This window comes from Taudactylus pleione, unplaced genomic scaffold (assembly GCF_031769625.1).
Source record: "Taudactylus pleione unplaced genomic scaffold, aTauple2 ptg000095l, whole genome shotgun sequence".
Classification (NCBI taxonomy): domain Eukaryota; kingdom Metazoa; phylum Chordata; class Amphibia; order Anura; family Myobatrachidae; genus Taudactylus; species Taudactylus pleione.
The window spans coordinates 14,902,019-15,006,898 of record NW_028284497.1 but is presented as its reverse complement, the minus strand read 5'-3'; the positions used below and the strand labels follow the sequence as shown (position 1 = coordinate 15,006,898).

The 104,880-nt window shown below is 44.7% G+C and overlaps 3 protein-coding genes across 6 annotated transcripts; 1 reads left to right on the top strand and 2 right to left on the bottom strand.

Annotated features, from left to right (window-relative positions):
• Positions 1-15,443: 15,443 nt before the first annotated feature.
• Positions 15,444-22,813, bottom strand: PPP1R3E (protein phosphatase 1 regulatory subunit 3E). Its single transcript, XM_088470001.1, has 2 exons — positions 21,637-22,813; positions 15,444-17,587 (listed from the first exon to the last, which is right to left on the bottom strand). The coding sequence occupies exons 1-2, from the start codon at positions 22,024-22,026 to the stop codon at positions 17,093-17,095; spliced, it is 885 nt and encodes a 294-aa protein (XP_088326127.1). The 5' UTR covers positions 22,027-22,813; the 3' UTR covers positions 15,444-17,092.
• LOC148526623 (polyadenylate-binding protein 2) lies at positions 22,445-65,568 on the top strand. 4 transcript variants are annotated; one of them, XM_088470000.1, is made up of 9 exons: positions 22,445-22,705; positions 24,324-24,749; positions 24,898-25,026; positions 45,731-45,845; positions 50,065-50,132; positions 50,282-50,388; positions 63,742-63,829; positions 64,620-64,768; positions 64,871-65,568. In XM_088470000.1, exons 1-9 carry the CDS (start codon positions 22,601-22,603, stop codon positions 64,908-64,910), a joined length of 1,227 nt encoding a protein of 408 aa, XP_088326126.1. In that variant the 5' UTR covers positions 22,445-22,600; the 3' UTR covers positions 64,911-65,568. The 4 variants fall into 4 exon arrangements, with proteins under 4 accessions (XP_088326126.1, XP_088326125.1, XP_088326124.1 ...); XM_088469997.1 differs by lacking the exons at positions 22,445-22,705; positions 24,324-24,749; positions 24,898-25,026 and adding an exon at positions 45,061-45,417; XM_088469999.1 differs by lacking the exons at positions 22,445-22,705; positions 45,731-45,845; positions 50,065-50,132; ... (2 more) ...; positions 64,620-64,768; positions 64,871-65,568 and adding an exon at positions 22,738-23,035 and having other exon boundaries at positions 24,898-26,912.
• Positions 65,569-66,186: 618 nt separating this feature from the next.
• EFS (embryonal Fyn-associated substrate) lies at positions 66,187-98,052 on the bottom strand. Its single transcript, XM_088469996.1, has 7 exons — positions 97,914-98,052; positions 97,489-97,578; positions 88,407-88,721; positions 88,202-88,315; positions 87,051-88,019; positions 86,795-86,875; positions 66,187-66,787 (listed from the first exon to the last, which is right to left on the bottom strand). Exons 2-7 carry the CDS (start codon positions 97,492-97,494, stop codon positions 66,368-66,370), a joined length of 1,905 nt encoding a protein of 634 aa, XP_088326122.1. The 5' UTR covers positions 97,495-97,578; positions 97,914-98,052; the 3' UTR covers positions 66,187-66,367.
• Positions 98,053-104,880: the final 6,828 nt, after the last annotated feature.

Sequence of the window (104,880 nt, the reverse complement as noted above, 5' to 3'; positions counted from 1 at the left end):
TGAGTGAAATACTTAATCCCCCGATGCTGATTGGGCCCCAGTGTATGGCCACGATATCTGATATTTGTAACAGGACACAATTTTGCCCTGTGCTGGCCCTGCCCCCTGAGGGTGCCATGTCTTGATGTCGTGCAGAAAGTGGCGTGACTGACAGCTCCAGTAAGGGCAGTGCTGTCCGGGCATCCTCAGGATGCCCGTTAAGCTGCATATACTGTGCAGGGTGCCTGTCTGGAGCATCCAAAGGACACTCCGCTGGTTCTACAGCAGCAATCCTGGATGCAGGGTGCCACCCACAGAGCCCCTGCACTTTGTGCGACGGCAGCGGTCGCCCATAGCTAGTTACCACCCTGACATGTCCCACATTATTTACACCAGAACTTAATTTTTGCCTTAAAATAAAGATTTTTCCCTATCACGTGCTTTGTATGCAAAAACTTATTGTGCACGTCCCTGCTTTTCTATTAAATTTACTAACCAGGTGAAAACGGCAAGCGGCGAATGCGGAACAGGCGGAATGTACTTTCAGAATAGAGGAAATCAGTGTGTACCCCCAAAAAAGATGCACTAACATTGGGGATCAATGTAGAAGTGTTCCAATATCCCTAATAAAACTATTTGGGGTACTGAAGTTGTTTAAAATCCTTGTTCTTAGTGTCCTTGTTAAAGTGGTGAAGAATGGCATAAAGCAGGTTTTTTTGGTGAAAATAAGTAGTCCTGTCAAATTTGGGGTACATGAAAATGGGTGCTAGCATATTTTTATGTCTCTAAAGTGAAGTTTAAAAAAACGTGAAAAATGCACCTGCGACATGCACATGCAATCCCAAAAACACCTGACCCATCCTTGCATACCCCCAAGAAGTCTATTTCACTAGTTTTTATGCTTGTCCCCACATTTTGTACTTTTTCACTCCCAAAATGAAAGTACTTTTTAGGGGTGTTCTTATGTTTTTTCCCTGGATTTTATGACACAGTTGTCCTTTGGAGGGCTGTCCCAGGGTTCTGAGTGGTTTCCCCACGTTTGTACCCCAAAATAAAAATGTTGCACTTCTTTTCTCCTGCTATTCTTCAGTGAATCTTTTTCGTTTATTACACTGCATTGACTTTCCGCGTAACCGAAAACAGACTGGAATAGAATTTTGAGATAAGTTCCGACCAAGCGAAAAGCCGCGATCGGTGAAACTTTTTCCAGGAAAATGGCTTTTCGCTTCTAATTGAATATGGCCATAAGCTGGAACTGTGAGTTAAAATTACCGATGAGTGGGTTCGGTTATCTGAAAATCGAACCCACACAAATTTTGCATAACTAAGTCCTTTCGGACCCAGGCTCACTTTGTCACGCCAGACTTGGAATCCAAAATGAGGCAAAACGTCATCTTCCCAGCGTCGGATCTTGCGGGTTTTGGATTTGATAAAAGTCCTGTTGTTGTTTTTGTGCCCGCCATTTCACACAGGACGCTGGAGGGCTAGGGTGTCTGAGGCAGTGTGTCTGCATTGTTACTGTGACTCTATAGGCTACTGTGAGTCACACTCAGGCCCGTATTCAATTTGAGGCGAAAAGTCCAGACTTTTCACCTGCTGGACTTTTCGCCTCCTTCACCTGTTTTGCAGGCGGAAAAGTATCACGCGCGTGCCCGTCGCTATTCCCCGTATTCAATTCCAAAGTAGGCGAAAACGGGAACAGGCAAAACTTGGATCCGTGAATTTTCGGGAAATGTGCCTGCGACCTCCCTAAAGATGTCCAGACCTCGGGGATCACTATGGGTACCCCCTTTTTTGCCTGCAGAAGAAAGTCGGCTTTTTAAATAGATGCCGCAGGTGGTTATTTTTCCGGACATTGAAGAAGTGATGCAGAAGAGCACTTAGGTTTTTTTTTTTCATTTTTAAAAGTGGTCCCATCAAATTTGGGGTACATGAAAATGTAGGTAATCATAGTTTTAAGTCCCTAAAGGTAATTTTAAAGATTCTTCAAAAATACAGCTGCCGCTACTCTGTGAAATGAAAAAAACACCTGTCACATACATGGGGACCCCACCAGAATTAATTTCGTTAGTTTGGCATTTTGTTTCCCTATTTTTTTTTCACCCCAAAATTTTGAAATCTTTTTTTGGGGGGTGTCCCGATTTTTTCATTTTTTGTTGTTGCACATTTCGTTTTAAGGGGGCATTCCCAAGGGCGCGGGCTATTTTTTTAAGCCTGCACCCCTAAACCCCAAATCTGCACTTTTTTTCACCTGCTATAGGTAATTGAAAAATTATCCCTGTTTTTTTTAAAATGACCCTTTACCCCATTAACGAAAAAAAACGTGAATTTTTGGGAAATATGCCTGGGACCCCCCTAAAGATGTCCAGACATGGGGGATCACTATGGGTACCCCCATTTTTGACTGCTGAAGGTAGTCGGGTTTTGTAATAGCCGAGCAAGGTACAATTTTGAGGCTATGAAGAAGTGGTAAAGAATAGCACTTAGATTTTTTTGGGGGGGAAATAACTATTCCTATCAAATTTGGGGTACATGAAAATGGGAGTAAGCATTTTTTTAAGTCCCTAAAGTTATTTTTAAAAATCTGCAAAATTGCACCTGCCGCTTGTCCCCGCAATGAAGAAAACACCTGCCGCATACATGGGGACCCGACCTGAATTAATTTAGATAGTTTGGCACTTTGTTCCCCTATTTTTATTTTTATTTTTTACCCCCAAACTTAAACATAATTTTTTTGGGGTGTCCCAAATATTTTTAAACTTTTTTTGATGCAGTTTACCTTTAGGGGATTGTCTTAAGGCTGCCTGAGGGTTCCCGCAATGTTGTACCCCAAAAACACAATTCTGCACTTTTTTCCGCCTGTTATTCATAGGCGAAACTCTTTCGCCTATTACATTGCATTGACTTTCCGCCTAGGCGAAAAGTCTTCCAAATTGAATACGGAGGAAACTGAAAACAGGCGAAAATGACGTAATCGACGAAAAAGTATTGCAGATCCGGACTTTTCGCCTCAAATTGAATACGAGCCTCAGTGTCACTGTCTGTGACTGTCAGTGTCTGTCATCACCAGTTCACTAGTGATTAAGGACTGTAAAGGCTACTGTGTGTCACACTCTGTCATAATCACAGTGAAGGTCTGTGTGCTACAGGTCTGTGTCATCAACATTAGGCAAACCAAAATTATTTAAAAAAATAAGACGTGTGTGTTTAGATGAGGACTGGTTCAGGCATTGTAATTAAGAAATAACTGTCAGTAGGCGCAGTGCCACCATTAAGAAGATCAGTGCTGTGTGTCGCAGTTTGAAGTAATTTCTTCCAAAAGTTATAAAAAAACATTTTTGTAAATGTTATAAAATAATGTATTGTAGGTGCAGTCATCCGTTAATATCAGCGCTGTGTGACTCGCAGTGTGAAGTGGTTGTAATTTGTTAAAAAATTAAAAACCGTTTTAATTTTAGTAAAAGTTGTGTGTATTCAGGACCAGGCAGTGGCACTGTGTTACTATAACATTCAGTAGGGTGCATGCCACCACGTTAATAATATAAGCACTGTGTGCCTTGCATTGTGAAATGGTTGTCATTTGTAAAAAAAAAAAAAACTTAACAAAATTATTGAGCATATTTAGTGTTATTCGATAGTATGCATGAGATAAATTAATAGATTATTCACAACCGTCAACAAAAAAACTTGTTGATTATGGACAAGGGCGTATTTATAATGGGTGCAGGGTGTGCGGTGTACACGGGCATTTTTCCAGCATTTTGCACATGCGCAGTAGGAAAACACTGAGAAAATGGCTGCCACGCCATTTTCCCGGTGACCTGCGCATGAGCAGTAGACTCTGGGCACAGACTAGTGCCCGCCCGGAGTCTACTGCTGCTGTAAGTTCGTTGACGGCAGCCGAAGAGAGAGGAGGGGGCGTGAACACTGGCCCCCTCCTCTCTTAATACGCCCCTGATTATGGATAAGCAAAAAATCTCTCTGCTTGTGGTCTAGATTTAGGAGAAAAAAACATGGTAGTATCCCTCATACTATCTTTGGTGCACTTTATAAATGTACTTAGGTTGTGTGTTACCCAATAAGGAGGGAGGGGGGTAGTATTGCCAGCAGGTCAGCCTCCTATTATTTGTTAGTATAAGATAAGCTGATTTGGAGTTTGCTACTCTGCAATGCAAGTATTCATTTTCTTAATTTTAACTATTTCAACCATTGTGAGGAATCCTTGGCTTTTATCAAATTATTTTATGGCCTTAAATTTAATTTTCTTAATCCAATCAATTATAATTAATCAATTAAGTAATCGATCAATTACTTCATGCACCACTTCTCTGATTTTTTTTTTATAGTAGTAATTAAATAATGATTAATCAATCAATCACTCTTCCACTCCACCTCCATTTCCCTTTACTGCTCTTGGGCATCTGATCTAGTTATTGATTAATTAAAACATTTTATAGCATTGTATAGTTAATATTAAACTGCCATCCTGTCTGCCACTGCAATGCCACTCTGTTTTCTAGATGTGCCATGTTTGAAGTTGAACTGCCACGTGTTTGTGCCGCGCACTGCTGTCCCTTAGCTTAGTCAGCCAGATAGCTTGGTGCAAACTTTTGGCCTAAACTGGATGAAAACAATATTGTGAGCTGTGAGGTGATCAAAATTGACTGGAAAAAAACTTCTAAAAAAAAAAAAAATTAAATCCAGATGTAAAGCCAAAACACATGAGGGTGGTTTTGTAAAACCAAACTCAAAACTCCCATTGAGACCCACGTTAACAATGTGGATTTCACATAAAAAAAAAGCATGAAGTCGCGGCTGTGTGGTTAAGAAATGTTTGGCCAACTCATGATTAATTAAATTGGCTCCTAAATAAAGGATGTGGAGCTTGCTTGTAAGAGTATAATAAAAATCCTATTATAGCAAAGATCAATACATAAGTGAGCAGCATTAAAGGAAGGAGTTGTCTGTTGATTCGGGAGAAATATTAATTGCCAGGGCCATAACAAGGTGTGATAGAAGCACTGGAGAAGTTGTGGATGGCATATATGTGTGTCCCAGATTCCTATCATATGTGTTTTCATATGTGTTTTAAAAAATCCCCAGGAAAAGTCTGTTATGCCAAACAGACCAGAAGTGTTGGCTTTTGGTAAAAGCCGGATAATGGGTCCTGGGGGTGTGGATGTGAGAAGAGGGGGAGGGCTCCATCCACAGGTCATTCCAGGTGTTGGGCCTTTCAGTCTGAGAGCAGGCTGATTAGTAGTTGCTCATATAAGCTGTGTTTCACATACCCTGGGGAGAACAGACACTGAGGTTTGTTCAGAGACACTGTGATATTTGAATGTGCTGTGTTAGTGGTAAGGCAGTAGGCTCTGCCACTTGTAGAGAGGGAGTAACCTGTCTAGTTAGTGCCCAGACAGGCTAGGTTTTATGTTTATCCATTTGGCACAATTACTGGTTCCGACCAGCTTGCACGAGATCCCGGACTGGTGTACTGTTTCCCAGCTGCTGTGTGTGTGGGGAGGTGTCCATCTGCCCCAGGAGAGGAACCCCCTATCCCGGTCATATCACAAAGGGATCTGAGTGACCTGTGCTAGCCCTGCCCCTTTGCACATGAAATCATGACGTCGCGCATAAGGGGATGGGGCCGCCGGCACCTGGACCTGCAGCAGTGCCTGGAGCATCTTCAAGACGCTCTGGGCAGCTGTAATGATGGCAGGGTGTCTGCCTGCAGTGTCCAATGGATGCTACAGGTGGCACTGCTGCAGCGTTGCAGGCAGCAGGGTGAACCAAACTCATAGCTTGGAGCTACACAACATACGTTTATCAGTAAAGTGATTCAATACTCCTGTAATTTTGCACAGCTGAGAGGTAAGGAGAGATAACCACATTACTACTACTATTACTGTAATACATATACCAACAACCAGTTGGAGCTTTGTATAGACTAGTAAGGAGATGTAACATTGTTTTTTCCTCACTTAGTATTCCACAATATAGACGCATCACCCGGGTCACATTTCTTTTATTAAATTACAAGCGGCAAAATCAGCTATTCCTACAGATATCCTCAACTCCTAGGGACTCAGGAACTACTCTTTTTATAATATATGGATATAGATTTAGGATCCTAAACATTGTATAATACAGTAAATAATATGATCAATCATGTAATAATAACATTTTATCCCATACATAGAGGATTTATCTCCTATAACAATGAGATTCTGTGACAACTCACTGGAAATAGGGATCACGCAATTGGGACATGGGGCATCCCTGAGTTGACCCCTAGTGGACTTGTCCCTGTGCAAATAACTAGGAAGGTTCAGGTGGAGGCACCGCCATAAGGAAACAAAATCAGCTTTAAGACATTGGATACTTTTAGTGTGATTCTTCATTTATTCCTCACTCACAGCTAATCAGGTGTTACATTTATATATGTCATACTTGCCAACTTTCTCTCATTGTCAGGGAGACTCCCTGAATAGTAGCAATCTCCCTGACTCCCTGAAGAGTCCCGCAATCTCCCTGATTTCACCTTACTCCCATTATGTAGCTGTTATATAAAAAATAAATACAAAGATATATGCATTTAAATGGGATTATTAGTATAATTTCCCTGCATTGGCTATAAGGCACAACGATCCCTATGGTTACAATAATTTTCTGAAAAGTATCAGTGTGTTTTCATCAACACGGAGATCTTACTAACTGCTTTGGGGCTCGTTTACATTTAGATATGTCAACTTTATGACACGCCTCTCAGATGTAGCAGTACACGTCCACTTCACCGCCGCGCTTATAGGTGATGCTTTCACAATCTCCCTGAAATGCTCTTTCAAAAGTAGGCAAGTATGATATTGCTCTTTCAAAAGTAGGCAAGTATGATATATGTACAGGTATTATATAATCTGTACAATATGGGCATAATACAGAGTTAGCAGAGAAGGGGCAGAGCACTAGATTGAGGGGGGTGAGATAGAGCAAGGGGATGAGTGGGGGCAGACTGAGGTATCCCGGCATATGCATGGTCCCTTTACAAGTTATTATTATTATTATCATCCTTTATTTATATGGCGCTACAAGGATTCAGCAATGCCTCACATAGTACATAAACAGCAGAACAAGAGAACAGTGACTTACAGTACAAGACAATGCAGGACAAGTACATGGTATATAAACATTGCTGCAACAGCAGTCATAACACTCAAATAAGTAGTACGGTGGCAGAAGTCAAAGTTTAAGTTCTATAAGTAATTGTAAGGGAAGGAAAAGCACATGGGGGAAGGGGGCCCTGCTTGTGAGAGCTTACATTCTAAAAGAGAGGGGCAGACAGAGAGGGGTTACACAGGTGGGGTAGATAGTGAGCATGGGTCAGAGTGTTAAGATGAGCACTGGAAGGCTTTGATGAAGAAGTGGGTCTTGAGAGCCCGTTTGAAGTTTTGCAGTGAGGTAGAGAGTCTGACAGGGGGAGGTTGAGAATTCCAGAGGTAGGGAGCAAAATCTTGAAGGCAGTCGTGGGAAGAAGTAATCAGGAGGCAGGAGAGGCGACATTCATTAGTGGAGTAAAGAGGGTGGACGGGAGTGTGAGATGAGGTGAGATATAACTGGGAGAGGAATTGGTGAGGGCTTTGTAAGTGTGAGAAACTTGAATTGGGTTCTGAAGGGGAAGAGGAGCCAGTGTAGGGCTTGTAGGAGAGGGGAGGCAGATGTAGAATGGTTTACAGAGGCAAGATGAGCTAGGTAGCATCATTGAGGACAGATTGGAATGAAGAGGTGTGGGAGTCAGGGAGGCCAGATAGGAGGAGAGTACAGTAGTCCAATCTGGATATATCATATGACCAGTGAGTGGATGAGGATCTTGGTAGCATCCAGGGTGAGACAGGTTCTGATCCTGGAAATATTTTTTAGAAGGAAACGACTGGACTGCGAAAGGTACTGAATGTGTGGTTTGAAGGTGAGGGAGGAGTCAAGAATAACTCCAAGACAGCGCACTTGGGGGTTAGAGAAGATGGTGGTGCCATCAATATATAATTCAATTGTGGAAAGTGAGCTTATATGGGAGGGTGGGAAGACGATCAGTTCAGTCTTAGACAATTAAGTTTAAGAAAGAGGATGGACATCCAGGAAGAGATAGCAGAGAGACAGAAGGGGAGAGGTCAGGGAAGGAGAGGTGGATCTGAGTATCCTCTGCATAGAGCACATTCACATTTTACTCTAAATCAGGCCCTTTGAGTCTGTTATGCACTTCTAAGACATTTGCTCCTGAAAGAACATTTGGCGTAGTTTCATGTGTTTGTTTTTTTGCCAAGCTGAGGATCATGGGTGCCTACATGGAACAACTGTGGACTCAGGTGAGCAATAGATTGGAGAATGAAGGTTTGTGTTGGTGAATGTTTTTTTAATTTAATGTTTTTTTTTTAAATCAGTGTCTGTAGTTTTCCCCCTCAGAGGTTCTCAATGGCGCACTACAGAACCCAGCTTTCCCATAGGGGCCAACATGCCCCGCTGTTAGCCATAAGTATATTATAGTAGTACTACAAGTGGCAAAGGCATGCTGAGTTCTGTAGTTCACTTAGAGCTTGTTTGGGACTGTGGTATATGGCAGGAGGACACCATGCAGGCTGACAAAGTATAGTGCTGGTAGTGGCAATTTGTCCCCCAGTTTTGCCACCAGTAGCATAGTTCTTGCACCAGAGAGACAGCTGCAACTGAAGCTTTCTCAATTCTGACTTGGGTGTAAATTATACTTGCCAACTTCTTTAATTACCTCTCTGGGAGAGAGTTCCAGAAGGGGCAACCCTCTCCAATGGTGCCAAATTCCCATCATCGTGGCCCTGCCCTCCACTGTATAAAACCTTGCCTCACCACATTTTACACTGGGGATCAGGGCTACATGTCATTGTGGCCCCTCTCCTGCTGTCTAAAGTTGGATTTTGTGGCTTTTTACAGTGGCAGGCGGGTGTAGGATGGCGCAATTCAATGGAAGCGGGAGCTGGCAGAGGAAGAATTGGCAACTCTGTGACTGTCAGAAGGCCAAGAGAGGACCACTAAACTTGGGATGCTCCCGGACCTTATGGGAGAGTTGTGTATGTTTTTAACACAAGGATGATGTAGATTATGGCGCTTACAGCCGTGGCCATAGAAGAGATGCAGTTGCCTATGAAAAGGTTGTGCAAGACCTTCAAATATATTAATTCAGTATATCCAGGGATAGTAGGCTGTGCACCCTCAAAAATTGTGCAAGTATTATATGAGATAAAAGAGTTGAATTTGAGTTGAGAGCAAAGCAAAAAAAAGCAGTAACTGTACCTCTGTAAAACCATGTTGCGCGGCAGGTGGGGCAGATGTAAAATGTGCAGAAAGATTTGGATTTTAGAGGAGTGTATCCAAACTGAAATCAAAATTGAAGTGTGTAAAAATAAAGCTTTCCAGAATTTATTGGCTACATGCAAAAGTAGCCAGTATTTACCCTGCATACAGGGTAAGTTCATACCAGCCACATAAAGCCAAAATAGATGGAGGTCCATCCATGTGGCTCTGACTAGCGTATGTGCCAACGTCTGTCTGCACATGCACAGTTGCACAACTGAGGGTGCAAGGGAGGAGGTAATGTGCAGGAATCCTGCCAGTTGTTTATAATCTCCAACTACTTCTCCCCAGTTCTCTTCAGCCTCATCCCTCCTTGTGTCTCTCGAGTCTCATTCCCCTAGTGTCTCTCAAGCTGGAGTCCCCAGTGTCTCTCCAGCCCCCCAATGCCGTTCCAACTCCAACCAACCCTTCTGTCTCTCCAGTTCCCCAGTGTATTTCCAGCTTCCTTTTGTCTCTCCAGCCCCGCACTGTCTCTCCAGCTTCCACATCCCTTTGGCTCCAGCCCACAGACATCGTCTCTTGTATCTTCTGGCTGTTCCTCTGCATGCCGCGACTCCTCTGCTTTTGTCAGTGTGAGACGTCCAGCGCCCCCCTCAACCACAACTCTGTCTCACTCCTCCATGGCATGCCTATATTCTGTGTGCAACTGCGGGTGTATCTGCCCGCGAAATGCTACATTACAGTGTCAGCGGCTGTGACGGGGGGGCCCTTATATGTATCCCTCATAAGGAAGGTATTTATGCAACAAGAAAATTAATTACTGACAACCCCTTGTATAAGGGCCCTGATGTTTTTGGGAACTACTGGAGCTGGTCCTCAGTAGAAAGGATTTCTACTATGATGACCACATCTATCTACAAAACATCAGGCTGTGCGATGAGGTCCAATAAGGCCATATTGTATGAGAAATTAATTAATGTTTGTAGTAGAGAATTACATCCTCTTTTCAAAATTGGAAATTTCACAACACATTCTATATTACTCCCTCTACATAGGCGATATATACTCCTATTATAGACAGGTGGAAAAAATTAGATATGCAATATATGAAGAGAAACACAACAACGCTCAAAGTCCTGTTAAACGTTCATATATTATTTACTCACAATCAATTTCTTGAATGTCACAATTAAAACAGAGGGCCAACAATTTAGTACTACCCTTTTTGTAAAGACCACAGACTGTAATATGTTGCTAACTCCTACCAGCTTTCATCCAAAAAATCTACTAAAGGGCTTTCCTTTTTCTCAGATGTTGTGTGTACGCAGTGGATACAGTTACACAATGGTGGTATGACCCCAAATCTCTTCACCATTATTAAGAATAAAGTATTATCCATCCTTCGTGAGAACACATTAAGTCCTATTAAACTTTAATTAATGTAAAAAAAAGCTTATAAGGTCAACTATATTTAACACTGAAAGCCACAATATCAGGAAAGCTCTCAAATAGTATTGGCCTATTATAATAACCTCAGATAATGATCTACCCACATTACAGGACAAACAAATTACCACTTGTCACTCCCGGGGCAAAAACTTTCGACACTACTTACTACAGGCAGATGTCACTAATTTGGGCCCCCTATAAAATATATATTTAAATGTACCGTGTGTATGTATGTATATACATACATATATACACACACATTTAGATATATATATTATATACACAAAAAAAATGAAAGTGCCACGACCATATAGGCACTGAAATGTTGCCGCTTCTATTACTGCCGCCTGACTACCTTTATTTGACTGGAGTGCTGCACCTTGTGGATTTTTTTTTTTTTAATATTGTGTGCTGTGCGGGCACCCAGCGGTATTTATGATACATACAGGGAGAGCCGGACTTACTGTTTTGTGTGTGTGTGTGTATATATATATATATATATATATATATATATATATGTATATATATACATACACATACACACACATACATACATACATACACACACACTCACTCACACAATAATTATGGGCACAAAAAATCTTTATAAATTGGGTATATGCTCACCCCTAGTGAATAAGATACTCTACTTCCAATAACATTTACTGTATGTAAACAAAGAAGACAAGAGTTCATGATTTCAGAAGTAGTTGTATTTATTAATATTTCATTCCTTGGTTACACATGGCTTAAACAAGACAATACATTTAACATATAGTAACATGAATAATGATAAGGCAACTATAAGGCCTCTGAGGTGGGGAAATATCAAATATAGTTTCAACATCATGTAATATGTTACACCCTGCCCATCTCCCTCCCCCCTTGTGTGATACAATAATTCATTACACCATTCCTTTATTACTATGTGACAAGATTGCACTAGTCAGTAATGCATTATGGCACACTCATTCTATAAATCACTGATACATTATACCTTACCCACCTCTGTGTATGAGCCTTTAATACATATATACTGCATGAGCAATTACATTATATCCTCATTGTATAAACCACGAGTACACTGCATGCTACTGTCTTTGTTGTATGAACCCAAGGCATGTTCACCTCTCCCACATTATAATAATTACAAGAAGAAAGCAGACTTTCCACCTCATTGTATAAATCAGTAGCACATTCTATAATTTCCTCATCATTGTAAAGGCCACTAATTTATACCAAGTAAGTGCTGCCCACCCCCTACTTACTACACCTCACCTTATTGAATGTATACAATAACCACTACTACATTACACTTGTCCTTGTTTGTATGACATAAACTGGGGCCCGGGCTTGCTGGAGGGGCCCGGTACTGCTCCCCCCCTCTTGGATCACAGCAGAAGCAGCCACAGCAGTCTCCTATGCCTGTGGTGGGGGGAGAGCCCCCCTGGTTATGCGCTGGGCTGAGGGGGCTCACTGCGCCCCCCTGACCTAAGGGGGCTTGGCCACGCCTCCCGTGATTAGGCCACACCCCCTTTTTAACCGGGGCTCGGCTCTTGACGGGCCTGGACATAATACCATGCTTTCCATAACTGTAGGAACCACTAATATACTTTATAATACCAATCTCATTATACAATATATAATACACTGATTCAATACACCCTGTATTTTTCATTATATAAGCAACTAACAAACTACATCTTGCCATCCAATAAATCACAGCAAACTATATTCTATTTCCTCCACACAATACAAACTACTCTCCTTGTAAGAAATCACACACTAATTCGTAGTAGTCAAATTAGCAGCCCATAGGCCAACGATATCCCTCAGATTCCCTGAGAATGTATGATGTTTCATATAGAGGTAATCATCATTATAGTGCTCCATTCAATGGATGATATACTGCATTATATAAATGTTATACGTTGCTCTTACTAGTTCCACAACAACAGTCCATACATTACTTTAATCAGTTATAGCTCATAGATAGGCCTTCAAATACTGAAAGCGTGTGCATTAATAACCCATAGCTTTCCTATAATCATCCCTCCCACCCTGTAAACTATTTACTTTCATAATGGCATAACCAAGTCATTAAACCACAATAGTCACACCCCTCCACTCCCACTCCCAATTGTTGGGGTAATATCAGCAACAATATTGCAGTGACATGAATTTACAATCTGTTTGAAAGTTACATGGCCAGTTCACTACACTGATCCCATGGACACCTAATTCATAGACCAATCCATACGTATGATATACAAACCATTATTGCCAAGCTACTCTAGGTCATATAGCAGCATATGAAATGGTCTCACCGCATCCATTCAACAAAATGCCATAGACAGATATTGTTATCATGACTACAGAATGAGTGTCAGGCGGAATTGTCAAAAATGAATAGTAATAAAAGAAGATAAATATGATCAGTAGGCATTTTAGTCCTGCTCAATGTAATGGCATATAGTGTCCTATTTGGCTGTTAACTGGAATTAGAACACCTTTGCCTGAATGCAGGTTTTAAGACTTAACACTTGGGAGCCGCATTGCTTTCTAAGTTGAAGAGAGTGGCATGCGATTGGTCAGCAGCTGGCTCATCTCCATACACATGCCGCACTCTTCAGGCTTGAAGACCCTGCTACTTTTAAGTATTCCTATCTGATCAGTGTCAATTCCATTCATCTTAAGAACTTAATAAGGCACAAGTTGGTCTAAGCCTTGTAAACTTTAGCTGTGTATGCGCGCCATACTGGAGTGTATTTTTGACCAAGCAATGCACAGCAATCTGGTCACAATTATCATTAGGCTTCAGAAAGTTTAAGGACAGACAATCTGAAAATGGGGGCGCAGCTACAGATACGATTTTGTATGGCTTTAAGCAAGCATAATGACATCATTTAACAACAAGTTGTGCTGTAATTAGTAAATAGCAATACCGGATCCCAGTCATTTGATACCCAAGACCTACTCATCAACTACTTTGGCTTCTCTCACTTTGTCAAATTTGCCAGTTTCCTTTCTCTCTCTGTCTCTCTCTATCAGAATATCAATTTTTTTTTTGGTCACAATCCATGGTACATGTGGCACTCAAGAACATTTTTTAAATACAGCCATCGAACCAGTTTTCAGATAAATTGTAGTTTACATAGTACACTATGCCAATGTGAGAAATAATGGTCTGCATCCTTAGGAAAAGCATAGAAAAGCAGCACTCAGCACTTGTATAGTATGAAATCGCTCTGTGCATGACTAGAATGTGGACACTTACATAGATCGATAAATGAAAAGTTTTTTATATATATATATATATATATATATATATATAACAAATAATAGTAAACACCACAATAATATAACTTCATATGACCTTTTAACATACATTTACAGCAATCAGCACGATATTTAAAATATGTTATCAAAGCATACAGCTAACTATCTCAGAGTAGAAGTTAAGTTATACTGTTGCTAATCCTTATCAAAAACTCTGGTGCAATACAAGTCTTTTCGGTTTCTGTGATTGGTAAAAAATATATAAGCCTATGATTTTATATGCTATTTTTACCAGTTACAGAAACAGAATAGACTTGTATTGCACCCGAGTTTGGAATAAGGATTAGCAACAGTATAACTTAACTGATAGTTAGCTGTATGCGTTGATTAATGTTTTAAATATCGTGCTGATTGCTATACATGTGTGTTAAAAAGGTCACATGAAGTTATATTATTGTGGTGTCTACTACTATTTGTTTTATATGTTTAAATAAATTACTTATTTCATCTATCGATCTATGCAAGTATAATTCATTACACCAGCGCAGATTCTTAAAATTTTTAGTTTTTTCTTCTTTATGACGATGACAATACACGTTATTTTATCTATGTGGGTGCAGGCGCTTATTTTGTGTTATTTATAGAATGTGGACACACGCATATACACCTATGCAAACTAATGCCTGTCTGCATCTGAAGGCGGGGGAAATGGTTGGTCAGATGCGTTCTAATATAGGTAACTGTTAACAGATGAAGATGCATATACAAATGAGAAAGTTGTATTATTTGTAGGTGGTCAAGGCCAGGTATAAATACTGGATTACTAGCGAACCACTGGCTTGTTTTGCTAATGTACCTCTTATGGAGGGAACACACAGGTCAGATTTTCTGGAAGATATGAACGATAACGATTGTAAAAATCAATACATCGTTCATGTCGTTGACATGTTTGGCATGCATCGACGAACGATGCACGTGCCCACATGTCAGGTAACTCAGATAACTATATCTGATATTCACTGTGTTTGCAGACAGATTTGGATGATATAATTCATTTAAATACTGTCAGACATCGTTCATGAAATCGTTCATTGTTGATCTAGCAAGTCTGACCGTGTGTATGCACCATTACACTTATCGGTGCTCTTCTTTCTGTTCGGCCGTGGGGGGGTGCCTGACCCTAACCTCTCCCTGGGGGTGCCTAACCCTAAACCCCCCTTCCCCTAGCCTAACACTAACCCGGGGGGATGCCTAACCCTAAGTCGCCCCCCCCCCCCCCCGGGAGCCCCTAACCTAACCCTCCCCTACCCTGCTGCTTTCTGCGCCCAGCTTACCTTCGGTCAGTGAGTCGGGTGACGGGCTCCCGGATAAGGTCTAATGACCGGCGTCGGGATTTCGACGCCGGTCATTAGACAGTTGCCGGGATTAGACAGTTGGAATGCTGACAGTCAGCATTTAGACCGTCTGCATCCCGACTGCATCCTGCTAGCTTCAGGATAGCTTCCTTCATTCATTTTCATGGTAGCTGTGACATAGGAAGGAAGATGAATAGTAGCCAATATCAGCCAGTGAGGATAAGGCACCATGTTGCACAATAATTAAGCACCATCCCACACTGATTTTCTATGCACTCTCTTGAGCAGAGGGAACAGAGAAAAAACCGTTTCTTATCACCCAGAGAGTAAGACATAATATAAAAATACAATTATCTGAAAATTGACAGTGTGTCCAGTCTTCTTCTATGCCCTCCTTCTCTTGTCTGGCATGTAGTCATTAGGGTGGTTCCTTCTTTGACATCCCTATTACCTAAATCCTGGAGTGTAATATTGCTCCCACTGCCATGTAGTGGGAGAGCCTTCATAAGATGGGAGGGAAGATGGGAAGGGGGAGGTGTCAAGTCATATAGAAGGGGAATGCTGTCTAAATTGAGACAACCCCATTAACTATAGTAACAGATCAACTGCACACTTTGAGTCATCATTTTAAAAGAGAGAATAAGATTGCCTTCATATAACAGCTTATTAAATAACATGGCATAAAAAAACACTATTATCCAGTAACCTATAGCAACCAACCACATGGGAATCAGGCTCCTCAATTGTGACCTGACCTGTCTACTACAAATTAAACTAATGAAAGCAAATATTGCAGTGGTGGCTGAGTTACATTAGTTTATATAACATTATTAAATTAGCCAGTAATTCCCAAATTTTCTTGAGTCAGAACACCCTAGAGTCTCTGTTTTTTTTTTTTATTCATGGCGCCATAAGGCTAAAGTATCCTACTGAGATAAAAGCAAAAATTATTACATTTAAAAAAATTGTGCTTAACTTTCATTGTTAGGGTCAGTTATTTGGTGGTGGACATAATTGTGCATCTTTCTGCCCATGTAGAATGGCAGCTGCCAGCACTGGTTTTACCTATCACATTGACCAGGAGAGTACGAAAAGACTGTGAAGAGGGGAGAAGTGGAAGATGAAGGATGAGAAGGTGATGTACAAGGTACAGTGGCTTGTAGGAGCAGATAGGAGAAAAAGAAGGGGAAAAAGATGGAATTGGGGAACAATGGGAGACATATATACAAAGGATGGAAATAGAGGCCCCATGGGGAGACAGAGACACAGCTCCACATACAGAGAGATAGGTACACACACAGGTTGGAGGCAGATAGAATAATACAAATATGGTGACAGACACATAGCACAGAGGGGGAACAGAGACAGATAGAGGATGGGGGGAGAATAACAGAGGAGGAATGGATGCCAGGGACACACTAAGCAGTGAAGGCTGTGTAAATGTAAGGCTATGTGATGCCTCTCTAAGGCAACAGGCAGAGCAAGCCCAGCCTACAAAGACCACCAAACTGCAACACCCGTGCAAGTGCCCTAAGGTAGCCCTGTGTGCCAAATCACCCAGTTTGGGCACCACTGAAATTAGCCTTAGCATTTTTTTCATTAAACAATTATCAATACATAGCCCTAATCCTGCATAGCAGCTGCCACAAATACCTTGTTCTTACTGCTTCCTGACAGTAACTATTTGGTCTCTATTCTTTGGTATTTTATCCCCTGTTTTATATGAAATGAATCCATCCATTCTCAGTATCCTGAGTTTGGGAAGGCCCAGCTTCAGGGAGACTCAGGCTGTAGTTTCTGCCCTTGTTGTTGTCCCAGAACTCCTCCTCTCCTACTTCATAGCAGATAGCAAATTGCAGCGATAAAGCCTGTGGTTGGTCCTGTGGTGGTAAAGGAAGTCGGAAGGTGAAGAGATCTGTGCCAGGGTGCCCAGGCCCCCCATGGCACAGACGAGCAGCATACAGAGCATGTGTATCCTGATAAGAAAGCCAGCCATCTACAGAATATCGCACGGTAACTCTTTTCTCATAAGCCAGATCCAGAACTCTCACAGACCCCCACAAGAAGCAGCTTTCACAGCGCATACTCTGTAGGCACACACGCTGATCCCATGTCTGCTGATCCCATGCACTGCGCTCCCAAGTTTGCTTCTCCCATGTTCCAGGCTCTACTATCCAAGAGGGGGATATTGCATGCCGAGCTTCACACCAGCTCTGGAAAACAACAACTCAGTTAGACATGTGGACTCCTACAGTAATATTACACATTAAGAAGAGACATTCCAGGGAGTAAGCTGTGAGTGCACAGCACTACTTTTTACTACAAGCAACAAAATAATATAGACAAGCGTAAATTAATGATCATATCAACAACTACAAATAGGACAATGGTGGTTTGTGCAAATTTATTCCAGAGATGAAAATCTCAATTCATTCTGAAAGATCCTCATTATTATTATGAAATATCAGAATGAAGGCTTAATAAAAATCAACATACTACTAAATATGTCATTAGAAAACAAGAATGTCAGTTCTATTGTTATCAATCCCAGATATTGGAAACATCTGATACTTTGATGTCTGTTGTGAAAAAGGTGAATTCAATTCAACAGTAAATTAGTTTGCACAAGATTCAGTATACAAGAAAGGTCATTTACAAATGTGCAAAAATGCACCAGGCACTCATATGCCATTTTGTATTGTCATGTGTTTGCTTTCATAGAAATGTGCCTGTTGATGTAAGTCAGGGATGGGGAACATTTAAGTCCACGGAATCATTTGGTCTGGCCCTCTGAGCTTGTTTCTGCTAGCCTCATCTGGCTAGCAGGGTGCCTAGAATGGCACTCAGCAGAAGAAAGGTTCCCCACGCCTGATGTAAGTGAAGATATTTGTGTTTTAAGTTTGCATCACAGTTTTACATATTCTGAGGTGGGCTAACTACACTCATGTGCCTCAAATTACACACAAATGCAAAATTTGAGGCGAGGGAAATTTTATGGGGTCATTCCCTGGTTCCTGTGTACCACAGGAGCTTCTTTCACAATTAGTTATCTTGTGTGGGTAATCCCGTGAATCGCATATATTTGAATAGGGGAGGGGACAAATAACTGATTCATTTAATTGGGTCATTAGGCCCCGCCCCCTCTGCACGGAACGCAGATTGCTGGTAAGATTCTCTCCATTCTGCCCACTTCACTAGGAATACCCCTACATTGTCATAAATGGGCTATATCTCGGAACTCAGAGCTAACAGAGTTTTAAATGTCATATTCACATGTGTAAATACAAAGAAGCATGCGGAAATCAATTAGAAGTAACTATTTTCACATCGGAAACATTTTCATTGTTGTGCAGTGTAATTTGAAGTATTTAAGCACACAAACGTAATACAGACACTCAGGATGACTTTGCACTGTCATAATTATTTAAAATCATAACATGATACGAACGTGCATTTCTGGAGAAAAATCTTTAATGCAGGAGGTAACACTAAAATGCTAGTAGGCTGTATGCTCTCCTTGTATTTGTGTGGAATTCCTCCAGATACGCCATTTTTTTCCCCACAGTACAAAAACATACTGATAGGTTTATTGGCAGCACATTAAAATGGACCCTAGTTTAGGAAGTGCTATCAACGGGTTAACCATAGATGGTTTGTATCTCAATATTTAAGTGTATACATACTTATCTCAGCTCTGTGTTTCCAAAATGACGATCACTAAAGAAATATATATAAATACATACAATAGTCCAGGCTGGCCAAGCTGTGGCTCTCTAGCTGTTGTGAAACTACAAGTTCCAGCATGCTTTACCAGCTGGTCGTGGGAGGGTATGCTGGGACTTTTAGGGTAAATTTACTATAGTGCGGGTTTATGGAAGTGTTGCCTATAGCAACCAATCGAATTCTACTTATCATGTATCTAGCACCTTCTAGAACAGGGGTCTTCAAACTTGGCCCTCCAGCTGCTGTGGAACTACACATCCCAGCATGCACTGCCACCTTTTTGATATAACAGCATGCGAAAACTATGTGCAGTGCATGCTGGGATGTGTAGTTCCACAGCATCTGGAGGGCCAAGTTTGAAGACCCCTGTTCTAGAATATAATAGCTAGATTCTGATTGGCTAAAAACCACACTTTAGTAAATATATCCTTTAGTTTCACAACAGCTGGAGAGCCACAGGTTGACCAGGCCTGCAGTAGTGTATTATCCTAATACAATTGAAATTGGTTGGATAACGGGATAAAGAGAGAACATTGTAATACACCTGCTGTCGAACTTTTCAGAAAGATTTCACAAATGCAACATGTCAAGGCGTGCAGTGGGTATCCTGTCTGTCTGTTAAACCATCCAGAATTGTAGCCTATTCGGAGGGACTTCATTATAGACACCATCTGGCTCCTTCAAAATTGATGTGCCCCAAATCGCTGTAATTCTTGTATGAGCATAATCAACCTCTGTTTTTACTGCTTTCACTATTTGTAAGTGTATTCATTGTTTATTACATTGAATTTGTGACCTACACACAGTGCTGCACTTAATCTTTTTTACTTCACTTTGCATTGCAATTATGGGGAGATTTCCTATATACTCTATATGGAAAGGAGGACCATACAGACATGCTGGCATGCCCATAAATTACAATTTCAATTAAAGGTATTTAATCCTTATATGTTAAGGCGGCGTGGCATTTTCTAACCTATGGATCTACACATATCTGGAATAAGGAGATTATTTTTTCCTATTTCCATGAACACTGGGTTTTTTGTACTTTTGACTGTATTAGGATAATGCACTATTGTATGTATTTATACATGTTTCTACAGTGATTGTCATTTTGAAAACACATCGCTGAGATAAGGTAATATGGACTTAAATATTGTACTATTTGTGCAGAATAGATGCTGCCCTCCCATTTGCGATCTTAGCTGGAGTGAAGGAGATGTGCTGATTATATAACATTACACATATTATACAATGGTTTTTAACTGTCATAAGCAGGGACGGACTGTAGTTCAACCCTGCATTCTGCCCTGTGCACCCACCTTAGGCTTGGGCGCTTTCGAAGGGGGCGAGCCGCGAGTCACCGGGCCTGGCCTCGCGGCAGGCCCTTGTCTCTTCCTAGCCCATCACTGATGCCACCCCTTCCCTTCCCGAGCGCATAACATGTTTCCAGCGGTGTGGGGTGGAGGGCGGGTTGCACTTCCGCCCTACTTGAGCCGGCCCTGAGGCCATTGGCCCTTCTGGCATTTGCCAGAAGTGCCTGATGGCCAATCGTGATCAGGAGGGAACCAATGATGGTTGAACCATTGATGGCCACCAATCATTAGACTGCAGCTGTGCATGTATGTGCATGTCCTCTGCGGCCATCTGATCACCGCACCTGATGTTCATCATCTGTGATCATCTATCAATGGTAAAACTGTTTGCCATTAATGTCAGACCATGTAGGGTAGGAGTTGCCATTCCTACATTAGTATGTGTGTATTAGGGAATTAGACTGCAAGCTCCAATGGGGCAGTAACTGATGTAAATGATAAATACTCTCAGCGCTGTGCTGTATACTATGGTGACACTATATAGTAAACACCGGCACTCAGATGGTAAGTCAGAATTCTTGCTCCGGTGCCTTCCTAGAGGGATGGCACCCTCAATCAATAGAAGCAGGCAAATAGGAGTCACTCGGAGACTTTCAAATCAACAATGTGCAAACCCCCTTGCTGGGGTGTCTTTAATCAACGTTTCAAGGATCATGTATGCATCTTGAGAAAAGGGACTCTGATCCCCGAAACGTTGATTAAAGACACCCCAGCAAGGGGGTTTGCACATTGTTGATTTGAAAGTCTCCGAGTGATGCCTATTTGCCTGTGTATATATATATATATAATTATATATATATATATATATATATATAAACAATAATCATAACAGGCAGGACTTTGAAGGGAAATCTCTACACTTGCAAATGTCTAGTTTGACCTTAAATCTAAGATGCGGCACAGACTTATTTCAAGGAAGCTATTCTCAAAAGTGTCATTGCATTGCAGGTGCACCTCTATGTATGATAAAAGAAGATAAATATGTACATTTGGTTTTAAAAAGTGCACCGAGCATCTGCTTTTGAGCATGTTTACAAATAACCCTTAAAAGCCGTGGAAGGATGCATATGTAAGCCTAGCTTCACTGCTAATTTTTTTTCTCTCCAGATGAACAGCAAATATACTGTATGCTCAGCAATGAGAAAAGACATGGCACAACGTACCGCATACTCCCTGGTGTTGCAAGAGCCTGTAAGCTGTGGCATCAGCTCCTTCTGCAGTCTGTGGGTGACATGCTGGGGGATGCAGGGCATGTCCTCACGTCTGAAGTGGCGTACAGACTCCAACTCTAATCCCAAGGCATCGGCAAAGCGCACTCTCTTTCTGGTCTCCGGGCTGCGGTGACGCGGCTCTGCCCGGGACACACGCAATGCAGGAGCAGACCGTGAGCGCCACCTCCGCTGAGAAGCCGGGGCCCTCACTTCTTCCACCTCCTCATCATGCTCCTCTATGCTGGGCCTGGCTGTGCGGTAATAGGCTCGCTCATATAGCCCAGCAATATAACTCAGATTCCTAGGGATGTCCCCTGAGGGAGGCCGAGAGGGGCGAGACATTCCACTCTACCACCACCTGGCAAGAGACATTAGACTGTGGGACTACTACCTGCATGTGTGTACATACTCCTCAGGGGCCACAGTGCAGAGATTAGAGCTGTGATGACATGTATGGGATCCTCAAGTACAAGTGTCCACTTTGCAACGGCTGTGCTGCATTCTCCAGGCCCCAGCTATCACCCTAGTAACACAGCTCCTCTGCTTGCTCCATCACTCGCCCTCTATCAGCTGCTCCCGAGTCCTCTGCATCCCATCCATCATGCAGCAGACTCCATGGACCAGTACCGTAATGCTCCGTGTAGAGTCTCTAGCCTATGTATGGTGTGTGTCTGGCTGCCCCTCCTGCCCGGACAGCGGATTGGAGAGCGGCTGTAGGGCGGAGCCAGTCGCAAGGTGATCGGGACCGGAGCAGACGCCGGGCAATGAGCAGGAAGGAAGCTGGGGGTAGTGAATCCTGGAGCGACCGGCGTGCAGAGGCCCCAGCAGATCCGCAGTCTGAGCAGCCTGGAGGCTGCGGTGCCGGGGACACGCCGCACACATCGGGGAGGAAGAGCCGCATGGCCGGGGAGCGCACATGGCAGGCTGTGAGGAAGGTGTCGGGAGAGCGCGGCAGATTCCCCGAACCCGGGGGGGGGGGAGCAGGCGCGCACAGTCTGTTAGTACATTGAGCTGGTGTCTGGTGAGGATGAGGCGCTAATGATCGCCCCGGTGTTTCTGTATTTAGCGGAATGTGCAGGTCGGATTACTCGTCTTCACCAGAGAATACGGCGGGGCGGTGCTCCTCTCTCCCGTGGGCTAGGCCGCCCTGTCCAATCGGCGGCTGGCTAGTGTGGCCGTACTGACGTCATCGGGCGTCGCCATGACAGAACCGGAACTGGTTCCGAGTTAAACCGAAGACGGGAGAGTAACGGCGGCGCGGGCCGAGGTGGGAGAGGCCGCCATGAGAATGACACCAACAATACACAGGGGAGAGTGCCCAGCAGCATATGACTGGTGAGCGGAGCGATAGGTGAGCGGCAGGTGCCCGGCGGGCCTGTCCCCCTCCATCCCCCTGTACCTCGTTCATTACTGCGCCCCCGTCTATTCCCGGTATATAGTTACCCACGGGCTAGTGTACCCGGGTGTGTGCGGGGAGAGGGTCTGCGGGTGAACGGCGGTACAGACAGGGGAACCAGTTCCCAGTGCCCCGTCCTCTGTCTCCTGGGGCCTGCCTGTGACACCTTGTAATGTGCCCCTGTATAGCGATGGGTGACCCTCTTCCAGAATAATGCAGACTGCTGTATATCTCAGGGGAGGGCAAGACGCTTGTGCACCTCAGTAATTGCTGTTACATTTCCCCAAGAGGAGGGAGATGTGTCCATCTTACTGACCTGATTCTGCATGGATCGCAATTGCAACCACGTATACAGATCAGCTGATAGTTGTGTTCTGTGTAAGCATATGCACCGCTATAACATTAAAGATGCTGACTAATTGTAATGAGCAACTTCTCTGCTTCATTGCTCTCAAAGGTTTGATACATCTCCATATGGGGTGGCTACACTACATTGGGGGGGGGGGCACAGGGCTGGTATAATCTGCTAACTTTCTAAAGGATGATGAGGTTTTCTATCATGCACCTGTGAAGCAGTTCGTCCGTTCTGGTCACTTCATCTCACACTCGTCTGCAAGATTTTGCTCAAGGTGACCCACTCAATTCTCTGGAACTCACTATTTTGCTCAGTCAGAATCTGGGCCAGTCTGTTCAGCTTCCAATGTGCCCTTAAATTTATTTATTTTTTTTAAAAAGCATACCAGCCCTCCTGATTTCTGTTCTGTTCTCTACCAACCCTCCACTATATATTGTTCCCTGTTCACCCTCCATCTTTTCTCCCATTCCTCTTAGTATGTAAGCTGTTATGGGCAGGGCCCTCCACCCTCTTGTTCTTCCCTAGCACTATCCTTGTTACCATTGCTTCACTCTCCTCCCATTAAGAGACTGTTTGCCGATATGTTGGGTACAGGATCTCTGAGCATTAAATCGACTGGCTTCTGTGTGCTCCTGCTATCTTCAGCGAGGTACCCACCCGTGACCCCTGCAACCTATCCTACCCAGTCTGCTGTGTGTTTTTTTTTTTTTTTTGCTATGTATTTATGCTATGATCTAACATTACATATTGTATTTATGCCCTGTTACAATTTTACTGTTTTCCTTATACAGTGCTGTGTGCATTTTGTTGTTCCTTAAGAATAAAATAATACCTTCTTGCATAGCATGCTGTTTTTGTAAAAGTCAACATGTATGTGTTTTCTTTTAGAGAGCCTGGATGGCGCAGTCTGACCCAAGATCCCGTCCCCTGGTGGAAGATTTTGTACGGTATAAACTATGTCAGCGAGGTCTGGTGCCAGAGCCAGTTGGACCTGCATCTTGTGCTCTGCATTCAGCTATGCGTGCTGCTGGGGATGAGTTTGAGGATCGTTTCCGGCAGGCTTTCAGTGAAATCTCTTCACAGATACATGTGACCCCAGGCACAGCATACACACATTTCGCAGAGGTGGCAAGTGGCCTTTTCCAAGGTGGGGTGAACTGGGGTCGTGTTGTGGCATTCTTTGTATTTGGAGCTGCACTTTGTGCAGAGTGTGTTGACAAGGAGATGGCACCTCTCCTGCCACGTATCCAAGACTGGATGGTGACGTATATGGAGACCAACCTGAGGGACTGGATGCAGAGTAACGGTGGATGGGTGAGGACAGTTGCCTTCTTACAAATGCACATGTATATGGATTTCTGACACGCATGTTCTACATCACATCTCACGCGCATACTTTGCTCCGCTGTATGATGCAGTATGTATAAGCCTAATGTGTGTCATTATGTCCTCTCTTCCTCAGAATGGATTCCTGACTCTGTATGGTGACGGTGCTATTGAAGAAGCACGGAGGCAGCGTGAGGGGAACTGGGCCTCGCTGAAGACCGTACTGACCGGGGCAGTGGCTCTTGGGGCTATTATGACAATGGGAGCACTGTTTGCCAGCAAGTGACACAGAACGCAACAGACACTAAATGTCCTTTGCAAACAGTGTGCTTATCCATACGCAACAAGCAGCGTGTCTGGAGATGGATGGCATTGTACATGAGGTTGTGATTTTGCATGTGTGCAAGAGTGTTTGTTCTTTTATTAGTGTTGTGTATGTAGGCTGAGTATGCTGTTTTCATGAGTCTATTCACAGCATGTCCGTATTCAATGTTTTGTTTTTTAGTGCATGTGAATGAAGTTTGTTTTGTGAGGAGGCAATACGTGTATGTGTCTGACGCCTGTGATTCTTTGTGGATGGAAGAGCGACCTGTATTGCTCTGTATGCATTTGTGTCTGTGAGCAGTGCTGGTATTTATTGCTTTTTCTTGCTGCTAGTGCTATACTCTCATGAAACTTTGCAGTGGGAGCTTCTTTCTCTTTAGTGGATTCTTCTCATATAGGAGGGCATGTCTAAATCAGAACGTATAAGAAAGGGCTGTCAAATATCTGTCTTATTCCAGATGGAAGCCGCTCTACATCAGAATATAGGCATCAAACTGGCCTTAAGTTACATTGCTCTGTTTCTCAGCTGTGATCACAGCACAGTCTGTTTTATATTTAGATAAGTGATTGTCCTTGTAATTGGCAAAACGTTTATGTTGAATTTGCCTCCGTCTTGCACAAAGAATGGAACATGGATTATCATCATGCATATGAGAAGGGAACCATGAGAAGAAACTCCCACTCCACCATCATCCTTACACAAGGGGACAATGGGTTCCGTATACACAGAACACTATTACAAAGGCGATTGGTGCAAGTGTTATCCATGCATTAAAGATTCCTTGCCCAAGTCTGTTCTGATTTTTCCTTTTCCACACTGATTTACTTTCCCTACTTCCATCTAAGACTTATTTGTTTTATGGCAGCTCTATACAGTTGGAAGATTTCAACAATCTTTTCCCTGGTATCTGCGTAACCTCCTCTGCCTGGCCATATTTTTCAGAATATGGACTCATCCACCCCATAACATATCCTTGCTTGTTGCCAGTCCCAGCACAGTAATATTTATCAATGTTGGAGGGATGAGGTTGTAGATACCTGGCATGAAATGAACTGTCGTGTGGTGACTATGACAAACCTGTTTAAACGTAGACGGCTAGGTAGTACTTATAGGTTAGTTAATGAATTACATTTATTAAATATGTTCTAGTGATCATTAGAACCTGTAAGAAACTGTAAAGTGGCAGCAGACATTTCCTTTAGTAACTAAAAATCTCTGCTAGATTACTCATCAGCTCAGTTTTAGGCACTTTCATGAATGTTTAGTTTCCAGACAGAACGGAATGTGAGCATACCAGACTATGCAAGCAATTAATCCTGGTACGTGCATTCTTTTGCTGTTCACGGGTCAGCCCCCAAATGTTGGTACCTGTGAGAACACTGTGGCCCTGATTCAGTTGGGACCATATAAAAAAAGGAGCACTTTGCACCTCAGTAAAACCATGCTGCACTGCAGGTGGGGCAGATTTAAAATGTGCAGAGAGATTTAGATTTGGGAGGGGCATGTTCTAGCTCAAATCTAAATTTCAGTGTAAAAATAAAGCTGTCCAGCATTTGTGGGCTGCATGCAATAGCCAGTATTTTCCCTGCATGCAAAAACAGTAAATGCATCTGCTCCCCTTGCATTGTAACATGTTGTGTTTTTTTGTTTTGTTTTGTTTTGTTTTTTTCTTCTTTTTGCTCCTAACTCTGAGTCGGGCCCTGCTTGAGCAAGGTCTTGCAAAACATTCATTGTCTGAGTGAGGGACGTTAAGAAAAGCTATTGTGGATAGTAAAATTCTTCTCGAATGTCATGTCGTCTTAATATAAACTCTGCAATTTATAGTACATGAAGAAATGCAGTTTTGATTTTATTTATTAGTATGCTATGAATTCCTTGTTTCATTAAGTTGCCTTTTGAGAGCTTTCATTTCTGGATTGGAGGGTATATTTGCGAAAAGGTCGCTTTTAAATTGATTTAAGATCAATCAACATCCATGTTGTGTTTCTGGGGCTAAATCACATTAACTAACAGACCATTTTTGATTTTTTTTTTTTAATTATTAGTAAATGTGTGTGTTAGCCCCAGAAACTCAACATCGATGTTGTTGTTTTTTTAATGTACTAAATATACCCCTCTGTATCTTTATGAACAGTTGTGTTGCTTTTACCAGCTATACAATGTCCCTACTCCATATTTGTTAATATCCAAAATATATTTTTTCTCCAATTAAATAAATTGAAAGATTACTTTTTTTTTAATTTAATTTTTTATAATTTAATATTTCAGTAAAAATAGATACATGGCCACTAAGAGTAATACAAAATTAATTGAAAGGTGATTTTTCATACTGTTTCATATCAAACTGAAATGGTGGTCATTGTTATTTGTTTCCTGATGACTCCAGGGAAACTTTATGGGCCGAATTCAATGCAGTGCGATGTTGAATAGCTGTGGGAGGGAGCTACCGAAGCTATTCAATACACCACACTGTTTGGGCGGCTAAAGGATTTCTTCTCGCACCCCCCTGGGGATGCGAGGGGAAATCCGACAAGTGTTGGGGGCGCAGCTGTTTGCCGGCTTAGCGCGGCGCTAACAGCTGTGCGCCCGGCACTTAAGTTGGAGAACGCCGGTTACCGCGCCTTAGCACCCAGGTTGTCGCGATAACCGGCATTCTCAGACTTACCTGCTTCCCAACCAGGCAAACAGTGCGTTGAATTGAATAGCTGCGGGAGCCCCCTCCCACGGCTATTCAACATCGCACTGAAGTAAATTCGGACCTATGAGTGTAGTTTTAAATTATTCTCATTTGTTCAACAGACTGAAATATAACACATTTTAAGAAAAGTATGCATACTCATGTTTAGTGTTGTGAGGGAGTAATTCAGTTCTTTGTGACTAGTAGCTGCAAACAGGTGGGGGGTGTCCAGAGGGTTCTGAATCATTTCCCCACATTTGCACCCCAAATTGAGATTTTGCACTTTTCTTCCGCCTGCCATTCCCGCCTATTTTAGTGCATTGAGTTTCTGCTTAGACAAAAACGTCCTGGAATTGATTTTGGAGATAAGACGCAATAGACAAAACCTTTTTTGCTGATTACGGCTTTTCGCGTCTAGTTGAATCCGGCCCTATATGTCTGTTTCCCTTACCATTATAATCCTTACGTGCTTTATATTTAGCTAAACATGCAAATGTTTGTAACTATATTCAAGAAACGAGAAGAGTGTCCCCGCACAGGCTGAAAAAGTCAAATTAGTATTGCCAAATGTTTACAGTTGTGTGGCAGTGAGTGATCAATCTCAAATTGTAGTTGGAAATGTCACTAATTCTGATGCCATCAACTTATATATACACGATTGGCGGTGCTCCCCTAGAGTTAAGATACAATGGAATCAAAAAAAGAAAGGAAAAGAAAACTCTTTTGGCTGGGGGCACAAACTTAATGTAATCTATTAAAACAAAGTTTATTACATAATCTTCAACTTACGTACATAAAAGACATAACACCATATATAGACAGACAAATTACACAAAGGTTGTAATTTAAGTATCACACTGTTAATTAAACTATTGTTGGACAAATGTATCGTGTTCTGGTCACTTAGTAGTCATCTAAAATGCTTATTGTGATCCAGAATATGTCCTCCAAGTATGAACTGCCGTGTTCATATGTCAAGGCAAAAAATATTTCTAAAAACAAATAGGATGAAGTATCTGTAGGGAATGTCACCAGACTGCCCCCTTACAGTATGGGGTAATATCTGTCAATGATTTGGATTGCCGAAATGAAAGAAAGAAAGAATAGTGGGTATAAAAGAACTGCACACTTTGAGGAGTGAAATACTGCTGTTAATTCATCTGCATGCATCGAATGATATTAATGAGTGTTAACCTTCTCAGTGTCAGTTATAACAGTCAGAAAATTAAGATGAGTAATAGTCATACTGAAAAGAAAGAATCAAGAATGCCATGCATCTGCTTTCAAATCTCTATGCTTCAGCGGTATTGTGCAGGGGAGATAATGATGAGAGTACATATATTGACAATAATTGATCCCTTTTAATAGTTGCATCTGCTTTCGGTCCTACTGTGCCCGGTTCCTGCGGGCCAGTACCGATGAGAGTGCGAAGAAAGATAGAAAAATTCGGCTAAAGTCTGTAGTATTCCACATATTAAATAAAGTAATGTACAAATACAAAAGTGTACGTTTAGATACTTTAAAAAATATCGTTTCGTTCCGACATGCCAGGTGCCCAATAAGTAATTAAAGACTTTTGCTAATGATACCATTAATTGTTGCCACACCCTTTCACAAAGGAAATGTCTAATGTGATGATACTTTCCAATTCATTGGGAAATGTATATTCAAGTCAGTGACAACAGGTGTATAATATTGAGTGATACCTAGTACAACATTAATACCATCGATTGTTGAAATACCCAATTAACGGGGGAATGGCTATCGTGATTATTTTTTCTAGGTATTCTCAAAGGAGAAACATCAATTAAATCAACCAGACCACTATCTACTAGCAAACGATAGTGTTAGAGTTTTCCTATCATACCTAATGCTGTCTAGATCCTCAGGTGTGCTGTGATTATATTTACTCTCAGTTGTACAAGACAAGGCATGAGCTCTCACCTACTACTTTATGTAAAGTGAAAGACACTAGTCACCGGCTAGATAGCAGGATAAACACTCACAGCACATATCATTGGCTAGGAGTTTAGACACAAACTAGAGAGAATACTATGATAGAGGATGGAGCATTATATCATTAGCAAATGTCTTTAATTACTTATTGGGCACCTGGCATGTCGGAACGATATTTTTTGAAGTATCTAAACGTACACTTTTGTATTTGTACATTACTTTATTTAATATGTATGTGGAATACTACAGACTTAGCCGAATTTTTCTCTTTCTTCGCACTCTCATCGGTACTGGCCCGCAGGAGCCGGGCACAGTAGGACCGAAAGCAGATGCAACTATTAAAAGGGATCAATTATTGTCAATATATGTACTCTCATCATTATCTCCCCTGCACAATACCGCTGAAGCATAGAGATTTGAAAGCAGATGCATGGCATTCTTGATTCTTTCTTTTCAGTATGACTATTACTCATCTTAATTTTCTGACTGTTATAACTGACACTGAGAAGGTTAACACTCATTAATATCATTCTATGCATGCAGATGAATTAATAGCCGTATTTCACTCCTCAAAGTGTGCAGTTCTTTTATACTCACTATTCTTTCTTTCCTTCTTTCATTTCGGCAATCCAAATCATTGACAGATATTACCCCATACTGTAAGGGGGCAGTCTGGTGACATTCCCTACAGATACTTCATCCTATATGTTTTTTAGAAATATTTTTTGCCTTGACATATGAACACGGCAGTTCATACTTGGAGGACATATTCTGGATCACAATAAGCATTTTAGATGACTACTAAGTGACCAGAACACGATACATTTGTCCAACAATAGTTTAATTAACAGTGTGATACTTAAATTACAACCTTTGTATAATTTGTCTGTCTATATATGGTGTTATGTCTTTTATGTACGTAAGTTGAAGATTATGTAATAAACTTTGTTTTAATAGATTACATTAAGTTTGTGCCCCCAGCCAAAAGAGTTTTTTCTTTTCCTTTCTTTTTTTGATTCAAATGTTTGTAACTATACAGATGTGTCTTGCATCTTTTCTGCATTCATGCCACACATGGCTCGAGTTGTCAACCCGTGAGCGGGTACACGCGCTGCGTTCGCACCCGCAACTCCAGCAGATTGCATGGTGCGAATGCAGCGTGCACCATGGCGTAGTGGCCGTGGCTATTCGCATGGCGTGATATGTGCGCACGTATGTAGCGTGATCGGCAAAGATGCAAGTGGCACATCTGTATGTGCTGCCAACATCAGAAAAAAATATTATGTTAGTATATGCTGTTAAATGACATATTTACATGAGCTCCTTTGTTCTGGGGAAGAAAATACTGAGGATACAAATGATATACTGCAATGTTCATATTACGTATCCAAAGAAGATTTTGCTGTGGAATACAAGACTACATAAACTGTGAGTAGACGCGAATATTGATTTTGTACTTGATCTATCATGTGGCTGCACGCTGACTGACCTATAGTCCTCGTAACAGCTGTGTACATGGAAGTCATAATTCCAGTTTATAATTTGTCATGTTCTGTCTTCACTCCACAAGACACTTAGGGGAGAATGAAATAGCAGTTTCCCAGTGCGGTAACACGCAGAAACCAACTGATTCTGCATAAAGTGTGGAATCAATGGGTTTTCTCGCACAATAACCTGTGGGTGCCTTTTCTCGTGTACTTTTCCTTGCAGCTCCTGAAGCTGCGAGGAAAAGTACACCTAGATGCGATGATGCAAGGAGTTAACCCCGCTAATTGAATTGCCGGCCATGGGTAATTAACTGTGTGGTGACCTTGCATCACCTATACCCAAGGTTAGATGTGGACCCTATGGACCTCGTACAAATAGAGATAACAAGGGTCAATTCTCACCATATCTCTTATTTTTGTGATAATTATTTAGGCAGCAAAGATTGATTACCTTATGCCAATTAGTGTTCACACCAGGGGCAGGGCAGGCCACTGAGGGGCAGATAGGGCACTGCTGTGCACGGCGAAGGAGCGCGGGCTCCTGAATAGAGGGAGTGCTCAACTGGGATGGGGCGTGTCCTAGTGACACATCGCCAATTCGTCACTTTTGAGGGTAGGGAAATAGGTGCAGTTACAAGGAGGGTGAAGGTAGAGACCCTGAGGTGAAGTTACAGGGACGGTGACAGCAGGAACATGGGAGTTACAGGGTGGTTGAGGGCAGGAACACTGGGAGATACAGGGAGGGTGAGGGAAGGGGCACTGAGGTGCACTTACAGGGAGGGTGAAGGTAGGAACATTGTGGTGTAGTTACAGGGAGGGTGAGGGAAGGGACACAGATTAAGTTATAGAGAGGGCGAGAGCAGGCACACTGGGGGAGAGTTACAGGAAGGGTGGGGGAGGGAACATTGAGGGGTACTTACAGGGAGGTACCTGTCCCACATTATTTAACCAATTTTTAAGCATTTTCAGAAATTCACTTGAAAACTGTCATGTCAGTATTGGCCATACTGTGCTATTTAAATGCCTCCAAGTGCCTGATTATTCATTGTCAAAGGTGTACAAGAGGTTCTGTACTTTGTCCCAGCATTGCCAACTTAAAATAAATATATATATATATATATATATATCCCCCTCCAATAATAATATGCGTGCAAGGGAAAAAATGCAATTTTGCTATAAAACTTGTCCATGTGTTTGGAGTTGAATTACAAGATTGTGCGGAGATGACTTTTACCTGCAAAACCACATTGCTGATCTAAATTCCCAGCACATCGCACGGAATTGAATGGCCCCCAATATGCCTATCAAAGAAAATTTAAGCATAAAACATTATAATAATATATATATATTATGAGGGTTTTCACTATAAACAACTTGGTATCAAGAAAAGGTATTTTAACTACCTATTACTCAGTGTTACACCATAAATGGTTGATGTTTTATTCCTAGACAGTGGATAATTTTCAAGACACATTCAGGACACCATCATGCTAATAAAAAAACTTTTATGCGCTATGGTGCTCTTCTATTTATTTATTTATTTCTTTTTTAACATTAAAGATATATACACACACATAACAAATATATACTTGTATCTTATGTATAGGGCCACATTTAAATAACTACACTAAAGTTTTATTTTCATGTGGTTGTACAAAACATTATTGCGTCATTTCCAGACAGCGTGGCTCACCTGATGCTATCAGGAACACACAGGCATCCGAACAAAGCAAATGAATTGATCTGTTGGGCGTAAATAATTTAAGGTGAATGTTAAATTAATTTAATCGCCCCCAGATAGCCAATTCCACTTGCATTATGGACTAATTAGATATATCTATCACACACACATATATACTTTTTATATCTGCCAGTAAAAAATATAAGATGCTCCATTTAAAAAGTTTACATGAGAGAAAATTATTACTAATAAAAAATAGGTATTACCACCAAAACATGCATAGCACTTTTCTAGTCTGTCACTGTCAGCGACAGTATGGGTGACGCTGTGGCGGCACTTCCTCCTCCGGGTGTAGGTAGCTGTTGCTGAGCTGCTCATTACAGCATCTTCTGTTCCTCACTGACACACGAGCGCACGCGGTCCGACGTCATGACGTGACCACGCTCGTGCACCAGAGGCCCAGAGGTTTGATTACGATTGGTGCTCTAACACAGGGGAGGCGGAGCTGCTTACTTTGAAGGTCCTCCCGCTCAGGTGCGGGCTGTTAAGAGCAGACTGAACGCGTTAACGCCGCCCTGACTCCCGGCCATTAAATAGATTTAAAAAATGTGAAATGGTGGCAGAGGCTAATGGGTGGTCCTGTGCACCCGCGGATCACCCCTTAGTTTTGCCTATGATCACTAATACTGACGCATTCTATACATTTATCCAGGATTTACATATAATAATACCCATTTCTAATGTGTAGACTGCAAGAAACAAACAGGTCTGGAAAAGAGGAAATGACTGAGGCGAAACAATTCCAGGAATAACACTTGTATTTAGGTCTGTGAATAAGAAAATGCACAGATTTATTTATAAAATCACTAACCTAGTGAATTTATAGAGGACTGAGACAATACTAGGATCTGTTATATTTCTTTTTAAATTCTATAACTGTACAACTAGTTATATTTTAAACAACTCAATTTTTGCCCCTGGCGTCATTGTGAAGCAATACGACGACTGTTGGCAGCAACCCAGGTAGTTTTTTATTAATTGCCCTCCGCAACTGGCTCAGTGTGTCAGTAGTGGAGCATTCACAGTATCTCCCTTCCTGAGGAAATCAACAAGAATCACGCCCTTGTCCCAAAACATGGTCGCAATGACCTTCTTTGCTGAGTTGTTTTGAATTTCTTTGAAGGTGGGGACGATGTGTGTGTCCATAACGTGGATGCTTGCTTCATCTCTGGTGTCGCATGACCCACGTTTCACCACCTGTAACAATATACTGCAGGGACTGCACTCCCTCATGGTACCGTGTCAAGTGCACAAGAGACAATCCTTTTCTATTGGGTTTGTGAAATTGTGTGACTTGCTTCGGTACCAGCGTCAACACTTTCTCCTTTACCCTAGTTACCCATGAGCAATGTTGTAACAAGTACCCACTGAGATGTTCAGTTCATTGCAATATCATTAACTCTAATGCATATGTTCTTCTGAATCAGACCTGCAATGTGGCACAAATTGTCATCTGTGGTGGATGTGCTCAGCCGACCGAATCGCTGCTCATCTTGAACGTCTGTCCTGCCACTATCAAGGCAGTGCACCAAACCTGTTCCTTTGACATTATCACTGTACACCTCAACAAGTTGGTGATGAATTTCAGCTGCTGATGTGCCCTTTAGTCGCAGAATTCCGATCACATTATGCACATTTGACCATGTTTCCGCCAGCCCCGCCATCTTACAGCTGATGTTGGGACAGTATGACTGATATGAGGAGCAGTCTAATGGCCATGAGAAGAAGCTGTGGTCTACCTGCTCTAGCTTGTTGGGAAATTAGAATGAAACAGAGAATATTACACATATGAGAGGTTTTGTTACCTTACTTTCTGAACCACCCTCGTACAGCCCTGATCCCTTGCCATGACTGGAATCCATCCACTGGTTCTGCTGATAGAGAAGAGGGCTGGCAGCAACTCCACCATTTCTGTGCATTTCGCTCTAGAAAAGCTTTCATAAATCCTCATTGTATTCTACAAACAGGATGTAGTTTATATCGCGGATGCCGGTGACAGAATACTGACGCCAGTCAGAATCCCGGCGCTGGCATCCTGACGGTAAGTATTGGGGTTAGGAGGGGTTATATACTTACCTACAGGTGTCTGTATCCTAACGCTGTCGGGATTCTGACTGCCGGGAACCTCAGCGCTGGCAACCACTGCAGCCGTAGTCACCGGAGATGTTCAGGTTCTGTACATCGTTACTAAAATAAAGAGTATTCAAGTAGCATTAGCACATGTGGTGTTTGGTACACCACACAACATGAGTAAATAGCTCTGAATAGTCTATCATTGATCCCTGTGCTTGCACACAATTGCTGTCCAGCATAGAGTACTAGAAGCCACGGGTCAGCCCCAAACAAAAGAATATCAAATATACCAGACATTCTGCCAGTAGGACAAACCTCTGCTTTTCAGCAACGAACAGTAGAGGTTATTAGGTACTGGGTTTCATAGGAATTGAGTCTTGAAAATTATTGGGAATCCTTTTGTTACCGCTCCTCTATGAATGAAAAATGCTCTGTATAGACATGCTTAGTTTTAGTGGAAGAACAAATATTGGAGCAGGCCCAAGCACCCACTGAGATGTCTCTTATGGTGGGATAAACGATCCTTCTGTCTGCACAATATTCAGAATGGTTTGCTCATTTCTTGTTCCATCCTATTAAATATTCATTAACTGGCCCTTAAATATGCACTGGGAATAAAATGTGAACTATGGGCCTGATTTAGATTTGGGAATAGAGGGCCTGATTCATTGCGGATCGCTAATGCGATTAGGCACGCAGGTCTGCTGCAAAAATATGTTAATGACTGCAATCGCAAAGCTGTCGCATGGAGACGCCCACTACCACTATCTCACATACGTAACACCTTGCAGTCCTGCGTATACATCGTTAACATCGAGTACCATTGAACCCTCACACACAATTACAACAGGTCTGACCTTACTCAGAAATTGCTAACCTCGTCGCACGCAGTATGTACTCAAGCTGTGTATGCCGACGCAATGGCTAATTTGTGCATGCCCATGCAATGGCGTTCAAATGGACAGGCACGCCTGATTTTCTCCAACCACTCCCCCGTTTGCGATGTCTGCGTAAGTGATTGCAATGCTACTTCGGTGTATACACATGGGCACTACGCACCATCGGTGCAGTTGCGATCCATGATGAATCAGGCCCAGAGAGAGAGAGCAAGTAACTGTGCATCTTGGTAAAACCAGGTTGCACAGAAGGTGGGGCAAAATGTGCAAAGAGATTTAGGGGTATATTTACTAATGTGTGGGCTCTTAGAAATGGAGATGTTGCCCATAGCAACCAATCAGATTATACTTAACATTTATCTAGCACCTTCTAGAAGATAATAGCTAGATTGGTTGCTATGGGCAACATCTCCACTTATAAAAACGCACACTTTAATAAATAAACCTCTTAGATTTGGGAGAGGAGTGTCCAATCTGAAATCTAGTTTACAGTGTAAGACTAAAGATGTCCATAATTTGTGGGCTACATACAAAAGCAGCCAGCATTTACCCTGCATGCAAAACAATGTATGTATGCATTTGCATCCCTTGCATTGCAACATGGTTTGTCCAGGTAGACAGTTACTTGCTCTATCTCAGTGGTTCTCAAACTAGGTCCTCAGGACTCCACACAGGTCACATTTTCCAGGTGACCTGGCAGGTGCACAGGTGTATTCATTACTCACTGACACATTTTAAAAGATCCACAGGTGGAGCTAATTATTTCACTTCCAATTCGGTGAGGAGAACTGGAAAACATGCACTGTTTGGGGTCCTGAGGACCGAGTTTGAGAACCTGTGCTCTATCTTATTCTTTTCCCAAAATCTGAGTCAGGCCCTGTATTTTCACAGATTCTCTATGTATATATATACTTGTAATAATGGTCAATGAATAAAGTTGTAAGAATGTCTCAAATGGAAATAAAGGATTATAATGCATGCCCAGGGCCGGCAACAAAAATCTTGGGGCCCGATACACCCTCTCCTAGTCCTTATCCAAGCCCTTCACGCACACCCCTTTTCCCAGCCCTTATGTCTGTCACACACCCCTCTTCCCCAGCCCGTGTCACCCCCCCTCTTCCCCATCCTCTGTGTATGTCACACACCCCTCTTCCCCAGCCCGTCACACACTGCTCTTCCCCAGCCCGTGTCACCTGCTCTTCCCCAGCCCCTATGTCTGTCACACACCCCTCTTCCCAAGCCCCTATGTCTGTCACACACCTCTCTTCCCCAGCCCGTGTCTGTCACCTCTCTTCCCCAGACCCTGTGTCACACACCCCTTGTCTCTAGCCTGCGTCACACACCTCTCTTCCCCAGCCCCTGCGTCACACACCTCTCTTCCCCAGCCCCTGCGTCACACATCCCTCTTCCCCAGCCCCTGCGTCACACATCCCTCTTCCCCAGGCCCTGTGTATGTCACACACCATGCTTCCTCAGCCCCTATGTCACACACCTCTCTTCCCCAGCCCGTCACCCCCCTTCTTCCCCAGACCCTGTGTCACACACACCTCGTCTCTAGCCCGTGTCACACACCGCTCTTCCCCAGTCCGTGTCACCACCCTCTTCCCCAGCCCCTGTGTATGTCACACACCCCTCTTCCCCAGACCCTGCGTCACGCACCCCTCTTCCCCAGACCCTGCGTCACGCACCTCCCTTCCCCAGACCCTGCGTCACGCACCCCTCTTCCCCAGACCCTGCGTCACGCACCTCTCTTCCCCAGCCCGTGTCTGTCACCTCTCTTCCCCAGCCCCTGCGTCACACACCCCTCGTCTCTAGCCCGTGTCACACACCGCTCTTCCCCAGTCCGTGTCACCCCCCTCTTCCCAAGCCGCTGTGTATGTCACACACCCCTCTTCCCCAGCCCGTCACACACTGCTCTTCCCCAGCCCGTGTCACCCCCCCTCTTCCCAAGCCCCTATGTCTGTCACCCCCCCCTCTTCCCCAGCCCCTATGTCTGTCACACATCCCTCTTCCCCAGACACTGCGTCACACATCCCTCTTCCCCAGACACTGCGTCACACATCCCTCTTCCCCAGCCCATCACCCCCCTTCTTCCCCATACCCCGTGTCACACACCGCTCTTCCCCAGTCCCTGTGTCAACCCCCTCTTCCCCAGTCCGTGTCACCCCCCTCTTCCCCAGCCCCTGTGTATGTCACACACCACGCTTCCCCAGACCCTATGTCACACACCTCTCCCCCCCAGCCCGTCACCCCCCCTCTTCCCCAGACCCTGCGTCACGCACCCCTCTTCCCCAGCCCCTGTGTATGTCACACACCCCTCTTCCCCAGCCCCTATGTCACGCACCCCTCTTCCCCAGACCCTGCGTCACGCACCCCTCTTCCCCAGACCCTGCGTCACGCACCCCTCTTCCCCAGACCCTGCGTCACGCACCCCTCTTCCCCAGACCCTGCGTCACGCACACCTCTTCCCCAGACCCTATGTCTGTCATACACCCCTCTTCCCAAGCCCCTGTGTCACACACCTCTCTTCCCCAGACCCTGCGTCACACACCCCTCGTCTCTAGCCCGTGTCACCCCCCACTCTTCCCCAGCCCGTGTCACCCCCCTCTTCCCCAGTCCCTATGTCTGTCATACACCCCTCTTTCCCAGCCCCTGTGTATGTCATCCCCCCTCTTCCCCAGCCCCTATGTCTGTCACACACCTCTCTTCCCCAGCCCGTGTCTGTCACCCCTCTTCCCCAGACCCTGTGTCACACATCCCTCTTCCCCAGACACTGCGTCACACACCACTCGTCTCTAGCCTGTGTCACACACCTCTCTTCCCCAGCCCCTGCGTCACACATCCCTCTTCCCCAGCCCCTGTGTATGTCACACACCACGCTTCCTCAGCCCCTATGTCACACACCTCTCTTCCCCAGCCCGTCACCCCCCTTCTTCCCCAGACCCTGTGTCACACACACCTAGTCTCTAGCCCGTGTCACACACCGCTCTTCCCCTGTCCCTGTCACCCCCCTCTTCCCCAGCCCGTGTCACCCCCCCTCTTCCCCAGCCCCTATGTCTGTCACACACCTCTCTTCCCCAGCCCGTGTGTCACACATCCCTCTTCCCCAGCCCCTGCGTCACACATCCCTCTTCCCCAGCCCCTGCGTCACACATCCCTCTTCCCCAGACACTGCGTCACACATCCCTCTTCCCCAGCCCATCACCCCCCTTCTTCCCCAGACCCTGTGTCACACACACCTAGTCTCTAGCCCGTGTCACACACCGCTCTTCCCCAGTCCGTGTCACCCCCCTCTTCCCCAGCTCCTGTGTATGTCACACACCACGCTTCCCCAGACCCTATGTCACACACCTCTCTTCCCCAGCCCGTCACCCCCCTCTTCCCCAGCCCCTGTGTATGTCACACACCCCTCTTCCCCAGCCCCTGCGTCACGCAGCCCTCTTCCCCAGCCCCTGCGTCACACACCTCTCTTCCCCAGCCCCTGCGTCACGCACCCCTCTTCCCCAGTCCGTCACACCCAGCCCCTGGCACATGTCCACCTCTTCCCCAGCCCCTGGCACATGTCCCTCTCTTCCCCAGCCCCTGCGTCACATCCCTCTCTTCCCCAGCCCCTGCGTCACACACCTCTCTTCCCCAGCCCCTGCGTCACGCACCCCTCTTCCCCAGTCCGTCACACACAGCCCCTGGCACATGACCCCCTCTTCCCCAGCCTGTTACATGTCCCCCCTCTTCCTCGGCCCGACACATCTCCCCCTCTTCCCTAGCCCATCACGTCCCCCTCCCCCCAGCCTCGGTCACATCTCCCCCTTCTTCCCAGTTGCTGTTTATGACACAGGGGGTGTGCATCTGTAGCTCCTCACTACCTGACCCGTGACTCTCTAGCCCAGTCCGGCCTCTACACTTACCTGCTGCGCTTGCCTGAAGTTTTCTGTCTACTCTGGCGGCTTTCACATCCGGCAGCTCCTCGTTACTTGTCGCCCCCTGTCGTCGGGCCTGTGCATGCCTGCCATAATTAACTCTGATAACTCATTTCTATCTTCACAAATTATATAACCAAAACTACATGAACAGTGCAGTAACTAAGGGGTCTATTTATCATAATGCGTCAATAAAAATAATTTTGCTGCAATTTACCAAATAAAGTTGGGAGATTCCTGCAAGCAACTGTAAGCTGAGACTTACCGCTTCACTGGCTAGTCAATGAGCCATAGTTACAAAGCAGTTATCACTTATTTAGTCAACTTACAAAAATGGTTTCTGCAGATAAATCAGTGATTTCTCATGCGATCTCGTTAGTAATGAACCATATTCCCCGCATCTGTGATATCTCCTACTTTACCTTCTTGATGAATGGCCTGGACACTTAGGGGACGATTCAATTCAACGCAAATTGAATAACGCCGGGAGCGAGCTCCCGGAGCTATGCAATTCAGTGCGCTGTTTGGGAGGTCTAAGGAATTTTTCTCGCACCCCCCTGGGGATGCGAGGAGAAATCTGACCAAAGGGCGTGTGCCCGCACTTTGGTCAGAGAATGCCGGTTAACGTGCCCTAACAGCCTTGTAAAGGCACGATATCCGCCATTCTCCGACCACACAGCACATTGAATTGAATAGGTCCGGGAGCTCGCTCCCGGCGCTATTCAATTCGCGTTGAATTTAATCACCCCCTTAATTTCTACAATTGCAGGTGAAAATTGTCTTTTTCACCTGCTTTTGTAGAAATTAAGTGATAATGAAAAGACCCCTAAAACAGTAGGAGAAAAAAAAAATTGCTTAAAAACATAAAAACTAATTATTTTAAATGACTTAATTGAAAAGATGCTTTACACTTATAAAGTCTTGAAACTTAATGCTTAGCAAATATGGGACCTCATTCAGACCAGCTCGCAAGCGGGTCGATGTTTAGGCCCTGCGCACGCGCAGCGGCCGCACTGCTCGTGCGCAAGCCCCGGAGCTAGAGAGAAATTCTGTCGCTCCGGAGCTCGCTACCAACCAATGTTGATCGACAGCTCATCCCGTTTAGTAGGCGGGGAGGGGGGTGGCTTCACAAATGGAGGCGTTGTTGCCATTTTATGGGTGGCCGCACTGACATCAAGGGTCTCGCCGCAAGCCCCGATGGTCTGGGCGGTCGCTAAAGCTGTGGGTGGTAACCCACAGCTTAGCTAACGACAAGGAGACCGTACTTCAAAAGGCAAGCAGCTGCCCAGATTCAGAGCGACCGCTCGCATTTTGCGAGCACCTCTGAATGAGGGCCATAGTGCTTAGGGGCCTATGATTGCTCCAGGAGTGGATGAGTGCTAGTTGATAATGAAAAGACCCCTAAAACAGTAGGAGAAAAAATAAAAATTGCTTAAAAAAAATATTTATCTTAAATAACTTCATTGAAAAGATGCTTTACACTTATAAAGTCTTGAAAACTTCACAAACGGAGGCGTTCCTTAAGGAACGCATGCCGTTTTGTGGGTGGCCGCACTGACCTCAGCAGTGATGTCAGTGGGGAGCTTCCTGCTCGATCATTGAAGGAAGCTCCCTGGGGCTTGCGGTTGCCGAGACCCAACCTCAAGGGTCTCGTCGCAAGCCCCGATGGTTGCGATGGTCTTGACCATCAACCTGGTCGGTCGCTAAAGCTGTGGGTGGTACCCCACAGCTTAGCTAGCGACCAGGAGGCCGCACTTCAAAAGGCAAGCGGCTGCCCACATTCAGAGCGACCGCTCGCATTTTGCGAGCACCTCTGAATGAGAGCCATTGGGCCTGATTCAGAGCTGCTCATAAGCGGCCGCTCGTTCGCTCTGAGCGATGTTCGCACGACTGTGCATGCGTATGGGTCATAATGCGCATGCGCAAAACAGTCATTGCGGTCGGAAATCGTGCGCTCGTAAAACAGCGAGGGGCTGCTAATTTGATTGACAGAATGTACCGTTTGTGGGTGGTAACGGGAAAGTGGTTGAAAGAGGGGGAGTGGAGATCCGAACACAGGCGTGCCTAACGGTCAAAAGGGCGTTTAATGGGAGTGCATAATTAATAAAGGAGCGTCATCGACCACGTCACTTGGTTGTCTTTTAGCCTGAACTGCTCGCAACGGTAAGAAAAACCTACCACAAGCACTGCGAGCAGTTCAGATGCCTTTCAATGTTCCCGATTAATAAATACCGGAGATGACGTATGATGCGAACAGCAAAGGGGCGTATTTACAAAATAGCGAGCGCATTTTTCGGACGCTCGCTCAGATATAGAGGCGTCAACACAACGCAAAGAGCGAACGCTCAATTTAAATAGAAACTGGGCGGCCGCTTGCATCCTGACCGGTCGCCTCTGTTTCGGTCGTTAGGCTGTGGGTTTGCACCCACAGCTCTAACAACCGCTAGGGTGATGGTCGTGATGGTCATAGACCATCGCGACCATCGGGGCTTATGACGAGACACTAGGGTAGGGTCTCACTTGTCGTAAGCCCCGGAGAGCTTCTGGCTCTGTCAGAGCCGGAAGCTCTGTCAGTGGGGCCTCCCCCAAACGGCAGGCGTTCCCATGGCTGCCACCCCCCTGGCCCGCTTTCCAAACGGGGCGAGCTGTCAATCAACATCGACAGCTTGCCCCCTTTGGAAAGAGACCCGCTACGACCGGCGCTGTCGGTCGTAGCGGGTCTCACGCATGCGCAAGAAGGAGCCGGCTCCCTCGTGCGCATGCGCAGTGAAGTCCTTAATTCCCTCCCTCAGAAGATCTGCCTAAAGTCATACATGCATTTGTATCATCATGCTTAAGCTGGCCATACACCTACGCGATTTCGGGCCGATTCCCCAATTTTCGAGGCACCGTACGATGGATCGTGTGGAAATCATGTTTTTTTTAGGTAGGATGTGATGAGATGTGCGCTCCCGCAGCCGTCAAAACTAATTGTGTGATCAGATGTGCAGTCCATCTTCTCCGTCGTGTTCGTATGCTGACCGTGCCATTTTTTCAGCATACGATGCATCGTGCGTTCGAGCAGCTTCGTTCGTTACAAAAAAAAATGATGCCCGCAAGGGGAGATCTGTGGGGTGGGGGGGGGAGGATGCGCGCCGTTTGTTTTGTATTTCCCAGATGCACGGATGGTTCTCACTGAACCATCCCTGCATCTGTGCTTATTCTATTACAAATAGATGCATGCATCACGGATCTCCCCATGCGTGCATCTTCTTTTTAGTTTTTATTAACAAATGGAGCTGCACACGATAGACGCACGATGTATCGTATACTGAGAGCGTATGTACATCGTGTGTCAATCGTGTGGCCGGGACTGCAATGGAGCTGCCGGGGAATTGAAGGGAAAACGGCACGATGAGTTGCATCGGCACTCATCGTGTAGGTGTATGGCCAGCATTAGATTACTGCAATGCCCTCTCCCTGAGTCTCCCAGCAAAAGAATTGCACCTCTTGCAGCCAATACAAAATGCAGCTGCCAGACTATTAACCAACCAGCCCCCTTCCAGCCACATAACGCCCATTCTCTATTACCTTCACTGGCTGCCTACAAGAGGGAGAATCTATTTCAAGACTGGCTGACTTTCGAAGCCCTACATGACCAGGGCCCAAGTTACCTGAAGCAGCTTCTGATTACTTACTGCAGGCTCGATTACTCTGATCTGTAAATTAAGAACTATTAGCAGTACCTAGAATCTCCTTGAATTCAGCTGGGGATCAAGCTTTTAGCTTTGATGCTCCGACTCTATGGAACTCACTTCACCATACAGCTTGACATGCCTCCACTCAGGAGTCCTTCAAAAACAGATTCAAGACTCACCTGTTTACGTAAGCATTTTGACGGTAGCTAATGTCATCTGTGGCCTATGGGCTACATGTCGCAAAAAGTAGTGGGAGAGGGATCTGTAGCAGACTACATATGCACATCGGCTAGTGCAATCCCTTCACTTCTATAGGTGCATACACACACAACGATTTTGTTACCAACGATTTTATAAACGATTTTCTGTCAGATTATCTGTCAAATTTTTTAAAGTGTAATGAACGATTTTTTGAACTATAAATGATTTTTGTAACTTCCCTTAATGAAAATCGTTAGCCAGAATGAACTACAAACGGGAACGTGCATGAACGATAATCGTTCATCGTTATAACTCAGAACTGAACGATTTTTTCAACGATTGAACGATAACAATGTCATTATAGTTAAATCGTTCAAAAAATCGTTGTGTATATGCACCTTTATGGAGCATACACACGGTCAGATGTGTCAGATGAACGACTGAACGATTTGACCAACGATTTCAACGATTTTGCAAACTATTTGAACTACGAACGACTTTTGACTGCATTAAAATGACTGAAATCGTCCAAAACTGACTGCAAACACATCAGATGTCAGATATCGTTATCTAACCATCGGGAACGGGCATCGTTCATACATGTCAGATTTTCCTTCAGATATGAACGATTGTACAATTTTTGAAATCGTTATCGTTCAGATCTGAAGAAAAATCTGACCGTGTGTATGCACCATTACACATCACAGGGAGAGCCCCTGTTCCTGAACAGTTGGTCAAATCTTAGGGGTCTATTTACTAATCCTTGGATGGAGATAAAGTGAACGGAAAGAAGGTACCAGCCAATCAGCTCCTAACTGCCATGTCACAGGCTGTTTGAAAAATGACAGGAGCTGGTTGGCTGGTACTTTATCTCCGTTCACTTTATCTCCATCCAAGGCTTAGTAAATAGACCCCTAAATTTCTTATTGACACAATAATGAATAAATATGTCCCTTAATGTTTTAGGGGCTTGAGAAATAGGCCCATTTAGGCTTTGTGGTTCCCTGCAATGAATAGAGTGTGATACAAATGTCTGAATGTCCACATAACATGTTTCTAATGTTAGAGCCCTACCCTATAACCCTAACTGCATCCTAACCCTAAACCTGTAATATCTCTATAATGACTACTATAATAAATGAAGTAGAGATTAGAGAAGATAGCAAATTATAATGGCAGCTCTCTCTTGATTGACAAGCTGCTAAGCCAATCCCGAGCTACCGGATAGACGGGGCTACTCTCTGGCGCCTGAGGAAACAATAAACTATCCACTAACCAATCGACTGCTGCTCTGCTATGAGTGGCAGATGAAACTGCCAATCCTAGACATAGCTCGGTTATAAGGGCTGGTCCTACGGCCGGGCGCAATATATCTCATCAAGATGGCGGCGGTGTCCTCGGCAGCGGCACTGCGTGGGGCAGACTACGAGAACGGTCTTCGTGGTGGCGCCGGCTCGGCCGGCGGAGGACAGGACACTGGGGACGACGAGTCGATGGGCCGCGGAGGGCTAGATCTCGATCTAGAGTTGCTGGGCCCGGGCAGAAGAAGCCGGCGGATAGGGGGCAGAGTAGCGACAGGAAGGAGATCCGGGGGACGGGGCAGCACTGGCAGCGGGGGCGCCGGGGGTCTGGAGGAACTAGAGGAAATGGAGATGGACGAAGAAGAGCCCGGAGAGCTCCGGGGGGATCCAGCCATCGAAGACCCGGTAAGCGCATCCTGGGGGAGGGGGAATGATGCTATAGGCCCGCAGCCGGAGGGGAGGGGGAGGGGCACAGGCTGGGCCAGGTGACGGGGGGATGCAGTCCCGGTGCCCTGGTACATTGTATCGCCGTAGTACGGGTCACTGTATAATAGTCCCCCCGCATATCACGCAGCAGCCTCATCCTACCCCCAGCCGCCAGTGTGGCCACCAATGTGCAATCACGGCGGACAATACGACCTGCACATGTTATGTGGGTTCATGCTGATTGGCTGTAAGGAATGGGGCACATGCACTCATTCAGGCATTTGTCATACAGGAGCTTGAGGCCATCAAAGCCCGTGTGAGAGAAATGGAGGAGGAAGCTGAGAAGCTGAAAGAGCTGCAGAATGAGGTAGAGAAACAGATGAACATGAGCCCTCCTCCTGGCAATGGTAAGTCCTGCTGCTTAATGTACTACACAGTACCTGCTGGCAAGCCTTTATCCTGAGCATTTCTGTGATGTCATGTGGGTTTCATCTAAAGTATTAGGGAAGTATTTTGCTAAAAGTGCTTCTTGACCACTTAACCGACTATTTTTTCCTGCAAAACCTGTCAGAAATTGCCGGGTTGGCAGGAGAGTCTGGGGAGTCAAAGATCCGTTCTGCATATGTGTAGAATGGATTTTCTCTTCAAAAACACAGTGGGGTGGTGCAGTTGCACCTTGTCAGCTGAAGCACAGCTGACTGGTCGCATCCCATGTGACAATGTCAGTTAAGTGGTTAAACTTAATGATTTTTAGTTTGTTTTTTTTAACTTGGGGAATATTTAACAGCATTTTTATTTTTGAACAAATTACCTATATTAGTTATGATCTGGTTGGCATTCCAAGCAAATAAACACTAATGGGACATACCCACTGGACAATAACACTGAGCGATAACATCGCTCAACGGTATATCGTTCATATTGTCTAGTGTGTATGGTCCGGATGACCAATTTGCACGCTCCCGTGGGTTGTTAACGATATCCCCAGTTAGCTGTACATGCAGGCCAATCTGGGGATATAGTGAGTGATGCCATGCAACTGAACGCAGCGTGTCCCTGGTGTCGCCCTGCTGTCACTTGTTGCTGGTCGGCATCGGCAGTGGGCATACACTTGCAGATGCTGGGCCAGCCGCTGACTATCGCCACATACAGTCTAATGTGTATTCGGTTTTAAGCTACCTACCACATGCCACCTAAACTTCCCCTTTTCCCCCAATGACACCATATGCTATCAGATCACTACTTGCAACATAATCTGCCCAGATCTCCCCACTGGATATTCTACTGCTAATGCTCCTACCTACCTTGCTGTCAGTGTGAATATCTTCAATACTTATCCCCACTGTTTCTCTTAAACCACAATATTCTCTTCCGAGTATGTTCTCTACAGCATTTCCACTTTTCCATTAATACTTCCTTGTATTCCTGTGAATTCTTATTTTATTACACTAATTTCTGACTGAGCCAACAAGTGTTCCCATGACATGGAGCTTGCAGAGAAAGGAGGCAGGGCACGCTGCATTTTATACTGTTCTATTACCTCCCAGCATTGTGCCGATGTGGTCACCTGCTGTATGTTGGCTGTTCCACTCAATCTGCTGTGTAAAAGAAAATCAGCTTGTCATGTCGGCAGCTGGATGCCACAGGTGACTGTTTGCTGGCTACTGGTTTTCCACAAAAGGCATGAATATGTTTTCAGCTTCATATACAAAGTGACTGAATTTTACAGATGACATTTAGTAATTCTGTTTACTTCCTGAGTAAATCAAGACTGGGCAAATCTGTCACTATGGCAAATGACTTTACCAGCAATCTTGAAAATGTCCCTTTGCTTCATCCTTTCTCTTCACGTTAGGTTGTGAATGATGGTGGCTCACTGGTACATTAGCTAGGATTCATCAGAGCTGGTGGCAAGGGATTAGTGTTTCCATGTGCAATTCACAGCATCACTAAATTGAGAAAGGCATGGTAGACGGCAGGAAAATACCTTTCAGCCATGGGTACTATCACTGCTTGCCACCCATTAGCAGACCTAAAGAGGTTTAAGTATTAATGATTGGAGCACTGCCGTGCTTACTAACAGTCCATATCGTAACAGTTTTTCAGTTTTAACAATTTCCCTATACATATAATTAACTGACTCGCAGGGAGAGCGATAACTGCTGCTGTCAGTTACAGCCCACAGCATATTGCATGAGTTTCAGTGACAAAAGAATCTTGACACTGCACACAGTGTCAGATTCATGAGCCAGGCGAAGGAGGGGTCATAAGATCGCTCTCCTGCGATGTCTATATAGTAATAAATCTCTTAACACCATCTGAAGATGGCATAAACTATAGAGGCTAAACTCTAAAAAGCTTTTCTGTCTAGCACATAGAGGTCAGAGTATAAACCCCCATTGATATTGATGGGGACTGCAGTCTGCATTGCTAATTAGCCTTTTGCAGGAGATTTCTGTGAAAATGACTACCATAGGCTATTGGTACGTAATAACTTTATGAATAAACCCTTGATAAATAGGCCTAAAGTTTCCAAACACACCTGCAGATATTGTCATTGTCTGCAAGGAAACACTGCATATAGAATAACTATGCATGCTACCTTTACTCAATTACCTTTGTGCTGACAATGTCGGACTGGAAAATTAATTACTCAATATAATATTGCTGTCAAGGAAAACAGTGCACTGATAAAGGATTCTTTTTTTTATCTAAAACCAATACCAAATCAGGTTCACATTACAAAACACTGCTATAAAATGGTCTTGAGTAGCAAAAAAAGATAAAATTACATAGAACTGGAGTATGATTTAATTGTACCTTTAGGACTAGCTTGGCATGCACTAAACAGAAAATGCATTTTTTATAATACACCTGTATGAGAGCTGAACAGCTCACTCAATTTTATGCAACAGTTTAGTTTGGAGTCCTTAGTGGTATCTAGAGAAAATGATGCCCTTAAAACATTTTTTAACCTGGTTCTACTTCAGGGCTTGACAAAATTTTCTAAAATCTAGGAGCCAGGTTGAAAGTGTAGGAGCAAGACCACCATTCCCCCCCCCCCCTCCCCCCCTCCCAAAAAAAAAAAATTACAGGAGTGAGGAGCACAGCTCTGTGTGTTATGCAACTGTTATACACACTATACCAGTCCACAAAATGGTTACAGTTGAATGAATACAGTAAAATGGAGGCCCCCCTCACTGTTCTGCACAGAAACCCCCACCTTCCAGTAATAACGGACCACATTTCACATAAAATAATGGTTCCAGAAAGTACAAGACTAGCCCCCCTCCCCTCGTGGTCACACCACTATCCCTCTGACACCGCTCCGCAATCCCTGGCCACGCATAGACCCTACTACCGGAGAGCTCTATGCAGCCGGAGATAGTAGACAGCCGGGACTACAGCAGGATTAGCGTATACTGGGACAGACAGGGATCAGAGCAGTCCAGGATGGAGAGGATTCATCAGTGCAGTCCGGTATGGACAGAAGCACAGCAGTCACTGCAGACGACACTCAGCACATGCACTTCTGTGCATGATATGAACACCGCAATACTATAGGCACGAATCTCTGCCAGAGCTGATGAGGATCTGCTTCCTCCCTCACTGCAAAATCTAGTAGCCAGGCAGCAAAATCTGCTAGCCATGGTGACCTGGCCCCCGGGATTTGTCGAGCCCTGCTCTACATGCATGCTTTTCTTTCAGATTCCTGAAATTTATGAATAATATATTCAGCTGAATTTGAATTAATCACTTTTTATAAAGTCAAGCTTGGATGCATTGCTGATTCCTAAAACATACTACCTATACCTGTCTGCTTCCATTTTGTCAGTTTTCTGTGTCTGATTTGTTTAGATATACAACAAAGTTTGGATTGACCAGTTAGCATGTTTGGGACATGTCTTGGGTTGCAGCTACTGATCTCTAGGGACTGCTTAAAGTTGCACTAGTACCTGACTGGTAATGCATGACGGGTAGCGTCCTGCATCCTAACCCTCCCTACCCCGCAACCCAACCCTGCCACCTTAATGCCTAAACCTAAGCCCCTCCTGTCCGCAGCCTAAATGGTGCCTAAACCCCCCCAACCCCGCGCGGCTAACAGCAAAATGGGCCCGCTATACTTTCGATCAGGATGTCGGCTGTGGGGATTTCGGCACCTCAACTGATGTCTAGATTCCGCCGCCAGTGTTCTGTCCATGGGTCGGGATTCCGGCGCTTGGATTTCGACCGCCAGTATTTTGGTCATGCATGACAACTAATGTTTTGAAGGAGCTCAGGTGGTTTCTCAAGGCTTCAGCATACTGGCGGTTGGTACATAATTGCTTCTGTTGAACATATATTGCAGACATCAAAGAAAACTAGTCAATAGGAAATGTACTGTTTGGTTACATTTAATCAAATAAGTTACCACTAGCCATTTCCTATTTACCAATTTTCATGTGTTCCACATGGAAAACTTAATGCAAATTTTAAATGTGTAAGATCAACCCAAATTGCAATTGTATTTTCAATTTAATGACTTCTAAAACAATGTCCATTGCACTCATGATAGTATATTGCTTATTGCTGTCATTCTGGTGGCTGCTATAGGCCAGACTAACTTGGAACCCTTTTGTCCTGCAGCTGGTCCAGTTATCATGTCAATAGAAGAGAAGATGGAAGCTGATGCTCGATCAATATATGTGGGAAATGTAAGTGCTTGGAGTTGATGGTATATTGGTGGGAATATTTGTATGCGGTGATAGTACTACTGCTTTAGCTTCTGAGGTGTGAAAATACACATGTACACCTACAGCATGGATGCATAACTAGTAAAGCAGCTTTTCTTTCTACTGATTAGGTTGACTATGGGGCTACAGCAGAAGAACTTGAGGCACATTTCCATGGGTGTGGCTCAGTGAACAGGGTAACCATTCTCTGTGACAAGTTCACTGGTCATCCAAAAGGGTAAGTGCTTAGTCAAACATTTCATATTGCATGCCAGTGATACTGTAATGATACAAGCACTAAAGTATGGATTAGACTAGAATATGAGGCTTTCTGCATTGTCATCTTGTAATGCTTAATGGTGCTAAAAATCTTACTTTCAGCACTTAAAAAAAAAATGCCCACATGTAATTTCTCCTTTGTTTATAATGCCTAATGCTGGGCATACACTATACAATTATCTGTCAGACATCCGTCCAATGTGGCTGGTTGGAATGAAAACCTGGTAATGTATGGGAGCAAATGACATTCGACCATATGTTCCCAAACACTGGAAAATTGTCAATCGATTGTTCAAATAGGTTAAATTCATCTGATTTAAACAATTTGTCTGAACGACCATTTTTGTCTGCTTTCCAGTGTTTGTGAGCAATTGGTTGATTGTCATTTGCTCCCATACATTACCAGATTTTCATTCCTACCAGTCATATTAGACAGATATCTGACAGATAATTGTATAGTGTATGCCCAGCATAAGTCAGAGGTTCCCAAACACGGTCCTCAAGGCTCCCCAACAGGTTAGGTTTTAGAGAAATCCATATTTGAGTACAGTTGACTTAATTAGTACCTCGGCCAATTTGATTAAACCACCTGTGGCCAGCCATGGATATCTCTAAAACTTGAACTGTTGGGGAGCCTTGAGGACCGAGTTTGGGAACCTCTCGCCTAAGTGACATTACTGAGAAGACTTCTTTGTGGTCACTTAGATTTTCTTTTTGCTACATTCACAAGTTATTGACAAGCATTTAAAGGTATTTTGTTTTAAGGTGGATATGTCCTTTAAGATTAAAGCCTGGACACTAACAAAGTAGTAAGCTATTCTACAAATTTTTGCCATCGATAACTTAAAAAAAAAAAAAAAAAAAATTTATACCGTGCTTTTCCATAGCACTTTACTGCCAATTTGTCACTCGCATCACTACCTGGAAGAAACCCATGCGATCAGAGGAGAACATGTGAACTCCACACAGATTGGTTATGACTGGGAGTTGAAATTATTACATCAGTGCTGTGGGGCAGTAATGATAACCACAATGCCATCCATGCTGTCCAAATACGTGATACATATTGCACATTGGCCCAGCCAGATTGCTTTGTGATTAGATTATACAGGTTGTCTCCCATATCCAAAATGCTTTGGACCAGGGGTATTTTGGAGATCAGAATATTTCGTATTTTGTAATGTGTGCATACCATCATGAGATCTTGGCTATAGAACCAAAATCTAAACACTGAATGCATTTGTTTACATATACCTTATACAATCTGCAGGTCATTTTATACTATACTTTATTTTCAATAGTTTTGTGGCTCAAAGTTGTGTACATACATTAAATTCATTTGTTTCATATATACCTTATACACAGCGCCTGAAGGTAAATTTATAGTTTATTTTTAATTTTGTGCTGTAAACAAAGTTTGTGTACACTGAACCATCAAAAAGCAAAGGTTTCACTATCTGTCATGCTAAAATAATTTTGTATTTTGGAATATTTGGGTATGGTAGACTCAACCTGTATAGACTAATGCACTTTAGCACACTATCAATGTCACGTTGGCTTGAGGGTCAGAGAAAAGTGTGTTTTTGAGTAACTGAGGAGGGGTAATAGGATAAAATATCCTAAGGGGTTTAAGATGGTAAGGGTATTTGGCAAGCTTTTCCTATTGATTGGGGTTTTGAGGGAGCAGGTGAAAATGTAACTTATGGGAAGGTCTTGTATGAGTGATTTAAGAGCAGTGTGAAGTCCTGTAAACCAGGGGGGGGAACAGGTAAGGAATTAGATGAGAAGGGTTCAGCTGGGAATTTTGAGTAAAATGTATGTTGGTGCAGTGTCAATGGTTTTGTATGATTAAAAGTATTTTGTATGGAATTTGATTAAATGAAGGAAACCAATATATAAATGTTTCCTCATACTGTTGCACAAGTTGCAGCAAATGGCTCATTTTGGGACGCGAGGTCCTGGGTGACTTGAGCCTTTCTCGGTCAAAATGTAAGTCTTATTTGCATAGAAAATACTTTAAGCAACACAACTACATTGCTGGCTTGCACTGATCAATTTGGTGTACAACATTTGTAGATCTGTGCGACTGTCTTGAACTGTAAAGAAGGCTTCGATGCTTATGGTCACGGGTTTTCCTATTTCATCCATCTGGGGGCTGCTATTCTGGGTTGTGTAGTGAGGTGTGGAGTCGGACACTAGCTGATTGAAAACTGTTTCCCACCCCCTATATAACCCCTCCCCAACCACCCTAAGCTCAGTCTTTTTTTTAGTGCCTTGGAGTAAGCTTTTAGTTAGGTTTTATTTTGATATTTGAATTGGGTGCTTAGTTCCTGGCAACAGATGACAAGCACTAGCAGAGTGGGAGTTATATAGAATAGAGGCTTGTGAATCCTGTATCCCTCTCTAAAGACTGCCACTGAGAGAGTCTCCAAACTACATAGTCCCTGGGTCTCTCTCCATGCCAGACGCACATCTGTGGGGGCCGCTGGCAAAGAGAAGGTAAGCTTTTTACAGAGATGTATAAAAGACCTTGTTGCCTTTGTGTACAACTTCCCGGCACGCTGAGCAGATCGGCCAGGTTTGTTACTCGCATGCACTGTACAGCTGGCATGTCTCCTGCCAAGTTCCATTGTGCTTCTGACAGTGTGGGCAAAACTGGGCTCACTGGGTATATGGTGGTTATCAGAGGCTGCAAACCCAACAAAGGTCCTTTATCTAATTGGAAGAAGTTATTGATAAGTGGGATGTGCTCACTGACAATGTGGGGTGTATTACATTTTTGTAAACTACTGCTAGATATAGGTGTGAAAAGTGTTTTTTAGTTTAAATATGATATATGGAAGAATGAACGTAATAGCTGCAGTAATGTAAATGATTGTTAATAGAGTAGGATCAATTAAATTGCCTAAAATCCCAAATAAGGATTGTATAAGTGCCCCAATCACCACCTTACTGTAGGAGCTAGATGCTATTTTAGGGGATAGTCTTTTGGTAAGACTTGTGATCTTATCAGTACCATATGTTCCCCTGGTGTGTTGTACTATGAAACTATAAGTGAGGGATGTAAACTTTGGGGTGAGTAATGCGTAGTTATTAGACATAGAACGGGGGCTCTTCTTCTCACAGCCCCAGAAGACACTAGTCTGTTTCACACACATTTAATACACTGCAGTGTTCAGCGCCAGACCTAGAAGGGGCACTTTAGCCTGAGTGTGCCAGAGAAGGGGGTGTGGCCTTGAGAAAAAAGGTCTTCAAGACTCTTCACCCCCCCCCCCCCCTCACACACACCCTCTCCCCCCCCCCCCCTTTTTCATAACTCTTGGGGGTGTGCTTAGACATGCCGGGCCGCCCCAAGCTCTCCTCTGTGAATAGATGGCATGCTCACGGCATCTATTCACTGGTGGTGATTGCTGCCCCAATATTTTTCCCACCTGTGGGACACTAAGGCTCATGGGTGCTAATGGCACCTGCCATGTTTAAGCAGGGAGTTGCCAAAAGAGCACGGTGCATTCTGCCCTTTTTAATCAGGCAGGGTGCGGTGCCCTGCTAAAACATCTTAGCGGTAAGTTTTTTCAGGGAGTGTATCCCACTTCTGCTGTGCCTCATCTGCATTGTACTTCATGTACATGTTTAAAACTAATTCCTTTGTTTTGCTGCGTATGCAATGTGAATAAGAAGCAAAATTTAAATACTGTATGCTACTCCTCGGAGCTTCGCAGGGTGTCTTCTGCTGTGTGGTGTATAGATGCTAGGTGTATGAGGGCAAGTCTGTAGTAGTTTAGTGTAGCACTGAATTCAGGGTTGGAAGACTGGAATTGTGAAGTAAAAATACCAGTAAAAAGGAAAATGCAATATCAACGGATGAGGAGTTGACAGTGTTTTTCAGTATATTGTCTGGGATATGTTCTGTTTGTTAAATGTGTAACAGAACTTTCATCCACTAGGGGACACTGGAGGTGCTTACGCTGGGGTATAGAGGCATGGATAGCTGGAGCCAGCACTTTAAATAATATTAGAAGTGTGAAGCTCCTCCCCCTCTATGCCCCATCAGTCCTCAGTTTAGAAAATGTGCCTCATGGAGCTGGTCATAATCTGCTGTGATCCAGCAGCACATGTTATTTTCTTTTATTTAGGTTTATTTATTTTGTACACCTTTTACACTATATTAGGTACCCTTCGCCACCTCTCTAAGGGTGGGGTCGGGGTACCTGGCGCCCTGCTCTTAGTAGAACAGGAAGGAGTGCACAGCGCTTATTTCAAAAGCACTGACAGCTCCTTATCGCCACAGCACAGATCTAATAGAAGAGTGTGCTGCATGCTGTGAGAGCCTCCGGGGAGCGCAGTGAGTATTGCTGCGCAATCCCCGCTCCAACCTGCACGTCGCCTGCCGCCCGCTCGCCGCCCAGTGTGTGCATAACGCTGCTTCAGGCAGGGGCATACAAGGTAATCAGTCCCTGCTTGCCGCTAAGGGCTGCAGAGCGAAGGAGGGGGCGTGCATTGCGGGGCTGAACTCTGACCTGCACCCCCCCGGCGCATGTCGCCTGCCGCCCGCTCGCCACCCAGTGTGTACATAGCGCTGCTGCGCTGCTTCAGACAGCCGGATAAGCTGTAATCAGTCCCTGCTTGCCGCTAAGGGCTGCAGAGGGACGGAGGGGGTGTGCATTGTGGGGCTGAACACTCCAGACTCCGCTGAGTCTATCCTGCACAATGAGCTCCTCCGTTAGACGGGGGCAGCCATTTCAGACTGCAGACACGGGGGGTGGAGCTACCCAGCGCGGTCTCTCTCACACTGCTTAGGCACAGAGCTGTTACAAACAGCGTGCCTGCCATATTTTGCAATACTTAATGCCTGCATTCTCTCCCTCCTGAAGGCAAAGTGCAGCTGCATGGCTACCGAAGGCTGGACTCCTGCACAACCATTAGCCCTACATCCCTGGTACAGAAGGCTGTGAGGAAGTGCAGGGAGTCTAATCTGTGGGAGGGGAGTGGGGGTGTATCTCCTCCTCTGTGTCCCAGACCAGCCTTATGTTTTCAGTGTGTCCTGAGTGACTGTGTGTATCAATGTCAAGCCGAACAAAGGCTTCTCAAAAGCTGTTTGTCTGTTCGAAGTGTAACAGGCATGCGGCTGGGTCCACGTTATGTGACGTTTGTATAACAATGGATCCATTTATGGCTGTTACTAACTCACCTCCATGGGCCACTGACATGGTAGGAGTTATGACGGACTTAACGTCAGTTAGCTGAGACACGCAGCTCTCAATATTGGTTATCAGTACACGCATATCTGTGTCTACTATTTCCTCCCTGGGTGGCTGGGTTAACCAGATCTCTAGACACCATGGTACAGGTTATGGGTACAGCGTTGTCTGTACCCTCCAATTCACACCATTAACGGGAGTTAGAGTCCGCCTTTCCCAGGGTGAAATCTCTAATTTTGCCAGTCAGTTATATCCTCAATTTACCTAAGGATATAATTCCTGCGTCCCAGAGTATGAATTAGTTCATGTACACGGCTGTTTTTCCGTTGTCACAGCAGTTTTCTGTGACCTGGAAACTGCCGAATAAGCGGTTCAAAATTCCACGTCTGTTTCCGGCTAGCTATAATTTTCCATTGTCCATGTTGGAAAAGTGGGAAACGTCTCCATGTAGATGCGTCAATCTCCCGTTTCTAAGAGAACAGCACTTCTAGTACAGGAGCACCTGTACTAAATGACTATACTGCAGATGGGGAGCAGTGGAAGCTCAACATAGACTTACCCTGGTTACCGCCTGGGTTAACAGGGCTGTGGTTTGCCGGGCTGACCAGTTCATACAGGTTTGGACCCAAGTCCTTCCAGAGCAGAATTACGTCTACTAGCACACATATGTGAGTCTGCAGTTTACCTGGGAGAAGCCTCTAGGGACAGCCCGCAGAGCCCCCTTGTTGCGCGCTTGGCAAGCAGATGCAGAATCCAAGCGTGCAGTGGAGTGTTCACCATTCATTGGTGACTTGCTTTTTGGCCAGGAAATTGGACACGGGGGGGTGTAAGTTTTCTTTCCTCCCGTCTACTGCTCCAGCTCCCAGAAGATCTTACACTGGACCTTGATTTAATTTCTTTCGTGCGCCACATTCCTTTTGTGGTAGAGCCAGAGGTGCTCCCACGCAAGCAAGAATCGGTAGAGGTCGACCACATACTGTTGCTTGTCGACAGGAGCCTAAACCAGCTGAGAAACTGGTGGCATGACTGTCTTCCGTCCCACCTGGGGTCCCCTGTGGTGGGAGCCCGCTTGCACAAATTTCAACAAGTTCGGAACCAGACCTCTTCAGAACCGTTGAAACTAATTTCCCTGGAGTACCAAATAGACTTCGAGGTCCCCCCTCAACCTCGGTTCTTCACTGAGTGCTAGTACCTGCAGACAAGAGGGTTCTACAGGAGGCAATCCAGTCTCTAATAGTATCATCTGTGTTAGGTCTGGAGCATCAACGAGGTATGGGATTTACTCAAACCTGTTTGTAGTGCCCAAACCGGATGGTTCGGTCAGGCACATCTTAAACCTCAAGTCCGTGATTCTGTATCTGAAGATGTATTGCTTCAAAAATGGAGACTCTGCATAGCGAGCTTGGAACCAGGGGAGTTCCTACTATCCTGGATATCAAGGATGCCTATCTCCATGTTCCCATTTGGGGACCACACCAGGCCTTTCTGCGCTTCGCCATATTGAAGGATCATTATCAGTTTCGGGCATTGCCATTCGGGTTATCCTCGGCTCCCTGCATTTTCACCAGACTCATGTCAGTCATGATCACCCTCCTTCGGTCATCAGGAGTGAACATAACCCCTTATTTGGACGACCTGTTACTCAAGGCGCCATCGGTATCTCTTCTATCACATCATGCCTTACTGACATATCACACTAATCCTACACGGTTGGATAATCAACTTCAAGGAGTAGAATCTCCATACGTTCCAGAAACTTCTGTTTCTGGGCATGATATTGGATACGGAATCAGGATTTTTTTCTTCTAACAGACAAGACCAGGGATATCCGGTTGTTCGTTCAGCTGGTCCACAGACCAAAGAAGGTGTCAATGCTTCTTTGTCTGCGTCTCTTGGGGATGATGGTAGCTGCTTTCAAGGCACTACAGTTTGGCCGGTTCCACTCCAGGGTGTTTGAGCTGGACCTGCTAGCACAGGGATCAGGGTCCCATCTGCTTCTACATTGACAGATCCGTCTGAGTTCGGTTACCAGAGTGGCCCTTCTTTGGACACAATCTGTTAGCGGGCAGAAGATTCGGAGTGTGAGACTGGATCATCGTAACAACGGATGCCAGCCTTCAAGGATGGGGAGCAGTAGTCCTCTATTATCACTTTCAGGGTCGATGTTCTCTTCTAGAACAGAAGTGGCCCATAAGGATGTTGGACCTCAGAGCGATTTACAATGCTCTGATAAAGGCAACAGTTTCTAAAGGCTCGTCTGGTAAGAGTTCAGTCCGACAACACAACGGCCTTCGCTTGCATCGATTGCCAAGGAGGGACTCTGAGTCGCATGGCTATGCGAAAAGTAACTCTGATCCTCCGGTGGGCCGAGAACCAGTAATCCTGTCGGTATTATTCATCCCGGGTGTACACAACTGGGAAGCAGGTTACCTAAATCGACAGGATATCCATCCATCCCAGGGAATGGAAGCTTCATCCAGACTTATTCAACACGCTGATACGTTGATGGGGATGTCCTCAGGTGGACCTCATGGCGTCACGATTGAATCGTCGGCTCCCAGTATACGTGTCAAGAACTTGAGATCTGCAGGCGGAAGCAGTAGATGCTCTGACAAGTCCGTGGGTCTACGACTTCGTTTACCTTTTTTTCCTCCGATTCCGCTTCTTCCTAGTCTTCTAAGAAGGATGAAACAAGAGTCAGCCTCTGTAATTCTTGTGGCTCTGAACTGGCCACGGAGAAGTTGGTTCTCGGACCTTTGGTTCCTATTGTCAGATGATCCATGGCCCCTTTCCCTGCGCCCGGAGCTTGTACAGCAGGGCCCTTTCATACACCCCAATTTAGCGCAGCTGCGTTTAATGCGGTGGCTCTTGAACCGGTATCCTAAAATGCAAAGAAATCCCAGACACTGTTATTCCCACCATGCTACACACCAGGAAGCCAATTTCGGCTGTAAATTATCGCATCTGGCGTGTTTATATCTCATGGTGTTCCAGTCGGGGTCTTCCGTCTAGGAATTTTCATTTGTCCCGGTTTCGGTTTTTCCTTCAGACGGGTCTGGATTCTGGCCTTCGTATGGGAGCCTTAAAGGTGCAGGTTTTCTGCCCTTTCCATTTTCTTTCAAAGGAATTGTCCCTCATTCCTGAGGTGCAGACGTTTCTTCAAGGGGTCTTGCGAGTGCAGCCTCCTTTTGTAACTCCAATAGCTCCCTGGGACCTAAACTTAGTGCTTCTGTTTCTTCAAGCGCCCATGTTTGAACCTTTTGGAGGAGGTTGATCTTAAGTACCTGTCTGGGAAGACTATACTCCTCCTGGCTCTCGCTTCAGCTCGTAAAGTTCGGAATTGGGTGCTCTGTCCTATAAGCCACCTTACCTTGTGTTTCATGCTGATAGGGCGGAACTCCGTACGGTAGCAGCTTTCCTTCACAAAGTTGTGTCGGCTTTCCATATCAGCCTATTGTGGCACCATCGTTGGTGGAGGACTCTGGTGGTTCTTCTACCTTGCATGTGGTTAGGGCTCTCCGCATCTATATTGCCAGGACAGCGTCCATCCGTAAGTCTGGGTTACCTTTTGTCCTCTATGATGCTGTTCGGAGGGGTTGGCCAGCGTCTAAGCAGACTTAGGCAGGTTGGATCCGGCTGACTATTCATCAGGCTTATGTTAGTGCTGACCGTCGGCCTCCTTCGTCCATTTCGGCTCATTCCACACGTTCTGTGGGTGCGTCATGGGCGGCCGGTAGAGGAGCCTCCACGTCACAATTGTACCGTGCGGCCACTTGGTCTTCAGTTCACACGTTTGTCAGATTTTACAAATTTGATACGTTTGCTACTTCGGCATTCCGTTTTGGCCGCCTTGTTTTGCAGGTGCCGCAGAGGACTCCCGCCCATATGGGAAAACTTTGGGACGTCCCCAGTGTAAGCACCTCCAGTGTCCCCTAGTGGATGAAAGAGAAAATGGGATTTTGAAATCCTTTTCTCTGATTCCACAGGGGACACTGGGCGCCCACCTCAGCGCTATTAGCCTGCCTGTTTGGCTTGTTCCGTATGTTGTCTGATTCAGTTATTGTGTGTTCTTCTCTCCTTTTTACTCCGTCCATCTCCTCTCGGTCTTCATTTTCTAAACTGAGGGCTGATGGGGCATAGAGGGGGAGGAGATTCACACTTCTAAAATATTTAAAGTGCCAGCTCCAGCTATCCATACCTATACCCCAGCGTAAGCACCTCCAGTGTCCCCTGTGGAATCAGAGAAAAGGATTTACCGGTAGGTACCAAAATCCCATTTTTAATACAAGTTTGATCAAAGGCCCGTTCTGAGCAAAGGATGGGACCTAGTTAGTGAGCTGAAGGAGGTGTAAGGTTTGTGATAGTTATAACAGATGTTTAGTTGCTCACATTTTATTGAAATCTTAAGTTTCATGTAGCTGCATGACATACAGGATAAAATGCAGAAAGATATTTTTTTCCACGTAAGGACACAACTACAAAAGCATATTGGTTTTCCTAGACAAGTGTGTAGAGCGGGGTGCATAGGACAGAACTTTGGGATACTTCAACTAATAGAGGAAGATTAGGTGGGAGCATTTAGAGAAACACACTTTGTTTCATAAGTAGTGATCCGAAAACCTAGAGAATTCACTGAAGTGAAAGCTCAGTGTCTAATGCATGAGGGCCAGAGGTGAGTAATTGCTTTTAGATATAGCAGTGTTCAAATGTTTAACCAGCTTACGGGGGGTACCCACTTAGCGATTTATCCAAGCCATTGCACGATAACTGTCGTTATTGTGCATTCGCTTGCAAATCGCGCATGCATCGGGCATGTTTTGGTCAGAAGCGACCAGCAATGCGCGTGCCCACTGGTCGCTTCCGACATTGCCAGTACATGCTGGTCAACCTGACGATCTCGTCAGGTTCAGCATGTGCGGGGATGAGGGATGTGCCTGGACTAAACGAGTGAACCTTCAGTCTAGGCACATCACTAGATATACAAACGAGGCACGACAGCAATGTCGTAATCGTGCTCTTGTTTGTATATCTATAAGTGGATACCCACCATTAGACAGTGTTGTACTCAAAGCCTGGCTAAAGTTGGGTACACTAAACAATGTGTTTACCCAATAAATGCGACTGACCCCTGCTGACATAATGGGCGGCCGGTACACAGACGATCCGACGCCTAATATGTCTGCCTCTGCCGCATCCTGTTGCATGAGGTCTCCAGTCGTCAGATTGACTACATGTAGGGCCAACTAGTGACCCAGCGGGGGTGCACAACGTCCAACATAGCGGGTACTCGCTAGCCTATTTTGACGATATGTCGGCCTGAACCGTTTGATCGGGCGCAAGATCGTCTAATGTGCACCCAGCTTTAGATTGTGAGGATAATGGTGCATACACATGGTCAGATTGTCAGATCTGAACGATAACTATTTTAAAAATTGTTCATATCTGATCTCTGATAATATCTGAGATCTGTTTGCAGTCAGATCTGAACGATTTCATTAATTTCAATACTGTCTGAAAACGTTTGTAAAATTGTTCATCTGACCATGTGTATGCACCATAAGAAGTGAATGCAGGCAAACCTCAGATCCTTGGAGGGAAATGAAAGTTGAGATGGAGGGTTATCAGTGGTTTCACTTAAGAGGGACACTGGAACAAGGGGTGTAGACACCACTCCATGGTGTAGGTCTCGGGCACTGTAAAATATTTCCTTTCCTTCTATATATGCAGAGAATGCTATTTTGAGTGCCAATGAGCAGTTTCTCTGACAATGCAGCAAATATTTGGTATTCCTTTCCCCACATGATGATCAACCTCTTGTCTGAAAATCAGAGCAGACTTAGGAAGTGGTTGTCCATGCTGCTACCTTGCTCCCCTGGAATTCTGAACATTTATGTTCAGATGATACGCAGGCTCAGGGTGAAATAACTCTTCTGTTCTCAACGGAGTGAAATTAATAGTTAATTCTCCAAGAGTCACTTCCTGCCAGAAGTCATACATGCCTGACTAACCACGGGTGTGATCGTACCAGCTACTTTAGAACATAGGGTCTGATTCACTTGTGAACGCAGTCGCGATTATGGACGCACATTGAGTGTTTGCCATTGCACATGCATGTAATGCCGCACTGTTCATGCGCAGTGATCGCATTGCGATTACAGATGCATAGCGCTTTCCATCGTAAAGTGACAGGCTGTCAGCGTTTGGGGCTGCTGATATGGTGGTCACAAACTGCAGGCGGGTCTGTACATTTGAACGCCTCATGGTCGTGCATAAAGTAGCCACTGCTAATGCATATGCAGCATGAGAGCTCTCTGCATGTGAGGAGTGTCTGCAGCTGGTCAGACCTGTTGTAAATGCTGCTTGACTGACCGATGTGAGTCGATGGTACCGATGATTACGCAGAAGAGTGACATTGGACGAATGAGAAGACAGTAGTGGGCGTCTTTATGCCGGCTGTGCTTCGGCAAGCATTGGCATATTTTCACAGCTGCTTTCCATGCAAAATGACAGCTGCGATCGCATTAATGCCAGGCCCATAGTGGGATGGTTTTCTATTCATTTTCTATTGATCCTCTCAACCAATTATAAATCTCAGTACACTAAACATCTATGTTCAAAATGGAATTCTTGATCGGTGAGTAACCGTGTCATGGATCAAGTTCAACATTTACATGGATGTTGAATGCTTATTTACATGTTCTAATATCTGAAGGTCACAATGCCTTTTCAGGTTTGTTCAGTTCCCCCATTTCAAGTTTTGTGCCTTCCCCTTTGTCATGCTTGACAGCTCCACATGTGTATGAAAATTGTCATGGTTACTCCTCTTGGGTCCCTACTTAAATGATCTCTTGATCATGGCTGCTATTTGTGAGACTGCTAAAAATCCAGTCGGTATCCTACTTAAGGTGCCCATTCACTTGTAGATGCGGGGATGACTGCACGATTACGACATCGTATTTGCGCCGTCGTCTCCCTAGGGGTGAAGTGCTTACACTGAACGCTCAGACGTTCAGTGTATGTACATCGATCACCCCAAACATGGGCAACCTGACGGTCGTTGGGTTGACCGTCATGTTCGGGCGATGTCGGAAAAGACCAGCGGGCGCGCGACTCGAAGGTCATTTTAGACTTTTAAATGCCCGATTCAAGCCGATAACTGAGCGATTGCACGATTACGATGTCGCAATCGTTTAGTATTATCGGCAAGTGGGTGGGCACCTTTAGACTTCTGGGTCTGCTGTTCTACAGTCGACATTAGAATGTTTCTTCCAGTGGGCAAGATACTTTTTACAAACAAGTATGGTGTCCATTGGCTGTCAGATTAACACTTTGTTTGGTGTGAAAATCCTGGGAAGATTTATTTAGCATTCAAGGCTATGCAGTTTGTGCCATCCCGTTCAAGAGTGCTAAATTGAATTCTCAAAAAGGGACAAGTTGCTCACTCATTTAATATATTTGGTCTCCCAAGAATGTGATGGCTGCTTTAGTGGCTGAGGGACTACAGCCCAGAGGTGTCCCTTTGCTATATATTTGTACTACTGTTATGACAGATGGCAGCTGTTTAGCCTGCAATGCATCATTCAACCTTCATTGCAGGTCTCTAACATACTCAACATACTTCCATAGCCACCACTTATTCACTTTGGTTTCCCATCTGCTACTTTTCCTTCCAACTTTGTTTTTGACAATACTGTTATCTCCCTTTAATTTCCCCTCCCATTTTCTATTCCCTGGCCCATCCTTATGCAGATTGTAACTCCTACCTTGAAAAATGAATACTGTTTTTGTTGAATTGACAAACTTAAAGACTGTATGCCCTATATTTTTAACAGTTACTTGGTTCTGTATTGCAGGGAGCCCGATTTTGTATGCCATTGATCTGACCCATAGATCACAATATGCACTATATACAGCAGTATTACTGAAGTGTCTTGCTGTATAATGTGATTGTAAAGTAAAGGACTTAAGAGGCAGCTAGGTAATCTCCAGGGCTATTTTAGTTTTTACAATGCAGTGCAGTTATACATGCTTGGAATAGTTGCTGTATAGAAGTACAGCCTTGTAAGACACTAAGGAACCTGAAATCTACTCATTCTGAAATTTTGTTTCTGCAGGTTTGCCTATATTGAATTTTCAGATAAAGAATCCGTCCGGACATCAATGGCGCTGGATGAGTCTTTGTTTAGAGGTCGACAGATAAAAGTAAGCTTGTGCCAATGTATTTGACCTGAGAAATAACTTTCCTTTTCATAGATATTTCTCGGATATTAAAAAATAAAGGCGCTTTAAGGATAAATTCCTATTTTTAGTTTACGGGATGATTAAAAGGTTTCAGCTAGTTGAAATGGTGGTGTGAGAATCTACAGTTTTACCATTGTTTTCAATCAAGGTGTGATAACCTTATAATACAATAACTTGTGCTATGTTCTAATAGCAAAGCAAGTAACTTAGGGGGTGTGGCTAGGTTTCAAAAGTCCAAATGTCACTGAAAGCAGCCACATGCACACAATTCTGTAAATGTGCTTATAAACCTTCATGGCTACAGGGATAACAAAATTGTATCCTATAATATATTGCCCTGTTCTAGAAAGAACTAAGCTGGTATGTCTTCAGTGTTCTTCTATACTGGGTATCAGTATTGAGAAATTATATTCTAATTTGGTTTGCCTTACTGGTTCTTCATATGCCTATCAGGCTTATTACCATTTGTGGTTGAGGATCCTGTTTTTGAAGGTGTGTATGTTGTGACATGAGCTGTAATCAATCACGTTACTGTATGTTCATGCTAAGTTTCCATTCATGTGGCAGCTTTACACATGAGTATTCAGTTTACCAGTGATCCACAAATTATCAATTTCCTATTTACAAATACTGGAAAACAAAGAGAATATTAAATGATACATTGTCTGTGTACTCAAACAGCTTTGTGGTTTATATCTGATTTTAGAACACTATCATGGCATCTTGAATAGATGTTTGTCTGCTTTCATAGGTGGTTCCCAAAAGGACCAACAGACCTGGTATAAGCACAACAGACAGAGGCTTTCCACGGGCAAGATACAGGGCGAGGGCATCTTCCTATAGTTCCCGTTCCCGGTTCTACAGCGGCTTCCCTTCCAGACCAAGAGGACGCGTGTACAGGTCTGGGGCTTATCAGTGCAGGAAATAATGGTGGTCCTAACTGGGCGTGGGCTATTTAGGCTGTTAACAAGTCTCTGCTTACACTATGCTTATTTCTTTCAGGGGTCGGGCTCGAGTGACGTCATGGTATTCTCCTTACTAAAAATATAACTTTAGGAAGACCTGAGAGGCAAAAACACAAAAAAAAAAATGAAAAAAAGAAGACTGGAATTTTAAGAGTTTATTAAAATGAGGTCCCCTGTGGGCCATCCTTTTCTCGTGTGCTCCCATGTACATCCTCCAAACACTGTCTCAAGATTGGTGTGGTAGGCCAGGCTCCTAATGCATAATGTATGTTGGGAAAGAGGTTTTCTGTCCTAATTTTCAGTGTGAGTGTATTTGTCCCTGGTTTCTTCAGGAGTGTCTGTTACATGTGGGGTATTACCTGATTATCATCAAAGAATGTATATTGATTGGTTCCCAGCCTAGTGTTTTCAGCTGTGGGGAGGGAGGGTCATGTCTGCTAAACATCCTGCTGTTTCCTTTTTTTTTTTTTTTTTGCGTGTTTTTATCTTTGCAGGTTTCTTTCTATGGGAGAAGCTTGTTTCCCGGAGAGACTCCAGCTGCCCCTCACAACAGCCTTTTCTTTAGTTTTATTCTAGCTCAGATTCCTGCATACTGTTGGAAGACACGAGCTGGGCATCTTTTGTGTTTTAGACTTTTTGTTTGTTTTTTAATTATTTTTTTTTAGATTTTTTTTTTTTTTTATAGTGGCAGGCAGGGAAAAGGAGAAAAATAAAAAAAAAATTTGGTAAAATGAATATTTTGTTTGAAGATTTATTTGAGTCTGGTGTAAATTATCCTAAAGCAGTGACACATGTCTACCCTTGATTTGGGACCCCAAGAGAAGTCTGAAACACTAAACTTGGAATTTTCCTTTCACAGAATGAGAATAACATTTGCAGATCTATTTAAAACCTTCCTTGCCAGGAACTGCCATGTTTGAGGGTCTGTTGTGACTGAAGACAAGCTAGCTTTACTATTTGATGCTGTTTGACATGTAACAAACATCATAGGCTCTGGAGCAGCTTTTTCAAGGCTTCCTATGGCTTGTTGGGAGTATGAAGAGCCTAATGTCAGATGCACTGCCATAGGAATCCACTTTACAATGTAGTATTTGTCTTTTATACCAGAGGTGTTGGCAGCTATTAAACCGCTTGTAAAACTTCACAGGGGTTCTTCTGTTGCTGAGAGCCTGTCCACTGTCATTCATCCAGCAGACCATGATTCGTCCATGATCAGAAGACTATTGAATAATTTCAGCTCTACTATATTTAAAATAGATTTATAAATGTGTTGCTATTTTATCTAATGTAGCACTGGCAACATGTCCACTAAAGGTTTTACCATGAAAAATGCACGGCTGCTTTTATGATGCATCCAGTTAATCTAGTGTCATTTATTTTAATATATTTAAATTCAACACCAGAAACAATTTGTCTAGATATAAAATAAATATTGAAAGTCAATAAAATGTCCATGCCAGTTAGCTTCCTGAAAATGCCTTGGCACTATAGACCAAGAATACTTGTCCAAATGACTAGCACAAAGCACTGTACCTCACCTAGCCAACTTCTGTAAAAGGTCTGTGAAGCTATGCGCACAGGTACATAGTACAGAGACGCTGACTGCCATAGCTTTGAGTGCATCAGGAGAAGGGTACAATGCAGCTGCATCCTTTGTTGCCAGCACAACTTCCTTCAGTGCTTGACACAGGGCTCCTCCTTCCCCTGCCAGCTTAGCTTGCAGTTGGGTACAGCTGAGCAGCCGACAAAGTGTGTCACCAATGAACACCAGCTTATGTGCAGCAATGACCAACTGCTTTCCATGCCCTACGAAGATGCGAGGGGGTTGTGAGCTTGCACTGCCCAGGAAGGTGCCCACACAGGCTTGAAGGGTGTTGAGGTGTCCGTTGCTTTGAGATGCATAAAAACGCAGCAAATGCTGATCGTCTTCTGAAGGCTCTGCGCAGATTTCAGCCTGAAAGAGATAATCAATTTAGTACACTGATAAAATACTGTCTTTCAGCATGGTAGCAGGCACTTTAGTGAAGCATAACTGATATAAAATATTCATACGTGATCTATTGGAGTAAGGATCAAAATATATTATGTACCACAATTACACCTAGTGTGCCTTATCATAAATTCATGAACTTAATAGGGTGGTCTGCAGCACTGTATAGAAGAAAGGACAAAGTGGGGTAAAACAGTGCAATACAGTAGACAAGTAACAACAAATCTCAACAGCCACTGATGCATGGTGTGCAATGGAAATATTAAGCATTAGGTGAAACCTGTACCTATTAGAGTGGGTGCAGATAATGGCTCTAGGTCAGGGGTGGACAACCAGTCACGGCCCCTCGTGTCACTCCAGCAACCCCCCCACCCCCTGGAGTTATCTCAACAGCCCCACTCTGCCCCCATAAGCCTGAAAGCAGGAGTCCCCCAAGCTCTCAAGATCCCATTGTGCAGTGCCCCTGTAGTTTTGCCCCATTTAAAGTATCCCAGCCCAGTACTTAACTGACCTCGCTGGCGGCCTTTGGATCTAACTAGATCCAGCAGGCAAGCAGGGCAGGCTCCTCACATCGTGGGTGACATCACCCGCGCACTGCATGACTGGGAACGCTGCCCTCTGAAGCTATCGAGCTTTAGCATCTGACCGCTTCAGAGGCCAGCATTCACAGTGGGGTGAGCAGCATCTAAAAACCTAAAGAACTGTATGCGGCTTGGCCACCCCTGCTCTAGGTCATCTGAAGAAACAAAAACAAGTCTAGGGGCCAAGAGAGCACAATGAGGTGTAGAGTGTAGCTGGTGTGCAAGAAAGTAGGTAATGAGAACAGAAGGGCCCTGCTCATGGAGTTTAGCCTAAAGGTAAGGGTATGAAGCAGGAGAGAGAATTGGAGAGTGCAAGAGGGTGAGGTAGATTACATGACATGGGAAAGTTGTGGTGAGTTTTCAGCGCCTTTCTAAAGCTGTGCGTTCTAGGTGCTAAACTGATGGAATGAGAGAGAACATTCCAGTAATGGGAGGGCAGCACAGGAGAAATCTTGGATTCAGGGGTGGGGTAGTAACAAGAGGGTAGGAAAGGCAACGGTCCCTGGGATGGAGTATGTAGTGGAATTGGAGAAGGCCTTATATGTGAGAGTGAAGAGGGTTGGGGAGGGGAGGCAGATGTGGATCTGTGTGAGGGGAAGAGAAGTCTAGCTACAGTGTTATGTACAAACATGGGAGGGGCCAGTACAGCGAAGGTTGCAGTAGTTGAGACAAGAAATGATCAGTGAGTGGATGATCGTTTTGGTGGCATCCTGGGAGAGGTAGGGTCAAGTATTTTGGAGGCAAACGGGAGAAGAGACATGGGGTGGTAGTTGAGAGAGGTCAAGTAATTAAATTTTTTTAACAATGGGTGTGACGATAGCATGTTTGAAGGACAAGGTTAGATGCCAGAGGAGAGGGATAGACTAGCAGTGGGCAAGCTTACCAAAGGGGACTGGATCCAGCTGGCAGGTAGATGAAGGATAGGAAAATTAGACTATTGCCCATGGTAAGAGTGGTATAGTGATGGATAACTTGATTTTGAAGTTAAAAAAGAAGGCAAAGTCAGCCACAACAAGAAGAGAGGAGCGAAGGAGTGTACTGAATGTGGCAAAGAGGTGGCCGGAGATGAGACTTGCTGATAGATTGCGTAGCAAGGTAGAGTGCAGAACTGTAGGATGAATGAACTTCCTTGTATTTTAGAAAGTTATAGAAAACTGGTCCATGTATATTGGGTGGAGGGGTTTCAGGAATAAATAACTTTGTGCTAATTGCTGTACCAATACAAGGTAAAATCTGCATCACCCTCATGAGCAGGAATGTATCTGTATTTAGTGAAAAACTATTATCCTGACAGGAAATTAGTACCACTTTCAATCCTGTGCAATTATCTATAATTACCTGCACATAACAGTTGTCGTGTTTGTCCAACCATTATTATGTTAATATTACAGTTAGAAGAATTTTTGTACTGACATTTTGTACCATAAACTACATGATAGTTTATTACATAAATGCAAGCAGTTTTCAGTTCTGTTGATCTATTTTCATTTTCTTATTGCAGTCCTTACAACAGTGATTCCCAATCTCTGTCCTCAAGGCACACTAATACCCCTTTTACACCAGAGCAAAAACCTGGGTTTTTGCTGGATCTACCCAGGTCGCAGCTCAGTGTAAAAGGGTCCCTGATATATAACCCGGGTCAAGTGACCAAGCAATCGAACCCAGGTAGCTACCAGTGTCGGACCCAGGATGGACCTGGGTAGTGGTGCAGTGTAAAAGGCGCAACCCGGGTTATCCGACCTGGGTCATGCCTAAAATGAGCTGATTGGTGGTTGTGGAGCAGTCACCTCCCACTTTTTATGACCTCACAAGTTTAGCAGGGCAGACCCGGGTTCAATGTGAACGGGGCTGACCTGGGAATAACCCAGATCGATGGTGCTGTGTAAACTGTGACCTGGGTTGGAACCATGTCTGAAAACCCAGGTCGGACCCGGGTTTTTGGTGGAAAAGAGGTATAACAGTCCTGGTTTTAGTGATATCCATGCTTAACCACAGATGGTTAAATTAAATTACCTTAAGTACTAATTAAGTCACCTGTGCTCAACTATGGCTACCCTTAAACCTGGACTGTTAGTGTGCCTTGAGGACCGTGGTTGGGAACCCCTGCCTTACAATATAGGCGAGAGGTTCATAGGAAATTGAGATGTGCGCTCATGTTTTGAATCTGGAGTCATTTTCATGTTTTGGTTTTGCAAAACCTCCCTCAAGTGTTTTGGTTTGAAAAAATTGATACAAAGTTTTAAACAATCAGCTAAAATCATGTAATTTTTGTTGTCCAAAACTTGAAATTCGTATTTAAAATCCAAATTCCGAACCGAGGGAAGATTAGAACATGCGACTCTGATCTGTCCAGATTCAGATTCCTAAGGAACCGAACTGCACATATTTAATAGAAATAATTTTCACTTCTTCAAAACCAATGATATTTTATCACACTAGACCGAAAAATAGCTGTTTTAATATTATTACGTGAAGTTGAATAAGTGTTCAACTGGGGTGATTTACTAAATCACAAAACTTTGTAATGTCATTCATCCACCTGTATAGCATGTGACTGTGCCATGCTATACAGGTGGATGAACAGAAGATCTGGGATTGGCTGCGTGCATCCTCTAATATAAAATGTAAGGTGGTGCCATTAAAAAAAAAAAAAAAAAAAAAGAATACCCCTTGCTCATAATTTTGCAAGACATAGGGCCATATTCAATTTTGCCTATTTCAATTATCCCCGTATTCAACTTCAAAGACTTCTTGCAGGTTCGAAAAGTCTTTGAAAAAAAAACGGGGATAACTTTTCACCACTGAATTAGGTGGCGAAAAAAAGTGCAGAACTGTGGTTTAGGGGCACAGGCTTAAAAAAAAATAGCCTGCACCCCTGGGAATGTCATTTAAAAATAAACTGTCAAAACCAGGACACCCCAAAAAATTTACTTTAATTTTGGGGGTAAAAAAAATAGCCAAATTAAATTCAGACGGGTTCCCAAGTATGCGGCAGGTGTTTTCCTTATTGCAGGAGTAGCAGCAGGTGCACTTTTGCAGAATGTTTAAAAATCATTTTAGGGACTTTAGAAAAAATGCTTACCCTCATTTTCATGTACTCAAAATTTGATAGCAAGTTATTTTTACCCCCCAAAAAATTAAGTGCTATTCTTCACCCCTTCTTCATAGCCGCAAATATGCACCTGCCGCGGCTCTTAGAAACCCCGACTTCCTTCAGCAGGTAAAAATTGGGGTACCCATAGCGATCCCCCATGTCTAGACGTAATTAGGGGGGGTCCCTGGAATATTTTCCGTTAAATTCCAGGTTTTTTTTTGCGATACTTCCCTTTCCGCCTGCTCCCATTTTCGTTAATTTGTAATTGAATACGGGGATAAAGCGGGCACGCGCCCGATACTTTATCCCCGGAAAACCTGCGATGTCGAGCGAAAAGTCAAGCACAGACTTTTCCCTCCCAAATTGAATATGGCCATAATAGATCAAATAAAATAGTATATTCGGAGAAAAACACGTTCAGGGGTCATTAACACTTCAGTTTGGGGGGGGGGGTGTTTTATTTTCACCATGTGCATTTCCATCTTGACCAGCAGTCGCAACAGTGGGCAGGATTATGGCAAGCCTACATATGATAGATACTAAAGCGATTCCCATTTTCCCAGATTTCATTGAGATTTATGAAGTTTAATATCTCAATTTACACTGAAATTAAAGAACAAAATAAATAAACAATTGGAGATATACAAAATTAATAGATTAATTTAGAATAACAAAATTTAATCTAAACTTTTGACACGTCAAAATAGCCACCATTTCTACTTCAGGGTCCATAGGGGTCCACAGGGTGTCCTTGGGGTATAGCTGGATCCTCGGGCACCAAGGAGTTAAAGCTTTTAGCTGCTCCCAGGATGCACTTGGGTCCAACCTCCCCTATACCCCGCCCCCAAGCCACAGGCACCTCAGTTTAAGATGGTGCCCGGCCGGAGTCGGGTCACCCTGCGGGGGGGAGGCTGCAGGAGCAGCCCCCTAAAGCTTTTTTAAACTTAGTTAAATTTATTTATTTTTTTTACTAGAGTTTTTTTCTCTAGAGCAGCAGCGATGGGCTGTCTGTACAGACGCCCACGCTGCCGCTCCTCCCTGCTGGCGCCGCGACGCCAGCACTGAACTGGGGATCGCGGCGGGGGAAGCCAGAGTCTGTACTAGCCGGACTCTGGTTTCCCCCGGGACTGCTGCCGGAAGACGCCGGGGAGATTAAGGTAAGCCGCGCACCGCTGATTAGCGGCGGTGCGCGGGTTCCTTGTAAATGCAGTTCCATGCCCCTGGTCTAGGGGACAGACCGGGGGCGCTAGCGGTGGCGGCGGGCCCCCCTCCAGCGGAGGCATACCCCGCCAGACCACCAGGGTAAATTAAGCGGGATGCCGGCAACCCGGGGGTTAAATATGCTAGCCAGGGGAGGAAGCCTTCCCTGTCTAGCGGCTCCTCCCCTCAGCTCAGCGCGCCTTTCAGCTCGTAGTCTGGCGTCGCTGAGCTGCAGCTACTCGGCCACTCCTCCTCTGAGGTCTCCAGCAGCCATTTTCTCCAGTGGCAGCGCAGATACTCTCAGGGAGCACGCGGACCGGTCCCCCTGTGTACCTCTCCCCCGACAAGGACAGTGTACACAGCACTATAGCCCTCCCAGACACTGAATCTGGGCAGGTTGATTGTAGTGGAAAGGTGCAGTGAGTATATCTTCCTGCATGGTATGTGACTTTTGCTAGTGCTGCCTGTCTGTGTCTTTTTTTTCTACTTACTGTCAGCCTATACCTATCCCTTTGCTTCTCTACAAGCCCTACAGGTGTGCAGGGGAAAGGTGTTTCTACAGACCTCACCTATATAAATCACGTATTTGTGAGGTCCGTCACATACAGTTGTGTGCTACACAGTACCATATTGTGGGCTGTTGTTCAGCACACTGGTGAGTGCGCACGTTTTCTTCCTAAGTCATGTCTGAGGAGGAGATTGAGCACTCCGGGGCTCCGGTATTATTCTCCTGCAGGCGCTGTTCTGCAGGAGTGGATAGGGAGGATTTGTCACAGGACGGCCTGTGCGGACGGTGCCAGGCGCTCCCTGGTATGTCTAAACCTCCCATGTCGCAGGAGCCACCATGGGCGATGTTTTCCCAGGTGCTGGTGTCCATCGCGGACCGTCTGTCGGTCCCGACTGCCGCCCCTACTAGGGCGTTGCCCCAGCCTGCCATCCCCCATTCCCCGGGTGTCCCACAATTATTGCAGACTCCCCCGGGGTCTCAGCCTGTTGGTCCCTATGCGGGGTTGCCAATGTATATTCAGTCCACCCCTGTGGCACAGCAGGCTGTGGTGCCGTTTCAGGCTCCTGTGGCAGCTCCTCCACCCTGGGTGGATGCGCTTTCCCACACTGTCCAAGATTTGGCGGCAACATCTTCGGCTTTTCAGACGCTCAGTCATGGCGCAGGCTGCGTATCTTTCGGATTCTGAGGGGTCCTCGGATGATGGTGAGGTGCAGGATGACTCAGCCTCAGATGCCTCAGTCCAGGAGGTAGACACTAAGTCTTCCATCAATGTGCGGGCTCTGGTTAAGGCGGTGCGGGCCATTCTTCTGATTGAGGATGAGGCACCCGCTCCCAAGTCGAGGTATCCTAGTTTTAAAAAAGCTAAGGTTACTTCTGCAGCGTTCCCCTTGTCTGATCAGTTGACTGATCACATGGCGGTGGCCTGGCAGACTCCCAGTAAGCGTTTCCTGCCACAGAAACGCTTGGCGTCCAATTATCCATTCCCGGAAGCGCATTGTAGGAAATGGGAAACTCCGCCTGCAGTCGATTCCCATGTAACACGCCTCATCAGGAGTGCTACTTTGCCATTGCCGTCTATATCCTCGCTGAAGGATCCTACGGACAGGAAGGTGGAGACTTGTCTAAAGTCTATTTATTCTCTCTCAGGGGCTGTAGCCCGGCCAAGGCCATTGAGGGGTGGGCCAACGCCTTGGAGGACACGTTTACGGATGAAGCTCCGGACGTCCAGAGGGCGTTGTTAGGACAGATGAGAGATGCCGCCTCCTACATTGGAGAAGCATCGTTGGATGCTAGCCTGTTGACCTCTAGGGTTTCGGCGGCAGCAGTGTCTGCTTGTAGATCCTTGTGGTTGCGGTCTTGGAGAGCAGACGCGGATTCAAAGAAAGGCTTGGAGGCCTTACCTTTTAATGGAGAATTACTATTTGGTCCGGACCTGGACAAAATAGTAGATACCCTGGCAAAATCCAAGTCAGCCTTCCTCCCTTCAGCTACTACACCTGCTAAGGTCCGGAGCTCGGCCTTTCATTCCTTTCGGGTTCAGGGCAAGGCAAAGGGTCAGTCCTTCCCGAGGCAGTCCACACCCAAGACCGCCTCAAAGCCAAAGAAGCAAGCCTGGAGTGCTAGGCGCCCTTCTTCCAAGCAAGAAGATAAACCTTCTGCGTGATGGGACGGGCCTCCCTCTGGGGGACCCCAGAGTGGGAGGCCGACTTCTTCAATTCGCCCAGTGCTGGCACAATACCACCACGGATGCCTGGGTGCGAGAAGTGGTCTCCCAGGGGTACGCCCTGTCTTTTCGGCACAGGCCGCCTGGCCAGTTTTTTTGCACAAGTCCTTCTCAGGACAAAACCAAGGCCTTGCAGGTTCAGGAAGCCATAGAGGCCTTGCTGACGGCGGGGGTCATTATACCCGTACCACAGTCTCAACGTGGGATGGAGTATTACTCTACGCTGTTTCTGGTGCAGAAACCCAATGGCTCTCATCGCCCCATCCTCAATTTGAAGTCCCTGAACAGGTTTCTCAGGGTTCCCAAATTCAGGATGGAAACTTTGCGTTCCATCATTCTGGCGATGGAACCAGGGGACTATATGGTCTCCCTGGATATCCAGGACGCCTACCTCCATGTGCCTATAGCAACATCGCACCAACGGTTTCTGCGGTTTGCTATTCTCCACAACCACTACCAATTCAGGGCTCTACCCTTTGGTCTCTCCACGGCACCAAGGGTATTTACCAAGGTGATGGCGGTCATGGCGGCTCATCTTCGGAGCCAGGGAATACGGTTGCTACCGTATCTAGACGACCTCCTCTTGCTGGCAAGCTCCCCGGAGGTACTGATCCAGCATCTCCACCTGACGGTCGCTTGTCTACAGGCGCACGGCTGGTTGATCAACTGGAAGAAGTCCTCCCTCATCCCATCACAGCGGATGGTTCATTTCGGGGCCCTGCTGGACTCTCGTCAGCAACGGATTTTTCTGACTCCAGAGAAGGTCTCCTCCTTACAGCTGCGGATTCACAGTTGTCTGAGCAGTGGCAGAGTGTCGGTGCACTCAGCGATGAGAGTTTTGGGGTCCATGGTGTCGGCTTTCGACATGGTGGAGTTTGCCCAGTTTCATTCCAGGCCCCTGCAGGGGCTGATTCTTTCGGAATGGAAAGGATTGCCACACAGGATCCGCTCTCAGATGCTGGTGTTGTCCTCGGAGGTGCGTCTGTCCCTAGCTTGGTGGCTGCAGACGGCTCATCTCCTAGAGGGGCGCCCCTTTTGGATCCCAGAATGGGTTCTGCTCACGACAGATGCCAGTCTCCGGGGTTGGGGGGCGGTGACAGGCTCCTTGTCACTTCAGGGTCGTTGGTCGGCGGAGGAAGCGATTCTTCCCATCAACATCCTGGAACTGCGGGCAGTATACAGAGCCCTGCAGTTGTCCGGCACCGCTCTTCACGGAAGGGCCGTTCAGGTGCAGTCAGACAACGGGGAGGGACTCGCAGTCGAGCTGCGATGTCGGAGGTGTCCCGCGTCCTGGCTTGGGCGGAGCGCTATCTTCCAGCTCTCTCGGCAGTTTTCATTACGACGTGCATCCCGGGGAATGGTCGCTTCATCCAGAGGTATTCCAACTACTCGTGGGCAAGTGGGGGCTGCCAGAGCTGGACCTGATGGCATCCCGTCACAATCACAAGCTGCCTGTGTACGGGTCAAGGACAAGGGACGCAGGCGCAAGTCTGATAGACGCGCTGTCGGTGAAATGGCTGTTTCAACTGGCTTACTTGTTCCCTCCGATATCTCTGCTGCCTCGGGTCCTGCGCAAGTTCAAACAGGACGGAGGCACACTGATCCTGGTGGCCCCAGCGTGGCCCAGAAGGCCGTGGTACTCCGATCTGCGGAGCCTGTCCATCGACGCTCCGTACCTCCTACCTCAATGGCGGGACCTGTTGTCTCAGGGGCCGTGTCTTCACCTGGATCTGGGTCGACTATCTTTGACGGCGTGGCTCTTGAGACAGCCGTCCTGAGGTCTCGGGGCTTTTCTAGCTCCGTTATTACCACCATGCTGAGGGCGCGCAAGCCTGCTTCCGCGAGGATCTATCACAGAGTATGGCACACTTACTTTCAGTGGTGCGAGGCCAGAAACTATGATCCCCAGGTGTTCCGGGTTTCGTGTATTCTGGCTTTCCTTCAGTCGGGTTTGGACTTAGGATTACATCTTTCTTCGCTGAAGGTGCACGTGTCTGCTCTGTCTGTGTGGTTCCAGCGCAGGATCGCTGCTATGCCGGACGTACACACCTTTTTCCAGGGAGTTTTGAGAATCCAGCCTCCCTTTGTGCCACCTGTGGCCCCGTGGGATTTGGCGGTGGTTCTTCGGGCCTTACAGGGTCCGCCTTTTGAGCCCTTGGAGTCAGTGGAGCTCAAGTGGCTAACTTTTAAAACTGTTTTCCTCTTGGCAATTGCTTCTGCCAGGAGGGTTTCAGATTTGGGGGCGCTTTCTTGTCGTCCCCCTTTTCTGATTTTTCATAAGGACAGAGCGGTGCTTCGCACTCGTCCTGATTTCCTGCCTAAGGTGGTTTCCAGGTTCCACATTAATCAGGAAATTGTTGTACCAGCCTTTCAGTCGCCTGATCTTTTGGCTGGGGAGGCTTCCTTAGACGTTGTCCGTGCACTCCAGGTTTATGTGGGCCGGACTAGTTCTGTGAGGAAGTCGGATTCTTTGTTTATCCTCTTTGGTTTTCACAAGAGGGGTTGGCCTGCCAACAAACAGACTCTAGCCCGTTGGCTTCGTTCTGTTATTATTGAGGCTTATATGCAGGAGGGTTTACCTGTTCCAGCCTCTGTTGAGGCTCATTCCACTCGGTCTGTGGGCCCTTCTTGGGCTGCTAGCCGTTGCGCCTCTGCTGTTCAGCTCTGTAAGGCGGCCACCTGGTCTTCCATTCAGACCTTTTTGAGGTTCTATGCGTTTTGACACCTTTGCCTCTCAGGATGCATCCTTTGGGCGCCGGGTTCTCCTATCAGCACAGGAGCGTCCCCGCCCTTAGTTGGACTGCTTTGGGACATCCCCAAGGTCACCCTGTGGACCCCTATGGACCCTGAAGTAGAAAACAAGAGATATGGTAAGAACTTACCTTTGTTATCTCTGTTTCTACGAAGTCCACAGGGCATCCGCCCTGACGCACCTGGCTTCATATGGGCTCTGTGACTGGTCGCCGGTTTTCCGTCTCCCATTTCTGTGAGTATGGTTCTTGTGTGTTCCAGTCTTCCTTCTCTCTGTTTCGTCTCCTCCTCCGGCCTGGGCTGCTTACCAACTGAGGTGCCTGTGGCTCGGGGGCGGGGTATAGGGGAGGTTGGACCCAAGTGCATCCTGGGAGCAGCTAAAAGCTTTAACTCCGTGGTGCCCGAGGATCCAGGATCCAGCTATACCCCAAGGTCACCCTGTGGACCCTATGGACTTCGTAGAAACAGAGATAACAAAGGTAAGTTCTTACCATATCTCTTGTTTTACAGATATAACCGCTGAACATACTGGTGGCATTCTCTGAACTGTCTTTTGTTCCCCACAATCAATATGTCTCCAAATCATGTTACATACATAAAAAAAACATCTATAATACGACCATATCTTCCATACAACACTGCAAAAGCTGTCATTCATGCACTCATTATTTCCTGTATTGATTATTGCAGTAGTCTCCTTACTGGTTTTCCCCAAATCAGACTCTCACCGCTACAATCCATTTTGAATGTAGCAGTGAGGCTCATTTTCATCATCTGCTGCTCCGCTCTGTCAGTCCCTCCATTGGTTACCACTTTTCTACCATATTCAATATAAAAAAGTTTTACATAAGGCTATTAAACAAACTACACCAACATACATCTGATCACTTATCTCAAATATCTCCCAGCCTGACCTCTCCGCTGTGCACAAGATCTGTGTTCTCATCCACATGCATTCAGGGGTACAGGACTTTTTTCAGGCAGCACCCACTCTATGGAATGCCCTTCCAAGACTTTCCTCTAGTCTCCAAACATTTAAGCATTCCCAGAAACCTCATCTCTTCAGACAAGCTTATCAAATTCCAGAACCACCCACATACCTTCATAAGCTATCCTACACAATTACATCCCCACTATACAGTCCACACAGAATTTTATATATTTTCTCTTCACTTTCACATCCTGTGTGTGACTTGGTCATACAACCTACCTGCATCTGCCATCTGGCTGGACAATTATGCAATAGGTAGTAACTATCCTTGTGTATCAATGCCTATTTCCCTATAGATTGTGAGCAGGGCCCACTTACCTCTATGTCTGTCTGTTTTTACCCAGTTTTATTTTATTACTGTTTGTTCCTAATGGTAGAGCAATGGAATATGCTGCGCTATACAAGTAACTGTTAATAAATAAATTATTTCTACAATGGAAATCCAAATATTGGGCCTGATTTAGAGCTGGACGCAAAGACAATTACGCACACAGATCGAGCGATTGTTTGCCATCACGCATTGTGACTATGGACGCACAGAGGAATACATTGCAGAGTGAGTGACAGGTTGTCAGCGTTTGCGGATTGTGATGGGGGGGTGGTCTGAAAAAGACAGACGTCTGTTCATTTCATGGGCATGCATAAATTAGCCACTGCGATTGCCTGCGCAGCTCTGCGTGTCAGAAGAGCTCCCAAGGCTGAGGCAGGGCAGACCTGCCTTAAGTGCAAGATGGCTGCTCGATGTGCGTCAATGTTACCAATATTTACACAGGTAAGTGACATAATATGCATATGAGAAGGCAGCAGTGGACTTTTTTATGCTCGGGTAAGCTTTGCAACCAGTAGCATATTTTCGCAGCTGCGATCGCATTTGCTTCCATCTCTGAATCAGGCCCATTGTTCAGGAAGTTCTTCCCAACACTGTTCCCACAAATGTTTTCCATTTGTAGGCTGCTTTGCTTTCACCTTTCTGTCCAGTTCATCCAAAACTAGCTCTGGACATTGTGCTGGCCATTCTATAATTTGACTTGGCAATTTTATTAATTGTTTTGAAAACACAGCCATCGTTGGCTACAATACAAGAAATTGTAAATGACAGATATATATATAACAAATAATAACAAAAAGCTTTATTCTTTTCCTCAAATGTCATTCTGACATACAGCCATATTCAATTTGAGCGGGCCTGCAATACTTTTCCGCCTCCTGGACTTTTCGCCTACATTGCATGTTTTGTAGGCGGAAAAGTATCACGCGCGTGCCTGCGCATCCCCGTATTCAATTTGAAAGTACGCAAAAACGGGACCCGGCAAAATTGTAACAGGCGGAAATTACTGTCAGATTTGGGGAAATCAGCCTGACACCCCCCAAAAGATGCTCTGACATGGGGGTTAGCTATGGTTACCCCCGATTTGGCTTGCTGAAGGTATTTGGTGTTTTTAAACGGGATCAATAGCTGCTAAATAGCGTTTTTGTATAAGTGGTGCAGAATAGTATTCAGGAGTATTTTTTGGAGAAAATATCTTATACCAGCAAATTTGGGGCACATGAAAATGGGGGTCAGCATTTTTAAAAGTTGCTAAAGTTAAGTTGAAAAATTCATGAAAAATCCACCACCAAGGGGCATGCTTGGGGACCCCACCAGAGTCAAGTTCGCTAGTTTTTATCTTTGTCCCCCAACATTTTTATTTTGGGGTGTTCTTAAGTGTTTTATTTTTTTATTTTTGACACAGTTTACCTTTGGGGGACTGTCTGAAGGCTGCACAGGGGTTCCCACAACGTTGTACCCCAAAACCCCAATACTTTTTTCCGCCTGCTATTCATAGGCGAAACTTTTCCGCCTATTACATTGCATTGACTTTCTGCCTAGGCGGAAAGTCTTTCAAATTGAATACGGCGATACGTTTCCGCCTGGCGAAATGACGTCATCGGCAATACTTTTCCGCGGATTCCAGCTTTACCGCCTCAAATTGAATACTGGCCTTAGCCTGGAGCAGTGATTCCCAACCTCAGTCCTCAAGGCACACTAACAGTCCTGGTTTTAGTGATATCCATGGTTGAGCACGAATGGTTAAATCAAAATAACTGAGGTACTAATTAAGTCACCTGTGCTCAAGTATAGCTATCCTTAAAACCTAGACTGTTAGTGTGCCTTGAGCACCGTGGTTGGGAACCCCAGGCCTGGAGGTATGTTTTGTGTCATTATCTTGCCACAGAATGAACCCTTGATCAACAGTAAAAATGTTAACAGTCAATAGGTCAACTCCTCAACACCAAATGGTCGACATGCAATATGTCGCCAGGTACAAAAGGCTGACAGGGTAAAAAGGAAGACTTTTTTGGGGGGGAATTTAACCCTAACCCTCCCCTGGTGCCTACCATAACCTTAAAAATGTTAGAAAAAAACATGTTGGTAATTTGTGTGTCGACCATTTGAACCTGTCGACCTTTCAACCATGTCAAAATTTTGTCACTGTCAACCTTTTGGTGTCGACCTATTGACTGTCGGCCTGTTTATTGTCGGTCTTCTATCCGGATAACCTTGGGATCCAACAAAAGAGCCCCATGCCATCACACTTCCTCCTCCATGTTTGACAGTTGTTGCCATGGGTCTAGTTACTAAGCTGCAGCAGAAATTTAAAAGGGCAAGTTTGATTTGCAAAAGTTTTAGGCAGGTGTGAAAAAAATGCTGCAAAGTAAGAATGCTTACAAAAATAGAAGTGTTAATAGTTTATTTTTATCAATTAACAAAATGCAGGTGAATGAACAGAAGAGAAATCCAAATAAATATTTGGTGTTTCCACCCTTTGCCTTCAAAACAGCATCAATTCTTCTAGGTACACTTGCACAAAGTAAGGGATTTTGTAGGATAATAGTAAGGTATATGATTAACCAATCATACCAAACAGGTGATAATTATCATCATTTTCGTATGTAGGTTGAAACAGTCATTAACTGAAATAGAAACAGATGTGTAGGAGGCTTAAGACTGGGTGAGGAACAGCCAAACTCTGCTACAAAGGTGAGGTTGTGGAAGACCGTTTCATGTCACAGGTCATACACCATAGCAAGCCTGAGCACAGCAACAAGGCACAAGGTAGTTATACTGCACCAGCAAAGATTTTAAAGCAGACTGGGGATTCAAGATGCGCTGTTCAGGCTCTTTTGAAAAAACACAAAGAATCGGGCAACGTTCAGGACCATTGACGCAGTAGTCGATCAAGGAAATTGAGTGCATCAGATGTAAGACGCATCATGCATACTTTGAAATCGGAAGATGTCCAGCAGTGCCATCAGCTCAGAACTGGAAGTAACCAGTGGGACACAGATACACCCATCTACTGTTTAGAGAAGTCTAGCCAGAAGTGGTCTTCATGAAAGAATTGCGGCCAAAAGCCATACCTTCGACGTGGAAACAAGGCCAAGCGACTCAACTATGCATGAAAACATAGGAACTAGTGCAAACAAATGGCAGCAGGTGCTCTATACTGATGAGACAAAATGTTAAATATTTGGCTGTTACAGAAGGTGGTTTGTTTGCCGAAGGGCTGGAGAGCGGTACAATAATGAGTGTATGCAGGCAACAGTGAAGTATGGTGGAGGTTCCTTGCAAGTTTGGGGCTGCATTTCAGCAAATGGAGTTGGGAATTTGGTCAGGATTATTGGTGTCCTCAATGCTGAGAAATACAGACAGGTACTTATCCATCATGCAATACCATCAGGGAGGCATCTAATTCGCTCCAAATTTATTCTGCAGCAGGACAATGACCTCAAACATGCAGCCAATGTCATTAAGAACTATTTTCAGCATAAAGAAGAACAAGGAGTCCTGGAAGTGATGATATGGCCCACACAGAGCCCTGATATCAACATCATTGAATCTGTCTAGATGACATGAAGAGACAGAAGGATTTGAGCAAGCCTACACCCACAGAAGATCTATGGTTAGTTCTCCAAGATGTCTGGAACAACCTCCCTGACAAGTTCCTTCAAAAACTGTGTGCAAGTGTACCTAGAAGAATTGATGCTGTTTTGAAGGCAAAGGGTGTTCACACCAAATATTGATTTGATTTAGATTTCTCTTCTGTTCATTCACTTTGCATTTTGTTAATTGATAAAAATAAACTATTAGCACTTCTATTTTTGAAAGCATTCTTACTTTGCAGCATTTTTTCCACACCTGCCTAAAACTTTTGCACAGTACTGTATATAGTACTGTATATAAATATTAATTAGAGCACCTTAATGCACCTTTTCTTTCCACAAAATAAACACCTATTTTTTTTCTAACCTCTATATACATTAATCCTTCCATTTATGTTGCTGCTGAGTTTTCACACCCATGTGGTGATCCTAAATTGCTACTTTTTGCACTGGTCACATTGTAGCATCAGTATCAGTATTTTAAGAAGTCCTTGCAAATTTATTTTCAGACTACTTTGCAGAAAATACCCATAACATGCATTTAAAATAAAATATATCCAAAATATTTATTGAAGATAGATGAAAGTGAACTGAAAACAAATGTGTATATATTTACTATATATCTGTAGGTGGCCATAGCGGGAGATTGGGGACATACAGTCCCCCCACCATTCCCTGCATTACAAAATAAAAAAATCTGTAGTGTAACTGTTCGGCGCTATAGTCCGTTGTGGCCTTTCTACAAATCCAGGAATGCTTTTTTAGAAATTCATACTTTATTGCTTAGTGATTATCGCATCACCAAGTATCACTGGTCTCATTCTTCTTTTATTAAAACTGAAAGTTAGATCAATACTACTGTACAGCACCAGTAAATGTGGAATTATGTACAGCTTGGTATTTTATGACTTATGAACAGCATCATCAATGGTAATTCCTTATAGATTCTATGCCTTAGACCACAGGTTCTCAAACTCAGGACTTCCAACAGTGCATGTTTTCTGGTATCACAGAATCACAAGTGAAATAATTAATTAGCTCCACCTAATTTTGAGTTGAGTTTGAGAATCACTGCCTTAGAGAATAAATCATTTTATACCAGTCCTTATATGGTTATGTGCCAATCTCCATTGAATGCCAGTTAAAGGCCACTTTTTATGGTACATCTTTTTAGAACTAGGTAGTATCTCACTTTTTTCCCCCACAACAGCCGGACTTCTTTGGTAAATGGATTAAACAAGGTGTTGGAAACATTCCTTAGAACAGTGGTTCCCAAACTGGGTGCAGTGTCACCCTGGGGGTGATGCTAGACACTTGCAGGGGTGCCATGGTTTGGTGATCAAGGACCAAATCAAATTATTTATGGTCAATGTCATAGGCAAAACCAGTGCTGATGGCTGCCAATCATAATATACATGGACAAACAGAATCGCAACCCTGTCCACCACCACATAACTGAACTGAAGTATGACATGTAAGCACAATTTCCATAATATTTTCTGAATTTCTGAATGAGAAACTTTGCACCTATGGGTGCTATGCAAAAAATGCTGATAGTCTAGGGCAGAGGTTCTCAAACTCGGTCCTCAGGACCCGACACAGGTCATGTTTTGCAGGTAACCCAACAGGTGCACAGGTGTACTCATTAGTCACTGACACATTTTAAAAGATCCACAGGTGGAGCTAATTATTTCACCTGTGATTCTGTGAGGAGACCAGGAAAACGTGCACCGTTTGGGGTCCTGAGGACCGAGTTTGAGAACCTGTGCTCTAGGGCACGGTGATTCAAAAAAGTTTGGGAACCACTGACTTAGAGGCTCTGGTCCATATTGAGTTTTAGGATGTATCAAATTATCATGCTGGAAGTAGCCATTAGAAGCTGGGTAAACTGAGGCCATGAAGGTCAGCAACAATGCTCAGACTGTGGCATTAAAACAAAGCTCAATTAGTATTACAGGGCCTAATGTGTGGCAAAAAATCATTCCATACACCATTACACCACATCAGGGGTGTAAGTTCATACCAGTAGCCAGGGGGCAAGATAGTTGTTAGTGTCCCTGTCTGCTCGCATTCACTACCAACACCCCAGAGTGTATGAGTCCCAGCAGCACTCATACACTCTCCACCTAGAACACATTCATTACCAACACCCCAGCAGCACCCAGTCACACACTCTCCTCCCCCTGCAGTCACTGCAATCACCCCAGCAGCACCCAGTCACACTCTCCACGCCCAAATACACTCTCACCTCACTCTACCCTCCACATTCTTTTCCAGCACCTAGACACACACCCTCCTCCCTCTGCATTCACTGCCAACACCCCAACAACACCCAACCACACACCCTCTTCCCCTGTATTCACTACTAACACCCTGGCAGCACCCAGACACACATTCTCTCCCCTGCTTTCACTGCTAACACCCCAGCAGAACCCATGCACTCTCCATCCCTGCATTCAATGCCGTCCCAACACCCTAGCAGCAGCACTTAGACATACACTGCTTCCCAAATTAACTACCAACACCCCAGCACACAAACAAGACTTGTTGCTGATCAGGGTCTTCCATTCTTGCTCTTTGCTGTTCTCACGGCAACAGCAGAGGAAGCAGGTACCACATGTCTGAGGGGGGAATAACCAACAAAGTAGGGAGGGACCATGTACTCCAGACTCTGCCCCTCCCCTTTATGTACATTGATGTGGCTACCTTTCTGGAGATCTGTCCCTAGATACCGGACTCCAGGGTGGGGCCTCAGGGAGAGGGAGGACCGAGGCACATTCACTCTGGGCTCCCTGCTTATTCCTGCTCTGGGGGGCATAAAGTATAACCAGTAGCAATGGAGGAGGTCAGTGAGCCCCTTTCATGGCTGGCCCCCGGAGGCGCCCGCCTTTCATTGTGTTCTGTAATTATGCCTCTGACACCACTACCAGCCTGAGCCATTGACACAAAGTAGCCTGGATCCATGGATTCATGTTGTTTACACCAAATTCTCACCCTACCATCTGCATGTCACAACAGACATGTAAATTCATCAGATCAGGTGACATTTTACCAATCAGCTGTCAGTTTTGGTGAGCCTTTGCACATTGTAGCATCAGTGCCCTATCCTTAGCTTGACAGGAATGGACCTAGAGAGAACACTAATAACAGTGGTGTAATCATGGTTATTTGAGTTACTGTGACCTTCCAGTCAGCTTGAAACAATCTTGCCCACCAAAACTGCTGCTCATCTCTTGTTTTTGCACACCAATCTTTGTAATCTCTAAAGACTGTTGAGTTTGAGAATTGCATCAGATTAGCAGTTTCTGAGATACTGTAATCATCCCCAGGCCCAGTGAGAGCCGCGGCGGGCCCAGGTAATAGGGTGCGTGGCCTAATCGCTGGAGGCGTGACCACGCCCCCTTCCCGGGGAAAAAAATAAAAATAAAGATTTGCGCGGCGCTCTGGGCCCCCTCAGCCCTGCTCAAAGCCAGGGGGGGCGCGATCAGTGTGATCGCTCCCCCCCACAGGCATAGGGGACTGCTGTGGCTGCTGCTCAGCAGCCACTAGCAGTCTCCACTGCAGCTCAGCACACGCTGTGTGCTGGGCTGCTGTGAGGGAGGGGGAGCGGCGCTGGACCCGGTAATCTGTACCCGCTACCCCCGCCCTCTCGGCGCCCCTGACCATCCCGTCTAACACAAACAACAGTCAAAATCACATTTCTTCCCCATTCTGATGTTTGATTGAAACATCAACTGTACCTCTTGACCACATATGCATTGAGTAGCTGCCATATGATTGGCTGATTAGACGATTAATCCTAAGTACCTCATTTAGGGAGCTATGTATCAACTAATATTTGCAGCATATGTTAAGGATCCCTGGGATTTAACCATTTCTGACAGCAAACGTAGCCCCCAAAGGTTTCTACGGGGGCTGCTGTGCAAAGCATTCCGGAGCATGGCCCCAGTAGCTAATGCCATCGGTTAGGCTATTGTAGCCTATGGACTACTGTATCAGAGAAGTGTTCGGAGAGGGATCTCAATGTCCTCTCACTGACGCATGTGCCAGCAGACGACCATGTATGCGCAGTATGCACAGAGTACCTGTAGCAGAGTGATAGTGTAAGCTATCACTCTGCTTCCTCCACAGGCTTTTATCATCTTCCGGTAAACGCTCCTAACTATATGTACGTGAAAATTAACATTTTCACGATGACAGTTTAGGTGTAAAATATTTATCACATACTTAAAATGCACATTATAATAAATATGCACTTTGGAGTTGTACGTAAAGTTTTGAATTTTACATACCTAGAATAGAAAGCAAATATACAATCTGACAAAAGATAAAGTTATCATTATACACTCACACCTGTATTTTGTACATGCGAAGATACAGGCAGATTTTAGGAGGTGTACCTAAAAGATACATGTAACCTAAAGTAGAAACCATCTCAAAGCGGTATACGCTACATATTTTCTGCACGCCCTTACTGTACTGTGGCCCTGATTCAGAGACAGACGCTCTGAAAGAGCGCTCGCTCTGAATCTGGGCGTTTTTTTTTTGTGCGGCCTTCTGGCCACTCGATAGCTGTGGGTGACCACCCACAGCAATTGCGAGCGGCCAGGATGATGGTCGCGATGGTCAAGACTATCGCGACCATCAGGCTTGCGACGAGACCCTTGTGTTAGAGTCTCGTGGCCGCAAGCCCCAGAGAGCTTCTGGCTCTAATAGAGCCGGAAGCTCTCTCACTGACATCACTGGTGATGTCAGTGGGGCTGCCCACAAACGGCAGGCATTCGCTTGGAAACGCCTCCGTTTGTAAAGCCACCCACCCACCACGAGCTATCGATCATCATCGACAGCTGCCCCTTTTGTAGTGAGCCACGGAGCGAGAGATAAAAAGCGCTTGTGAGCGGGTCTGAATCAGGCCCTGTGTTTGCTCTCTGATAAAGTGTTATAAGTGCAACTCAAAAGAAAGGCACAAGGTTTACACAAAATGCAATATAAATATGCACACTCTAAATTAGATCCCATGTTTTCTTACCTACCAAGAGCAAATTAATCAGTGACTGGTTCAATTAACTAGTGACTGGTTCAATCCTCGATGTGATATTTATCCTTATGTGAGGAACAGGCACCCAAAGACAGACATAAGAAGAATTGTCAATGTTTCCAGAATACAAATAAATAGCAACAACTTTGCAAATCTCTTACCTTTCTCTCCTCTGAATGGCTCTGTTCGATGTCTGTCTGTCGGTCTTTGGATTTTGGTGCTGAATGAGCAATGACAGTACCCTAGAAAAAAAAGTAAAAGTACTGGGTATGTTATGGCCAGTCTTCATAGTAGAAGTAAGCCACTATTTCAACAAAGAAATTGCTGAAATAACGGTTTCAATATGTTGATGAAGCATAAGACCCAAGGCATGCAGTGAATAATGCAGGAGAATGCTTGTCTAAAAGGGTCTCTCACCTGTAGATGAACATAGTGATTGTCTCTGCATTGAATCCTTTCATATTCACAGTGAACATCCTCCCCAGGATCACCAGAAGATTGATGCATGATAGGTGGTGGGGGCAGTGGACGGTCCTGAATGCTGCCCTTACGGTGTGAAGCAGGGGAGGCGATTGGTATTGCAGGTAGTGGACGACGGGAAAGGCTTTCACTGGAAGAAAGTCGTGGTCGTGGGAAAAGAAGGCCAGCATTGGTACTTACCAGTGCTACAATATACCCACTCTGCTCTTGAATTAAATTTACCAATGATATTGCAGTACTTTCCTCCTGTAGTGCCTGTAAAGCATGTTCCAGTTGTTCTAGGTGTCCTGAGAGTTCCCGATGCAGTGAAGGATCTGAGGCTTGGCAAGAGTAAAGAAGAACAACCTGTGCCAAGCCCACAAAGTCCTTCAGGGCTTCCAGGCCCTGAACTGTTCTTTGATTTTCTAAGCATCCTCTTCTTGCACCTTCCTCTAACCCATCCCCTATCGTCCTTTGCAGTTCCTGGTGCAACATTCTTAATGCTTCCATGGTACAAAGACCATCATTACGAGGATCCCTAGACAGGAGGGATGGCAGACTGGACTCCCGACTTCCTCCAGAATCTGCAGATCGAGCACTGCCAGTACTGGATATTGAAAGACGGTGGGTCAGAGGTGGTTCAAGAGTTTCCGGTAGATTACCACAACTAAGAATATCTTCAGGTGCTTCATACAAATTGTGAAGTCCTGACACCCGTTTTAGGTTAGAAGGCATGGAATAAATCCCTTCATCTTCCTCAATCTCCTCCACCGCCACATTATGGAACGTTGGTGGCACATCATATATATCTTCTGCAATCTCCTCAGGTGGGGGGGCAGAAACTTTTTTCACTCGCAACACTGGACTGTCATATGTATCAGATATAGACTGTGCATCCCTTAGCAATGTGGATGGCATGTCATAAACCTGCAGGACATGGGCAGAGGATTGAAAAATTACACTGTTTAGTTCATACTGAATAAAAAATAGTTTATGAAAGTTGCAGAAATAAAGCTCAGCATGCAACCTATGCATAAAAATATGGGAACATCATCACATTATAAACCACTAATTATTAATTTATACCTGAAATATTCAAGTGACCTCACCTCCTGTGGGCAGGGTTTAGATGTTTCAATCTGACGTGGAGAGTTGTAGATGTCATCCTGAGATGTGGTAGGTGGAGAAATGCAGAGGCGTGCAATAGGCGGTACCTGATATACCTAAAAAGAAGGCAATCATGAGTTTTTTAAAGCATCACTTGCCATATTACCCTGTCTACGTGTCTATGACTTTGCATTGTCTTTGTCTCACCTCAGCACATGAGTGAATTGGTGGCTTATCCTTAACATTTTCCAGCTTCTCATCTGGGTTTTGTGACTTTGAGGTCACAATGGCAGCCCCAAGTAGACGTGGTGCCTGGTATTCATTTTCCTGCGAGTCTGTCTCTGGTAGAAGTTGTAATCGATTTCCAGGTGCAATTCCTTGTTTTCCCCTAAGAGAACAATGCCACCATCCACCGAGGGAAGGAGCATCTCGTTCCAGGACCAACATTATGTCACCTTTGCGAAAGCTAAGCTCTTCAGGGCTCTCTGCTGCATTATCATACAAAGCTTGTGCCAGCTGCGCCTTGAGGGAAAATAAAAATAAAGCTTGTTCAGACAGAGGAGCCATAATCATGTGACCAACTGGTTATGTTCTAACTGAATGACAGAGATTCTAATTTACTACAATCACAAAACAACAGACATGAATTCACAACACCCCAAGATAGTCACAGTCGACATCAACCGTAACACAAACACACCAAGAATGTTTTAGGAAGCTGATTAAAAATTAGGTGTACAAGTGACAATTGCTTCCCAGAACAACGCATATAAACAGCAATGTCATTCATATTTCATTCTGCTCCAGCCTTGTACCTATATTAGGTACAGGGTATGCGGTGCCCACAAGGCCCTGAGTCAAGGGGGCACAAACCACAAATCCTGCATCCATTGCAATTACTCACAATAGGCGCCATTATTATGGTGATTTCTTCAGAAATATGGCGCCAGTGCCATATTTCTGAAGATATCACCAGATATTTGGACCTGTTGCCATATTTCTTAGGATTTTGCTAGAAATATGGAACATGTGCAAATATCATAAAGATTCTGGCACTATGGAGGTGGCCTATGGAAATTTACACACACAGAGACCCGGATTAATAGGACGGTCACCCAAGGGCCCCCACAAAATGGGGGTCTTCACACATAGCTACATCACCATTGTGGGGGGCACTGTGGCATATGTGAACTGGGGTTTCTGTGTGGCATAATATGAAGTGGGGGCACTACAGTGTGTTTAACACATTTGAGGTGCTGGGAGTCCACATTATACTTTTTTTATAACATTGCCTGTGTTTCTTATTGACATTTTTTTTTTTAAACAAATTTTTTATTGAAGCGTCAGGTGTCACATTTACAGACATCGCAATGAACAATAATACAAACGTTCATAAAAAAAAAGGAAAGCAATGATCACAATAGTTGTACAATAGTGCAAATGGTGTATAGCATTATCCAAACAGCAAAGATAGGAACCAATAGGTGCTATTTACATATGTAATAATTGCCATACATGAGAAAATTAGAATAGTACAACAAATCATTATAAGGACATCATAGAAAAAAAACAAAAAACGATATAGTACTATAGTTGTATACTGCGGGTTGGCTATGGGTTCCTGGCAGTAGGGATGCCGCCGGTCAGAATACTGACAGCGGCATCCCGACATTCAGAATCCCTACACTCGTAGGTAAGTATACTACTACTAACCCCACCCTAACCCTCCCTCCCAGTGCCTAAACCTAACCTCTCCCCTAGTGCCTAAACGTAAACCTCCCCCTCCCCTCCCCTCTAAGTGCCTAACCCTCCCCCTTAGTACCTAACCCTCACCCTTAGTTCCTAACCCTAAACCTAACGCTCCCCTTGTCCCGATACTTACCTTCAGGATGCCGGTGGTCAGGATACTGGAGCAGGGATCCTGACGCCGTCGGGATTCCGGCGCAGGTATTTAGACCGTCGGCATCCTGTGCACCGGGATGCTGACTACATCCCGTACACTGCTGCTATTGACATTGCTAATTTTAATAATAAGAACATGTTGACAATTAAACAATCTCTGAGCTAAAATCTTTTTTTACTGTTTGCACACATGCATACTATATTTTATTCAAATGATTTGCAACCTTTTACTCATGCCACAACTATAAATACAAAGAGGCACATAGTATCATTGAAAACATAAAATAAAAAAATACTATAATAATGCTAACTGGGTGACAGGGAGTTCATTGATTAGCCAAGCGTAAGATGGGGGGATTAGTCAGTATCTTGCCAGCTCAAGCTACAGACACACCACAGTCAGTGACTGGCAGCCCTTAAATGTGTAGTGTAAATGAATCTAGTAAAACACAGCCACACCAAAAAATGGAAGACAATTTAATCCAGCAACAACAGTTCATAAATTAACACTGCACAATAAACATTCCCAAAAGTTAGTATAGCTTCAAATCAAAATGTAATCGAAGTAAGAAACTGGCATCTTAATCCAGAACATGTTGGAGAGAAATACTGAAAGTCCAATAAAATAAATAAATAAAATAGTCTAACCCAGAAATAAGGTCACTTCTGTTTTTAGGAAACCATAGAAAAAGACTCACCCAGATGCTCCGTAATACAGCAGAAATGTGAGATACTCATAATTCAGACAGGACAGATATACTTCAACATACAGATATTCACTGTGAAGCAGAGCTTCAGTCCATACATAGTAATACCAACTCTACAATGCACAAAGCTATGCATGCTAGCCCAGGGGCAGACAGCCGTGTACTGCATCACTGAGGAGGCTCGCTGCTATACTTGCAGACAGACAGCTGTCATTTACTTGTTTCTGAAGGTTAATGCTATCAGTATTTCATAAGATCACCTTCTCCTCACCCTGCCATGTCTCTCGCCCATAATGCTGTAGGCCTCTGTCTCTTTAAGGGAACAGAACATGTGGCGGTGACATCATCTCTGATACAGAATAAAGAGAAAAAGGGAGCACTGTGTCCAAGTCATTGCCCAGTATAAACCGGTTCAAGAGCTGCTCAGACATCTCTCACACAGATAGAAAATTAGATCAACAGCAGATCTAATTGTTTCATTCTCCTCTCATGTCATCATCCTGAGTTTGTAGCTCCTGCTGCACTAACTCTGCCATACAAAACAGGGACTCTGCACCATCCCCCGGCATCAACACCTCTTCAAGTATAACACTGGCTCACCGCACCATGGAAAATGGTGGAGTCTGTCTGATTGCTGAGCAACAATCTATGTGTAGCCAAATTAGACATAGACTGATTCAGAGAAGTACGCTAATGCAATCGCAACTGCGATCTCCCATGGATCACAATTGCGAAATATGATAATGACTCACTCGCTGTCCAGTGCTTAGAGACGCCCACTGAAAGAATCTCATATCCGATATAACAAAACCAAAAACATTTAACGCAGATCAGTTAGCCATCAGTCTTCTGAGTAAGTCTAACGTGTTGCATACACGGCAGGTCACCAGACACGCAAAGGGCTCTCCTGCTGCCAGCAGTGACGCAGTGGCTAATTTATGCACACTGAAAACAGTGTTAAAATGGTCCAACACGCCTGTGTTTTTTTAAACCCCCCCTCCGTTACCTCCAAACCCTTACTACCGTTCACTCACTTTGCGAGTAAATTATCTGTGTGCGTGTAATCGCAATTCAATCGCTGTGTGTGTGCAGTGTGACTTAAACGCATGTGCAATGTCAAACAATCACTCAATCTGCGAAAATATCGGCATTGCGTGCGGATCTGAGTCAAGCCTAGCGTTCATGCTAGGCTGTTTTAGCGGGGCGCCACGCCCTGCCCGATTTCAAGGGGGCAGAATGCGCCCTGCACCTTTTAGCGGCGCCCTGCTAAAACAGCCTGCGGGTGGTGGCCCCACCCGCGGGCAGCAGTGTCCCACGGGTGGGGAAAACTGCGGTGTAGCGTTCTCCGCCGATGAATAGATGCCGGGCGCATGTTCCCAGCATCTATTCACAGAGAAAGGGAGAGCTTTGGGGTAGCCGGGCATGCCCCCAAGAGTGATGAAAAGGTTTTCCTGGCCACGCCCTTTCTCTAGGTCCGGCACCCTGCCTGGCGCCAGACCTAGAGTGAACACCACAGGCCCTCGGTCATTCCATGGCCAGCAAGAACAACCAGAGCTGTCTTAAGTATTTTTACAAAAGGGGGAAACATTTTATATTTCTCAGTTACACAATAAAAAATATACATTCAGATAAAAGTGATTACTCCTATTAATAAGCATTGTCATTTTGGTACATATAACACATTATATTAGATGTACCTGCATAAGACTCCCTTTACTGAGTCACTGCATATTTTCCACTAGTAGTTCCTCTTTTACATCTGAATGCTTCTTCCCCTTTTCCCTTCCAAATCATCCCTACTGTAAAGCCGCGTATCCACTAGGCGATTAAAATGAGCGATTGAACGATAACGACATCGTTATTGTTCAATCGCTTATTAATCGTTCACAAATAGGGCATGAACATGTCGGAAACAACCAGCGATGCGTGCTCCCGCTGGTCGTTTTCGACATCAATCATCGCCTGAACATGCCGGTCATTCTGCCGATAACGACAGGTTGGGCATGTTCTGGGATGAGGGAGGGTGCCTGCACTCAGCGACATATCGTTCAGTGTAGGTACTACAGGGGATGAGATACGACTGTACGATTACAATATTGTAATCGTACTCGTACTGTCGTTTCACTATCTGCTAGTGCAGTGTTGGCTAACCTTGACACTCCAGCTGTTATGGAACTACATAACCCAGCATGCACTGCTACAGTTTTGCTATTAAGGCATGCTAAAACTGTGGCAGGGCATGCTGGGATATATAGTTCCACAACAGCTGGAGTGTCAAGGTTAGCCAACACTGTGCTAGTGGATACGAACCTTAAGTCTGATGCATAAATCAGTATAAATAAATGATTCCATTGTTTCCAATACCAAAATATGAATAATAATGTTTAATTTGAATCAGTATTGTATGTGCATCTGAAGGTATGCAGGTACATAATAAAGTCTTGCTGTCTATAGTGAACCTCAAGGGTCCCTCTGTGACCATTTGAAATGTTGTTAAATATGTCATTGTCTCTTCCCCCAATATGAATGATTTGGCCAATGAACACCTTGGGTAATCTTGGAGAGCACTCTCTTTATACTACATTACAACATTAACTGTAGAGAAAACCATAATTGCTAACTCCAGGGTTGAATAATGCAACAACTTCCAAGAATAGGCTGGGTGGATGCACTTAGTACAGAGTGAAATGCATCCCATGCCAGAGAGATAAGTCAGGCCCAACAGATTGTACAGCTTCAGCCTTTCATGCTGACCCACAATGTAATATAAATCAGTTACATAGAGATTGATTAACGGACATGTAGAAGCAAAACAAATAAGCATTGAAAACTCCACTCTGATACTGGGCCACAACTTGGACGGACTTGCACTAATATTATCCTTTTTCCAGTCTCATCATTATATAACGCAGAGCTGTACAATCAGACAATGCAGTCCTTGCCCCAGTACAGATTATCCTTGCCCCAGTACAGATTACCTTTTCATATTCCCTACAGACGAGCACACATACCAGAGACCAGATTCAGTGGCGTCCCTCCCCGTGGTGTCACCCGATGCGGGGAGGGAAGTTTTGAGCGCAGCCTGAAAAGGGGGCGTGGCCTCGCACAAATGAGCGTGGCCTTGCGGGAAGGGGCGTGGCCTCGCAGCCCGATCCAACGTGGTCCCGTTTTTAATATTACTGGGGGGGAGGGGGGTGCAGGCTGCTTGTGTTGCAGTGCCGGCTCCCTCACAGTGTCAGGAGCCGGTTGCTGCACCTCATACTACAGTGCAGCACCCGGCTCCTGTCACTATGTTGGAGTGTCAGTCTGAACCTTGGTGTCACCCCTCGGCGGGTGAGACCCGGGTGCGGCCCGCACCCCCGCACCCGCCTTGTGATGCCACTGACCAGATTCAATCTATTCAAAAGAACCAGACCAGGATCATCCACTTGGCAACTTACACACTTGCCTAGGGCCCAGAGGTCACTGAGGGGCCCATAATACCCTAGCCAGTGGTTCACAAAACTTTTTTTGAATCACGGCGCCTTAGAGTATCAGCATTGTTTTCATGGCTCCCCTAAGCCAAAAGTTTGCTATTGAGAAATACAGGGAACAAAATTATTAAGTAAATTGTGCTTACCTGTCATCCTTAGGTTCAGTTATGTTATGTTCAGTTAGGTGGACAGGTTTGCACTTCTGTTTGTCCACATATTTACATTACATTGACTATAAATAATTTGATTTGGTGCTAGACCACCAACCTGAGGCACCCCTACAAGTGTCCCGAGGCACCCCAGGGTGCCACGGCACACAGTTTGGGAACCACTGCCCTAACCTGTTTCCACATTTTCCTTTTTTGATAAAAGGAATGGGGAAAGGGGTCCAAACTAGTATGTTGCCCATGAGGTCTTAATCAACTATAGTCGGGAACCAATTAGCTACATCTTTGGAGTATGGGAAGAAACCAAAGCACACACAAACTTGTGTAAAACATGGAAACTCCATGTATAGAACATTCTGGTAGTAATTGAAGCAAATGCCCTATTTGCTGAAAGGCAGTAATGCTAATTATGATGCTATCATGTAGCCCCACTCTCTTACACCACTGTAGTTACACATACTTTACATTCCAAGTAACCAAATCTCTGCTGCTGCACCAGCTGCATCTTGGCATAGGATACTGTAAGCTACCCCTAGTAACTACAATTTATTTATATCCAACTGTGCACAAATCAATGTACCAGTGCTTTTATATGAATAGGAAGAGGGCAGCAAACAGTCTCCTGTTTCCTCCAATATTAAGACATTTGTAGAAATGGAGATAACATGAATTATACCTGTGCTGTATGTAACAGCATACAGAATACAACGCTGCTATAAATATAATTCATGTTATCTTGGTTTAAGCAATTATAGGGAGTTTCAGTTGTGTGTCTCCCAGATTCCAGCAGCTTCTTATTTTAGAAAACATTTTGTTTAATATATAAAATGTTATTATATTCACATAAATATATATTTCTTTCTAAACAGCGCTCATATGCTTATGTGGGTGTTATGGTTGCTAATGTAGCAATGTATATTATCCATGTCCCTGTCCTGCATTGTATTGTTCTGTACTGTAAGTCACTGGTCCCCTGTTTGTTTATGTACTGTGTAAGGCGCTGCAGAACACTTGTGGCGCCATATAAATAAATGATAATAATAATAATGCAAAATTCTAGTACATTGTTACAAGTTATGTTACAAGTTATAGTTTCCCAGTGACAAAAACTGTGATTGTCCCAGGAAAACACAAGAGCCGCAGTGCTAGCTGTCCGTCCATTTTACTGTAAACCCAACGTTCACTATTACCAGACTGACTCTACCCCACAATTACTCACATGCCACAAATTCCTGCCACCATGACATTGAGCTAAAATTACTTTCACACATTAGTGACCAGACACTTCTGTGAAATCATTGTGCTCCAGACCCAACTATTTAATCTGGATATTCAAATAACCAATTCATACAATATCATACAGTGCAGACTCCTGATTTTACAGCATATAGTCCTGATCAGTGGAATAGCAGGGTAAGGGTGGTGTCTAGTAAATGGAAAGTCATTTGTTTCTATGGAGGAATACGAGGAGGAAGTCTTATGAGCACTTTAGTCTCTCCAGACGTGTTTCAAACACAGACACAAGTGTCCAAAGAGTTCAATAAAACTTCCGTTCTACTGAAATCCATTATAATTGTACAGACTTCACTGCACAGGTCAGAAAATGTGAGCGATAAATGCGCCGCGCTTTCCCAGCTACAACAGAAATGATTAAATATGAGCGCTCCTGAAGCTGGAAAAGCGCCAATTCGCCACTACCCTGAAACAGGAAAGTTTCTCTTCAAGGGAAAACATGGATCCTAACTAAAGAATCAATTGGCATGAGGTCAATGCATATTTACTCCCACCCTGCAATAATACATTTTTTAGTAACACATATACTAGAGAGTATATTCTCATTTTAGCACTAGATGACGTCCATCGGTACTGCACCTAATTTTCACACTTCTGGTACATTATTATTGGTGGGCAGCATGGTTGGTGTAATGGTTAGCATTACTGCCCCACAGCACTGACGTCTTGGGTTTGATTTCCACCATTGCCCTAACTGTGTGGAGTCTGTGTATACTCTCTGTGCTTGCGTGGGTTTCCTACAGGGACTTGGGTTTTCCCCCACACTCCAAAAATATACCAGTAGGTTTATAGGCTCCCACCAAAAAAAATGTAATAAATGAACCCTAGTGTGTGCATGTGACTGAGAATATAGATTGTATTCTCTACTGGGGCAGAATATGTGTGCGCTATATAAATAACTAGTAAATAATTAATACATTTGCAAGGGCTGACAACACAGTCTGTTGTGTATCTTTTCATGCATTTCAACACATGAAATAGAAAAAAAACACCAAAAACACAAGATATTGATTGAAATGGTCCCCATCACATTTACATAGTAGCCCTACAGTGCTGGACTCATGCTTCTTCAGTGTATCAGTGTCATTATAAAATGCTGTGCCACAGAAGTGCAAGCTCCTTATGTACTGACTTGCTATACGATCATTGTCACTGCACATTCCCCAAAATTCCAAATGCAAAATTCTAATCAGTTTGAGAACATTAACTTCTTATATCCAAATTTTGTGGCCAAAAAACAATACTTAGTACATATATAGTTGGATAACTAGTTATATCATTCTTGCCACACTTACAGTATATGTTCTTAAAATAATTTATGACTCTAAACTTTTTGATAACGTTTCTTTCCCTCCATGGATTCAAAACAAAGACCTAGCAATTCCAAAATGCATGGCAGTGCCAATGCTTAGTGCAATACTACACACATAGTGGCAATAATACAATATATTAGGTTTTAAATATGACATTAACAATAATGAAAATCTAATATTAAGAGGAATAATTGCAGAAGACGGCTTCCCAACAATATATGGCCCACCCATTTCCACTATATACACCCAATATTACATTGATATGATGTCACCATGTGACTTTTCCAATTGTCTTGTATGAGACCATGCTCCCCACCCAAGCAATGAAATGCTAACATATACACAATAACAAGGAAATAAACAGAGAGTGAGTTTTCCAATACAAATAAATGCAGTATTGTAATGATTTACAGAAAGGCAGCACAAATACTTACTGGCATTGCGTCCTCTGTGCCAGTCACTCACACGCCATTGAGTAAGGAGTTTATCTAACACAGCAAAAGTGGCTTCACACACCCAGGAACCTGGAACACAGGAACATAAAGACAGGGACAATATGAGTCAGTGGAAGGAACACAGGTAGGTTTGTATACAGGTAGGTGAAACATATACACAGCTAGGGACAGCTAGGGAGAGAAAATAGCATCTGAGATAGTGATCCCAATAACACCAAGCTGGTAATGTACAATGAGGAAGTGCATGCAGGTACAGAGGTGAGTCATGAGGCATAAAGCAAAATATCCAGTGTTAGGAGCTCACAGAAGGCAGTAGGTAGGGAGATCCTAGGAGATGGGAAGATACAGAGAAGGAGGCACAGATAGAGGAGGCAGCAGAGGTACAAAGGTGGGGGTGGTCTCACCTCACAAGTGAGAGTTCACATGTCCTGTGTCACCTAAATGCCTCTCTTGTCCTCCAGCCCTGCGCTGGGGAGAAAGGGAGGATAGCAGGGGGAGGGAGGCAGCACAAAGGTGGGGGGAGAATGGGAGGATGAGAGAGTGTGGGGAGGGTCAGTGGGGGAGGAGAGATGGCTGGGAGGGAGGAGAGTAGTGAAATACGAGAGGAGCCCCCTATCTGCACAATTGTATGAGGGCTGTAACAATGTGCACATACAGTAGGAAAGGGTGAGAGGGGCGGGGGATGGGGAGAGTCATTCAGCAAACACGTCTTACTAACCCCTTCCCTGCCAGAGCGCAGCAGTGTAACCCTTGCCTTACCGGAGACCATCATCGCAGCCGCCCACAGTCAATGCTGACATGAGTAACGCTTATATTGCCTACTTTGATTTACATTAGCAGCCGTCTGCACTGCTCACAGTTTTAACCACTTGATTGTCATGGAAAAATATGTACAAATTACTCATAAATGTGTTCAATTAATAAAGTGTTCTGGCAAAGAGAATAAAATGTAACACATATACAGATGCTGCTGCATGCGAACAGGCTCATGGAATTGGTTTGCGTGGGAACAGAAGGTCTCTTGTTTGAAGGGACAGTCTGCACCAGCCTCCGTCACACACTGCACACACAAGGGTCCTCTGTGGTCCTATCCCCCATCCCCCATCAATTTGTGAGCTAACATACAACCATCCCAGATTATTTATATATATATATATATATATATACTCATATACATACATATATATATATATACACACATATACATATATATATATTATATACATATTACTGAATCTTCACACATACACGTGTATAAATATACATGTATAAAGGCGGTGGATTATAAATAGCTTCTTATTGGTCCACACTTTCACACTCCTAGGCTGTGTTCATAGCACACATAGCACAGGCTTTGGTGCACATCTTGGAGGGGGATGTAGTCGGAATCCCGGCGGTCAGGATTCCGGCTCCGGAATCCCGACAGCTGACAGAACCCCGGCTCCAGAATCCTGACTTCTGACATCTCAAAGTTAAGTATTAGGCTTGGAGTTAGGGTGAGGGTTAGGCAGAGCCGTAACTAGACTTTTTGGTGCCTTGTACCAGAGAGAGCAATGGCGCCCCCCCCCCACATACACACACACTTACTATTTTTCAAATAGGGATATAAGAAGCGCACCCAAAAAAGGGCCATGGCCTCATGGGGAAGGTCAGGGGAGAGATAGGGGAGGCCAGGAGATGCTGGAGATTAAAGAAGAGGAATCTACTAGTGAGAATGATAATAAACAGAAAATTAACAGGCCCAAAAAGCGCCCCCTGCCCTGCGGTGCACATGTCGCATCCCCTCTAGTTACGGCCCTCGGGATAGGTACTAGGGGAAGGGCTAGGGTTAGGCTACGGGGGAGGGTTAGGGTTAGGCTGTGGGGGGAAGGATTAGGGTTAGGCTGTGGGATAGGTTGGTTAGGGAGAGGGTTAGAGGCTAGGGTACTTACCTGCATGTGTCGGTATTCTGTCTGTCAGGATGCCGCTGTCGGCATTCTGACCACCGAGATCCCATACCCATACTGTGTTTGAAAAATTACAGGAGCTGATTGGTTGGTACTTAAAGGGTCTATGTACTAAAGCTGGGTATACACTAAACGACTGTGTACCCAGCAATGCGACCCACAACCCCAGCACCAATGGGCCAACACATCGGGCGGTCCATACACACTGGACAATCTGGTGCCCGACCTCCCGATTTGCCGGCCCCCGCCACATAGCAGTGCATGGGATCATCAGCCGCATCGCCTGATTTTACTGCATATACAGAAGATCAGGTGATGTGGCTGATGACCTCACGGGAACATGCGCTACACGATGTAGTGCATACACACTGGACAATTTGACAGTTTGAACTATTTGTCACTCCGATGCGTCGGAATCGGCCAAATCGTTAGCAGTGTCGTGTAGTGTGTACTGTGTAGTGGCCTTAAGCCTTGTAGAGTGATAAAGTACCAACCAATCAGCTCTTTACTGTCACTTTACAGGCTGTGTTTGAAAAATGACAGTTAAGAGCTGATTGATTGGTTGGTACTTTATCTTCGTCCATTTTATCTCTCTCCAAGGCTTAGGACATAGACCTCTATATCTATCTCCAATTTATCTCTTTCCGAAGCTTAGTACATCTACCTCACATGTAAGACGCTAGCTTTTAAGAGAAGGGTGAGACTAAATATTTTTTATTTAAAAAAAAAAACATTGTTGGCGAAGATCTAGATATTAACCATTCATTTAGTATTTAAAAATATTGTAAAAATGAATTTGTTCCATTCTGTGCTTATTAAGTAGTAATATTAGTTTCCATGTTGCTGTCTGAGTAGTGCTCACACACATACAGTAAGGGATATATTTCTCACTTGCCTACTTTTGAAAAAGCATTTCAGGGAGATTGTGAAAACAACACCTATAAGGGCTGCGTTAAAGTGGGCGTGTACTGCTACATCTGAGAGGCGTGTCCAAAAATGTACTTACTGCCCCAAAGTTGTTAGTAAGATCTGATTGTTGATGAAAACACACTCATACTCTTCAGGGCTTACTCATGCATTGTGTTTTACAGGATAATTGTGCCTTATAACCAAAGCAGGGAAATGGAACTGATTATAAAATTTGAATGTATATACAGTATCTCCGATTTTTTTCCTCCATGTATATAACAGCTACATAATGGGGGTAAGGTGCAATGAGGGAGATTACTAGACTCTTCAGGGAGTTCGGGAGATTGCTACTAATTCAGGGAGTCTCCCTGACAATCAGGGAGAGTTGGCAAGTAAGCCATATTTACTAAAGTGGGGTTTTTCTAGGGATGGAGATGTTGCCCATGCTCCGAGCAGCACTGAAGCTACACTGCTGGCCGCAGGGTGACGTTCCAGGCACCTTGCTAGTCAGATGCAGGGGCCGTGGGGCAGCAGCGGTGGCGCCCCCAGGGCCCTGCGCTCTCAGAGACAGCACAGCTCGCACACCCCTCCCTACGACCCTGCTCCCCATTCTGCAATCTGCTACACTAGCTCCCCATAGCTCTCTGCATTCAGTGCAAACTCCTGACTAGCATAAAAAGCTCTTAATAACTCTGCGCCCTCCTACATCTCTGATCTCATCTCTGTCCACACTCCCGCCCGCTCCGCTCTTCCTCTTGCCGCCTCTACTCCCCCCTAGTCACATCCTTTCATGCCCACCTCCAAGATTTTTCCCAATCTGCCCCCTCCTCTGGAACTCACTCCCACACCAAGTGAGACTCTATGACCAGTGTCACCATATTGAAATGGTCACTCAAAACATACCATTTCACAAAGGCAAAAAACATACCATCCTACCTAAATCTTCACTCTTCCCTCATCCCTTGACTTTCTCTTCTCCCAAGTTCACCCCTCCACTTGTTCCCCCATCCATATATCGGGATGTAGTTATGAGACGTAAGCTCTCATGAGCATGGTCCTCCCTATTTTTGTTCACCTCCTGCACTATCCTTGCTTCCATTTCTCCTTGTCTTCTTGTCCCGTTCACTGACTCTGCACCCAATGAAGGGTACACACACAGTCAGGCACATTGAGTGCTGAACTGCCTTCCACTCCCTGTGACTCACCTTCCCATGCCTGTCTGTATATAATGAGTCTCCCAACCATCACCCTCTAGTTTGTCTGTCATTTTCCTTGTGTTGTTCCAATGTTATATCAGATTACATTTACTGAACTGTTGTTTTCACTGTTACCTGAATATTGCCTGTACAGCGCTACAGAAACTGTGTGGCGCCTTAAAAATATATATAATAGTAATGTTGAGCTGAAGGTCCAGTAGCATTGGCACATCCAAGTGGAGATACTGGAGAGGAAGTTGGTCACATGGGATAATAGAGAAGGAGATAGATCAGGGGAGAAGAGGAGGTAGTGGAGGCCAAACCAGCATTTTGCTTCACCAAGATAAGAGATATAAAGAAGAAGAACTGTCAAGCCCTCGATAGGAACCCATCAGCTTCTAGTTATCTTTTACCTAGCACAATCTTTAATTACAGTTAAAAGCTGGTAGCTATGGGCAACTTCTTAATGGTATGTCGCTCAAAGGCTTGATACATCTCCCCCTAAGAGAGAAAGCAGAGGGCTCAAGAACAGAGCCTTGGGAGACCCCATCAGATAGTGGGAGTAAAGGGTAATATGTGCCAAAGTAATATGTGCCATACTTAAGAAGTATTTTTGAAAGTTAGGAAGTGACCCATGAGAGATCAGTGCAGAGAAGGCCAGGGGAGTGAAGGGTGAGCAGCATGGACTGTATTAAACGCAAAAGAGAAGTCATGGAGAAGTGACTCTATGTCAGTTGTGAGCAGATCAGTAGTCATTTTAATGAGGATAGTGTCAGTGAAATCTAGAGAATGGAAGACTGTCTGGAACGGTTTGAGGAGGGAGTACAAGTGCACTAAGCAGTTGTGCATAAGCCTCTCAAGTAGTTTTGAAGTACTATGGAAGAGCGAAGCAGGGTGGTAGTTGGAGGGACAGGTAGGATTGATTGATTTGGGAGTTCCAGGAGATGGTGGTTGTGCAGAATTGGAGCTTTCAAGGTGCTTGAAATGAGGAGGAGAAGTTTGATGAGGTTGTAGTAGCAGGAGATCATGGAGGAGTTTGTGGATGGTGGGTGAGTAGTAGAACATGATGGCACTGAGGAAAGTAAAAACTAATGGTGTGAAGTATGGGTAATAAGAGGGGATCGGTATGAAATACCGGCAGTGAAGATCCCGACAGGTAAGTATTTTCTCTATCTACTAACCTAACCCCCCCCCCTAACCCTAACTCTCCCTTAGGGGTGCCTAACCCTAACCTCCCCACCCAAGTGCCTAACCGTAACCCCCCCTGTAAGTGCCCAAACTTAACCCCTCCTTCCCCGCAGCATAAACCTAAGTCTCCCAGGGGCTGCCTAACCCTAACCTCCCCCCGGGGGTGACTAACCTTAACCCCCCCTTCCCCTAGCCTAACCCTAATCCTCCTGGGGGGGTGTCTAACCCTAAGTCCCCCCCGGGAGCCCCTTACCTAACCCCCCCCGCGCCACTGTCCGGCTTACCTTTGATTGTTATGCCGGGCGTCGGGCTCCCGGCGTAGGTAAAATGACAGGGATCTCGACACCTGTCATCAGACTCCTGCCGGAATTAGACAGTTGGGAAGCCGGTGGTCGGCATTTCGACCGTCGGCTTCCTGACTGCATCCCAATAAGGGAGGGAGAGTATGTTTTTCATCTATGGGAATTCCATGGAGGTAGTGGGAGCAGTGGCCTCACATGCCTGAGCGGAATCACTGCTTTCTTACAGCATTGCCATTTGCTTCGCTCAGTTATATGAGCTGATGATTCACTTCAGTTTCCTGCTTTTACCTGAAATCTCTGAGTGACAATGAAGATGCTGTAAGAACGCTGAGGATTGTACATGAAGGGTGGTAGAAGCAAAGTGTGATGACTTGCTAGAAAAAGTGACAATAATGTGATAGGTTAATTAGTAACAGTGCTGTGGAAAGGTACAGTGGGCCTGATTCAGAGCCGGATGCTATTTGCACTCGATCGTCCAGAAAAAGGGGCTGGCTATTTAAATTGACCGTTCGCTCTTTGCGGTCTGTTGATGCCTCTGTGTCTGAACGAGCGAACAAAACATGCGGTCTTTTTTTTGTAAAAAACGCCCCCTGGACGCTCGCATCCTACGTCATCTCCGCTATTTATTTGATTAATCGAGTACATCGAAAGGTGAATGAACTGCTCGCAGTGCTTGTGGTTGGATTTTCCTACCGCAATCATGCGAGCAGTTCAGGCTAAGAGACAACCAAGTGACGTGGTCAATGACGCTGCTTTGTTAATTATGCACACCCTTAAAACGCCCGTTTTGACCACATGGCACGCCTACGTTCGGATCTCCACTCCCCGTTTTCAAGCATCTTCCCCTGTTACCACCCACAAATGCCTCATTCTGTCACTCAAATTAGCAGGCATTCGCTATTTTGCGAGCACCTGAATTTCGACCGCACTGACTGGTTTGCGCATGCGTATTACGAGCCGTACGCATACACAGTTGTGCGAACATCACTCGGAGCGAACGAGCAGCTGCTTGCGAGCCGCTCTGAATCAGGCCCAGTGTTCTCACATGCCCATGTGATATCTGTCTCAAATCAGAGGAGAAAATCAACAAATTGTTATATTTATTTGTTATTAAACCACAGGATAACCTAGTGATACGTACTATAAACATAATTAGGTTTACTATGCCACATAGAAATCACATGATACGTAATACAATCATAGCTAACAGCTGTCCCTAAACAGATTTACCACTAAATGGTTTTCTCCCAGTCAGTGCTTTTACAGACTGCAGTTTCCACTCATTTGCTGGGCATAAGGTGCATACACACGGTCAGATTTGTCAGTTGAACAATTGAACGATTAGAACCATCTGAACAATTTGATTAACGATTTGACCAACGATTTGACCATCGATTTGAACGATTTGAACTATGAACGATATTTGACTGCATTAAAATGAATGGAATCGTCCAAATATGACTGCAAACACATCAGATGTCAGATATCGTTATCTGACAAGCGGGAACGCGCATCGTTCATCTGACAAACATGTCAGATTTTCCTTCAGATATGAATGATTGAACGATTTTTAAAATCGTTATTGTTCAGATCTGAAGTAAAAGTTGACCGTGTGTATGAACCAAGCCACTATACAATTATTTGTCAGATATCTGTCCAATCTGGCTGGTTGGAATGAAAACCTGGTAATGTATGGGAGCCAAAGACAATCGACCATTTGCTCACAAACACTGGAAAACAGACAAAAATGGTCGTTCAGACAAATTGGTTAAAAAACACACATATTTAACCAATTTAAACTATTGATTTTGTCAATTTTCCAGTGTTTAA

Bases quoted from the DNA above. Each gene is read 5' to 3' on its own strand.
- PPP1R3E (XM_088470001.1), bottom strand. From the start codon at position 22,026: ATGTCTCGCCCCTCTCGGCCTCCCTCAGGGGACATCCCTAGGAATCTG. The intron at 17,588-21,636 runs GTACGTTGTGCC...GTTGTTTTCCAG, and splicing joins GCAACACCAGGGAGTATGCG to AGCTGGTGTGAAGCTCGGCA.
- EFS (XM_088469996.1), bottom strand. The intron at 86,876-87,050 runs GTGAGAGACCCT...TTTTTTTTCTAG, and splicing joins ATCACTATGTTCATCTACAG to GGTACTGTCATTGCTCATTC. The intron at 66,788-86,794 runs GTAAGAGATTTG...TATCTCTTTCAG, and splicing joins GCCATTCAGAGGAGAGAAAG to GCTGAAATCTGCGCAGAGCC.
- LOC148526623 (XM_088470000.1), top strand. From the start codon at position 22,601: ATGGCAGGCTGTGAGGAAGGTGTCGGGAGAGCGCGGCAGATTCCCCGA. The intron at 25,027-45,730 runs GCACTGTTTGCC...TTTGTCATACAG, and splicing joins GGGCTATTATGACAATGGGA to GAGCTTGAGGCCATCAAAGC. The intron at 50,133-50,281 runs GTAAGTGCTTGG...TCTACTGATTAG, and splicing joins GATCAATATATGTGGGAAAT to GTTGACTATGGGGCTACAGC.